We start from the raw sequence: 121,896 nt of genomic DNA, 5'->3' as shown, positions 1-121,896 counted from the left end.
TGCAGATTGTTAATATCATCCCTCACTTACACCTACCCTCAGAGACAGTCTTGTCATTTTCTATTTATGTAAATCTGGTGGGTTTTTCCGTAGGGTGATGGCCATAAAAATATGTCTCAGAATTTTCCAACTGCAGCTAGCTTAACAGATAGCTTCTTCTCGTCTAAGGTTCTTTGTAATAATATCTACAACTTGATGCTGATGAATTCAGCTCTTGGGAGAGAATTTTGGTCCACTCTAAAAGCCCCAAATTACATCTTTTGGGAAAATAATTTTATTTTCCCTGCATAATTATAAAGATAGGAAGAAAAGAGTTAAAAGGAGCTAAAAAAACTATACCCATGAGGATGTCCACAACAATTGGAGGTAGCCAGGAAAGACGCAGAAGGAAGCTGGGGGTGGGATGTTCGGTGGAATTGGCTGTGAAAGTCATCAGGAAAGCAGAATCTTGGCTCTGTCCTTGCAAGAGAATGAAGCTGAAAACCACAGAGCAGAGGGTCCCTTTGTTTGGAAGTTTGTTTTGAACTTTGAGACTCCAGAAGGGAGATAAACACGTCTCACTCGGAAACAGGCAAATGCTCCTGGGTGTTGGAAAACCAGGTGGGAAAACCATTGGGAGACAGATTTTCCATCTTCTTCAAGGGCGAATGGGCTGCCCCCTTATGCTTCTCTTCGGCTCCAAGAGCCCCCTTGGTCTCCTGACTTCCAGTCCCTGACGGGGGTGCTTTCTAGCTCTTGTCCCCATTTTCTGACCCTCTCATTGCTCTCCCTGACTAACCCAGCCTTAGTCTCCCCGGCTTTTCCTCCCAGTTGTCTTCCTCTCTATCCCATCCAGCTGCATCCCATTTTTCTTGCTTCTGCGTGAGCCTGTCCCGCGCCACCCCACTCCTGTGCCCCCCTGCCCATTCAGGAATACCCCCCGACTCACCTTCATCTGGGCACAAAATCCTTCTGGCCTATGAGGTGTGGCAATGGTGGGAAGAGGCGGTTGTGATCCAATGGTTTCTGCTTGCCATCCCTAGACTATTTGAATATCTCACCAAGAGTGAGTACTTTTATTTTTATTTTTGAAAAATAGTATGTAATTGTTAACAATGTGAGACAGACCTACATGTGGTAGCAGGGAAAGACTTTCATGGCATGTGGTTAAATCAGAAAATCGCAGAAAAATATAATCAGTATTTTTTGGGGGGGTAATGTACATTTGTGGACATATGTATCATATAATATAGAGACCATATAGAATATACATATCATATAAAATAGTTAAATCAAAGTGAGATCCCATAGAGATACCACATATACATATATCTGTAATGCATAGGAAAAAGACCTGGGAAGATGAACTCTTAATTATCAGGCTCTTGGATCAAAGTAAAGTTTTGGATTATGTAGTTTTAACAAAATCACTTGGGCAAGTGTAAGCTTTTTGGCAGACATTTATTTGAAGAAGAACTGAGGTATTCTTTTGTTTTCTAGTTCATTCATTCATTCATTCATTCATTTATTCTACAATTTCGAATGCAGTGTCTATCCATGCCAGGAGCTTTGCCTGCCAGAAACACAGGGGAGGAGACAATACATAAATAAACACACAGACTTAGGATTACAGTGTAAAGCAAGCAAAGAGAGGGCAGTAATTGACACAAAATGATGGGTGTCTCTCTCAACAGTTGACATTTGAGCTCAGCTGAAGAAGAAGGAACAACCATCCTGATTTGGCATAGGGCCTTGGGGAAGGAGAGGGTACAGAACTAAGTGACAAAAGAGAGAACCATAGGTCCAAGGGGAGGCAGAACCCGATGCAGATGATGGGTCTAAAGGCTTCTTTGTGGAAGAGCTGAGTGGGGGTGCCGACGGTCAAGACCACATTCTAGATGAAGGAACCTGGGATGGGAATGCCCTCCTAGTGTGGGAAGAGAGGGATCCTGCTTACAATCCTGACATAGTGGGGTGTGAAGAAGCCTGAGGCAGTGGGATAAAATGGTCTGGACTAGAGTCCTAGCTCTAGTCTTCATTGCAGCGTGACCTCAGACAAGTGACATAAGCTGTCTCGGCCGTAGGTTCTTTGCGTGTAAAGCAAGGGTCATAGTAATGGCTAGCTTACTGTTCATGTCAGGGCGGTGACAGGTGGAAGGGCTTACCCAGTGTTGTTCAGATACTTGGCTATTGTTTGCCTTGGGAGAACCTGACCAACTTGGAGGTGCCTGTCTGGGCCCGCGTTGCCACATCTAGAAATGGAGGATTGGACCAGGTGAGTCCTGCCGTACCTTTTACTCTAGCGTACTTGGATCTCAGCATCTGGGTGTGCTGTGGTTGGAGTCTGGCAGAAGATCTGACCATGTTCCCGGCTGATGTAGAGACCTTTGATCCCCCAGGGGTTCCACTAGAGTTTGTGCAGAGCCCCTGGCCCTGAGCAAAGAACAGACTTCCCACCAGGAAATGGTGCTTTGCATGGTGCTCCCTGACTCCATGTCTGTGCCCCTTTCCTCCCTGGGGTGCGGGGTGGGGGTGTCCCAAACTGGGGTGGAATTGGCAGGACATAGGCCTGTTTTTCTGGCCCAAACAGTTTGGTGATGGAGCCATGCTTTTCTTCTTGTTCCTTACATTGTTTTGTACAGAAATGTTTTTTAAAAAATCAAAGCGGTTCCCGAGGTCTTTGGGAAGCTTCTGGGGCGGGGGCCCGGGGGGGACAAAGGAACTAGCCTTGAGATCAGAGTGTTGGGGGCTGCTGTGTTGACTGCAGGGAGCCCAGGGCCCATGGTCCCACCACAGGGTTCTGCTGAGGCCTCGCACTCACGTCCGACCACAGCCTGAGCCTCCTTCCTGATGGGCACCTGCAGAAGCCAGGAGCTGGGGTGGGGCTGGGAGTCTGGGAGACCCAGGAGCTGGACTCAGCCCTGCTGTTCCCTTGGTCAAGCTTCCCTGGGCTCTGTTTCCTTATTGGAATTTAAAAGGGAGGTCAGCAAGTCTTCTAACCTATTCAAAGTAAGAGACTTTGCCTTACTCATTACTCACCAATCATCTCTCCTCTGCCTACAGTTCTGCCTCGCAGTACCCTCCCTGCTGTGCCTTCCTCGAACAGCCAGTCATTTCTTCAGGATTCCTTCAAGCCCTGTCTTCTCCTGGAAGCCCTCCTCTGAGCTCCTCGAGCACTGACTGCCCAGGCCAGTCAGTATCTTCTGCCCACCCCTCCATTGGGCCCCCTGCACAGAAGGAGTCCCTGGCCTTGCAGTGAGATTGTCCATCTTGGAACTTTGAACAGGCTGTTCCCTACACCTGCTTTGCTCTGCCCCTGTTTCTTTGCAAAGCTGGAAACTCCTCTCCCTCTAGGTCTTTGTTTAATTGTTACCTCCCTAGAGAGGCCTTCCATGACCAGCTAGCTAAAGTATCCCGAGAGAATCTTTAATTAATGGGTGGAGTGAAAGCCTCTCAGACAACACGGACTTACTCATCTCAGAGTTCAGTTGAATTAACTCCCATGCCCTCCTACCCTGAGCTTCCCTCTTTATTCACTTGGCTCTTTAAGACCTAACTTCTATCTCTGGATATGAGCTTCCAGTGTATCCTTTAGGATCTGCTGTGGGCGCACCTCTTTCGTAGGTATTAAAAATTACGAGTGGGTCTTCGTGGCAGGGCAGCGGGAACGTCCAGCACTGTCCTGTGCAAGAGAAAAGCATCAGCAATCGGAGGACCCGAGTTTTGGGTTTGCCCTCACTTCCTCGCTACGTGACCTTGGGCGACCAATTAATTCTTGTTGCCTGAATCTACTCCGCTATTCAGTAACGAGTAACAGTTGCCTTTAAACATTATTATAATACATATTATAACTATCCCTGTCCTGTGTCTACCTCAGGGCTGTTCCCTGAGGCAGTGAAAAATGGTGTGCTTTGTGAACGAAAGTCTATGCAAAGTAGGCGATGATTATTTTTCCCTCATCTCATTACAAATGAGCCATTCAAGCTCGGTTATTTACACAGAATTTGCAGAAGGTAACCTCCTGTCCCTCGATCCCCAGGAAGGCCATGGTAAATAAAGGGCGAGCAGAAGGCTGTGGTATGGATGTGCTCGTCATTTCCCCGGGAACACCGTTAATAGGCATTGCCCTTCTTGGCATGGCATTGCAATCCACACGCCTCCTGCAAACACCTCGTGACCCCTGAAATGGCAGCAAACCTCTGTTTGGGAGAGAATCCCACAGTGGACTCTTGGGCGTCCCATGTTTTAGGTTGTCCCTGCTGTGTTAGCATTGGAGCTCATTGAAGAGAAGTCCCTCCCACGGAGCCCCAATGGCATTGGGGGATTAGGGCAGTAACGGTAAAACAAGGTCTGGGGGAGGGGGTTGTCTAGGGGATCACCAGATGCTTAGAAATTCCCATGACCCATTCTGCTTGCATTTGAGAATTGCATCTCAGAGTGAAGGCCTCCTTCCGCCATAAAGGAATCCTCACAAGGTGGGCAGAGAAGTTGCATTGCCCTGGGATTGTATTTGTAATGGGAAGAGAATCAGAAACAGTGTAAATGACACTGTAGGGGGCGTGATCCTAAGGAATAAGAGGCAGCAATTAGCAAAATGGGGTGGGTGCCGATCATGCCATAACCTGGAGAGCTGCAGAGACCTAGTGTCTGGTGGAGGCCCGGGCAAGCTGCAGACCCGCATGTACTGTATGCCACACGTGATGACAACAAACACTTAGAACGTCCGCTATCTTCCCTAGGAGTAAATTTTAGGGCGTTAGATGTGGTCTGGAATAATGATAGTATTTAACTCTGGGTTGGAGAGACATGGGCTGCTGACAGATGGCCAGGATTGGGGGAGAGGTGTCCTAGAGGGACCATGTTTCATTTCATATTTTTAAAATAAGGGAAGTGGGGTACCTGGGGGGCTCTATTGGTTGGGCAACTGCCTTCGGCTCGGATCATGTTCCCGGTGTCCTGGGATCGAGCCCCACGTCTGGCTCCTCGCTCTTTGGGGAACCTGCCTCTCCCTCTACCTGCTACTCTGCCTGCTTGTGCTCTCTCTTTCTCTTTGTCAAATAAATAGATAAAAATTCTTTAAGAAAATAAAATAAGGGAAATGTATTCATGAGTTCTTGTGTGATTAGAAATTAATAATAGTGATTTAAAAATTTAGCCTTAGGCTCTCTTGAGCCCCTTCTTCGGGCTGTCTGATTCATGACTAATTAAACATGTATGAGTCATGGTGCCTAACGGTGAAGGAAGGTTCGCTTTCCCTCTCTGTGCTGGCCGGTCCGGGGGGCTCCTTTGGCCTTTGGAAGCCTGTCCCATGCCAGGTGCTGAGTGTGAGCAGAGCTTGGCCAGATTCCTCCTTTAACTGACCTGTAATGCGACTCAACATGACAGAAAGGGTCTGAGCCATATAGTCGACACAGACCCATAAAAATTGTGAGCTTGGAGCCTCCAGTCTGAATCTCGGTCCTGCTTCCACTGCCCAGCGTCCTTGGGCAAGTGCCCGCAGCGCAGCAGGCTCTGACCTCTCTCTCTCCTACCACCTCCTCCTTGTTCCTTCTGTTCCAGACACGCTGACCTCCTCTCTGCTCACTCTGCCTCCCTCGCTTGCCTCTGGTGTTTGTGGTTGCTTTTTCTTTCCATCAGAGCCCTCTTCCCTCTGACTTTCACAAGCCTGGCTACGTCTCAGGGGTCAGATCTCCTCTCCAGTGATGCTGCCTCATAGAGGGTTCTTCTGAGTTGTGCCCTCCCTGTCAGTCCTTCTCCACCAATCCATGCTATTTTACTTCTCTGAGAGCAGGAAACACCACCAGAATTATGTTGTCTAACTGATTTGTGCACTCTTATGAACTGTGTGGTTCCCTGGAAGGCAGGTGCTTGGGGAGCGGGCACCCACCCTATCCTTCTCTGGAGCCCAAAAACCGCAAATGGCACCTGGCATATCGTAAGTGCTCAGTAAAGAGTATGTGAATGAATGTATGACTTTCGCAAGCCCAGTGAAAACAGTGCACCGGGAGAAGAAGGATTCCAAGGTTCCTTCCAGTTCCTTCCAGTCAAGAGTCAAGTCATTGAGTAAGGCAGGAGTGGCTGAAGGAACAGACCCAATGGATCTTCTTCTCAAGTCAGCTGCTGCAAGGCTGAAAGTGTGGGGCCTTTTACTTACCACCCAGATGGTTCGATTTGCTCATCTAGAAGACAAGAGATTGGACTACATGCTTCTTTCTGGCTCCAAGCTTTTACTATGCTATAAAATATAGATGGTTTGGGTTCACAGGCTCAAATCAAGATATATTCTTGAATACACTTTCTTTAATATGCCTTTAATATTAGTTTGTGCCCCCCCCCCCATTTTCTTCTTTCTCATAAAAAATGGAATGTCGTGTGTGTGGCAGTATGGTCTCTGGTGCGCAGTAATCCTGAACCCTTGATGTAAAATTCATTATTGAATCAAAGTCTGTAGCTTTCTCTCTTCATTTGTTTCTTCACTCTCCAAGTAATCTTGAGCTTTGACATCTTTGTTAGTGTCCTTTGGCCTTTTAGCGGAATGAGAATGCGGTATGTCTAGCCATCGGGCTGTATTCTGAACATGGCAAAGTGGGCATGCAGAAGAGTAGGGAATGTTTGTTCCAGAACCCCTCATTCAGGCATGTGGAGTGGGAGCTGAGGAAGCTGAGCTCCTGACTTTCCATGCAGCAGAAAGGAGCTGGGTCAGCTTGGTCTCTGGGGCCCAGTTCTGATTTTGTGCGGTGTCTCTCCTTCTGTTTGGAGAAGTATCTGAGCAGATGCCCTTGATTTGGAGGCGAGAGGCCAAAAGCACGATAAAGACTCCTTTTGTGGAGAGGTGCCTGGGTGCCTGGCGCTATGCTCATTTAACTTTAATTCTTCCAAGTGCCCTGTGATGTAGGAATCGTTATCACCTCCATTTTTTAAATAGAGAAACTGAGGCATAGAGAGGGTAGATCAAATGTCTAAGCTCATGTAGGGGAGCTAAGATTTGCACCTGGGCCATCTGATTCTAGAACCCTCTGTCTTTCCTACTGCCAGTGCTGTCCACACACAGTACGGGATCCTAGAGTACCAGTCTGGCTCTGCCAAGAGAAGGTGCAGCTAATAATAGTAATCCCTAACTGTCAAGTCTCTCATCAAGATTGAAAAAGTAGCAGTCAACATCAGAGTTCTAAAAAAAGATTATGTTATAAGCAGGTCAGGTATCATTCGTTGCTTCAAGAAGTATACAAGGGCTTAGTATATGCAAGGAGAATGTATATACTCTGCTATCCCAAATAGATACCCTTCTATAGAGACCCCTGCCCTCATGGATCTTTTGGTCATTTGACAACTGAGGGAGTTAAAGCTGACAGATTTTGTGTAACTTGTCCATTCTATCCAGCTTGTCTGTGGCAGAGCTGGAATGCAAGCCAACCCGGGACCCCACAGGCACTCAACTTCCTGGTGTAATAGAGAGCAAGACCTCAAAGGTCCGATATGAAAGGCCGCCTGTGATCTTTTTCTTTCCCTGAATCTGTGGCAGAATTCAAGGTGTCCTTCAAGAAGTTGCCAAAGATAAGGATCAGTGTGAGTGGATTGTATAGGGCTGGGTTTCTTGACCCATTGATATTTGGGCTGGATAATTCTTGGTAGTGGGGACTGTCCTGCATCGGAGGATGTTCAACAGCCTCTCTGACCTCTGACCCCCAAGAATGTAGTAGCCGGTTGCTACAACCAAAAATGTCTCCTGATATTACCAAACATTGCCGGGAGGCAGATTGCCCCTGGTGGAGAACCATGGGAACCAAGGGACAATAAAACAAAAATTCTTTCTTGGCTTTAAGTCAATGCAGTGTTGCCTTCATGGGACTCACATCATGTCACAGGACCGAACCTCAAAATTTCATAGTGGTGAAGGTAATCCTTAGGGTGACTTGGGAGCCTGGAGCTATGATAGGTTTCTTCAGGTGAAGTTGAGGTTAATTGATGGGCTTGGTCTAAGAGCGAAACGTGTCTTTAAGCACTAGAATTAAGCAAAACAAAACAAAAAACAAAAAAACACTGGAATTGCTCTCAGTGGGGAGAGATGCTCACACAGTGAAAGGCAGGGAACTGAGGGGTTGGGAGCTCCCTTGCTCCCATCTCATGCTAACTGGAGGGAGAGGAATGGCAGTGGGTGACTGGGGTTCTGACAACTTACAGTGTGGTCCATAGACCAGCAGCCATCGATCCCCTGGGAGCTTGCTAGAAAATGCAGACACTGGGGCCTCCTTCAGTCCTACAGAATCAGAATCTGCATTTTATTAAGATCCCCAAGTGGCTTGGTGGCATTTTCATGTTTGAGAAATAGTAGGCTATGGTATTAAGATACACTTTAAGAACTGAGAAGACCTCGCCTCTCCATGTAAAAGGTCCTCTCGCTCTCACTTTTGCTGTCGGTGCATGAGCGTGTGTGGATGATAAGTCTGTTTTGCTTATTTGCATCACTGCTATAAGAAAGTGGTTTTGGGTAGGTTAGAAGCATCTAGACTTTAGTATTCAGCAGAATTGATGAAGATGGACGTGAGGTTTGTGCTGTGGGATGTGTGTGTGTGTGTGTTTCTGGTTTACGCTCTCTTATAAGTTTTAAGTGATGAAGCTACTGTGTGTGTATTCCCTGTCACACAGGTCCCCACCCCCATATGTGAGAAAGCGCGCCTCTGCCAACTATTAGGAATCAGAGCTCAGAAAAACCAGCAGACATTTTCCTCGCGTACACGAAGCGTGCTTCACAGGCACGGAGTGAACACGGAAGGAGTCGATGACTTTGGATGAGCTCTATAAGCAAGGACCTCCTGTACGATCATGGGTCGTTAGTTGGGATCACTGTACCTGCAAAGAATAAAAAAGGTCACCGCCGACGGTCCCAGGAGCGCAGACACTCTGTCTGTGCTGCCCCCTGCTGGTTAAGGCGCCTTACACGCGCTGCACTTAGCCGTGAATTTCCCTTCTCCCCACACCTTCTTCTTTTGTTTATTTCTGTATTTACGCCTTTATAATTACAAATTCACAAGTGATTTACTGTTGTTAAAAATTTCAAGTAACAGAGTCATTAAAAAAAGAGATAGAGCGCTTTCCTTCCCCCTCCCCCTCCTTACTGGGCTACAGGAGGGCGGGCTGTGGTGTGGTGGGCTCTGCTCCCCCTGCTGATGCCCTTACTCAGCAAAGGTCCGGGGGCACAGAGAGGGCACTTGGAGCATTTGCGGAGTGAATAAAGGGACTGCCACTGTCAGGTTGATGTGCTCCTTTCCTACACGTTCAAAGTCCTAGAGACGGTCTACTTTTGTACATATATGGGTTCACACTGTAGGCACGTTTCTTTACTTTTTGCTCATAGTATACCTTGGGGATCTTCCCGTGGCTGATATCTGGATACATACCACTGACTAAATACACCGCCATTGTGTGACGGATCCCATATGGATGGTGTCGAAGTTCCTTCTGTTTTGCACTATGTCCAGCCGTGCTGCTTGCCCAGGCCTCTTGCCCAGATACAGGTGTCCCCAGGAAAGATGCCTGACATGGAACGCTGGTGGCAGGACTCCTCCTTCCCATGCCTTTCACTGGGTCCGAAGACTGCAAACCTGAATCTGCCTGAAACACAAGCTAGACGGAAGGAAACTCCTTCCCCTGGGGTTGGTGGCGAGTGTCCGTCCTGGGCTCGTGTCCTGCGCTTGGCCAACATACTCACACACGTACACACACACAAACACACACACACCATCCTATCCCAGCCTGCTCGCTAGGGAACCTAATTTTAAAACCTGAGCTGATGAGTGTTAGCATATCCTACGGAAGCACACCCCGAACTGAGGGTCCTGAGGTCTGAGTTCTAATACAGGTTTGCCAAAAAATTACCTAAAAGTGTTGAAGAGATGATCCATTCTTTCTGAGCCTCAGTTTCTTCCTCCTTAAAGTGGGTTGGGAGGAGGATGACTAGGAGCGGACACTTTGCACGGCCAGCCTTCCAGGGTGAGGCTTTGGTCACCCGCCCTTGACCCCAGGTTGGATATGGGAGCCAAGAAATAGGAAACTGACAAGTTGAAAGAACGTCAGCTGCTCCCGGGTGAGGTCAGAGCCGGACCCTGGTGACCTCTACCCGGTCAGCAGGTCAGCAGCCCCACCTTCCCCGGAGCTGCGGCAGCCAGTTCCTCCCCTGCTCCTTGGCAAGGGCATGATTTGCATCTGTGCAGAGGGAAGCCTGGAGAACACCAACCCCACGCATGGCTTGGTACTCGGCTACCTTCTGAGGGCTACCCGGCCACAGACTCTGCTTCGCTTTTCTTGCCAGAGTGACAGGCACTAACGAGAGCGGTAAGGACGAAGCCCTGGAGTCCCACTGCCCAGGCTCGAATCCCGACCCTGCTGTGCCTTATCAGCTGAGTGACCTGAGGCCACTGACTCAGACTCCTGTTTCCTTGTCTTTAAACTGGGGATAATGTTAATACAGCTTTGATGGAGTGTTGTAAGGACTCAAAGAAAGTTCTTTTTATTTTTTTTCCCTTTGCTTTTTTCTTTGTTGACATTCATTCCAGCGATCCATAGAACATAAAAGCCCATATATTTTCTCATCATGAAAATATAAAATTTGAAATAAAGGGTTAGTTATAAAACCCAAAAAGCTGGCATCTGGGAGACTTGATGCAGAGGCTGGAGTAGAAAGTGGGTGGGGAGGTAAGAAGATCTTGGACGAGGGCTATAGGTGAGTCTCCAAGAGGGACCTATTTGCCAGGTGGGACTTTGCTAAAGCTGGTGATGCTTCCTCTGAAAGCTCCCCAGGAGCACAGATCTCAGTCTGTTTCATTCATTGCTCTATCCCTAGTGCCTTCAAAAACACCTATAGCACAAAGTAGGTATTTATGTGTTCGTATTTAAATTTCACGGTTCCTATATTCTTTTATCTTTTATTACTTTCGTTCCCAGCTTGAGATATAATTGACATATAACATTGTATGAGTTCTAGGTGGACAATATAATGATGTGTTATGTGTATATGCTGCAAAAACGATTACCATAATAAGCTTAGTTAACATCCATCGGCTCAGGTAGTTAAATATTTTTCTTGTGATGAGAAGTTTTAAGATCTACTCTCTTGGCAACTTTTGAATGTACAATAGAGTGTTGCTAATTATAGTCACCATGCTGTGTGTCATATCCCAAGGACTTACTTATCTTGTAACTGGAAGAATGTATTGTTTGAACACCTTCACCCGTTTCTCCTACACCCCTCCTCCTGCCTCTGGCAACCACCAATTTGTTCTCTGTTTTTATGAATTTGGTTTTTGTAGATTCCACACATAGGTGGCATTGTGCAGTATTTGTCTTTCTTTGAGTGACCATTTGCAACAACTGTTGTTGCAAATGGCAGGATAGCCTTCTTCTTCTTTTTTTTTTTTATTTTAAAGATTTTATTTATTTATTTGACAGAGAGAGACAACAAGTAAGCAGAGAGGCAGGCAGAGAGAGACTGGGGGAAGCAGGCTCCCTGTCGAGCAGAGAGCCCAATGTGGGGCTTGATCCCAGGACCCTGAGACCATGACCCGAGCCGAAGGCAGGGGCTGAACCCACTGAGCCACCCAGGCACCCCAGGATATCCTTCTTTTTTAATGGCTAAATATTATTCCATTAAAAAATAGATATTTGGGGTGCCTGGGTGGCTCAGTGGTTTAAAGCCTCTGCCTTCAGCTCAGGTCATGATCTCAGGGTCCTGGGATAGAGCCCCGCATCGGGTTCTCTGCTCAGCAGGGAGCCTGCTTCCTCCTCTCTCCCTCTCTGCCTGCCTCTCTGCCTACTTGTGATCTCTGTCAAATAAATAAATAAAATCTTTTAAAAAAATAGATATTTAAATATATACATTTGCTAATATTGTTATTTATATATATCTCACATATGTATCTTACATTTTCTTTTTTTTTTTTTTAAGATTTTATTTATTTATTTGACAGAGAGAAATCACAAGTAGGCAGAGAGGCAGGCAGAGAGAGAGGAGGAAGCAGGCTCCCTGCTGAGCAGAAAGCCCGATGCGGGGCTCGAACCCAGGACCTGGGATCATGACCTGAGCCGAAGGCAGCGGCCTAACCCACTCAGCCACCCAGGCACCCCCTTACATTTTCTTTATATATATTTATGCCTCATGTTTTCCTTATCCAGTCATCTGCCCATGGACACTGAAGTTGTTTCCACGTCTTTGCTCTTGTAAATAATTCTGCAGTGAACATGGGGTGTAGATCTCTCTCTAAGGAGGGATTTCATTTACTTCAGGTAAATACCCAGAAGCGGAATTGCTGGATCATATTGCTGGTAGTTCTATTTTTAATTTGTTGAGAAACTTGCATACTGTTTTCCGTAGTGGCTGTACCAATTTACATTCCCACCAACAGTGCCCAAGAGATTCCTTTTCTATACATCCTTGCCAACACTTGTTATCTCTTATCTTTTTGCTAACAGCCATTCTAACAGGTGTGAGGTGATATCTCATTGTGGTTTTTGGATTTGTGTTAATCTCATGATTAATGTTGTTGAGGACCTTTTCATGTACCTGTTGGCCAAATGTCTGTCTTTGGAAAAATATCTTTTCTGTTCCTTTGCTGATTTTTTAATCAGAATCTTGTTATTTATTTATTTATTTTTGCTATTGAGTTGTATGAGGTTTTTAAAAAAATATATTTTGGATAATAACCCCTTATCAGATACATGATTTGCAAACATTTTCTCCCATTCCATTAATTGCCTTTTCATTTTATTGATGGTGCTTTTTTCCCCTTCGAGTGCATAATTACTGCTCAATACGTGTTTTTATTATTAATATTCAGAACAGAGCATAACACCTAGAACAAAGAGGTGGTCTAGAAATGTTTGATGAGTATATGACAGCTGCATGAAGGAGCTGGAAATGAGGAGCCACATTTTAGCTCTATTTCTGCCGTCGACTTCATCTACCACCAAGCTTACAGCTCCTCCTGACTATCGGCCTTCCCCAAACCTGCCTCTAATTTCCTATCATAGCATTTTTCCGTGGGGCTTTTCCTCCTTCTGGAAAGCTCTTTTCATTTACTTCTGCTGTCAAAATTCCATCCTTCAAGAGGCAAACGATATGCCACCCCTCCTCTGTGAAGTTTTCTCTGTTTCTCTATTTTGCAGTGTTTCTTCCTTCTCATATTTGCAACATATTTCATCATTGATGATTCCCAAATTTATATTTTCGGTCCATATCTTCCTTATGAGCTCCAAACTAGTGTCTTCAAGTGTCTACTCAGTATCTTCATCTGGATGTCTAATAGACTCAAATGTAATCTGTCCACCCCTCACCCCTCCACCCACACAGCTATGCAGGCTCTCCCATCTCAGTTAAAGGCAACTAGATCTTTCTATGTGCCCAGGCCAAAACATTAGTCATCCTGATGCATGCCTTTCTCTTACATCCTACTCTCAGTCCATCTGGAAATCTTTTTAGATCTTCTTGGAAATATCCAAAATTAGAACACTTCTCACCACCTCCACTGTTAGCACCATGGTCCCAATTGGGGCCAGTGGACTCCACCCCTGCCCTCCCCTCACGCACAATCCATTTTTACAGAGCAGCCAGAGTGAGTCTTAGTAAAATATAGGTCAAAACATCAGTCTCCTGCTAAAGATCCCACAGGAGCTCCACGTTTCACTTAAAGCAAAAGCCAACATTCTTGAAACAGCCTATCAGGCTTTACAAAACCACACATCTCTCTGACCTCCTCTCCCACTGCTCTTTCGGTCCTGGACATTCTCCTCTTGTCCCTCCCAGATTCACTATCCAGCCTTTTCTATCCTACTCTCTTCTCCAGGAGACTGGTTCCAGGAATCTCCAAACTTTCTCAACAGTCTTTGGCTTGTAGTCTGGTCAGTAGATGGCAGGTGCTGGTTTGCCATGGGGAGATGGGAGCTGAGAGAGGTTGTTATTTATCTCTCTGTTTCCTTCCCTGCTAAGCCTGGTCGTGGCCATGACTCTGTTCTTTATCAAAGACCCCGTCTGTTAGCCCTCTCCTACAACCTGCCTCCTCCAGGCTCCAGGAATCCTGCTCTCTACTGGCCCCTTCTGGCTGAGGAGTGCTATTGCTAACTCTCAAGGGCCTGACCTTGCAGGTTTACCTTACCTCTGTCCACAGCTTCGTAAATAGTCTTTATACTTAACACTCCTCAGTTACTCCTATTAAGGTGCTCTCTGCTTCCTGCCTAATATTGAATGATCTCTAACCCGGCCTAACGCTGTTGAAGCAACACTTTTGGGATATTGTGATTTATAAGAAAAACATATATTTGTCATTAAGATGATCAAAATATATTTCTCATATATATTTGGTCTTCGTGTGGAGTTCACAACTCTCCAAACTCTTGGAACTTCCTTGGTGCTGAAAGTGATAAAGATGTCTCTTTTATGTTAATAAGGTGGCTTTTGAAACTAGCCGAAGGATGGGTTGCCAGGAGAACCAAACATGTAATTAGACAATTGGAACTTTTTAAAAAAAGATTTTATTTATTTATTTGACAGAGAGAGAGAGAGAGTGCACAGGCACAGGGAGTGGCAGAGGGAAAAACAAGGAGCAGGGAGCCCAATGCAGCACTCGATCCCAGGACTCTGGAATCATGACCTGAGCCAAAGGCAGACATTTATCTGAACGAGCCATCCAAGTGCCCCTAGATGACTGAACTTTCAGTCCCACCTCTGACCTCTGGGGAGAGGAGAAGGCCTGGAGGCTGAATCAATTGCCAAAGGCCAATGATTTAATCAGTCATGACTACGTAATGAAACTTCTATAAAAATGCAAGAGAACAGGGCTGGGAGAGCTTCCGGTTTGGTGGACGCCTGGGGACTTGTAAGAATGATGTACCTGGAGAGGTCATGGAAGTTCTGCGCCTCCCCCATACCTTTCCCTATGCATCTTTTCCATCTGGATGTCCCTAAGTTATGTCCTTTTATAATAAACTAGCAGTCTAGTAAGGAAAATGTTTTTCTTCATTCTATGAGCCATTCTAGCAAATTAGTCAAATGCAAGGAGGAAGTTTTGGGAACTTCTGATTTATAGCCAGGTGGTCAGAGCACAGGTAATAACCTGGTTTGCAACTGGCATCTGAAGTTGGTGTGTGAGGGGTGCAGTCTTGCAGAACTGAAACCTTAACCTATAGAATCTGATGCTGTTTCTGAGTAAACTGTATCTGAATTGAGTTGAATTCTTGGATACCCTGATTGTGTCTGAGAATTGCTCATTGGGGGTGTGGGAAGCACCACTCCTCCCACGTTGGAATTGGTTATGACAACCAATTTTACTTTCCATCCTGATCTTCTTCTAGCATGCTAGGCACACTCTTGCCCTAGGGTCTTTGCATTGGTTCTTCCCTTTTCTTGGTATATTCTTCTGGATGTCCATGGATCCCTCCCTCTTGTCTTCAAATCTTTGCTCAGTTGTCACCTTCTCAGGGATCATGTTTCTTTGTTCTAATAAAATTGTAGCCCTTCTACCATGGCATTTAGTCCTTTTAAAAAATAATGCTTATCATATAACTCATGATGTTATTTGTTTATTTTTCACTTATTTATTGTGATTTTCACTATCTTTATCCTCTCACTAGATTATAAGATCCTTGAGGGCAAGGGTTTCATCTGTTTTCACTGAAAAATATCCACTATTAGAATAATGCCTGGCATATGGTAGATGATAAGTGAGTGTTTGTTGAATGAGTAAATGTTTGAATATATCCCACTTTGTTTTCAATGGGTCCCTCCATGAACTATATAACCCAAGTGGTTATCTCATTACTCCAACTAAATAGTGCATTCTCCAAGAGGAATAATTAGCATTTATACCTGAGATTGCAAGGCAGAAACCCTTAGGCTGGACTTAGCCTACAGGCAAGTTTACTTAAAGTATTGGCGCACACCATGTTTCAAGTACTATTTTGATTTATCTTTCCAACATTAAAATATGGGGGATATTTCATTTGAAGATGCGGATTCCTGGTTTCTATGCAAAAACAGAAGTTCTGGTCATATTTTACATCATGTTTCTCATTCTTTAACAGCTGAACAGGGCCTTTCCCCTTAGACTGGGGATGTCCTCTCCTATGCCATCAGGGCTATACCTCTTCCTAGTGTTTCCTTGATCTCTTCTAAAGCTGGTGTCAGTCAGCAACTCTGCTAAACTCTTGTAAACAAAGAAGTCTGCAGCCTCTTGTGGTCAAGTATATACCAGGGAGACAATTATTGTTTGATAATGATGATGTACTAATGATGATGTAGAAAGGAGTCCAATTTCCATTTCATCTACTCTTTTCTTCGGCAAAGTCTCTTCATTTACTTGTTCTATCAATTAGTGTTGATGCCTCCAAATATAATTATGGATATGTCTTTTTCTTTCTTTTTTTTTTTTAGTTACATCACTTCGCTTTATGCATTCTCAAATTCTATTATTAAGTGCATACATATTTTTGATTGTGTCACTCCTGAAGGTCAAGACCTGAAATATATCAGAGGAACTGAAGGACACTGAGGACATGAACAACCAACTTGTGGTTGATGAGCTGAAAGATGTTATCTGTCAACCTGACTTAATTAGCATATATAGAACCTGATGGCAAAGTAAAAAAAAAAAAAAAAAGCAAAATAAGCATTCTTTTCAGATATACATGGGAACACTCACTAAGGTAATTTATATTCTGGGCCACAAAACTAATCTCTACAAATTTATAAGAATTTAAATAATACAAAACATGTTCTTTGATAATAATAAGATTAAACTAGAAGTGAGTAAAAGAAAGATATAGCAAAAAGCTCTAAATAATTAGAAATTAAAAAAATACACTTCTAAATAACCAATGGATCAAAGAAGGAATCATGAAGGAAATTCTAATGTATTTTAAGTTAAAAAAATGGAAGCACAACATATTAAAAAAATGTGATGTAGCTAAAGAAATGCTCAGGGGAAGATGTATAGAATTAATTACTTATGAAGAAGGAAAGTCTCACAACAATGGTCTTCACTACTACCTTAAGAAATTATAAAAGGAAAGCAGGTTAAACACAAAGGAAGCCAAAGGAAGGAAACACAGAGAGCAGAAATCAATGAAGTAAAAAATAGAAAAGCAATAGAGAAAAGTCAATGGAACCATAATTTATAAATTTCTAGCAGTCTAATCAGGAAAAAGAAGAGAGAATATGCCAGTTAGCAACATCATAAATGAAAGAAAGGACTTTATTATAGATCCTACAGAAATTAAAAGGTTAGTGATAGAATATTATGACCAACTTTATGTTGATGAACTTGAGAACTTACATGAAGTGGAAAAATTGCCTGAAAGACCGAAATTTCCAAAGCTCACTCAAGGGGAAACAAATAGAGGTGCATGGGTTGTGCAGTCAGTTAAGGGGCCGACTCTTGATTTCAGCTCAGGTCATGGGCCCAGGGTCCTGGGATCCAGCCCTCCTTCAGGTTCTATGTTCAGCGGGGAGTTTGCTTGAGGAATCTCTCTCTCCCTCTGCCCTTCCCCGACTTGTGCTCCTACATGCACATCCTCTCTTTTTCTCTCTAGAATCAACCAATCTATCTTAAAAAAAAAAAAAAAAAACAACACACAAAAAACCCCAAAGAAATATAGGCTGAGTAGTGCTATATGTATTAAAAAAATTAAATTTGTAGCTATAAAATTTCCAAAAAAGAAAACTCCTAGGCCATATAAGTTTGGTGGTGAATTTTGGCAAATACTAAAGGAAGAAATAATACCATTCTAGAGAAATTTTTCCCCCAAAAATGGAAGAGGGTAGAATATTTTCCAATTTATTTATGAAGCCAATATTAACCAGACACCAAATCAGGCAAAGACATTACATAAAAAGAAATCTAAATCCCAAATATACCTCATGGACAGAGATGCAAAAGTCCTCAGCAACATGTGAGCAAATCAAATCCAGCAATGTATTAAAAGGCTAACACATAATGAACAAGTGGGGGATGCAAGGTTGGTTCAACATCTGAAAATCAATCAGTGTAATTTACCATATCAGCAGATGAGAAAAGAAAAATAACTATTTCAATGATGCAGATGAAGTATTTTAGCAAAATTCAACACCCATTCATAATAAAATCTCTAAAGAAACAAGAAGCTATGAAACAGAAATCTGTTCACAATGTCCCTTTGCCGAAAACCCTATACCATTTCTATTGTTCCTGTCCCCTATAACTCTAGTACTTTGCCAGCTTCCTACACTAGCATTCATTCATTCATTCAAGATCTCTCAGTATCTACTGTGTGGGAGTCGCTGGGGGACACAGCAATGGGCAAAATAATAAAAATTCTCTACCTTCATGGAGCTTACATTCTGGCAGGTTAATGCGGCTCTTCCTGGCTCCTTGCACAGTGCTCAGTGGCCTTTCATTCCCTCACACTTGTCATTTCCCTCCAGGCACAGGACCTCTGAGGGGCATGCTGGTCCCTCTGGAATTCTTTTCCTTCCCTCCTTTTTTTTTTTTTTTTTTTTTTTAAGATTTTACTTACTTATTTTAAATGGGGGGCACAAGCAAGGGGGAAGGGCAGAGGGAGAGATTTGCAGGCTCTCCATTGAGCAGGGACCCTGATGGACGTGGGGCTCGATCCCAGGACGTTGGGATCATGACCTGATCCAAAGGCAGATGTTTAACAGACTGAGCCACCCAGGCGCCCCTCCCTCCCATCTTTGTCTGTGTAACTCTTACTTATTGTTCAGATGTTAGTTGGAGTCACTTCTGCGGGGAAGTCCTCCCTGATACTCTTGCCTAGATGCCTCTTCTTTTATATACTCTTACTGTGCTTACCTTCCCCCTCATTATAGCCCTTATTGTATAATTATTTATGAGACACTCTGACCTCCAGGCTTCCGATGGATTATGGGTTCTGTGAAGGCAGGGGCTCTGTTTTCACTCACTAGCACCCAGTACAGAGTAGGTGCTCATTCAATATTGTTTAAAAGCCCGAACTTGTGCCAAAACTTTATTCAACTTTTTATTCAACTTTGGCCTGGAATGGGATAAGAACTGGTCTAAGAACGTGCTCAGGAAATAGCATCCAAGATGTGGAGAAAAAGGAATCCTGGTTCATGGTGGTGGGAATGTACACTGGTGCAGTCACCTTGGGAAACTGTGGAGTTTCCTCAAAATATTAAAACTAGAAATACTATGTTGTCTAGAAATTCCACTGCTGGGTACTTCCCCAAAGAAAAGGAAAACAAAACACTGATTTAAAAAGATATGCACCCTTATGTTGCTTGCAGCATTATTTACAATGGTCAGGATATGGAACCAGCTTGTGCCCATCGATAGATAAATGGGTACAGAAGTGGTATTTACACACAATGGAATATTACTCAGCCGTAGAAAGGATGAAATCTTGTCATTTCTGACAATATGGATGAACTTGGATTGTATGATGCTAAGTGAATAAGTCAGACAGAGAAAGACAAATACCATATGATTTCACTGATACGTGGAATCTAAAAAATAAAACAAATGAACACACATATAGACACACACCATAGAAACAGCTGTTAAATACAGAGAATGAACTGGTGGTGGCCAGAGGGGAGGGGGTAGGGGATGGGCAAAATAGATGAAGGGGATTATGAGGTATAAACTTCCAGTTGTAAAATAAAGAAGTCAGAGGGATGAAAAGTACAGCATAAGAAATATGTCAATATTTAATAACGTTATACAGTGACAGACGCTATCTACACTTACCCTGGTGAGCACTGCAAAATGTATAAAATGGTTGAGTCTTTACGTTGTATCCTTGAAACGAACATAACATTGTATGCCAACTACACGTCAATTAAAAAAAATAAAAAAGAAAGCGGCGCCCAAGGAAGCATTAAGTAATTTATCAGTGGTCTTTAAATTAGTCATCCACCTGTCTAACCTTGTTTGGATTCAGCGCGTACTTTTTCCGCTTCCTTTGTGAGATCTCACGGGAGGCTTCTGAAGTTCAGCTCCGACGTCAGCCGCATTCCTCTGCTCTTCTGACTTATCCACAAGGCAAATGAGGCTGGTTTTGTGCAAGTAGATTTGCGCATGCTCTTCCCAGACGGGATGCTCCATCTCTAAGGTGCTGGGCTCCATCGGGGCCATTTCCCAGATCCCTTCTGACCAAAGCTTTGGTCAAAGCTTTTGCTCCCCAGTGCTGCTGGGGTTCACAGCCCCACCTTTACCCAGAGAGCCCAGGGAGGTATGCCCAGAGAGACGCTGGGTGGGGATGGCTTTCTCATTGGCAGGCTAGGCAGTGTGGGCCCAGTCAGTCCGGGGAGAACGAGAACAGCAGCCTGGAGGTCTGGGATGGTCTCTGCCTTCCTCCCCCACCCTGGCCTCCCCCGCAGGAACCTAACTGTGTATCTCAGTCCTAGAATGTGAGGAATGTGCCAGAGCCTGATAGGCCTGAAGCGATCTGCAGAGAGGCAGGGAGGAGCGCTGCTCCTCAGTCAGAGCCCTGAGAGGTTAAGGACTCTGGGTCCTGAGAGCTGGGCTGCCCCTCCCCTCCTCCCTGGGCCTCCTGCAGCAGCAGGATCTCAAAGGCTCCATTGTGCACTGAGCTGGCTTTGGGTCCCTCCCGTGTCTGCTAGGAGGTTGGAGAAGGGACACTGTTAGAAAAGTGCCCCCACCAGCCTGTTCAAGCTCATGTCCCTTGGTCTCTCACCCCTGAAGGATGGTGTAGACACAGACCGTTGTTTCTGCCTCCCAGAAAGCAGTCTGTCCTCTGTCTGTTGGCTTTTACTATTTTTTTTCTTTTTTTCTTAAAGATTTTATTTATTTGACAGACAGATCACAAGTAGGCAGAGAGGCAGGCAGAGAGAGGAGGGGAGGCAGGCTCCCTGCTGAGCAGAAAGCCCGGATGCTGGGCTCCATCTCAGGACCCGGGAATCGTGACAAGAGCTGAAGGCAGAGGCTTCAACCCACTGAGCCACCCAGGTGCCCCTGTTTTTTTTTTTTTTTTTTTCCCAAAGAAACAGCTGTGTAGTTTTATTGATGTTCTCGATTTTCCCCCAGTTTTATTGAGATATAATTGACATACAGCATTGTAGAAGATGAAGATATATAACACAAGGATTTGACTTACCGTCAAATCACAATAAATTTAAATTAAATGTCTATGTGTTTGTTGAGTTTCTATATGATTCCTGCCCTTCCTTATCTTTACTATTTTCTTTCCTCCTTTGCCTTGCTTGTTTTGTTTGTGCTGCTTAAACAACTGACTTGAAACTGTCTTCTTTTCTCATATAAGCATGTAATGTGCTGAAGTTCCTTTTAAGTACTCCTTTTGCTGTATCGCCTAAATTTTGATAGGTTGACTTCATTGCAAACTATTTTTTAATTTCCCTTGTGATTTCTCCCTCATCCCTTGAGTATTTTGTTTAATTTGCACATATCTGGGGATTTTCCTGATATTTCTCTTTTACTCGTTTCCAATTCAATTCCTTTGTGTTCAGAGAACATTCTTGAATGATTTCAATTTTTTAAATTTCTTGACTTTTTTTTTTTTTTTTTTTTGGTCTCAGAATATGTTCTTCTTGGTGAATGTTCTGTCTGAGCTTGAAAGGGCTGTCTATTCCAATTTGGGAGGGGCATTGTTATATAAATGTCAATTGGACCAAGTTGATTGAAAGTGTTGTTCAAGTCTTCCGTATGCTTACTGATTTTTGGTGGTGGTGGTGGTTTTTTTTTTTTTTTTAAGATTTCATTTTTATGTAATCTCTATAGTTAACGTGGGGCTCAGACTCACAACCTGGAGATCAAGAGTCATACGCCCTACTGACTGACCCACTCAAGTGCCCCAGTACATATACTTTTTTTTTCTTTTTAAGCAGGCCTCATACCCAGCATGGAGCCTAATGCAGGGCCTAACTAATGTCCCTGAGATCAAGACCTGAGCTGAGATCAAGAGTCAGATGCTTAAATGATGAATGTCATTTAAGGAACCGAATGTCCCAACTTTGAAGACTGATATGTTTTTTAAAATAAATTAACTCCTTTATTCATATTCCTATTTATCCCTGGTCATGTTCCTTGTTTTGAAATTCACTTTAATTGATATGAGGCATTTCCTTTGATTGGTGTTTTTTTTTTTTTTGGATGTGTTTTAGTATTTTTTTGATTGGTGTTTGAATGGCATTTCTATTTTTATCCTCTTATTTTTAACCTAGTTTGTCTTTATATTTATATATTTGGTTCCCTTTATCCACTCTGGCAATCTCTGAATTTTAAATGGAGAGTTTAGGCCATTTTCATTTAATATAATTATTATTTGTTTGGGTCTACTTGTTGTTGTTGTTGTTGTTGTTTTTAATATTTAAAGAGAGAGAGAGAGAGAGAGAGAGCACATGTACACACCCATAAGCATTTGGGGGAGGGGCAGAAGGAGAGAGAATCTTAAGCAGTCTCCACACTCAGCGCAGAGCCCAAATTAGGATTTGATCTCAAGACCCTGAGATCATGACCTAAGTGGAAATCAAGAGTTGATGCTTAACTGAATGAGCCACCCAGATGCCCCAATTATTATTATTTTTTTGGTTCCATTTGTTCTTTGTTCCTTTTTCCTTTTTTCCTGTCTTCTTTTGGTTTGCCTATTTTTTAATGATTATATTTAACATTAGGTATACTTCTAAAAATTTTAAAACACACCTTAGCAAACTTAATAGAATCATACAATTTCTGCTATCATACTACCATCGAATTAATCTAGAAATTAATAATAGAAAGATAACTGAAAAATTCCAGCATATGTGGAGATTAAACAACACACTTTTAAATAATACATGGATTCTAGAAGAAATCTCAAGAGAAATTCATGAGAAATTTAAAAAATATTTTGAACTCAATGAAATTGAAATCATAACTTATCAAAGTTTGTGGGATGCAGTGAAAGCAGGCTTAGAGAGAAATTTATAACACTGAATGTCTAAAAAAAAAAAAAAGGAAAGACTAAAATTGATATCTAACTTTCCACCTTAGGAAACTAGAAAAAGAAGAGCAAATAAAATCCAAAGTAAGTAGAGGAAAAGGAATAATAATAATTAGAGCAGAGATCAGTGAAATGGAAAACAGGAGGTCAATAGAGAAAAAACAATGAAATCAAAAACTGGCCTTTGAAAAGATCATTAAACAGATAAAAAGTAAAATAGTTGAAAAAAAGAAGGAGGACACAAATCACTAATATCAGAAATGAAAAGGGGTCATTAATACAGATCCCATGGAAATTAAAGGATAATAAAGGAATACCATGAATAACACTATGCCCACAAATCTGATAATGCAGACAAAATGGACCAATTCCTTGAAATGAACAATCTGTCCAAAGTCACGCAAGAAGAAATAGATGATTCAAATAGGACCATATCTATTAAAGAAATTGAATCAATAATTAAGAACCTTTCAAAACAGCAAGAACTAGACCCAGATGAGTTCATGGGTGAATTGTACCAGATGTTTAAGTTAGAAATTATACCAAAGCTCTAAAATCTTTTAGAAGATAGAAGCAGAGGAAATACTTCCTAATTCAATCTATGATGCCAGCATTACCTCAATACCCAAACCAGACAAAAACAGGCCAATATCTTTCATGGGCATAGATGCAGAAGTTCTCAACAAAATATTAACAAATTGAATCAAAAAAGTATAAAAAGACATTTTTACCAAGACCAACTGCGATTTATTCCAAATATGCAAACTGGTTTAATATTCAAAATCAATTAATGTAATCTATCCCATAGAAAAATCACATGATTATGTGAATAGATGCAGAAAATGCATTTAATAAAATCTAACACTCATGCATGATAAAAACTCTTAGTAAGCTAGGAATAGAGGGAAACTGTCTCAACTTGATAAAAACTACAAGAAACCTACAGCTAACATCATACTTAATTGTGAGAAACTCAAGACTTTCCTTCTAAGATCAGGTAAAAGGTAAGCATACCCTTACAATTCTGTTTCAACATTATACTGGAAGTCTTTGCTAATGAGTAAGGCAGAGTGGTATGATCCAAATGCTTCACTTTTTCGACGTTATGAACTTTTATTTTACCCAGGGGACGGGTCTGTTGAAATGCATGATGTGAAGAATCACCGCACCTTTTTAAAGCGGACCAAATACGACGATCTTCACTTGGAGGATTTATTTATAGGCAACAAAGTGAATGTGTTTTCTCGACAGCTGGTGCTGATTGACTATGGGGATCAATATACAGCTTGGAAACCAAAAGCATACAGGTTGGGAAGGAATACTTAAAACCTTCATTCTTCACCTATATATAATAAGTGATTATATCAAGGTTGTAAGATACAAGGTTAACATATAAAGCCAATTGCTTTTCTAAATACTAACAGTGAACAAGTGGAATTCAAATTAAAAACACAATACCGTTTACATTAGCACCCACCAGAAGGAAATACTTGAGTTTAAAGAAATTTTTTTTAAGATTTAATTAATTTATTTATTTGTCAGAAAGAGAGAGAGAAAGCACACAAGCAGGCAGAGAGGCAGGCAGAGGTGGAGAGAGAGGTAGGCTCCCTGATGAGCAAGGAGCCCAATGGGGGACTAGATCCCAGGACCCCGGGATCATGACCTGAGCTGAAGGCAGCGGATTAACCCACTGAGCCACCCAGGCATCCCGGAAATACTTGAGTTTAAATTTAACAAAATATGTACAAGTTCTTTATGAGGAAATGTGATAAATGAAATCATTTATCTGACTCTGATAAATGAAATAAAAGAAGAACTACATAAATGGAGATATATTCCATGTTCATGAATAGGAAGACTCAATATTATTAAGCTGTTAAGCTGTTCTTCCTAGTTTGATCTATAGATTCAATGCAATCTCAACTAAAATCCCAGCAAGTTATTTTATGGATATTGACGAACTGATTCTAAAATTTTTTGGAGAGTCAAATGACTCAGAATAGCTAACACAATATTGAAAGAGAAGAACAAAATTGGAGGACTGATTCTACCTGATTTCAAGACTTACTATAAAGCTTCAGTAATCAAGACAGTGTGGTATTGGCAAAAGACAAATAGCTTAATGGAGTAGAATAGGGAGCCCAGGAAATGGACCTCTATAAATATAGTCAACTGATCTTTGATAAAGGGGCAAAGGCAAAAGAATGGAACAAAGATAGTCTTCTCAACAAATGGTGCTGGAATAACTAGACACCTAGACCTGTGTCTGGTGTAGACACAGACCTTACACCCTTCCCAATAATTAATCAAAATGGATAACAACCCTAAACGTAAAACATGAAACTATAAAACTCCTAGATGATAACATAGGAGAAAGCCTAGATGACCTTGGGTATAGTGATGCCTTCTTAGATACTACACCAAAGACATGATCCATGGAAGAAATAATTGATAAACTGGACTATATTAAAGTTAAAAACAAAATGAAACAACTGCTTTTGGGAAAGACAATGTCAAGAGAATGAGAAGACAAGCCACAGACTGGGAGAACACATTTGCAAAGAATGTATCTGATAAAGGTCTGGTGTCCAAAATACGCAAAGAACTATTAAAACTCAACAATAAGAAAACAGCCCAGTTAAAGAATAGGCCAAAAACCATAACAGACACCTCACCAAATAAGGCATGCAGAAGGAAATAAACATATGAAAAGATGTTCTTCATCATTTGTCATTAGGGAAATGCATATTAATACCACTACGTATGTAGTAGAATGACTAACATCTAGAACACTAACACCACCAAGTGCTGGTGAGGATGTGGAGCAACAGGAATTCTGATTCATTAGTAGAAATGCAAATGGTACTGACAATTTGGAATACAGTTTAGTGGCTTCTTAGAAAACTAAATATACTCTTATCATAAGATCTAGTAATTGTACCTCTTGGTGTAAAGGTAGTTGGTCTAGGTAGTTGAAATTTTGTGTTCCAGTAAAAAATTGCACATGGATGTTTATAATAGGTTTATAATTGCCAAAAGTTGGAAGCAACCAAGATGTTCCTCAGTAGGTAAAAGGATAAATAAACTGTGGCTCATCCAGACAACAGAATATTGTTCAATGCTAAAAAGAAATGTTATCAAGCCATAGAAAGATGGAGGAAACTTAAGTGCATATCACTAAGCAAAAGAAGCTGCTCTGAAAAGTCTATGTACTGCATGGTTCCAACTATATGACACTCTGGAAAAGGCGAAACTATGGAGACAGTGAAATGATCTGTGGTTATGGAGGAGGAGGGTTGTGATGAATACGCAGAGCATAGAGGATTTTTAAAACAGTGAAAATATTTTATATGATGTTATATTGATGGCTCTATGTCATTATACATTGTTGAAAGCCATAGCATATCCAACACCAGGAATGAGTCCTGGGGCACCTGGGAGGCTCAGTGGGTTAAGCTTCTGCCTTTGTCTTGTGTCATGATCTCAGGGTCCTGGGATCGAGCCCCGCATCGGGCTCTCTGCTCAGCAGGGAGCCTGCTTCTGCCTGCCTCTCTGCTTACTTGTGATCTCACTCTCTCTGTCAAATAAATAATAAAATTCTTTTTTTAAAAAAAGAATGAGTCCTAAAACTATGACTTAGGGTGATTATGCTGTGTCGATGTGGGTTCATCCTTGGTAAGAATTATACCATTCTGGTTGAGTCATGTTAACGATGGAGGCCGTGCATGTGGGGGTGGGTAGTGGGTATATAGGAAATCTCTGTGTCATCTTCTCAACTTTGTTGTTAACCTGAAACTCTTCCAAAAAAGTTTTAAAAAAATCAACAGAGCCTCACGGACATGGGAGACTATATCAAAAGGTGTAACACTATAGACTCCCCTCCTAACTGGACTCCTCAAATAAGAGGAGAGAGAGAATGGGGCAGACATCTTCTCAAAGGTATAAATTCAAGAAGCTCCACAAGATAAATTAGAAGAAAACTATATCTAGTCACATCATAGTAAAAGCATTGAAAACCAAAGGTAAAATGAAAATATCGAAAGAGCTAGAGGAAAAGACACGAAATACAGGGGAATATGACAAACTCTCTACTTTGACCAAACTTGAATGAAGCTCTTGAGTCTTCTTTCTGATTAGGTCCCAACCTTAGGCTCTGTCCTTGGTCCACCTACCTAGTCCAGGGTTAAGAAGAATTCTGCTGATTGGCTAACAGACACATGAGAAAATATTCCTCATCATTAGCCATCAGGGAAATTCAAATCAAAACCACACTGGGATACCATCTTACACCAGACAGAATGGCAAAAATTAACAAGGCAAGAAGCGACAGATGTTGGAGAGGCTGTGGAGAAAGGGGAACCCTCTTACACTGCTGGTGGGAATGCAAGTTGGTGAAGCCACTTTGGAAGACATCATGAAGATCCCTCAAAAAATTAAAAATAGAGCTACCCTATGATCTTGCAATTGCACTACTGGGTATTTACCCCAAAGATGCAGATGTAGTGAAAAGAAGGGCCATACGTACCCCAATGATCATAGCAGCAATAGCCACAGTCGCCAAACTGTCGAAAGAGCCAAGATGCCCTCCAACGGACAAATAGATAAAGAAGATATGGTCCATATATACAATGGAATAATACACCTCCATCAGAAAGGATGAATACCTAGCTTTTGTATCAACATGGATGGAACTGGAGGAGATTATGCTGAGTGAAATAAGTCAAGCAGAGAAAGTCAATTATCATATGGTTTTGCTTACTTGTGGTACATAAGGAATAACATGGAGGACGTTAGGAGAAAGAAGGGAAAAGTGAAGGAGGGGAGTCAGAGGGGGAGATGAACCATGAAAGGCTGTGGATTCTGAGAAACAAACTGAGGGTTTTATAGGGGAGGGGGTAGGGGAATGGGTGAGCCCGGTGATGGGTCTTAAGAAGGGCACGTATTGCATGGAGCACTGGGTGTTATATATAAACAATGAATCCTGGAACACTATATCAAAAACTAATGATGTACTGTATGGTGACTAACATAACATAAAGATCATAATCATAATAAAAAGAAGAATCCTGCTGAGTCAGTTTAGCAAAAATTCCTTACTTAGTATCTGATCACCCTTGATGTCTGATCAAATTCCTCATCTATCCTCAATATCTTATCACTCTGGCTTGCCTTCAGCAAGAACTCTGTTGAGCAAGCTTAGTGAGAATCTATTCCTGATGTTTTGTCTCAGTAATTTTCCACTTACTTCCCCCTATCCTACTACTTGGCTATAAGTTTTCACTTTTCTTTGTTGTATTTGGGGTTGAGGCTGATCTCTCTTCCCTACTGCAAAACCCCATTATAATAGTCCCTTCTTGAATAGACCATTTCTTATCATGTTTAACAAGTGTCATGAATACTTTTTCCTTACAAAATAATTCCAAAGATGTCTGACTTCTCGTCACAAACCATGGGGGCCAGAACCCTGTAAAACAACACTCTGATTCATAGGCAGTGATTGTCAGAACTAAAAAAAAAGTTGAGACCTAACGAATACTCTTCATGAGATATACACTTTAAACATAAAAACAGATTAAAAACAAATGGATTGGAAAAGATATGTAAACCGTAAGCAGCAACAAGGCTGGAGTGGCCGTGGTAATGAAAAGATATGCCATCATTACTGTGTGGGCTCAGTAATAGATCCTTAAAGTCCAAAGAAGCAATTGAGAGAATTCAAGGGAGGAATAGAAATTCTACCGCAGCTGGTGGTCTTAACACCCTCAGTAATGAAAAGAACAACAACAAAAAATCACACACAATTGAAAGAACACAAAAAATTCAGTAAAAGGAAAGGTCATCCGAAAAACAAACATCTTGATATAATCAATGTTTAGAGAACACTATATCTTATCACCATAGATTTTTTTTTTCCTCCTGCACTTGGTACCTTTACGGAGACAGACCAAATGTGTGGAAGAATATGACCCATACTCAAACTCATACTTCATCTGCATACCGTCTAGACACCACAACCAAATACATCGTTGTAATTAATTTTGGCTATGACATTTACTTGTTTATAAATCTTCCATTACTCACCGCTGCCTACAAGGTTAATTTAAACCTCTTCAGGCTGACATACGAAATGCAACCTAATCTGCCTGCGATGTTCCACCCCCTACCATCATGACTCATGATACTCCCGTATAATTTTTTTTTGACCATAGCTCATATGTACTCTGTATTATCTGCTAAGCATACATTGCGTATTTGACTGCCAAGTCTTCATCCGTTTCCTTCCCACTACTTTTGATACCCTTTGTCATGTTTTCACCTGGGATCATCTACATCCTCCAAGGTTCAGACTGCCTCAAAGGTATTTGGGGTCCATGTGAGAACGTCATGTGTTTCCATCAGTTCGCCAGCTGTATGACTTAGGACACATTAATTTCTCTGCCTAGGCCTCAGTTTTCTCATCTGTAAAATGTGTATAATATTAATACTTGCCTAATAGGATTGTCATGAATCTAAATGAGCTAATGCATGAGACCCTTAGTGTGGTTCCTGGCCCAGTGTGTATGTGTATAATCAATACGTGCTAATTCTTATTTTGTGGTTATTATTGGTGGTAACTTGAAAGACCATTGTAATTGGATGGTGGGACAGGTGTCAGATTTTATAATTTTCTTACGGACTTTTGCATCTCGGCCAGCATTTCCTTAGCATAATCTCCAAGCTGGCTGTTGTTTGAGAGTTTAGAAACATACCCGCAGCTCTGTTTGCAGAAATGAGTTGGATCTAACCAGGTCTAATTTCATCAAGTCTTTTTTCTGATAAAATGGATTGTCTATACTGGCCCTCCAATATCTTATACCCCTCCCTGAACTTCAGTAAGTTAGTACCACTCAATTAATTTATTACATTTTAGCCGGCTTAGTTGTAGAGGCTCCACTCTTGCCATGAGGAACATTGCCCCCTGTTCTGCAGTGGTGGCGTGAGAACTTTCCTTATTTCTACAGTGTTTTCTGTTGGCTTCTCCACCTGGTCACCTGTGGCATCCCATCCCCAGAGACTGCACATTGTCTAGGGAAAGGGAGGGTGAGCCAGGAGATGGGGAGAGGTAGAAGAAGGAGGGGAGAGGGAAACTGGCTCATCCTCCTACCCAAACACGCTCTAGATCACAGATCGCCCCAAAACACATCAATAAGAGAAAAAGCCCACAAACCACATGGCCACAAAGCCGCAGCCAGGGTGTGGAGGTCCTGGGAATCATCCTGTGGGCTATGCAGGTGGTCTGGCCACTGGGTGTCACTGTTAGTCTGTGTTCCTTTGATTTGGTGTCAGGTTTCTGGCATTTGCTGGTCTCCTTCCACTTCCCACAGCCTCCCTCCCTGTGCTGGTCTATCTCCCTGGGCAACTTTACTGACTGCATAGACAGTTCACTGAGAGTGAAATGACCCAGAAGTGGATTTCTGATCTGCACATGGGAAAGTAGTCTGTTTGTCACAGAAGCAAGCAGTAACCAGTTCTACAACAGGAGCACCTAGGAAGTGAACTCTAAAAACACAGAAATACCTCATTGATTTTATCATTTATTGCTATTCTTTCCTCCTTTATATAGTATTTGTTTTTTTCCTTATTAATCTATATTCTTATACTTTTTTTTAGTTCTTTCATTTGATGAAATTGAACATTTAGTTGAAGTAGAAATTAAATCCAGAAAGAAGGATTGGGAGGAAAGACCTGAACACATAAAGCCTTTAAAGAAATAGAAATCATATTTAACAAGACCTGTTATTTTTACTTACCCTCTTTAGAACTTGGTGTGCATTTTCAATCTGAAGATTCATGTCTTCAATTCTGGAATATTCTCCATCATTTTCCTTGTGAATACTGACTCGTGAGTCCCTCCTGTGGAAGTTTTAGTAGTTATGCTGGACATCTCATTCTATCTTCCATCTTTCTTGGTTAATTCTTCCATTTACTTGTTTCCTCATGCTACATTCTGAGTGGTTTCTGCAGATCTGTGCTCGGGTTCATGAATTTTTTCCTCTGCTATGCTGAATCTTTTGTTTGACTTATCCAGTGAGTCCTTAATTGAAGGGCCTTTGTTTTTTGTTTCCAGGAGTTGAATTTTGCTATTTATCAAATCTGTCTCTTTCTCTTCGCATAATAGTCTATTCTCTAATTATGGTTCCTAAGTTTAAACATATATATGTATATATACATACACACATATATGTGTATATATATATATAATATTTAAGTAGGCCATGCCCAGTGTGGAGTCCAACATAGGGCTTGAACTCACAACCCTGAGACTGAGATCTGAGCCAAGATCAAGAGTCAGACATTTAACCAACTGAACCTGTGTGCCCCAGTTTAAAAATATTTTAAATTACTTTGACCTGCTTATTCTTTCATTTCCAACTCTATTATTTCCCATTCTTGCAATGCTGATATATGGGCTGGCTGCATCTGCTGGTTTTCTGTCTCAGTAGTTAATTTCCTTGTGTGATTTGTATCTCTCTGTGATCTACGGTTGACCCTTGAACAATGCAGGGGTTAAGAATGCTGACCCATTGCACAGTTAAAAATACGTGTGTAACTTTTATATCCCCCAAACTTAACTATTAATGCCTACTATTGACCAGAACACTTACTGATAACATAAACAGTTGATTAACCCATATTTTGTATGTTCTATGTATTATATACTGTATTCTTACAATAAAGTAAGCTTGAGAAAAGAAAACGTAGTTAAGACAATCATCAGGAAGGAGAAATGGTGACCCCAGGAAAGAGTCGGGCTCCTGCTGGGAGAAGGAGCCCTGAGGAAGCATTTATGACCTTCTACAATGAAGTGAAATGAATAGAGAAGAGAGATTTAGTTCTAACATCCAAAAATCAGCTTGAAAGACTCACCTCTTCTGGCTCCTCTAACTTCACTTTGAACCCATTTGAGGTTCTTCAGATGGATCCTGAAGTGACAGATGAAGGAATAAAAAAGAAGTTTTGACCGTGCTCCATATTAGTGTATCTTGACTGGAATCAAGATGATGTTGACAGCACAAAAGTCTTTTGAGGCTGTGGACAAAGCTTACAAGTTGCTCCTGGGTCAGGAACCAAAGAAAAGGGCTGTGGATCTCATTCAAGCAGGAAAAGAATACACAGATCACACAGCGAGAGTGAAAGAAGCAATGAAGGGCGAAGGAAAACCCACAAATGTGGGGGAGGATGATTCTGAGCTGTTCAAACAAGCAGTATATAAGAACAGACCAGGGCGCCTGCCTTTTGGCTCAGGTCATAATTCCAAGGACCTGGGATAGAACCTCTAACAGGCTCCCTGCTCAGTGGGGAGTCTGCTTCTTCCTCTCCCTCTGCCCCTCCTCTCTGCGCGTGCACGCATGCATGCTCTCTCTCTCTCTCTCTCTCTCTCTCTCTCGGTCTCAAATAAATGAATAAAATCTTAAAAAAAAAACAAAACACCCAACAAAGAACAGACCATAAAACTCTTTGCTGACCTGGAAATTAAAAGGAAAGAGAAGCCAGAGAGATGCATGAAAGGAAGCAACAAAGGGAAGAAGAGATAGAAGCTGGAGAAAAAGCCAAATGAGAAAGGGAGTGGTAGAAGAACTTTGGGGAAAGTCGAGATGATCGTGTGGGCAGCTGGTGAACCTTCCAAGCATATCCAAAGGTGCAGAAAGAGAAGAAAAACTGACCCTTCCTGAGACCACCGAGAGTAGAAATGAAGCAGCGTGAACCACAGAACCTTCCCCCAATTGTCTCCCTCCTGCTTTGAAGGACTCGTTCTTTCTTCCTATTTCCACCCCAACACAGAGTAGTATTTGCTTTTTATTTAGTCCACTTGTTTTCAATACCATTTAATAGAGATCAGAGTAAGTTCTTTGCACACTGAAATGAGGGGTTGGGTTTAAAAAGAAACCTTCCCCCACTCCTACCCTTGGACCGGCCACCACAATTGCTTTCCTTCCCTTCCTGCAGCTTAAAATGTACCATTTTGTACTTCACTGAATTGTGATGGTTAGAAATTTCATGTACAGCTTGTGGAAATCAACCAATTAAATGTTTTGAGTTAAAAAAAAAAAAAAGAAAGAGAAGGGGGCGCCTGGATGGCTCAGTGGGTTAAAGCCTCTGCCTTCAGCTCAGGTTATGATCTCAGGGTCCTGTGATCGAGCCCTGCATGGGGCTCTCTGCTTGGCAGGGAATCTGCTCCCTTTCCCCTGCCCCCTGCCTGCCTCTCTGACTACTTATGATCTCTGTCAAATAAGTAAATAAAATCTTTAAAAAGAAAAAATAAGAGAGGGGTGCCTGGGGGGCTCAGATGGTTAAGCATCTGCCTCTGGCTTAGGTCATGATCCCAGCATCCTGGGATTGAGTCCCACATTGGACTCCTTGCTCAGTGGGGAGTCTGCTTTTCCCTCTGCCTCTCTGTCCCTGTCTCTCATGAATAAATAAATAAATAATCTTAAAAAAAGAGAAAATCATAAGGAAGAGAAAATACATTTACAGTACTCTATTTATCAAAAATACACTTAAGTGTACCCATGCAGTTCAAACCTGTGTTATTCAAGGGTCAACCATTCTCTGAGCTACTCTTTAACATTAAAAAAAAATTGGGTTTCTCATGAACCCTACACTGTGGAAGAGTAGTTTTTGGGATTGTGTCTGTTGTCTCTCTAGAGAATTAACATCCAGGGGCTAGTTTTTGCCCCTTGACTGGCATACCTAGAGCCTTTAGGATAAATTCAGATCTCATACTTTCTCAAGAAGCAGGACTGGGTTTTGATTTTTCCACACAAGTCCTCAGGCAGACGCATAGCTCCTCAGGGGTGTCCTTGGAAGGTGGAAGGAAGTTTTCAAATCCCTTTTTGATGGAATAGCAACACTTCCAGACTTCAAGTTGTATTCAGGGAGCAACCTTCCAGCTCCCCTGCTTGACCTAAGCCCAAAGTCATCTCTAGGAAGGAGGAAGGGGAATTAGAATTCCAGCCCCAGCTCTGACTCATCTGACTGAGAACCCCCAGGGTTCCCATGGCATCTGCTCCCATTTATTCATAGGCCTTCAATTTCTATGGTTGTTTCTGGATCCTAAGGATTTCCCTTTCTTTCCTTAAAAGTAAGTATGTATTTAAAAAAAAAAAAAAGTACTTACTTTCCTTAAAAGTAAGTATGTATTAAAATATTTATCTTTGTCACATTTTTATCCTTCCTTGACCTTTAGTGACTCAGTTTACCTTCTGGTTTTCTTTCCTTCTTCTTTTATTTTTTTTTCCCCAGTAGAACAATCTAGGTTATTTATTTAAGCCATCTCCTGCCATAAGCAAAGAGATGGAAGCTCAGTGTATGGGTCATCACTTGATACAAGTAAGGAAGTGAGCTTAAGGTCCCATATACTTTACTGGTCCCTGGGCAGAGTAATGGTCCAAACCAGTGCTGTGGTCTCCACTGGGTAGTGGTCTGGGTTCTCCTTATTCATCTCCTCATAGCCGGTCAGAAGTGGATTCTCACGAGGGTTAAGGATAGAGTCTGATTACCATCTCCCCAGGGAAAGAGCTTGGCTCTCCTGTGGAGACAGGGTAAGTGACGCACTGGGGTCTTTCCTGCTCTCCGTGATGTGACTTCAGGAAGACGTTCAGCATGCTCACCCCCATGCTGGGGAGTGTCACAGAGTAGGTGAGGGCCTTCCCCCTGTGAGCTGACCCCTCCTTGCCATGACTACCATGAGACACAGGCAGCAGCAGCTGTGCCCTGGACTGACCTAGCAGCCCAAAAAGTTGGGACCCAGCTGCTGCTGCCATTTTCTACTTCCATCTCCCAGTTTTCTTATCAGATGTCTTCAAACAGGGTCATGTGAGCTGTGGGGCGAGCAGGATGAGCTGCGGGGATAATGACAGTTTCCTCACTCTGAACCCTGCTCTCTATCCTGCTTCCAACAGGGAAGCTCTTCTTGTGTCCTACTCTATAGCAACCAAGCTGTGTGACCCTGACAAGTACTTCATCCTTGTGTACCTCAGTTTCTTCATCTGTAAAAAGGGAACAATTACAGTGCTGACTTGCTGGACTGTTGTGAGGACAAATGAGATATACACAAAGCACTCCATGCCTGGTTCAAAGTAAGCATGCAGTAAGTGATCTTTGTTGTTAATTATTGAGCTCCAAGTTATATCTCTTCTAAAAAACTGATTCTGAGCTAAAAGAAAAGTCTTTTCAGATAGATGGGGCTTTAAAAGCTAGATAGATATGTTCTAGACTGGGTCTTTCCTAAAAGAAATTCTAGTTCAAAAATTCTTTATTTCTATGCTAACTCTACCAGCAGGAAAGCTAATTTGAGCCCAGCTTGGCTAGCAAAGTTAGTTTTAGCCAAGCTTGGCTTGCGCCTAGCATGGCGGGCATAAAGATCTCTATTGTTTATGATAATTTTCTTCCAGCCCCCTGACATTCCTTCAACCCCACTTCCCACCCCATAGCAATTCTTTCTTTCCTTAATGCTGCACAATGAACTTGTTGTAACAGCTGTACAAGCTTCCTTCTGACTTGAGTCAGCCTTGCTTCATGGTTTGTCAACGTTGTGTCACCCGTCCCTTGATTTTTTGCTGAAATTGCCGAAGCATAAAGAAATTGCATCTAATGGACCCTTTCTAACCTTTACATATATGGTAACCTTTTCTCTATTTCTTATGAAAGTGGGGGCCGTGTAGTCTCAAAAGGATAGGGTTAGGGAAAGGGCTTTGTTCTGTTTTCTAAGAGAAAGTGCTAGTGGGAGGGACATTTTCATTCTGACTTCAACCTACTCGGCAAATGTTCTGTCCAGGTCCACACTGATGAGCTAGTGACAGTGCTACTTACTTGCGAGCATAATTATATTATGAATCAATGAGGTGATGAGTCAGGATTCAGCCATGAAGAGTGAAGGTTGATGGTCTTCTACCACCTCCCATTGTGAAGGGCAAGAAATCGCAGGTCTGAGGCCTTGCAGTGACTCCCCCTCTTCTCCCCACCCTCCTTGAGCCTTAATTCAGGTGCAAGAAATGCTAGCATTTTCAGTGATGATATGAGATGTTCTCTTTAGGTTTCAGAAAATGACAGAAAATTGGAGTGGGCCTGCTTCTCTGTAGGTTGCCCATATTGATATAACATCGGCTACCAGCTGATTGTATGTTTCTAGTATCTTCTGAAGGCCAAGCTCCTCAAGATCAATAGGGTCTTTTTAACTGTAAATAGGGTTGTTCTAGTCCTATCCATGAATTTGGAGATATGGTCACAATTTAGCCGATAACATGGATAATAGTTGTTTGGTATAATTTGTATAAAAAAAAAAAAAAACAGGGTTACATAGAGCATGTTGTTTTATACTTAGTGGAAGCAGAGTGAATAGGAAGCCAGGCCTGACCAACCTCTTAACTATACTGAGGTTTGAGGATATAATGTGGTTGAGGAGTCCCTCAGAAAAGGAAGACTTGGATTACTTTAGCTTGGTTAGAGGGGCTGGTGACCACCTTAGCTTTCCCTGGAGGGTCACAAGGAAAATGTGGGATCTTTTTTCCAAGGCCTTTTGAGGGCCAAAATTTGACATTTTCTTTAGAAGGCCAAAACCTGCCTCATTATCAAAATAAACCAATTTCATTAGTTAAAGGCAATGCTCTATTTCTGTTACTGTGAGTTAATTTATATATACAGTGTGAGGTAGGGATCCAACTTCATTCTTTTGCAATTCTCCCAGCACCATTTGTTGAAAGACTATTTTTTTCCTCCATTGATTTGATACCCTTGTGGAAAATCAATTGATGTGGGCTCAATTCTATTACAATGATCTATCCTTATATTAGTACTTCACTGTCTTGATTACCATTGCTTTACAATAACTTTTGAGATCAAGAAGTATAAAATTGAGAACTTTGCCTTTTGTTTTCAAGACTGTTTTTGCCATTCTGGGTTCCTAAGTCTCTATATGAATTTTAGTATCAGCTTGTCAATTTCCAGAGAAGAAGCTGCTGGGATTTTGATAGAGATTATGTTGAATCTATAGATTAATTTGGGGAGTCCTGCCATCTTAACAAAATTAAGTCTTCCAGATTCATGAAAATAGATGTTTTTCCTTCACTGAGATCTTTAATTTCTTTCAATGATGTTTTGTAGCTTCCAGAGTATAAGTTTTGTACTTGAGTTTTCTTCAAGTGTAAAAGGTGGTGGCTGGACAAGTGGATGGAGAAATCAGGGGTTTCCCAAGCCTGTGATGTTATATCCTGGCATTTTCTGCGCTTTACTTGTCCCCCTTCCACTTCTGTTGCTAATTAATTTGTTGCTTATTTGTTATCTTTCTCCTCCAATGAAATGTTAGCTCCATGAAAAAAGTTACCCTGTCTGTTGACTCTACCAGTGGGCTCTCCCCATCCCAACCTAGATCCCAACCTAGTGCCTGCCCATAGCTTGTGCTTAATCAAACTCTTTTGAATGAAATCCTCAGGTCATCTTCAGGATTTCTTCCACTCTTCCTACTCCGGGACTCTACAAATGTAGATTGTATCATTCTTTGCCAGATGAAAGATTAGGAATACTCAGTGGTGTCCCAGTCAAGAGCCCAGCTCTGGATTCAGTCCACTGAGTTCTGAATCCCGACTCTACCACTTGCCAACTATGCAAACTTTGGAAATCTACTTGGCTTCCTAGACCTTCAAGTTCTTCATCTTTAGATGGAGATAATGATAGGACCTGCCTCTCCGGGTGGTTGTGTGTGTTAAATGAATAAATCCTTTAAAATACTCATGTGGTGCATCTGAATGAAGTTGTCCATGTATGTTAACTTGCATTATCGTTATTCACATATACCTACCCATGTGACAAGCCCATCATCTCTCTTTTCATGCAGGCCTGCTGGACCTTCCCACAGTTTGTTTCTGTCAGCCTTTCCCTGCCTGGGAATGTTCGGGAAGCTCTGTTGTCCTATGGATTGCAGGGCGTGGTCCTACCTCTCAGCCAATTACAAGGATGCTAAATGAAGCTGGTCTTTGTCCCAGGTTTCCCTCTCCTTGCAGAGAAGCACTCATGTAGGGACCTGGCTGAGGAGAGCAGGCCTCCTTCTCAGTCTCCATCCCTTCTCTTGCAAATGCAATAAGCATTTCACCCTGGCTCTTCCTTTCACAGGCTTATGAGGATCTGAATGAAAGGGCTTTCAAAGCAGCCTAACTTCATAGAGGAAGGTGACCTGGTCTTGAATTCTTTCCCTTTATTCCAGGATGAGATGAATTTCCCTCTCTCTGACCAAATGTTTCCCCCAGTTGTGTGGACTCAGTTTAAAGAAACACATGCCATGCTTCCCAGTGCTTCAAATTAACAAAATGCTTTCAGGGATCTTTCTACTTTTCTCTTCACAGCCGCTATGGAAAAACCCTTATGTCAGGAGTTCCTTTCCCATTTGACAGCTGACGAACCCCACCCTCAATCCACCACGCAGCCTCTCAGCCTCCAGCTGAGGCAGGCACAGCATCAGGCTTGGATGTGGGGCCCCTCACCTTGGTCTAGACTCTTTTTCACCTTGCTCAGCTGGATGCTGATAGATCAGGCTTTTAGGGGAGACCATTAAACTGTGGGCCATCTAAAAGCCCCGAATAATTTCTATTGAGAAAACAATCTTTTCCTTGCATCATTATGGGGATGTGAAGAAAGGGGTTAATAGGAATAACAATCTACCCCCATGAGGATGTTCACAACAATTGGACCAGGAAGGTGCAGGAGGAAGGCCTGGGGCTCTGCTGGGAAAATCATCAGAGGAGGAGTATCTTGGCTTCCTCCTCTCAGGGAATGGACTTGAGATCTGGGGAAGCAGAGGATCCCTTTGTTTAGAATTTTGTTTTGAACTTTGTTTAGATTCCAGGAAGCAAGGCTAACAACTCTCACCCAGAAATAGGAAAATGTTAGCCATCCACATGGCTAACCCATCGGGACTCACTTGTTCTGATTTTGTGCAGGGGAAAGAGGGGCCCTTTCTGGGACAGCTTTGCCCATGCCTGTTGCTGGGGCTGCCCTCCTGAAACTTCTCTTTCCCACAGGAGTTCCCATCTTTCTAAGTTGTGGCTCCAGCCACGAGTCAAGCAAAACAGGCCAGGTCAGGATTGTCATTCTCACAATGTGGGCTAAGTCCAGGCCAAGAGTGAAGCAGGAGCCTATTAAGATATATGATATTATATATAAGATGATCCTCTAGGGAATAAGTGTATTATGTATATAAACCATGGGTATAGAATCCGTGTATATATAATTTACCCTCCAGAGATGGGATCAGACACGTGTGGTCTAGAATGCAGAACCAGACTTTGGAAGGATACTGCAAATTGCCTGTGGTTGCCTTCAGGGAGGGGACCGGGCTTTGGTTAGGAGCCAAGTGGTTTGAAAGTGGACTTGCCTTTTTATTCAATATGCAGTCTGAACTTTTGCACACATACATGACCGTGGCTGTGATGACACCGTTTTAAACAGAGTACCTGGCCTTCCCGCAGGACATCACTACTTGCCACCCCCTGCACGGGCTCCTCATCACCCTCCACCGCTATAGACATGATCTCTGAAATAGCGCTTGGCAGCTCCCACCTTTTGGTTCACCCACTCCCCAAAATTTTCCAAGCTGCTGGACAGTCTCCTTAGGACTTTGTGACGTGATCTCTCTGATCTCCTATCTCTGTACATCCCCCTGGGCCTCCTCATCGAGCCTGACTGCAAAGTGGCCTGTTTCAGTCACCATCTCACTGGCCCTCCGGAATCTCGCATGCTAGTGCCCCCTGATACCCTTGCTTTGTCAGCTCTGAACTGTTGTGTGCTGTCCCTGCTCCATTTTGAGGCTCCTGGAAGAGAGACATAAAACCCCATGACTGGGTCCCAGCGACCCACCCATTCTTTTCTGATCAGCTTCTTATTATGCTTACCCCCCTTGCCCACCTTGTTCTCCTTCTCCCTGGTTACATTGTGGCCTTCGCCCATGAGCTGCTCTGAATGTGCACCTCACTCCTCCGTACTCTCGACACCTCCCCACACGTCCCACCTCAGAGGAACCCTATCTCCAAGACAGGCTCTGCGCTCACCCTCAAGGCCGTCCCAGTTCCCCTCCTTCTGGACTCTTCCACATCAGTGTTCTTCTCTCTGCATCTCTATTCCTCTCTAGTTCATACTGGTGTGACACAGAGCTCTATTCCGGGCTTTGCTTGATTTAATAGTCTCCTTCCCCCAGCACCCAAGGAAACAGAAGGCATGTGTGGTGAACGTTGTGGAGTCTGGAGCTCCCCCTATCACGACTGGCCCACTCCTTACCCTGTTGCTGGAAGCTTTCAAGGTCGACAGCTCTCAGCCGATCCCTCTCTGGGGCTCACCTCGAACAGAAGAGCGCAATCTCCAGTCCATGCTCCCCACGGGGGTCAGCTGCCCTCAATGACTGGCCATTACGAGGGTGTAGCCGGTTCAGTGACTGGTTGTTAATCAGGAGCCCTTGGCCCAGGATGACTCTGTAGGACCCACCGACCCCTGAGCTCCCTGTGGGAACCAGCTGGGGACTCTCTTGAGTCTGCGTTGCAGGCCGCTCTTCCTCTGTTTTCTGCACTGCCACTCCTAGGGATCCTGCGAGCACAACTCCAGAAGCTTCCTACCTGCCCATCTTCCGCCTCAGAGTCTGCTTCTTGGGAACGGACCACAAGGCTTTTCAGGATTGGGGGAGAAATCTTGAACAGGGATGGGAAAGATGTGTATTCAGATTGATTTCATCTGCTTGGAACATAGAGGTCAGTCTCAGAAAATTAAGAAAAAGGAACTAAGAGTTTTCTTAAATTTTTTTTTAGTTTGTTCATTCGTTCGTTCGTTCCTTCCTTCCTTCACATAAGAGGGCCTATTCTATGTCAGGCACTGTGTCGCATGGTGGAAACAGGGCAGCAGAAATGTGAGGCAGACATGATAAATGAACACCCGGACTTAGAACTATTAGTTCTTTTTTTCAAATAGATGCCTGGCTCTATCTCTCACAACTTGTATTTGTACAACTGAGTTTTTTTTTAAGCTACCAATCCAAAAGTTTACACTGATCAAGGAGCTTAGTTAATCTCGTAGTTCCAAATGTCAGAAGTCTGAAGTGGGTCTCACTAGGCTAAAATCAAAGTGTTGGCGGGGCTGTGTTTCTCTTGGAAGGTCTGGAGGAGAATCCATTCTGCACCTTTTCCGGCTTTTAGAGGCTTCCCACACTCCTTGCCTTGTGGCCGCACGGTTCCATCTAAAACCAACATTGTAGCAACATCTTCAGATCGTTTTGTCTGATTCTGACCTCTGGCTTCTAGTTTTCTTGTCCTGTCTTCTTCTGACTCTGACCTTCCCACTGTCCTTGCAGTCACATCTAGATGATCCAAACAATGTTCCTTTCTCAAGTTCCTTCACTTAATCCTATCATCAAAGTCCCTTGAGCCGGGTAAGGTAACATATTCATAGGCTCTGGGGGTACAGATATCTTTGGGGGGCATTATTCTGCCTGTCATGCTGGATAATTAATATCCATATTTAAGTTTGAGAAACACTGGCCCATTGTATTTAAATGGTTTTCCTTTCCTACTTTTTCTCTGCATGTTCACATATTGTTGAAACCTTCTTAAATTAAGAGCATGTATGATAAACTTGTTTTTCTCATTTGTTTGACCTCTGCACATATGTGGTTCTGTGAAGGTTAAGATAATTCTGATCTTTATTGCTAGACAGATGTTGCTGGAGGGAGGGGTTGGGGCCTGGGATGCTGTGTATATGTGTCTGGTTATTTACTCCTGGCTGTCTTAAGTGGTGAAGCCTACTGTGTATGCTGGTGCTGGCTGAAATGTTTGAGAAAGCTATTTCTGTCAGTTACTAGCAGTAAGACCTTGGAGAAGTCACATGACTGCTCTCACACAACTCTTTCATGGCTTACAAAATGGCGGGTCCAACTCATGTTACTGATACAAGTGTGAGGATATAGTAAGATGGAGGATTTAATCAACAAGGAACTCTTGAATGATTACATCAATTTTTGGTTATTTGTGGATGCTGAACCTTGACGATGAGAGTGACTCTCTCACCTCACATTCTTTTCTTTTTTTTTCCTTTTATCTGTTTTTTAAAGATCTACTTATTCATCTGAGGGAGAGAACACAGTGGAGAGGGAAAGAGTGGGAAAGAGAGAGAGAATCTCAAGCAGACTCTATGCTGAGCATGGAGTCCAACTTGGGACTCGATCCCATGACCCTGAGATCATGACCTGAGCTGAAACCAAGAGTCCATGACCCAAGTGACTGGGCTACCCAGTTGCCCCCTCACATTATTTTCTTTGAGAGAGCCAGAGTCCCTGCATGTGGTCCCCCCTTATGGTTAAGGCTTTTAACTAACTTTGGAGTAGATCAGGGGTTCCTGGGTGGTTCAGTTGGCTAAGTGTCTGCCTTCGGCTCAGGTCATGATTCTAGGGTTCTGGAATCAAGTCCCACATCGGGTTCCTTGCTCAACGGGAGCCTGCTTCTCCCTCTGCCTGCCACTCACCCTGCTTGTGCATCCTTGCTCTCTCTCTCTCTGATAAATAAATAAATAAATAAATAAATAAATAAATAAATATTTTTAAAGAAAAAAAAACTTTGGTTTAGATCAGAAGATTAAGAAAAGGAGAGCTAGATGGACATTAAGACCCCTGAAGTCTACACCTGGGCCTGTCCTTCATCCCTGTAAAAGAAACCCCTGGGGCATTATTTGCTGAAATCTGGATGCACATTAGAATTACATGGAATGGGTCTAATCAGTGTTTCTGTTTCACTGGGGATGGGTAAGATCTAGGAACGTGAATCTTGATAAATCTCTCCAAGTGGATAGAATGTGATCTCTATCTCCTGACTCCTGTAGGCTAATGTAAGCTTGGGATCCATTAGCAGAACAATACATGAAACAAAGGAGGGGACAGTGTCTCAGAGCTGTGTACAGAACACAAAGTTTTGCTGCGCAGTAGGATGGAGATCTGGGGACCCCACTGTCAGAGGAACTTGAACAAAGTCATCACAGGAACTTGAACAAAGTCATCACGGGAACTTTTGGGTGGGGACACAAAATGACTTTATGTAAGGAAAGCCCAGACGGGCAAATGGTTCACTTTCCCAAGGTCACCCAGTGAAATTTATCAATGAAAACACCTGCAAAAGAGACATATATTTCCTTTTGCTTGAAACTGATTTACTAAATCACAAAAACCAAATACCATAGTGATGAAAACAGTTGGGCATGTGGATTCATTTTTCTTTCCTAACTGAACTGCTTGCAAAACTCGTGTCTATCAAAAACAATGGCCAGTCAAGAAGTAAGGAGAGAAATGCAGCTAGGGTGGCTAGGTTGGATGCCTTCTTTGCCTGAGGTAATGAAAGGAATCTTCCTGATTATCTGAGGACAGGAAGACCTGGTTTTACTTGGATGCATTTCCTTGTAGGCTTTCTGATAGGAACTGAGATTTTGTCTCTGTCGTGGCTGATAGGTACATTCTACTCACCAATGATGTCCCTTCTTCCTCAGAGCCCGGACGCATGGACAACATGCCAAAGCCTGGTATAACAGTGATCACGCACACACACACACACACAGAGAAGATTTGCACATGTGAAAAATCAACACCTATAAACACTTTTTAAATCCTTACAATTGTCTTGTGAGGCAAAACTGTTTTTGTGATCTCGCCGTGACTATCGCCATCATTGTTATTTGCAAAGGAGACTCCATACCAAACAGCATACAACTTGGAAATGGCAGAGCCAGGATTTGAACTTCAGTCTTCTGGCCACAAATTTAATGCCCAAACTGACCTCTGAGTGGTAACAACACAGGAGTGTGAAGTTTCCTGGGGCTGTCCTAAGAAACTGCCCGAACTAGGGGGCTTCAAACAACAGAAATATATTGTGTCATGTCTGTTGGGGGCTGGATCCCAAATCAAGGTGTCTGCATGACTCTGCTCCCTTTGAAAGCTTCAGGGAGAAGTCTCCCTTGCTTCTTCCTGACTTCCGGTGGTTTGCTGGCAATCCTGGCACTCCTTGGCTTGTGGATGTGTAACTCTACTCCCCTCATTGTTTCTAGGGCTTCTGCTTCTGTGTCAGTGTCCTCAGAGGACTTTCTTTTTTTCTTTTTTCTTTTTTTTTAAAGATTTTATTTATTTATTTGACAGAGAGAGAGATCACAAGTAGGCAGAGAGGCAGGCAGAGAGAGAGAGGAGGAAGCAGGCTCCCTGCTGAGCAGAGAGGAGGGCTTTCTTTTTATAAGGACACCAGTTATTTTGGATTAGGGGCCCTCTCCACTCCAGTATGACCCCAACTTAAATAATTATATCCTCAACAATCCTATTTTCAAATAAAGTCACATTCTGGGGGTTAAGTCCTCCACATATCATTTTTGGAGGGGACAGAATTCCACCCATGACATTGTCTTCCAGCTTTCCCCTTGAGTTATAGTTCTACGTGCATATTTTATTATCCCAACTAGATTGTGAACTTCCCAGGAAAGAAAATTCAATTTTACATCTGAAGGGTCCAGCTGGCTGCTCTTGGGCTGGATCTGGACTATGGGCACGTTTGTCTGCTCTGAAATATTGACCTACACAGTGCTGTGGAAGATTTCCTGAATTAGTCTGTGAGCATTCATTTTTTTAATTCTTACTGTTCTTACTGAAGTATAATTAACATACAGTGAAATATTAGTTTCCAGTGAACAACATACTGATTCCACAGTTCTATACAATGCTCAAAATGGCGGATGCTTCACGAATGTGCATGTCTTCCTTGCGTAGAAGCCATGTTGGTCTCTGTATCATTCCAATTTTAGTGTATGTGCTGCTGAAGAGAGACTAGTCTGTGACCATTAAAAAGTTTGGGAGCTTCACATGCAAATCTTGATGTCAGGTTTCCATGACAAACCAGAATGTCTGGCTACTTACCAGAGGAACATGGCACCATAGTCTTCATTGCCTGAAGCCTAGCAGGGGCTTCTTAGGTGGGGCAGTGACCTTCTTGTACCACAGATACATTTATACCCTAGTGATTCTACTTCTCTGGAGAGCCTCAGTTAATACACTCTTCACTCAGAAATATGTCTAATATCTAAGCCCATTTTACGATGTCCACTGCTGTCACTCTGGTGCAGGCCATCATTATCTCTCAACTGACCTAGCCACCCAGTCACCTCCAACCTATTTTCCAAGTAGCAGCCAGGGTGACCCTTTAAAGCTGTAAGTCTATCATGATACAACTTTACTTAGTAACCTCCATTGTCTCCCATCCCACTCACAGGAGAAGCTGAAGTCCTTAGATAGTCTTCAAGGTCTTATGCAATCTGGCCTACAGTTGCTTTCTCCAACCACATCTCTATACCCTGCCCTGCCTCATAGGCTCCAACCACACATGCTTTTCCTTCCACTTGCCACCCATGGTCCAGCCTCAGGGCCTTGGAACTTGCTGCTCTCTCTGCCTGGAAAGCCCTTTGTGCAGGCTAATCCATCTGAGTTACCCATATGTAAGATAGTACTAGTTTCTTGCATCTCAAGAGAAGCAATGACTTTATCCAGAATGGACTTGCCAAAATGTGTGTCTCAGCCAACTGCCTCAGGGCGTCATCCGGGACAGATGGACTTCTTTTCATTGGTCTTGGTCATGTGCAATTTTGGCCTCTGTTGCTGCACCTGTGTAAGAATGGTGTGCAGGCTACTAAAGGAGAAATGATAAATCTGAGTATTGGTCATCATGTGCACATTAAACCATGCTCTCTCTTCATTGTCCGATTCTCATGTACCTCCCAAAATTTTGATGACTATTTTCTCAAGAAACTCTTGCTCTTTTATCTTAAGTCTGAGAAAACATCCTAAAACACTGCTTTATGAGGGAAAAGGCATGAGACATTATGGGAAGTAGATCCTTTAGGCAGATGTGTGCAGAGCAAACATCCTCCACATGATCCCCAGAGAGATCCTGTCCGTCCTTCGCCCAACCTCCCGCCCCAGCCCACCTCTCCTGGGCCTTCCGTCGCGTCGGAAAGCTCTGAGGGTTCACTTCAGATCATGTACTTGTTTTCATCATGGTCACAGAAAGAGCTCGTATGTCGGAAGAGTAAAGCTCCTGATCTGTGGAATCAATTAAACGGGGCTCCAGTCCCAAATGTGACATCCTAGATAATGGGGCTCTGGACAAGTTATACGCCTCTCTTTGTGAGTTTCCTCACTTAGGATAGAGCTGCTAGGGCCTTCATTATGGGGCTGTTATGGGATTTAAGTGCAGTCGTGTATATTGAGTGCCTGGCCCGTGGCAAGCATTCAGTGCCGGGGAGTCAAGATGAGTCAGCATTGAAACTAAAGACGAACTCTGTCACCTGAGGCTGAGCTGCTGTGTGCGGTGGACACTCGTGACTGCTCCAGGGACACTGACCCCTGGGTCATCCTTCACACCATCACCCCAGTGCTCCTCCCAGAACATAAACATGGCCAGGCCACCCCCCTCCTTAAAATGTGTGTGACACTGACCTCCAGTCCAGCCCGCACGGAGCCCGCATGCCAGCCCTTAAGACCCTTGCATCCTTTTGGCTTCCCCTCCTCCCTCCTTGGTTCACTCCCCACCGAACTTTGCTCTAGGCATTAAGAAAATAAGTAATTAGTGACCCGTGAGCTTGGTCACTAAATCAGTCTTGTCTCTGCTCAGTCTTGTGGACATTCAGCCATATTTTTTCTGCCTCCTTTGAAAGATGTCACGGGAAGTTTTCTGTATTGTGTCCGCTGTATTCTCTGGCTCAGCTCCTTGGCCACAATGGGAAAGAGGCTGGTCTGGGGTGGCCAGGTTTTTGTGCATACCCAAAGCCTTATCAGACGTGGTCCTCCAGCGTCTCATCTGTAAAAGTGCTGGGCTCCATCGGGGCTATTTTCCAGATCCTTTCTGACTAAAGCTTTGGGAGCAGGGGCTGGGGCCCCACACACTCACTGGCGAGAAGTCGCTCCCGGGTGCTGCTGGGGTTCACAGCCCCACCTTTACCCAGAGAGCCCAGGGAGGTGTGCCCAGAGAGACGCTGGGTGGGGATGGCTTTCTCATTGGCAGGCAAGGCAGTGTGGGCCCAGTCAGTCCGGGGAGAACGAGAATAGCAGCCTGGAGGTCTGGGATGGTCTCTGCCCTCCTCCCCCGCCCTAGCCTCCCCCGCAGGAACCTAACTGTGTATCTCAGTCCTAGAATGTGAGGAATGTGCCAGAGCCTGATAGGCCTGAAGCGATCTGCAGAGAGGCAGGGAGGAGCGCTGCTCCTCAGTCAGAGGCCTGAGAGGGTAAGGACTGTGGGTCCTGAGGGCTGGGCTGCCCCTCCCCTCCTCCCTGGGCCTCCTGCAGCAGCAGGATCTCAAAGGCTCCATTGTGCATTGAGCTGGATTTTGGTCCCTAGTGTGCCAGGGAGGAGGCGGGAGGAGGGACACTGTCGGGAGGTTGTCCCCTCCCAGTGCTCTTCTGGCTGGTGTTCCCAGGGGCCTTGGCCTAGGGAGAATGATACACACATGGGTGGCTGCTTCTGCATTCCCGGGGAGCCCAGTCTGTCCTGGGGCCCAGGTGAGTTTCCTGGGGTGGGGGAGGGGTGGGTTGGGTTTGGCCTGTGGCTTCGCTTGATGTGGTTGGTCCAGTGAAGACTCAGGGATCTGCTGGGTAAGGAAAATGACTTTTCTAAAGACGGGGAGATGACTCTGCTTTCTGACCCCCTCTTCTCCTTCCTTCATTCAATATTTGTCATTCTGGCTTTGTAAAAAGGGAGTAGATCCTGGGAAACTTCTACTTTTCCTGAAGAAAGACTTTGAGCTCACTCTGTGAGGAGCCGGTGCTGCTCTTGGCTTCAGCTCGCAGGGTGTGACTAACCCTTCCGTGTTTTCTTCCCAGGATTCCCTAGGTCAGGAAGGAACCTCGGGCAGGGAGTGCCTCTGGGGCCCATGGGTGGTCATAAATTTGGCCTCTGTCACTCAAACTTATTTTAATCAGGGTTGCTGTCACTAGAGAGAAACGGGCAATTTCCTACCTCCTACCTATTAGAGTGTGATTTTTTATTATTATTATTTTTTTTTTACGTCAACTTGAAGCCATGGAGACCTGTCGCCTTAAGAAATTGTCAAGTCATCTGGGACTTGACATCAGGTGATCTGCCATTCCAGTTTGCCTGGACCCGAAGACTTTCTCAGGGTGTAGTTACTGCTAAAACCAGAAGAGTCCCCGGCAACCGGGGTGGTTAGTCACCCTAATGGAAGCTCCTTGCTTCTTTTAGGAGCAGGACCAAGGTGGGGCCCTGCCATCTTGAGTAGGGAATTTATCAGGATGCGTGGCAGCTTTGCAGGAAGGTGACAGTCAGGGAGGACTTCTTGGAAGATAGGAGAGCGTCACGCCAAGGAATCATTCCTAACCCTTGTTAGGATTCCATGTCTTCCTAGAGTACCGTGTGGTTCCTTGGTCAGGGAATCCAGGAGAACCCCTAGCCAAGGCAAACAGATTCGTAAATGATGCCCTTGGCACAAAAGGCACAACCTCTAGCTATGAAAACATTTTGCTTCTCCAGATTTCTAAGATTCAGAAACTTTTTAAAGATCCTTTCACTAAATCCTGTTGCCATTGTACCCCACAGGAGCAGATGCCGAATGGAGTGTGGGGGAACATGAGGGATCCCTGGTCTGCCAGCCAGGGACCTGAGTTCTAGATCTGACTCAGTCTACCCACACTTGGGCAGGCATAATCATGGTGAATCACCGGGTCTTTGAGGCCACAGTGTCTGGCTTGATCGTGGTTCTTAGACTTGAGCAATTTACTTACCCTCTCTGTTTTAGTTCCCCCGTCTGTGGATTTGTGATATCATTATGCATTCTTCATAGAGTTGTGGTAGGGATTAAGTCTATGTGTGAAACACTTAAAATGACCTGACACACAGTGAATTAAGCACAAGAAATGTCAACCGTATTAATTATACTTCTATGACCCTAGCACATCAAGCTCTCTCTTAGGCCTTTGTTTGCTCATCTATAAGAGGAGGGATTGTAGGCGTGGCCTGCAGAGGTGCCCTCGGGAGCTCTGCTCTGGCTCTCCGAGCCCCAGGTGCAGATCTGCTTCTGTCTGACATCCTGTCCTCAGCCCAAGATTTCATGTACAAGAGTTCTGAGGCTCAAAACCAACCAGCCAATCAACCAACACCAAAGAAAGCATCCTCAGAGTTCTTAGGACATTATTATCCAGTGATTTCATTGTTTCACCTGGTTTGGGGCATCACTAAGTGGTTGGCATCCTGAATCCACTATTTCTCTGAGTCAACTTGCCATTTCCTTTATCGAGGCTTCTCATGCCATGTCCCCAAACTGTTTTCTGCACTTGTCAGGGCCTTTCCCTAGGGAGGATGATAGGGGTGTTGTAGGTCTGAGGACCGTTGATATAAAGACCCCCTGTTACGCTCCCCTATTTATCCTAGAGAAATGGAACAAAGTATGAGACATATCCTGGAGTGACTCTGTAGTTCTGCGACTTTGGGCAAATCTCTTACATTCTTCAAACCTCAGTTTTCCTGTCTATAAACTGGATTGAATGGGACTATCTGTCACATGGAGTTTTGGGTGAGGATTACATCAGATAATTCATCTCATGGATTTGGTGAACGGTTTGGCTTCTGATTACCCCTTAGTACTTGTGGGCTATTTTATTGTTCCCTAGTAAAGATTATTCCTACAACCCTTCTCCCTATTCCTGGCTCCACTGTGCTCCTATATCTGGCTGCTTCTGCCATTACAACTGTTTAAGGGGGAGTCAACAGGGAGAATCAGCAGTCCTCAGGGGAAGGGAGGCAGGAAAGGAGGAGGCCCTTGGTAACACTGAGCCCTGGACAGGTGCCTAGCTGGTTTGCTGCGGAGTCACACGATGATGAATGTCGGCTCTGGCCACCCCAGGTGACCTGTATTCCCACACGTGGGCTCTGCCTGTGGCATCTGTTCCCCATAATGCTTCTCATTGGCTCACATAAATCTTCCCAGTGCACATGGTGAGAGGTGCTGGTTCTGGTCAATTGCCGTCATGTCTGTCTTTCTGGAACCTTGGAGAGTCTGGCCGCTGTTTAATAAAGTATAGTTGCTCACAGAGTAAGTCATGTCAAAGTTCATTGACCTAAAAGCTTCTAGCACTGCCCCATAATCGTCAACACTTTCTTGAAGAAATTTGGCAGACTTACACTCCTAAACAGGGGATGTGAGAGAGAACATTTGCCTATATTGATCACTGGTGTTTTTAACTTTCAACACTTTTGGTAAATGTGAATCATGAGTATAATAATAGGAAATTGAGGGAGAATGCTGGTAATAGTGAATGATGCCTCATATTTGAACTTTAGAAAACTTGTGAGGCATTCTGAACTTACTGATAATAGAGAATTTCAGAACAATAAACCCACCATCTAGCTCTAACATATTTCTACATTACACCATATCCACTTCAGAATATTTTTATTTCATTCTCTTACTTAAAAAAAAAAAAAATCAGGGGTGCCTGGGTGGCTCAGTGGGTTAAGCCTCTGCCTTCTGCTCAGGTCATGGTCTCAGGGTCCTGGGATCGAGCCCCATATCAGGCTTTCTGCTCAGCAGGGAGCCTGCTTCTTCCCTTTCTCTCTGCCTTCCTCACTGCCTACTTGTGCTCTCTCTCTCTCTCTCTGTCAAATAAATAAATAAATATTAGAAAAAAAATCATTGCAGGGGCAAGGTAGTTCTCCCCAGTCTCAGTTCCCTCCCTCCCTTCCTTCCTAGTGTTAATCACTTTTATGAATTCAGTGATTTTGTTCTTTTGGTACATGTCCATGTGCCCCTAATCATTGCAACTAATTTTTTTCTGAAGATTTTGATACTGAAACAAAATGATACAGTTACGCACCTTGCTTTCCCCCGCCCCCTCCACGTGATGATCGGAGAGACATCCATGTAGGGAGATGGAGCCATGGCTGTGATTAGCATCTGTCCTAACAAGGACAGTGTAGGTTTACATATTAAAACCTGCAAATGGTGTAACCATCAGGACAAAGAAGGAAAAAAAATATGCATGCAGAGAAACCCTTCTTCAAGTTTTCTTCTTAAAGTCGGGGTGGAAGGTGGGGGCTCACATCCAGCAAGTTGCTGAGAGTGAGATGTTTCCAGATTAGCGACTTCAGACTTCAGAGATTGGAGTCAGGTTAATGTCATGATGGCAGCACGGTCTCCCCCCCGGGGATCTGGAGGGCCTCTGACTCTGTCACAAACTTGCTACGTCACCTTGGTAGAATCACTACTCCTTTGTTTCTTTGCAGTAAAATGAGGAATAGCACGAAATGATCTCTTAAATCCCTTTTATCTCTTCATTTTCTCTAAGTATTGCCTCTTCCTTATTTTATCCCTCATCCTCGATATGTCAAGATGCTTTCTCTTTTCTATCTTTAAAATACCACGTCATTCACGATATCCCCTCACCTCTCATTTGCCAAAATCACAGCGCACAGTCTCACACATATACTCCTGGATTGCTGTACAGCTTTTAGCTGGCCTTCCTCCCTCTCGTCTTTCCTTCTCCCCTGTCCTTCTCATGCCACCCCAGGTAGGATTTCCATCGTTATTATGGTATTCCCATGCTCAAGAATGCTTCATGCCTCCCTATTGCTGGCTGTATCTATTCTAAGTTCCTCTGCTTGCTTTGAAATGCCATCCCTATCCTGACTCTGCCTTATTTATCAATTTTAGTCCTCTGATCCCTGACCTCTCTGGTACATACAGGCTGGCTTCTGCTGTCTCTGTGTATGCAAAGTTCATTCCCCCTTATCTTGCTGATCTCTGTGCCAGTAATTTTGCACCCCCCCCCCCAGATAAATCTACCAAGAAAATGAAAAGGAAGCCACAGACTCAGGTATAATACATGAAAACCACACATCTGATATTTGTATCCAGAACACTAAAAAACAAACAAACAAAAACCACCCTGGGACACCTGGGTGTCTTAGTCAGTTAAGCATCTGCCTTCGGCTCAGGTCATGATCCCAGGGTCCTTGGATTGAGTCCCACATAGGGCTCCTCGCTCAGTGGGGAGTCTCCTTCTCCCTCCACCTGCTCGGCCTTCTGCTCTCTTTCTGGCAAATAAATAAATAAGACCTAAAAACCCACCCTTATAACTCAATAATGAGGAGGTAAATAACCTAATGCAATGGAGCAAAATGTTTGTAAAGACACTTTCATTCAGAAAAATGTATGTATGGTAAATAAGCACATGAAAGAAATGCTCAATATCATTAGTTATTAAGGAAATGTCAACTGAAACAGTGAGATAAAGCTACAAACCCACAGAACGGCTAAAATTAAAAAGCCCGGTACTTTCAGAGGTTGGTGGGGGATATGGAGTAACCAGAAACCAGAACTCTCTTACATTGCTGATGGGAATGCAAAACGGTATAGCAGTTTTGGAAAGGAGTTTGGCAGTTTTTTTTTTTTTTTTTTAAGATTTTTTTGTTTATTTATTTGACAGACAGAGATCACAAGCAGACAGAGAGGCAGGCAGAGAGAGAGGAGGAAGCAGGCTCCTTGCTGAGCAGAGAGCCCGATGCGGGGCTCGATCCCAGGACCCTGAGATCATGACCTGAGCCGAAGGCAGCGGCTTAACCCACTGAGCCACCCAGGCGCCCCGGAGTTTGGCAGTTTTTAACTAAATGTCAATTTTTTAAAAATTAGTACCTTTTTCTCACCCATAATAATAATAAGAACAAAAATGAAACTAGCTTATACCAAAAGTAACTTGTTGATTCATAAATGAAAAGTCCAGGGGTTGTTGGCTTTAGGTATGGTCAGATCAAGATAGCCAAATTATATTATCAGAAAGTTAGCTTTCCTAAACTCCTAAACTTTAACTGGGTTTGGCCTCAACCTCAGGCACACCTTCACCGGAGGGTAGGCCCCACCGAGCTGTCATAGCCACAGCTCCAGGTGCAACGGAAAGAAATCTCTTCCTGCAGAGTGCTGATGTGGGTCTGAGGACCAGTTCTCATTGGCTCCACCTTGCTTATGTGGCCATGGGATAACATAACGTGATTGGTTTATGCTTGAGTCCGGTGCTCACTTTTGGAGCTGAGAATGGAGTCAGCCCTGCTTGAACCCCATGGACTGGGTTTATGGGGCTCATCTGGCTAATGAGGAAGCTCAAGGTTGAGTCTGGGACTGTGTCATTGCTGTCTTAGCTCTTAGTCACTTCTCTACCTGCCTCCAGTGTTAGAAAACAAATGTGTGTCTATTACAGAATATTTGGAAAGTAGACAAAAGTAGACAAAAATATAATGAAAAATGACCCAGCACTAGCCTCTATGGACCTTCTGGTCTCTTTCCTTTCAGTCATTAAAAAAATCATACATCTTTTTTAAACATACTGTATTCTATATGATAGCTTTTTGCCGTGATTTGTCTCTAGTCCCTTTTTAAGGCCCAGCTAAGTCTTCATATTCTTTCATGTTGAAATATAGTCCGTGTGCCAAAGAGCTCTGTAAACTATGAATCCCTGTGCTGTTCTTCATATTATGTGGCTCACCCAAATTTTCCAGATTCCTTCTTGTCTCTCAAGCAGCCACCCTCTGGCTCATGGGTCCCCAGGCAGCTGGCACACAGACTCTCTCTACTCCGGAGATTCTCACACTTTAGAGGACAAGAGAAATCCTCAAAAATGCTCATTGAAAATGCACATCTCCAGATCTACCCCTAGATATTCGGAGGTGAAGTAGGTAGAGAAGAGCTCAAGGAATATTTCTAAAATTTTCTTCTATTAAAATTTACCGTTTATATAGAACTATCCTCAAAATCACGTATGTACAGCTCAGTGAATTTTCACAAGGTGAATATATCCATCTCTGCTGCTTCCTGGGGTTGCCGTTCATTTATTGTAATTAATGGTATAGACCGGCACTTACTTACCCATTCTCGTGTAGAGGGACATTGGGCTGTTGCCAGGTTCTGCATATTATCCATATTGCTGCTGTGAATATTTTAGTAGATGCATTTTGGTGAACACATATACGTATTCTTTTGAGTATATGCCTAGGAATGGAATTTCTGGATCTTACCGCATGCATATATCCAACTTGAACTGATAAGTCAGTTTCTCCCAAGCAAAAAATCTTCAAGCCTTAGTCTCACACTTGCTGTATATGGGATGGGAGTTCTATCAGTCTTTTTTATTTTAGCCGGTCTGTGTGGAGGTGTTCCACTGTAATTTTTTTTTTAAAGATTTTACTTATTTATTTAACAGAGAGAGAGAGATCACAAGTAGGCAGAGAGGCAGGGACAGAGAAAGGGGGAAGCAGGCTCCCTGCTGCGGGGCTTCATCCCAGGACCCTGAGATCATGACCTGAGCCAAAGGCAGAGGCTTAACCCACTGAGCCACCCAGGCACCCCACCTTTAGTCCATTTTTCTAGCAGGTTGCTTATCTGTTTCTGAAAGCTGCTTAGAATTCTTCATATATTCTGGATTTGAGTTCTTTACATTCTATACATTCTTTATATTTTCTTCGACTCCCTTACTTACCTTTCGGTCTGTTATTTGCATCTTTTGATCAACAAAAGTTCTTCATTTTATTTATTATTTGTATGTGTGTGTGGGGGTGGGTAATGCTTTCCCATTTAGGAAATGGGAAATTCCGGTTTAGGAAAGAGCTGGTTACTTCAAGTCATGCAGATATTCTTCTTTTTTTTTTTTTTTTTCTTTTTCTTTTTTTCTTTTTAAGATCTTATTTATTTATTTGTCAGAGAGAGACAAATAAATTTTTGTCTCCAAATAAATTTTGGTGGTGAGAGAAGAACGAATGACTGCAGAGGGACAGCAAATGCTTGGCTCCAGCTGACTGGGGCCACATGAAACCGAGGGTCCCAAACTACAGATCTTCCTGTTTTCAAAGTCAAGCCAAGCATCTGGGTTATGTAAAATATCCCAATTTCTGAGTGATGTTGAGCAATTCAAATTCAAACTTTGAAAATTCACTGAGTGGGGGAAAAGAAAGAAAGAATAACAAAAAAGAACAAAACAAAAAAAAGAAAAGAAAAGAAAAGAAAAGAAAAGAAAAGAAAAATGTTGTTTGTGATGGCCTCTGGCCCCTTGTCTATCACTTTTCAAATTGTCACAGAGTAGAGAAGCAGGCGGCCACTCCAAGTGTGATCCTGGGACCAGCAGTAGACAACCCCATAACCCCCCTTGCCCAACTCCAGGAACACATTAGACACGCAGAACCTTAGGCTTTCAACCTATTGAGGCAGAATCTAAATTTTACCAATACTCTCAGGCCTTTCATACACACATGAAAGTTTGAGAAGCACCAGTCTAGATGTATCGTTCCAAACACTGGCTCAAATTAGAATCGTTTGGGGAACTTAAAAGAATTTCTATGGCTGGGCTGCACTATGGACCACGTCAATCAGCCTTCCTGGAGATGTGGCTCAGGCGCTGCTATTTTAAAAAAGCAATCTGAGTGATTCAAACAGGCAGTCAGAGTTGAGAACCACTAACTCAGATCAATCTATCATTTGCGAGTGGGAAAAGTGAAACCTCAGAAAATGGATGGATGAAATGTCTTGCCCAAGGTCATTAACTAATGTATGGGAGAATCTGATTTGTGCTCAACCTCTTATCTCATGATTCCCAAGCCAGTGCCTTTTTGCTCCAGATACCTTTGGTTCCTAGGGGCAGAAGTACAAAATGATCTAGTTCAATGATAGCTCATTACTCTCAGCTTTCCCGCTAAGCTGCTCTCAACACTGAACCCCTAACAAGACGAGAAGCTGTGAGCTGACAGGTCCTTCCTTCTGCCTATTCAAACCCAAGTCCATTTCATTCTCCCTATACATCACCCCCAAAAGTGCTAACCGCTCTCACTATGAAGAAATGGAAGGTCCTCCACTTGGGTGTCAAAATGGGTGACACTTGGTGTCAAAAATCTCGCTGCGTAGGCCTGGAGCAGGGAGCAGAGGCCCAGACTCCTGGCAGTCGTGTGAGGATCTGGGGTCACCATTCATCAGCAGTGAGTGGATGGAGTGTGATGGCTGGTGCCTTATCCATCTTGGGCTGCATCAGTAGAAGAACAGGTCCACAATGCAAAATGGGTAGGTCTGCTTGACTCCGATCCAGCACAATTTTACAATCAAAGAAACTGGGAGAAGTGAGGGGCTTGCAAACAGTGGTAGAGCCAAGATTCCTAATCCCTCTTTCCAGGCCCAGGCAGTGCTTATAATATTCTGACCCCCCACCCTGGTATAGTCCTTGAACAGTCTCATGGTCAAAGGAAAAGAGTAAATGAAAGTAATGTTGAGTTCTCTTGTATCTTGGGGATATCACGAGGGAGGCCCACATTTCATAGTGGTGCTTATGAAATTTCCCTTTATTCGTTTATATCCACTGCCTCATGCTTTACAGCTGTACACTCTTCTCTTTTCAACTCTCTGCTGTCAAAAGTGCCTCCTCCCTAAGCCTCTTCTTTCTTCCCCTTTCTGCTCCAATTCAACAGCGGCAAAGACATGAACATTTTGGAGAATGGCCCCATACAAGACTCTAGTGGGCAAACAGTCTGGGGGCCATCAATACATTTCAAGTCCATTACAAGCATGTCCTGCCATCTCCTTCATGATGCCACCTTCCCTGGCTCTGCTCCAGCACTTCCGTTATCCACCCATTACCTTAAACCTTGCTGCAGTCAAATCCTTAATGACCTTGTAGCTTCAACATATATTGAGCATTTCAGTGTCCTCAGTCCTCAGCCGTGATACTCAGTCTGACCTGTGGGTAGGGATCTGTTTTGTTTATTTACCTTAAATAAAACAGGGATACTCAGGCTACTGAAGAATTGAGATGAGAGGCATGACTGTTGAGTACCGAATAATTATTAGGCAAGGGTGCTAGCAAGGAGAATTCTTCCAGGCCACCTGCCCTGGAGACAAAATGGTCACTTGACCATGATTTGCAGTCCATGCTTATAACTTGCTTACACTCACACGAATGCTTTTTCATTTGCTCTCCTCCAGGTAAAGAAACTCCTTCCAAAGATCCAACTGTATCAAGTGAGTTTATAGCCTCATCTGAAGACAAGGAAAGATGTTGCCTGCCACAGAACATGAATCCAGGTATCTAAGCTCCTGAAGAGAAGCCCCATTTTTTTTTTTCATATTTTCCAAGTAGAATACCATAGTACCCTCCTTATCTCTCTCATTTGCAGGCTCCCTTCCTTTTATCCTTTCTAGGCACCAGCACCAAATGCATCTTTGTAGGCACGACCTTGACCATGGTATCCACTTGCTTTCAAACTTTCCAATGCTCTCCATTGCCTGCAAGATGAAAGCTTTTCAGGTGAACACTCAAATACCTTCACAATCTAGGTCATGTTAGGAGCTCCATACATATTTTCTCTACAAAAAAAGTATATCAGCAATTAAATTTTAAGGTGCCAGAGGGCAGCATTAATTTTTTGGGATACTTCTATATTTATTCTACATGGTATCCTAAAGAGTTATTTATACATGACTGGTTTTTCAGAAAATGTTTGGTAAATAAATACACAAAGGGTTGAGTAAATATTTGCAGGTCATGTTTATAGTCTATATACAGTACCTTATACATAGCAGGTTCTCGATAATCCCTTGTTGAATAAATGCGTAAGTGAATAAAGGATTGAATATGCGGGGTGAGAGGCGACCAGCAGAAGAGCCCCTGTATGAATCTTTCAGAAGCAGAACAAGATTTTGAAATTAACGTGAAGGAAATAATATTCTCAAGACATGTCTTTCACAAGGTTCTGGGTTAGAGACCTCAGCAGAACTGGCGGGAAGTTGGCAGCAGAGGGCTCTATGCCTGGGTTGAACTTTGTGCCGGAAGCTCTGGGGATCAACCTGCGGAAAACCCAGCATCTGTCCTCCAGTAGCAGGAGCCATTTTGGAGGGCAACTCGTGTGCCAAGTAGGTGCTAAATGACTGCCTCTCATTCTCACGTGCACACGTCTAAGGGGTGCCCCCAAGTACCCCATGTCAAAGGTGCCAGAGTCTCAGAGAGAAAGGCAACCTCCCCACTGCCGCAAACACGGCCAGTCTGTGATGAGACACGGGTTCAAGCCCCCGTCCTTGTTCATAGCCACCATGCTTCATTGTCCCTCCAAACACGTACTTCTCTCGGGCAGACAAACGATTGATTTGTAAAAAAGATTTACATTAAGAACGGTTCAAAGGACAGAGACCAGGTAAATAGATGGTGTGTACATGTCATACCAGGTTCCTTCCTTCCCCAGTTGCAAATTCAGTCAAACTGCTGGGCTGGCCACGAGAAAAACCTTGCCCTTTCTTGTTCTTGTATCAGTCTGCTTCTTTGCCTGTTAGCTTGGGCTGTCCTTGACAAAAGGTGACTTGCCGCCTTTTGTTTCCAGAAAGCAGTACAGTCAGCATTTTGCCTTATCAGTGCATGAAGCCCAATGAACAAATGAGGGGCTGAACTTGTCTGTCTTTTAGCATTTTCCACCGTGATGCTGTTTCCAGGAAAGTCACTGAGTGAGAAGGGGATATTCTACTCCAGCCTCCAATCTCTCCTTCATGCGGAAGAGTCACGGACAAAATCAATCAGATACATTAGCATGATTAAACCACCGGTATTCAGAAGGACTTAAAAAAAAAAATGGCAAAGTGTATTTCATACTAACACTGGAGTGAGCTTGATTTATTTCCCTGTCTGGTCATGCTGAGGGGACCACTGGATCCCACAGTGGGCCCAGACGGGAGGCTCTGAGTGGCCACTCTTACATGTCAAGATCTCAAAGGCAGTTTGCTTATTTAAATTCAGGTCTTTTGAGTGACATATCTGTGGATTCATATTTGGGGCAAGGAGATCCACACTGAAGGCTGTCATTCACTGGGGACTATTGTGAGAGATTCTAGAAAGGAGTTTGGATCAGGCTGTGGAAGGACAGGAGAGATGGATTTGGTGAAAAGAAGTCACAGTCGGAGTCTGGGTTGATTACAGGTGTGACAAGATGAGGGCAGAGAGACAGTAATCCCTGCAGTGCTGGGGTGGGGGAGTTTGTGAGAGTCAACAGCTAAGGCTTAATGTGTTAATTGAATATTTATTATGTAGGAGGCACTGAACAAAAAGCTTTATATGCATAATCTCCTTTGTAAGCCTCTTAAAAGCCCTGTGAAATAGATACTCGGCAAGTCATTTTGCTAATGGGAAAAGTCAAGTGTAGAGAGATAATTAACTGTTCAGCAAGGCACAGTGAGGGAGGGCAGAGCCAAGCCTTGAGCCAAGGTGTGTGTGACTCCACCTCCCTGGCTTCGCCTCCTCTTAGAGGTCAGTGTGCTGATCCGTGAGGCTACCAGCCAGAGGGCTGGGTGGGACGGCTGAAGATGGAGGGTTGGTTGAGGTTAGAACACAGGCCAGGGAGGAACAGAGTGGAAAACTTCTGCCTGCAGTTTGCACCCATGCCAGGTCAGTTGCGGATGTCCTATTGGAGCTGGACGGCAGCCACAGCATTTTTAGAACTTCTAGGTTAAAAATGGGCCTTTTGAACATAGGAGTCCAGGCTGCTTTGTGTTACCCGGCCAGCATGAAAAGGGCTGTCTTTAATGGGCTCAGGGATTGGCAAAGTCCCTGGCAAGTTAAGGCTTGAAAGGAGACCTCCATGATTATCCAGTCCAATGACTTTTTGGTTCATTGTGTTTGATGATTAACAAGATTGCTACTTATCATCTAAAGAAGACGTGGCAAAGTGCAGTTATAAGATGAACCTCCTCAGGGTGGCCTTTTCCAACAACACCGTCTGAGGCGCACCCCTGCCCCTTGCAACCACTGCATCACGCTGTTAACCTGATTACATTGCTTTCCTAGCGCTTTTCTCTATCTGAATGTATTGTGTTCATAGAATCAGTTACTTGCAAAGAATTCGAGCTCCATGAGAACAGGGAACATGTCAATTTTGTTTCCTGCTGTATCCCAGGACCTGAGACAGCTTTTGCTCATAGTATTGGTTGAATAAATGTGCATTTCAAAGAAATTAAACGTAGACTTTAGTACATTAAGCAACTATCCTGGAAAACATTAATGGACTCATCATTAGAAACAGTTTAGAGAAAATGTATGGTGTATACATAATGCATAAAGTATAGACCATCTATTACATATCATAGATTTGACATATAAATGATTTCCACATATAGAAATAAATTAGTATTTGTTCAAAACTTCCACAAATCATCCACAGGAAGGTGTATATGTCTAGCTCTTTTTGTTGGCACTGTCACCTTGGTGCCAGGCAGCCTAGAAATATACCTTGTTCAAAGCAGAAATAACAACAGCAACTCCTGGGATTCCAGAACATTCCCAGGCTTCAGCCTCTTCTTTCTTTCTTTTTTCCCCCTTGGAGGTCATTTTAAAGGAGGTGCTCAGGAGATCGTGAAGATTACTTATAATCTCTAATTAATGAGGGCACCAATTTAAGATTTTGGTGTGGGAAAACATTGGGGTTCACCTAATTCTTTTTTCCCTTTTGTTGCATTTCCAGCCTGCCCTGATTGGCATTCCTGTCTTTTCTCTTTAAGATCTGACGCTCTCCTTCAGTGTGAAGAGCCGCTCCCAGCGGTGTGTAAATGGCCTCCTGCAGGAAGCGGCCAGGAGGCGGCTCTGGGCGCTGGAGAATGAGGACCAGGAGGTGCGTGCCCTCTTTCAGGTGAGCTGGGGTGGCCCCATGCGGTGCTGACCCTGCCTTGTGTCCAGCTGCGGCAAGGCTCGCCAGCACCTAGGACAGCGCCGGAAACAGAGTAGGCTTTCAAGAAAACAGCTAAAGGAAGGAAAGAATGAATGAAATCTACACATTTGTGGCTCAGCAAGAATAGGCACGACTCAGAAGGGGGCAATCTCTGGGGTTGCAGAGTCAGAGAAAAAACGGTTGAAAATCTGCCACTCGGGCGCCTGGGTGGCTCGGTGGGTTAAGCCACTGCCTTCGGCTCAGGTCATGATCTCGGGGTCCTTGGATCGAGTCCCGCATCGGGCTCTCTGCTCAGCGGGGAGCCTGCTTCCCTCTCTCTCTCTCTCTGTCTGCCTCTCCGTCTACTTGTGATCTCTCTCTGTCAAATAAATAAATAAAATCTTTAAAAAAAAATAAATAAAATCTGCCACTCATGGCTCTTTGACCTTCTACACGTGACTCACCTGTCTAGGATGAGAATTGTTATGATATTTACCTCATGAAGTATACCTCTTAAAAAATGTGATAAATTTGAATTTTGTTGTTTTTTTTTTCATTGTGATAAGATAAATGTAATGTAAATTTTCAATGTTAATTATTTTTTGTGTACCTTTCAATAGCATCAATGCACTCAACATTGTTAAGTACCCATCACCACTATTCATTCCAGAACTTTTTCATCGCCCAAACTGAAACTCTATATCTACTAAATAGTAACCCCTTCCATCCCCTTTCCTCACCATGGGTAACCACTAAGTATACTTTTTTCCCTGAGGTACCAAAATTGCCAATCAAAAATTAATAACTATATATTTTAGAATGAGAGGAGAAAAAGGCAATAAAGTAAATAAACCAGTCCTTCCTCTTTCATAGTGGGTAGCTAGTACCTTCAGTTGTTAAACCAAGGAAGAAGGGTGTGACCAAATTATTTACAGTTTAGGAGGAACTTTTTTTTTTCTTTTAAGAATTTATCCACTTATTTGACAGGGAGAGCACAAGCAGGAGGAGCAGCAGAAAGAGGGAGAGAGAGAATCAGACTTTCTGCTGAGCAAGGAGCCCAACATAGGGATGGATCCCAGGACCCTGGGATCAAGACCTAAGCTGAAAGCAGACACTTAACTGACTGAGCCACCCAGGTGTCCCCTAGGAGGTACTTACAAAGAAAACCAAAGTCAGAAATGGTTAAAAGTTGTTGCAACTAGAGGTGGGAGAGAAAGAATATTACTTCATGTAATAAGCTAATATGTTCTAGTTATTTTTACAGTCTCTGAATTAATTTGATACAAATTAAAAGGGGAAACATGTTCTATTAATCTGTCACGTTAAAAAAAAAAAAAAGACTGGTTTGTTGGGAGGAGCCGGTGAGTCAGTATCTGTAGAGAGCTTGGCACTTGGCTTGGGTGGTGGCATGTTCTCCCTAAATAGCAGAGAAATTATAAATAGTAGGTTTTTTTTTTTTTTTAAATTTCTAGAATTCAGAAAGTTGGAGGCATGAGCTGCTAACTGACACCATAGTTCTTTTAAAAATCTGAGTCACTTTTGGTGTGGGCCAGGGCTGGGTTGGATTGAGTCAGGTGATCTGCTGGGCTGAAGGTTGAGCTGGGCCAGCTTGTGTAAGGGAGCAGAGACCTGAAGTCAGCCGGATCTAGGCTCCCGTCAGGGGCCATGGCGTAAGCACAGGTGACCTGGGGCAACTGCTTAACCTGTCCGTGCCTGGGCTTCCTTGACTATAACACACGGATAAAGCCATCTTCTATTAAATCTGAGATGCTGCTTCATTATAAAATGCAGCGATATTTTCTATACCTCGAAGAAGGGGAAAGAAATGCTGCCAGTTAAGTATGATGTCACACGTCTTTATCTTTAACTTCAGAAGTGATTAAGTGTGGTAAAAGTGCATCTTGAATGGATTAAGTAGTGTAATTGTACTCTTTGTGTAGGGTTATTGTGAGTTAAGTGAGGCATTGTTGGTAGAGGAGTGGAGTGCATAACAATGGATGAATCTCCAGGAAATCAGTATTTATCCAGAATCCCTTCCCTTATCAACAGGCTCTGGGGACTCCTGGGGCCTGGTATGGGTTCTCTTCCTTCCTCTCTTTCTATCCTCTTCTTCTTTCCACAGGGTTCCCCCACAACAGTGTTCCAGGGGTTGATCTTTGATGGCAGGACCTGGCCTGGGGGAGGAAGGATGTTCTGACCATCACTCATGATAGTCAACTCTAGAAGCTTGGACAAGCAACAGAGAAAGATTTTAGGGGAAAACCAAGTCTGTACAGTAGGTCAGGCCTATTTTCTCAGGTACTAAAAAAAAAAAAAAAAAAAAAAAAGGGAGAGGGAGAGCATGCAAATTGGCACAGCCCAGCCTTTCTAGAGGGCATTTTAGGATGGAAAACGTGAATATTTACGTTCCCAACTGCACATCTCAGAATTACTTGTGTCAAAACCTCAAAGATGTGTACAAACATTTAGCTCTAGGATGTTTATCACCATACTGTTCAGGAGGGTAAAAAAAATGAAAACAACTCAATCGTCTAACTGTAAGGAAATGCTAAGAACTTTGTTAATGTAATAATGGCATGAGTAACTGTTACAAATACTGTAAATTAATTAATGATGTGGGAGATGGTTTGTTTCCAAAGATTACAAAACAATTTATGGAATGTGATTCTATTTACATAAATAGAATCATGCATAAGAAAAAGGATTCAAAGTTAATACACTGAAGTGTTAACCAAGATGAGCTCCTGGAGGAGGGACTGTGGATGATTTTGTGTGTGTGTGTGTGTGTGTGTGTAATTTGCTTTTTCCATTTGTCAACTTTATAAAAATAATCATTAGACATAGATTCACAGTCAAACTTGCTTCCAATGTGCCTTCTCTTATTTATCCTTCACCTTCCCCCATCCTCCTCCTTTTTTTTTTTTTTTAAACACGAAAGGTAGAATTCTTTGCACGTAGTTCTGCATCCTGGTTCCTTCTGTTGCTGCTATTATTCTGTGTAGCGGGGTATTTTTGGAGACTGCCTCAGAGCACAAAGAATTTCCTCACTCTCTTTTACGGCTGTGTAGTATCATAATGTTCTATTGCATGGGTGAATCAGAATTCATTTTATCCAGTCTCCTATTGATGGACTTTTAGGTTATTTCCTTTTTTTCTTTTTCTATTTTTTTTTGTTTTGTTTTTGTGTGTGTGCATGTGTGTGTGTTGTGTAAGAAAACTCCAGCGCTACAATCAAGAAATTTATACGAAGCATTTTGCACTTGTCTGAGTTTGTTAACAGGATATGGTCATCCCGGGCTGACTCACTCTTCTCTTTACCCAGGACCTCTCAGCCAGGCTGGTGGGCATCCAGTCCCAGAGGGCTCAATTCCTCATCACCTTCAAGACCATGGAGGAAATCTGGAAGTTTTCCACCTACCTGAACTTAGGTATGACATGAATCAGGCAGGTGGAAGAGAACCTACATCTTGGTTCCACCCATCAGGAGGGACTGACATTAGGGAATTGGTCTGGATCTGATAATTAAGAGAGGTAGAGCCCTGACACAGATGGTTAAATTTTGAAATATCACAAACTGCCTGGAACTAAATCTAAAGCAAATATTAACTATTACTCTCAAATGCTAGCAAATCTAGATTTTGTTAGATTTGAGAGTATTTGAGAGTAATGCTAGATACTCAAGTGCTAGATACTCTCAAATTACTCTCAAATTACTTTGTTTTCAGGGACAGACTACTTTCTTCAACAGTCAATCCATTGGTAAACTGTTCTTGGTGATCACTAAATTTGAAGGATGAACTGAAAGGCAGATTGATGGTTTAAAAAAAAAAAAAAAAAGGAACCAGTCTTGAATCAGATCAAAGTAGCTGCTCAAAATAGTAAAGCTGTGGATAATTTAGCCTATGTTTTTGGACAAGAGTCAAAGAAAGAGATGGGTGAGTTATCTGCTAAATGGGACTCAGATTGCAGGATTTTATAGAAAATGACTGCATGGGGTAGAGGGTCAAGATGGCTCTTGGCTAGAAGGTAGAACTTCTCTCGTAGTCATATTGATTTCCTGCTCACCACACTGTGTGTCTCCTTCCGTGATCATTTAGAGACCCGTCTTTAATTCAAAGTGTGCTCCATGGACCAGCACTTTTGGCATTGCATGGAGTTTGTTAGGAAAGTAGAATCTCAGGCCCCAGCCCAGACCTGCTGAACCAGCATCTGTATTTTAATAAGATCCTCAGGAGATTTGTGTGCACGATGATAGAACACACAAGGCCTAATCACAACAGTCAGAATGGAAAGAAACAGGTTTTTGCATCTTAAGAAAGAGGATGTCTCAAAAGAAGCAAAATGTTAACACAAATAACTCACATTCGTAGGAATGCTTGAAATACTATCCGTAATTACAATTTGCTTAGTATCTAGTTTGGTTTTAACAAGGGAGCACACGCTGGGCATGAATGATGGAAAGAATCAGAGAAGGGATGATAAAGCCAATCCTGACTCCTTTGTGGGTCATGGACAACCCTCTAGCCACCGCATCATTAGCGGTTCAGGAATTTTTTTTTTAAATCAACATATAATGTATTATTTGTTTCAGGGGTACAGATCTGTGACTCATCAGTCTTAAACAATTCACAGCACTCACCATAGCACATACCCTCCCCAATGTCCATCACCCAAGCACCCCATCTCTCCCACCTCCCTCCCCTCCATCAACCCTCAATTTGTTTCCTGAGATTAATAATCTCTTATGGTTTGTCTCCCTCTCTGGTTTCATCTTGTTTCATTTTTTCCCTCCCTTCCCCTATGATCCTCTGTCTTGTTTCTCAAATTCCTCCTATCAGTGAGATCATATGATAATTGTCTCTCTTTGACTCACTTATTTAACTTAGCATAATACGCTCTAGTTCTATCCACGTGGTTGTAAATGGCAAGATTTCATTTTTTGATGACTGCATAGTATTCATATATATATATATATATACACCACATCTTCTTTATCCTTTCATCTGTTGATGGACATTTGGGCTCTTTCCATAGTTTGGCTATTGTGGACATTGCTGCTATGAACATTGGGGTGCATGTGTCCCTTCGGATCACTACATTTGTATCTTCAGGATAAATACCCAGTAGTGCAATTGGTGGGTCATAGGGTAGCTCTATTTTCAACTGTTTGAGGAACCTCCATACTGTTTTCCAGAGTGGCTGCACCAGCTTGCATTCCCACCAACAGTGTAAGAGGAGAGGTACGGGAATTTGAACCTCAGTCAGGAAAACTTTAAGGGGAGGGAACCAGGACCCCCCAGAGCTCAAATTAGAATCTCAGAATTCCTTTATGGATGTATCAGAAGAAGGTAATTAGGTTTGGTCATCTTATTATCCATTATGGAGACCCATAATGTGTTGAAAGGAGTAAATGTCATTTAAAAATGACTTGTGTTTCCCAACAGATGCTGAGAAGAATCAATTCACTCTAGAAATTTCCCAGCTACCTCTCTATGCTCTTCTAATTTCAGTTAAATGGGATCAGGTTGGGGACGAAGGTCTGGGAGGGACCTTCAGAAAGGAGCTTCCTCACCCTTTTCTGTGCTCAGCTTGTAGCAGAAATCATGCTGTTCAGGAATCATGTTGACTTGACCTCTTAGGCTATGTGTCTGCATGTCTGGAACATCTCCTCTTTGACCATAAGTACTGGCTCAGCTGCAGATTGGTGGAGGATACAGAGATCCAAGTGTCAGTGGATGAGAAACACCTAGAAACAATATACCTGGGCCTTCTGATACAGGAAGGTGAGCATGGGGGACGAGTGGGGTGGGGTTTTATCTGGGTATTTATTATCAGAGCCCCTGAAATAATTAGGATACAAAAGGAGGCAAAAAAATGTTTCCAAGGTAAGAATATTCATAAATGGACCCACCTATTACAATATTACCCCAAACATCTCTGTCCATTGGACACTGATATCACATGAACAGGTGTGGGTGAGGCTCTCTGATTGTCTGATGTGAGACCCCCTTGTGGAGTTTGGAGAAGATGCCCCATGCCAAGTTTCCACCCAGGCCAATTAGATCTCCAGAGATTGGGGCCTAGGCTCTGGTATTTTCTAAAAGTTGCCCAGATAATTCTAACGTGCATCCAGGAGTAAGAATCCCTTTTTGTAATATAATATGATTGTGAAATAAAATTGCAAATCTTGCAAAACCTGCAAGATTTCCTGAGATTGAGGAAAACGGTGTTGGGGAACTTCTTGGAGCATAGGCCAATCTGTTTACAAGGAAGGATCCGATGGGGGCTACAACCAACCAGTTAAGGACCCATGACATCACAGGCACAATGAAAGAGTCAGATTTGCTTAGAATGTTTTGCATTCTAGATTCTAGATTTGCAGTGCAATCTAGATTTGCATTCTAGATTCTGTTTGTGATCACATTGAATAAATCACAATCGAAGGAATGAATGTCATACTGTGCTACTATAAAATCTAGTTAGAGAAACATCAACCAAATTTATTCTTTTTTTTTTGGCCCTAAGACTAAGCAGAAGGTTACAGTTGTAACTAAGTTTCTGTTAATTTTTGTCCCCCCCCCCCTTTTTTTTGGTTCAAGGTAAAGCTCCAATTCAACCTTACTCTCACAAACCACTCTGAGCTTATGGTGTCTAATTTAAGAGAATTCCCTCCCAGTGGCTTTTTTGTCCCCCTGAACCCCCAGTCCAGTTTTTCTGGGATCACAAAGATTTCCTGTGGTGCTTCTCCCTTGGCCGTGTCCTTTACTCCTAGGAAGAAAAGCAGCCAGACTTCTGGTTAGAAATGTTATGTTGTGTGATAATCCCTTTTCACCTAGTGCTACTCCTTGGAGGGGCTTTTCTCATTATGTACAGGCCACTTCTTCTGCAGAGCCATGTGCTCCGTGGCTCCTCCAGCTGAGAAGGAAGGAGAGTATTTGACGCTGTGCAAGAAGGAGTTAATCTCTGTGAAGATCATTGACAGCGAATCCGAGTGGGAGGGCGTATCCTTGGTGACTGGTCAGCGGGGTCTGGTGCCCCTGTCAGCTCTGGAACCTCTGCCCCTGCCTTTCCACCAGTGAGTAACCAACTACATCTTGGGAGCGGGTCCCAGAGCAGACTGAGGTCTGCACAGTGCGTGGGAGATAGGTTTGTAGACACGGGCATCTATGGTCCTACGGAGGGAACAAAATCTGGGTGGGGTTGTTCTGTTTTTTTTTTTTTTTCCTTTCTTCATTCCTTTATTTTTTTAACAGTCAAAATTTGTACAATTTGGTGAAATATGAGACAACTCAAAATTTCAGATGGACATTGTACCTACTGCCTGGTCTTCAAATGCAGTGTTTCTCTGTATGGGGACTGGGGACTATTTGTATCAGAATCACTTGGGGATTGACTACAAATTCAGCCTGCCTGGCCATCATCAGGCTCTTTTGGGATCAGATTCAGGAATTTGCCTTTTCTATAAGCTCCCCTTGAATCTAAGGGGATATATTCCACACTTAAGTTTGAGAATCTGGACCTGAAGGCTTTGTAACCTCAAACATCCAGAGGGGCCATACACATGATCCCAGGCTGTGGACCCTGTGCTTGGCCTTGGCAGAGAATCTGACAGTGAGAATGGAAAGAGATCCTTTGTTAGTCATTTAACTGGCAAACTAATTTAGAGCCAGAAAACATCGTAGGCCTGCTGGACTCTCCTTTTCACAGCACCTGATACAAAGGAAGTTCTCAATAAATGTTTGTCATCGTTTTAATAGGAGTACTAACCATGATACTTATGATCATGGCCATTGTTGTTATTCTAATGAACTATTCTGCTCGCTGGTGTCATTTTTTGAAATCTGTCTTTGCAAATCTCGTGTTTCCATTGGCAGATGGTTTCTAAAAAATTATCCGGGAAGCTGTGGCCTTTCCAGGAAGAGGGATTGGACAGGCTCCTATCAGATCGGTATGGCTGAGTTGAAGACAGTATCGTCAGGAAGATAATACCGCCCTGCCTCCTAATTTTATCTGCAAGTTTGGAATGATTTGGTGTGAATTCCTACCTAGCTTGTGCGGCTGGCTGGACGTGGAGAAGCCAGTTGCTGCTTGTAACACAGGTTTCCTTGCCTGTGACATGAGAGGTCTCAATCCGGGGCTGCTGGTACAAAGGTTCACAGACAGACAGACATGCGTGGCAGACAGAACGCACACATGCATGAGAGCCTGGGTGGGAGATGTTAGCGAATGGTGGGGACTGTGGGGATTTAATGATAGGTCAGGTGAATAAAAAGCCCAGTGTGAGCCAAACGTGGCTGCAGGCTGTTTTCAATCTCGGGTCAAAATGTTTTCAATTTCCCTTAAAATTTTGTGAAATTGGATTCCGGAAGAGTAAGAATGCCTGGCACGTGATGGATAGACTCAGTTAATATTTGTTGAATAAATAAATGAAAGAGATATATAAAGGTATGTATTATATAAACATGCATGTATTTTGAGTAATCTCTTGTGTGTACAGAGGCACATACATACATATACATATGTTACTGTAAGGACATATGTATCTACGGAGATGAACTTCAATGTTCTCTAGTATCTGGAACATATATTCCTTTCATCTTCATCCTTAGAGCCCTCCCACCGCCAACCAGCCTAGCTCAAGTGCCATTTTGTAAGCTGTGAGCCCAAATAACACTTAAAAAAAAAAAAAGAAATAGAGGGAGGGGCACCTGGGTGGCTCAGTCTGTTGGGTGTCTGACTCTTGGATTTCGGCTCAGGTCATGATCTCAGGGTCCCAAGATCGAGGCCTGTATTGGGCTCCATGTTCAGCCAGGAGCCTGCTTCAGATTCCTTCTCTCCCTCTCCCTCAGTCCCTCCCCCTACTCATGCACTCTCTGTCTGTCTCTCTGTCTCTCTAAAATAAATAATAAATCTTAAAAAAAAAAAAAGAAATGGAGGGATTAATGGAACCCAGATAGGGCTAATCAGTTAACTCACCGTAAACAAGATTTTGGCTATCCGTGGTAAGATAAGCATTCCTTGGAATTATGAATACAGGGCTGTGAAATTTGTTCTCAGTTCGAATTCTGGCTCCACACCTGAAAACCAGTGTGACCTCGGCCAGTTCGTGAGCTCTCACTATGCTACAAGTTTCTCATGAGTAAAACATTACCATAAAACTGGCTTTGAAGGCTGTGAAAAATCGATTGAGTGACATCTGAAAATCACTCAGTACAATTTTCTCACACTGCAAGTGTTCAATGCTATTTGCCCACAAAGTGTAGAAATTTCTGCTCTTGAGGACACAATCCATAGAAACGTGGTCAAAAATGTCAGGGGGGGAAACAAAGCCAGTAGCTACAGCAGAGAAGCTAAAGGAAACATGGAAACCAAGACACATAAGAACCATTATCTCCAGGAAAGCAACATTAGTTGTGGAAAGAAGGGTTAACCAGCAGTTGGTTAACCCAGGGCCTTGGACAAATCACAGATCTTCTCTGTTCTTCCACCTTTTAACCTATAAGAAGGAGAGTGTGATGGCAGCTCTACCTACTCTTTAGGACCTTGTAAAGATTTAAGAAAATGGACTTACAAGTACTTTGTAAGCTGGACAGCACAGAGGTTGTAAATATGTCATTACTAGATCTTAGCTGGACAGCTTACTAAGTTGAGTCATGACCATAGTCAGAAGGCGAGTCTTCCAAATCCTTCTGGGGCCTGAGAAGTTTTCCGTTTACCAGTAATAGGAGGTTAACATTTACTGAAGTTTGGTTAGGTACCAGGCATGGTGCACTTAATCTCTTTGACTTTTTCTAATATCTATGAGATGAGTATTCTTACTGTTCCCGTTTTACAGCTGGGGAGACTGAGGGTCATAGTAGCCAAAGGACCGGAAGGAAATGGAGAGATCTCACACAGTTTCTCCTTCTGGTCTGTAGATTTGTGCTAACCATGATGAAGCATTTATATGATAATGGCAAATCAGACACAGTAAGGCAATATAGTAAGCTTTCCAGTTCTCCAGGAGTGAACTTTATTCAGTTTTAGGTATTCTGAGGTGAGCTTTCCTCCATTTGTTAACACATCTTTTCTTTCATAAAGTGTTGGTGAACGTGGATGGTAGTTCCTTTCTTTGAATGTCCCAGTTTGGCAAAATTAAAAGCCAGTTACCCTATGTCATTCCTGCCAATTTCTTCTTTTTTGTGGGAGGAGGGGATGATACTGATCCTCAAAATTCCGAATTCTGGGAATCCTTCATTTCCTATTACACCAGGAGCAGTTTCTGCCTTATTTGGTTGACGATGTTGTTTCTCCACAGGCAGAGGAAAATGTAAGGCCTGGAAGGAATATGAAAGGGAAGAAAAAGATGAGCTGAATTTTCACCGGGGAGAAAGCATCGAGATCATCGGCTTTGTCATACCCGGGCTTCAGTGGTTCATCGGGAAGTCGACACGCTCAGGAGAAGTGGGCTTTGTTCCCACCAGGAACATAGATCCTGAGTCGTATTCCCCGATGTGAGTATGGCAGAGGGGACCTCTGGGATGTCCTGGGGATGGGGCGCCTTCCCAGGGGGCCCGTCCCATGCTGAGGGGGGCTGCAGATGTGCTTCAGGGTTTCCCGGCAAGATGGAGTCAGAGGAGCGCGTCCTGACCACTAAGGCTGCCGCGAGGGGTGCTGGGAAGGAGAGGATGAGTGATCCGGGAATGAGTCAGTTCAGTTCTGTCCAGCAGGTGGTCCCTGAGACCTTCTTGTATGCGAGGAGAGAGGCACAACTCCAAGCCATAGGGCCTGCTGTTATCCTTGCAGGCATGGTATCAGTACTTGTATTCTGCCTCTTACCCCAGACAATCAAGGGGCTCCATTAAGGGAAGGGCACACCCAGAGACCTATAGATTACAGTTTAGTGAGAGGAGACACCCTCCCGTGGAGGTCTGAGGAAAGCTTAATGTATGGCGACAGTGTGGGCGAGGATGATAGAGGGCATCCTTTCCTCTTTTCTGCCTCGGGTCTGGAAGGGCTAGTTCTGAGGAGCAGACCCATCCATGGGACCAGTGAGGAGCAGATGGCCAGCTTGGGCCGCCCACCCCTCATGGGGGAGCAGAGTCAGGAATATTGATGGTGTCTCTGGGGTGGGCTTCCTGCATGAGGATAGGAAATTAAGAGGAAACCTGTGCCCTGTAAGTACCACACAGAACACAGACTTGGCTGCTAGGATGGAGATGCTGGGAAAATGAGGCCCCAGGATTGTCAAAGGCCTTGCACACCCAGATTAGAATGTTTTCCCTTGTACAAAAGAGCCACCGAAGAGAGTGGACCAACGGCAGAAGCTCCCTCTAAGCCTTGTCCTTTGTAGAGGGAGGAGACAGGTCATTTTCCCTACACAGAAATGTGGGAACTCAAGTGACCTTAAGCAAGGAAGAGCGCTCACTGAGCCCCTACAGGATTATGGAGTAGATGGGAGATTATAAGCAGGAAAAGGGTGTCAGGAGAACTTTCATGAAATAGACAATATTTGAGTTCAACTTTGTAGGATGCATTTCAACAGGTGGAAATGGGGAGAAGTGATCACAGGTAGGAAAGCGAGGGACTGTGTGACAAATGACTGGTGTTGGTTGAGAGGCAGGTTACGAGGAGGGCATTGGTGTGACAAAGGTCAGTGGGGCCAAGACGTGGCAGACAGAGAATGTCTGTTCTGGGCCTGGCAGAGAATGCGGAGCCACTGAGTGGAACCCTGGCTTTGAGTGAGGACTGCAAGGGCAGGGGAGACCTGGAGGTAGGAGACCAAGGAGAAGATGAAGGCTGGCACTTGGGAAGGGGCGGGGGAATAGGAAGGAGAGGGCACGGCTAAGGACCAATCAATAGGAATTTAGAGATTCTAGGCACTTCACAAATATAGATGCTGGTGTTGTGTCCTCAGAAGTTCTATCTCATTGCTGAGGGTGGGGCCTGGCAGCCAGAGTTATGGAAGCTCCCCAGGTGGGGCTAATGGGCAGCCAAGGTGGGAACCACTGCTCAAAGCACCCCCTCATTTACTGCAGGGGCAAGAGAGGACCCCAGGAGTGAAAGGGCTGAACCCAAGGCCTTGGGTCTGGAACTCCAGAATCCCGATGTGAAATCTAGGTTTCTTTTTTGGCCAGCTCTGCAGCTGAGGTCCTGGTAAGAGAGAGAAAGAATAAACACAGAGATGTGGTGAGGAAGAACAATTTACAGAGCAGAGGAAGAAAGAATGTAGCCAAGGAGACAAAAGAGCAAAGGAGCCGCATGAGTAGAAGGAAGGAGGTTGGGAGGGCAGTTAACACTGTTGCAGACTGCAAGAGGTAGAACAGGGCTGCCTGCTGAAAGGCCTTGGGGACTGGCCCCTGGAAGGTCACTGGTCATTGAGAGGTCAGTGGCCATTGGAGGGAACCTGGTCATCAGGGGGCAGAATAGCTTAATAAGCAGACTTCCAGAGCCAGACTGCCTGAAAGACATTCATGGCCACATAAGCACATTGTGTGTCTCCATTGGCTTACCAGCTTGGCAACTTTGGACATGTTAATTGGTCTCTTTATACCTCAGGGTTCTCATCTGTAAAATGCCTATGATTATAGTATTTGCCCATAGGATTGTCAGGAGTTGACATGAGCTAACACATGTGAAGCACTTAGAATGGTGTCTGGCACAGTGTGTGTGTGTGTGTGTGACCAATATGCTCTAACTCTTCCTATGGCCATTCCTGCCATGGGGGGGTCTTCTTTGAGAGGCAGTTTTTTTTTTTTTTTAAGATTTATTTTATTTATTTGACAGAGAGATCACAAGCAGGCAGAGGCAGGCAGAGAGAGAGGAGGAAGCAGGCTCCCTGCTGAGCAGAGAGCCCGATGCGGGGCTCGATCCCAGGACTCTGAGATCATGACCTGAGCCGAAGGCAGCGGCTTAACCCACTGAGCCACCCAGGCACCCCGAGAGGCAGTTTTAATAAGCATCAGATTTCATAAACTATATTCGGACTTCTGTACCTCCTACCTTGTCCCAACTCGCAATAATTTATACCACTAAATTAATTAATTTGATTATCGTATTTTAAGAGGCTTAGTTGTAGGGGATCTACTCTCGCCATGAGGAACATTGCGCCCTGTACTGTCACTGTGGTATGAGAACTTCTTATTTCTACAGTGTCTTCTGTTGGCTTCTCTACCTGGTCACCTTTGGTACCCGGTCACCAGAGACCACACATTGCCTAGGGAAGGGGAGGGTGAGCCGGGAGATGGGGAGAGTTGGAAGAAGGAAGGGAGAGGGAAGGTGGCTCATCGCCACCCCCCACCCCTCCAGTACTCTTTAGATCACACACCTCCCCAAAACACAACAGTAAAAGAAAAAGCCTACTAACAACCTGGTCGCAGGCAGTGGCCAGGGTGTGGAGTCCTGGGAATCATTCTGTGTGCTATGCAGGTGGTCTGGCCACTGGGTGTCACTCTTAGTCTGTGTTCACTTGATACAAGGTTTCTGAAGAAGGTCCAGCATTTGCTGGTCTCCATCCTCTTCCCACAGGCTCCCTCCCTGTGCTAGTTAGTATATTACTCCTTAAAGTGTACCCATTCATTCACTCACTCACTCACTCACTCACTCACTCACTCACTCACTCACTCATCCGTCCATCCGTCCATCCGTCCGTCCATCCATCCATCCATCCATCCATCCGTCTGTATTTATTTAACCAAATAGGCAGTCTTTTGAGAGTAAAATTTCTCAGAAGCTGTTTTGTGAGTCAGATTTAGTCTGTGCCTCTGACACATGGGAAAGGGATCCTGTTTTTCCATGGCAGCAAAGTTGTGGGTTTCCTTTTATTTACAGCCCGTATTTCAACACCAGCTACCTGGTTTCACGGGAACAGCAACTGGAAAACCAGTTGCTAAAAGGGGGCAGGCATTCTCTCTGACTAGACAGGGTATTTGTTTTGGCCAGAGTGCCTTTAGAGATTTAAGAGTTACTGATGGTGACAGAATGCCACACCTTTCCTTTCCTTTGGTTTTAGGCTTTTAAAAAGTATTTGATGTGTGTGTGTGTGTGTGTGTGTGTTGAGGGGAAAATGTCTTTAGATATAACTGAAGACCCCCTGTTACTCCTTCCTACTTTCATCCTGTGACCCTGATTCTTACTCCAGGGAAGAATGCTTGAAGCTGATATGTATCTTCCCAGTCATCATTCTGAGACATTTTAGAAACAGACATTTGTAAAAAAATTAAAACAAGGGACGCCTGGGTGGCTCAGTGGGTTAAGCCGCTGCCTTCGGCTCAGGTCATGATCCCAGGTCCTGGGTTCGAGCCCCACATCGGGCTTTCTGCTCAGCAGAGAGCCTGCTTCCTCCTCTCTCTCTGCCTGCCTCTCTGCTTACTTGTGATTTCTCTCTGTCAAATAAATAAATAAAATCTTAAAAAAAAAAATTAAAACAAAAAAAACTAAACCAAAACAACACACACACACACACACACACACACACACACACACACACACGAGTATTGTGTATTTAAAAATATATATACATGTCTTTTTTTTTTTTCCTGTAACTGGTCCCTTTTTTTTCAGTTAAGGTAAATTTAAGACTTACTCACATTGTAGTAGATATGGTTCCTTTAAATAAAATGTTATTTAAAGGAAATGTATGTACTTAAACTTGTAAATTAAAAAATAAAGAAGATTTGAAAAATTAATGCACTCAATACCAGAAAAAAGAACACAGATTAGCCTGTAATCTATAGTATTAGAAGATTGAAAAATTCTGTTTCTTATATCCCCTCTTTTATTCTTCCTGTTGTTTATCTCTGTCTTCTTAATGATTCCATTTCTTGAGGCATCTATTTTTGCTGATGAGAAGTTTGCTGTTAGTCTCGTAGCCATTTCTGGGCAGGTAGGCAGCTTTTCTCTCTCTCTCTGTCTTTTTTTTTTTTTTTTTTAGGTTTTTCTTACTGATGTTTTGTACTATGATACATCTAGATGTGGTATATTCTGTTACATATTTATTGTAAGGTGTCTCCCATGTATCATTTAGTAGTTATTTCGGTGGAGATCTGTGAGTTGCCACTACTCTCGGTCTTTCGTGCTTGTTTGTCTTAAATATACTTAAAATATACTTGTGAATGATCATTCAGCTAAGTGTAGAATGACCTTTGAAGTGGAGGGAAAAATAACTATTAGTATAAAATTTCAAATCTGTTTTGCCAGGGTTTTGTCCTTTTCATTAATCCTTAGAGAAAAACAATTTTTCTTGCATTGACCGTCTTTATTGTTTCTTTGTTTTCTATCTCGCTAATTTCTTATTTATCTTTATTATTTTCTTCTGCTTTGTTTTTATTTCATTGATTTATGCCCTTATCCTTTCTGTTTTAACTCTTTCATCCTGTAAATTGAACTGTCAAGTGGTAGATCACTGAATCCTGAAAGAAGGATCAGGAGAAATAGAAAACATAAAAAGAAAGGTTAAATCTAAAGGAATGGAATCATGTTGAAATGATATTGTTTTTATTTATTTTGCTTAGGATGTGGTGTATTTCTTCAGTCTGAAGACTCATGTCTTTCTTCAATTCTGGAAAATTCTCAGTCATTCTCCCTTTGAATATTTGCCTCTCTCTCATTCTTTTTAGTCTCTCTTCTGGAATTCCTAACAGAGGTATGTTGGACTTGCCATTCTAGCCTCAGTCTTACTTTATCAGTTCTTTTGTATTTTTCATCTTTTTGTCCCTCTAGGTGCATTCTGGGTGATTTCCTCCAAACAGTCTTGAGTTTCACTAATTCTTTCCTCTGCTGGGACTAAACGTGCTGCTGACCTCACTCATGTAGTTCTAAGTGTCCATGCCTTTATCTTCATTTCTAGAATTTCCACGTATACTTATTTCTCCTCATCAGGTTCTGTATTTTCCCTGTAGCTTCTAGCCAGTCTTTCATTTCATAATTTTAACCACACATATTATAAATAATCTTTAAATTGTTATTTCTAGTTTTTGTAGTGTTGATTTACCTATTTGTGCACCCGCTGGCCTTCACTGTCAGTAGTTCCCTTTTCTTGTGTTTGTAGTTTTGGTTATGTGAACGAATTTTCAATATTTTACTTTTAATTTTTTAAAAAGATTTATTTATCTATTGAGAGAGAGAGAGAGAGCTCACGTTCAAGTGTGCATGCACATGGGGGGAGGGATGGGGCAGAGAAACTCACAGATTCCCCATGGGGCGTGAGTCGGATGTGGGGCTCCATTCCATGATCCGTGAGATCATGACCTGGCCCAAAATCGCAAGTTGGACGCTTAACCAACTGAGCCACCCAGGCACCCTGAATTTTCAACGTTTTAAAAGATGGTCTTTGCAGGAAGACCGGACTGAAGAAAATATCCCGGTAGAGCAGTTTTGGCATTTGCTTTCCCTGGAAATTTAGGGACTCAGTGGGCCAGGGCTGGTTTTTTAATGTCAAGTTCTTTGATTATACTTACACTGTCCAGTATAATTCAGAGCCCACACCTTCTTCTTTTTTTTTTTTTTTTAAGATTTTATTTATTTATTTGACAGACAGAGATCACAAGTAGGCAGAGAGGCAGGCAGAGAGAGAGGAAGGGAAGCAGGATCCCAGCTGAGCAGAGAGCCCGATGCGGGGCTTGATCCCGGGACCCTGGGATCATGACCTGAGCTGAAGGCAGAGGCTTTAACCCACCGAGCCACCCAGGCACCCCAGAGACCACACCTTCTAATGGTGTAAGTCCAGGTGTTTGATTTTTTTCCTGGGGTCTCAGCCAAATGGTAAGTGTGTCGTTGGCCAGAGAGTTTTCCCATCTCCTCTTCACAGAAGCTGCAGTTCTTGCCGCGGTCAGGCAATAGCGAGCTCATAGCTACGTAAGGAGCTCAGTTCAGCTTCCCTGCTTCGCCCGGACCCAAAGTCCCATGTCCTGTCCCTGGGTAGCATTACAGGGTGAGCCCCAGCTCTGAGGGCCAGGGTCCCAGCTGAAAACTCCCGGGAGCCTCTGGGCCATGTGCTGGTGTTTACCAACTTGACTTTGGTTTCATCTTTTGTTTCTGGCTCTCAGGCATTTCCCTTTCTTTCTTCCAGTTAAAGGATGTATGAAAATATTTATCCTTGTCACATTTTATCTACTATTTGTCTGTGTTTGTGGGTGACAATAGCCCCCTGTGGAAAACCTGTATATTTCTAGAAGTCTTACTCTTCTAACCTCATTTCCATATTTGAAACACCCTAATGTAATTTGTCAGGCTTCTTGGACTCTTTCTAAATACCTGGGACTCAGGACATGAGCAGATCAGCTGTGGGGCAATGGGCCACAGAGGCTGAAGATCACAGTTTCTGTCTCAGCTCGACTGCTTTCTTGCTGTGTCACTCTCAGCACGCTACTAAATGAAATAGCAAATTCAGGAATGCTTTGCAAATTTTAAGCGTTCTACAGAAATTCGAAATCATATAATGATTTTATATAATCATATAATGATGATTTGAAATCCTTTAATGATTTCTTTCGATCTCAGATGAGCTTAGTTGTAGATTTCAACCAGATGTTCTTCTGAGGATGGCTGCTCTCACGGTGCTGGGAGAGTCTGGAGATCTGAGGACAAACGTAGGTGGCAGAACATGGCACTCCCATCCCTGCCACTCCCTTAATTCTGCTTGAACTAGAGAAGTTTGTTGTTGTTGTTGTTGTTTACCACTTCATAGCTACCAACTTTATTTTTCTGTGCCTCAGTTTTGTCCTCTGTAAAAAGGAGTAAGAATAGTACCAGCCTCATCAGGCAATTGTGTAGATTAAATGAGATAAGGGTGTCTGATTCGTAATAGGCTCCCCCCACCCTTCTAAGGACTAGCTGTTGTTACCTCTTGGGCTTCCAAGTTATTTTGGTTAAAAAAATGGTTTCTGAGGTTAATCCTCCACCCCTCCAACTTTATTTAGGCCTGAAAGAGATCTTAGAACTTGTTCAGGTGGACATTCTGGATTGAACATTTTCTGAGGCACTTCTAGTTTTCACATTTTTTGATTCAATGACAAATGGTAAGTAAGCAAATTAGTCTTAACAATGAGTTTATTCAATACAGTGAGTATAAGGATCTCTATTATGTGTAGTCATTTCTCCTACCCCTTGACCTTCCTTCTACCCACTTCCCATCTCCCCTCTGAATGTCACATAATGCTCTTGTTTTGTGCCATGGAATCAGAGGTCAACAGTTGTGAAAGCTTCTTCGGACCAGAGTCAAACTCTCTCCATTGCTTCTCTAGACTGTGTCACCTGTCCTAGTGTTTTCTTGAAATAACCTGACAAAGAAACATCTTTTAATGGCCTATTTTCAACCCTTACCTTGGGGTAGCGAATTTGTATTTCTCTATTAGAAATGGGCACCAGGTGGTCTCAAAGAAAGGGTATGGGTCAAGAGAAGGGACTTTGTTTTTTTTCGAGAGATAGAGTTTTAACAGGAGGGGTGTTTTCATCTCCTTTTTGATCTGTTCGGCAGCCACGTAGCTTGTTTCTTCCTGATGGGGTGCTCAGAGATCTTCCCGGGCAGCAGAGATAAATACATTATACAACAGAGAGATGAGGAGTCTGGCTGTCACTTTGGCAAGTGGGTCCATGGCTTCTCTCTCCTTCACTGTGTCCTGGGCTGTAGAGAGAATGGTTGTGTCTGGAGCCTTGCACTGATCTGTATCCATGTCTTTTGTCTCAACACAGGAACAAGAGCTCTGCCTTTTTCAGTGACGAGGAAAGATGCTCTCTTTGGGTCCTGGGAAGTGACAGGAAAGCTGAGTGTGCCAGCTTCCTCCACACGCTTGCTCATACTGACATAGCGTCTGTCTACCGGCTTAGTGAGTGTTTGCTCCTTGGACCCCTCTGAAAGCTCAGCCCAGCGCTAGCATGAGAGGCCAGCCCTACTGAGCCTTCTGTTCTAACCTTGGAGAAGAAAACCTCCTGAGTTGTGGCTGAGGTCACCTCTTCTAGGGCTGAGGGAGGCCTAGGTCTCCGAGGACAAAAGCAGGACCATAGAATGTTACAGCTTCTAAGAGGTGATTTCTCCTCCCATTTTACAGATTGGGAAACTGAGGCCCTGATGAATTAGTGCCTTGCTCATTTTCTAGTCAGAACAATCCCTAGTCTACCACACTGCACCCAACACAGACTGACGCTGGACTCTCGGGGTGTGTTGACTTTGTGGGGGCTGGGACCTCAGTACCGCCACTTCTCATGAGGGTCTGAATGATTGATTGAGCGAATGAATGCCACTCCCTTCCCTTACTTTGGGAGGGCCCACTGCACCGTGTCAGGAAGTTCATTCACCTTGTGACAGTGGCTGGAGGAAGGATTCGTGTTTCTCCATCTCTTCAGCGATGGCGGTACTGTGTCCCCCCGCCATGGGGGCAGACTAGATGGGGCACAGTTCATGAGCACAGAAGAGAGAATCTGCAGAAGCAGTGTCAGGCCCGCTCCCTGGGGCAGAGGTGGGCGTCAGGGTCACCATGCACACGGGGCATTTGCGAGGAGCACCTAGCCGCGAACTTTCTTGCCACAAATAGACCACACCAACCACCAGGCTGAACCAGGAAGCTGAAGCTACGGGTACCGCCTGGGAGGGGGAGCTGAGGTCTGAAAATCCAGGAGGAATTTGGGTGTGCCTTGGGTCACAGCAGACCACAGGCTTAGATCTAAGGGGTCCACCAACTGCTGATCCAATGGTAGGGGGAGATCTAGGGGCAGGTTCCAGGCAGCCCATTGTCTCCTATGTAAAGACCCGGAGGGCTGCTCTGATGGATGCAGGGCGGAGCCTTACGATGACGCAGGCGTCTCCCGGCACCATGGCAACCAGCAGAGGGGCGTCCTATTGGTAAACTCCAGCTTCGCTCCGCCCCGGGGAAGGCGTGCCCTTTGTAATTCGTTCTCCCAGAGGGAGCATCTTTTGTAACTCATGCTCATTGCGTCCTCGATGGCCCTGGCCTGGAGTGAGCTTGGCACGTGTTCTCAGTGTCAACGAGGGCCAGGGCACAAAGCCAGCTCCCTAGCTCTGCCATGTTTGGCGGCGAGCCCTTCTACCTTTGCAGGTTACAGATCTCAAGTAGCTACAACGATTCTTAGAGCAGTAGGCGGAGGCTTGACCTGGTGCGGGGCCCGCTGTCCGCAAAGCTCACCAGAGAGCCCAGGGTGAGGGCATAGGCGGCTATTGCTTCTTGGCCAGGGAGCGGTAGAATCTCATTTCCAGCAGCCCCTGTCCTGAGAGCTGGGGCGGGGGCGGGGGAGGGAAGAAGGGGGGGCGTGAATCTGGCCTTCCCCTCCACGGTTAGGCTTCACCTCCACAGTTACATTCAAGAGGGTTCGGTTCCTTGCTGCCAAACCCAAGGTGTCTTCTTGGTTCTCACCTAGCCTTCTTCTGCTTTTGTAATGTTGGGTGGCTGTCCCAGAGCCACCTTGATCTCTGTGTCTTTTCTTTCCTCTCAGAGTGTGCCTTTGCTGCCTCCCACCTGCTGGGAAATACTGGTGATTCTCCGACTCCTTCACAAACTCCCCTCCCCCAGCTGCTTTGCCTTCTTGCCCAAATGCTTCTCCTACGACTCGGATCCGTTCCTCGTGACACACTGGGGTTCCTAAATCTGTGTTTGCAAGTCTCAGCCTTTTCCCTCTGGCTACAGATCGACTTCCTTCTCGACCTAGAGCTCCTGTGAGTCCTTCAGATGCAGAATGTCTGAAACTCTGCTCCAGACTGTCCCTTCTTCCACCTCATCCCCCGAAGTCACTTCAGGGGACAAAACTGGGACCCTTAGAGGCCCCTTCACTCTCTTTTCTTCATTAGTCACTTTTGCTCACCTAGTCCTGTGTCATATTGTGCAGTGGAGTCCCTGGCAGCTGAGAGGATGGATGAGGCGTGAATGGAGGTGGGAGGAAGGAGGCATGTGTACATGGAAAGGGGAGGCGATGCCACAGGTTTTGTTCATGACTCTGCTGTCAGTAGCTGGGAGATTTGGGCCTTTGGAGTCTGTCATCCTCCTCATACCCCTACCTCCTGGAAAAGAGTTCATGTTTCTAGCCTCTCTGTTTTTCTTTTCTGGCTCTGAGTCTTATTTCTCCCTCAGTTCCCGACTGTAAAATGAGCGGCTTAACCAAGAAGCTCTGCAGGTCCCTAGAGCTGTTAAACTGATGATGGAGAGAATTCTGCCCAGTTTCTCAGAGAAATTTAAACACAGAGTGTCCCCAGGAACCACGGGTCTGGGATGCATCTGCAGGCATGTGCATGGTGGCCCATTCTGACCTAACACCAGCTCTGTCCTGCATCTCTATCCAGGTGGGTTTGAATCCATCCAGAATCTTCCAAACGATCTAAGTGGTGAGTAGAGATCACGCTGAACCTGACCTCCCGTCCTTCAGAACAGCATCCTGTCCTCTTGCCAGGAGCTGGCCGCCACAGTTACACGTGCTCACATTGCTCAACTCTGCCTGTCCCTTACAGCGTCCCAGCCAGAAGGCTTCAAGGAGGCCAGGCCTGGCAGAGCCTGGGAGGAGCATCAGGCCGTGGGCTCCAGACAGTCCAGCAGCTCTGAGGACTCCAGCCTGGAGGAGGAGCTCCTCTCAGCTGCCTCGGACAGCTATCACTTGCCTGAGCCCGATGACCTCGATGACCCGGAACTGCTCGTGGACCTAGACACTGGTCAGGAAGAGGAGGAGGCAGAGAACTTCGCCCCCATGTTGGCTTTTCTGGATCACGAGGGTTATGCTGACCACTTCAAGAGCCTCTATGATTTCTCCTTCTCTTTCCTCACGTCTTCTTTCTACAGCTTCTCTGAGGAGGACGAACTTATGGCCTACCTGGAGGCCTCAAGGAAGTGGGCCAAGCGGGGCCGCAGGACCTGGGCCCACGCCCGGCTCTGCTTCCTCCTCGGCCGGCTGAGTGTCAGGAAGGTCAAACTCTCTCAGGCCCGGGTCTACTTTGAGGAGGCTATGTACATCCTCAATGGGACGTTTGAAGACCTATCCCTGGTGGCTGCTCTGTACACCAATTTGGCTGCCATCTATCTGAGGCAGAGGCTGAGGCATAGAGGCTCGGCTCTGCTGGAAAAAGCAGGGGCCCTGTTGGCCTGCCTGCCTGACCGGGAGTCTAGTACCAAAAATGAGCTCGATGTGGTGGCCTACGTACTACGCCAGGGCATTGTGACAGGCAGCTGTCCCTTGGAGGCCAGGGCCTGCTTCCTGGCCATCCGATTGCTCCTAAGCCTGGGCCGCCATGAGGAGGTCCTGCCCTTCGCCGAGCGCCTGCAGCTCCTCTCTGGACACCCTCCTGACTTGGAGGCTACAGCAACCATCTTGAGTTTTCTGTACGATAAGAAATATCTCCCACACCTCACAGTGGCCTCTGTCCAGGAACGTGGCTCCCAGAGTGGCCAAGGGATGTCCCTTCCAATTTGGCAGGTCTACCTGGTTCTCCAGAACACCACCAAGCTCCTTGGAGTTCCCTCTTCAAGCTGGGGTGAAATTTCTGCCCTGGCCTGCCCAGCACTCAGGCAGGCACTGGCTGCCTGTGAGGGGCAGGCCAGTTGGAGCACCCAGAGGGCCCTGTGCCTCATCCTGTCCAAAGTGTACCTCCAACATAGATCTCCCGATGGGGCCATCCACTACCTGAGCCAGGCCTTGGTGCTAGGGCAGCTGCTGAGTGAGCAGGAAGCCTTCGAGTCTTCCCTCTGCCTGGCATGGGCGTATCTCTTAGCCAGCCAGGCAAAAAAGGCTTTGGACATCCTTGAGCCACTCCTATACTCCCAGAAGGAGACAGAGAGTATCACCCAAAAGGGGGTGGTCCATAACCTCCTGGGACTTGCCCTTCAAGGTGAAGGCCGGGTGAACAGGGCAGCCAAGAGCTATCTCCGGGCCTTGAACAGAGCTCAGGAAATGGGGAATGTGCGTAACCAGGCGGTGACTTTGGCCAATCTTGGCCACCTGACCCTTAAGTCCTGGGCTGAGCAGCCAGCCAAGGACTATTTCCTGCAGGCCATCCGACTCTATTCTGAACTCCAGACCAGCATGGAGACGGACATGGAATTAGTACAGGTCCTTCTCTGGTTGGCCCAAGTCCTGGTACATGGACGCCAGCTGGCCAGTGGCCGCCTTTGTTATGAAATGGCATTGCTGTTTGGCTTAAGGCATCGACACCTAAAGAGTGAGTATGTCCTGTGCTACTGGGACCTTTAGAGAAAAGTGTGAGAGCACGCTTTGCCCTCATCCTATCTCAAGCGATCTCATTCATGTCCCCGCTTTATGTTCAGGTCAGCTTCAGGTCACCAAATCCCTCTGCCATTTCTACAGCTCTGTATGCCCAAACCCCAAGGCCTGCATCACCTACCACGAGCACTGGCTGACCCTGGCTCAGCAACTCAGGGACCGAGAGATGGAGGGAAGGCTGCTGGAGTCCCTCGGGCAGCTCTATCGGAACTTGAACACAGCCAGGTGAGTCGGGGCTTGGGGACGGGCCTAGACACAGCTCATCTTCCTTCAAGAGAAATAGCATTCTCTTCCTCTGGAGTAAAGTTCGCAGGCTCATGGTGTGTTTATGGCATCATGGGAAAGAGCGTGGGCCCTGCGGCCACTGCACGGTGTCCTCTCTCACTGATTAGCTGTGTGCCTCTGAGCAAGCTACTTCGTTTCGCCCTACCTCAGCTTCCTCATCAAAGACAATAATGGTGGCGTCTACACTCTAGTATTCACATGGGGAATAAATGAGTCAACTCCCATGGAACACTTGGGACAGAGCCCGTTCCGTAGAGGCGGCTGGGTGACATTGGCTGGGTTACAGCTGCTTGGGTGTGTCCATAACCAGTATCATGTGACTCTGGCTGAGGGTCCCTAACTCGGAGATGTGCCAGTTACACCCGGGCTCGCACCCTCAGGAGGCCTTGGTTACCTGAGGACGGGTGGGTATTAGAGAACAGCCCAAAGTAAATCGATGCACGGGCAGGCGGGGACAACTTCATTGTAATCAAGTTTGATTTGGAACCTTCCCTCTAAAGTGAAGCCGGAAATGACAGATCTGAGTTTATTTCCACCGTTTCGTTAAGAGACTTAGGTGAGAATGGCAGCCCTGTGGTTAAGTCACAAATTCAACTCCCAAAGGAGTGCTGACTTTTAGCTTGGGTTGGGCAGAATTGCCTAACAGCTCCGTGAACGATCCTTTGTGACGGACTTTTCAGCCCTCTCTTCAAAAGGCTCCTTTGTGCAAAATATACCAAAACGTATCTGTTCCACTGGGCAGCTTCTTTTAACCTCTTGATCTTTAAATTATTCCCATGTGAAGTATCCTGCCATGTCCTGCTGCCTTTCTCTTCTCTCATCTCCTCGCTGGCTGGCTGGGATCTGCTTACCCCTCGTTCAGTTCTGCTTCCCAACAGGCCTTTAATTGATTCCATTACACTCTGCATGGTTTACGAGATGTCCGACTTCATTTGACAACAGATTAGCATCGTGGCATGGTATTCATAATTATGAAGGACATCTAAAACAGAGCCGGGATCATTGCTACCAGAGAGGTGGTTGAGAAGAAGCTAATTGAATGACAAGTGTTGCTTTTCTAGGCAATGTGGCAACCTTGGGCCCCCGGACAACCAGACTGCTAATAATAACAAATTCTCTCTCTCTCTCTCTGTTCCTCACTCTGTCTCCCTCACCCTTCCTCTCTCTTGCAAGAATCAGGTGTCCTCCAAATCTCCAAGTGTCTCCTGCCTTCTGTTCTGGGAAGGGAGTTGCAGATCCTTACAGCATGGGAGGGGACAGGATGTGTGGCCCCAGTGTGACACTGCTTTCATTCTAGGACACCCTTTGAATGTCCTTTTATGGGGGAATGGGTTTTTGGCCATCCTCATTCCATTGTTCTGGAAGTTGATTCAAATGGGAATCTTTAACCCTAATCTTCTATAAGTCTAATCTCTGAGGTTTTGCTTGTGTAATTGGGAGGACGTAAATCTCCCCTGCTCCTGCTTTACCCCCAGTGTGAGTGACCCGAAGAAGTAGATGGAGAAGTGCCTCTGGTGTCAGAGGAAACTGTGCAAACAAAAGGTCATTATTCCTTTACAAGAAGCTCGGTCCATCGGGGAGAACATGCTATGAGTCTACATTTACTTAGCATGTATAAATCATCTCTTCCTACAGGGTGCCCGGCAGACACAGGTAAACAGTATTTGCACACACCTGGAGGGGTTACTGTAATTTCACTGTAAGCTTCCTGGTAGCTGAGATAAAAAGGGGAAAGCCACAAGAGGTTCTCACCATCTGATTAAAAAAACAAAAACAAACAAACAAACAAAAAAACCCCAACAGAAACAAATGTATTTGTTGGAGCAAATGTTTTTCTGGCCCTGATTTCTAGGGGATATGCATGAAGTGGGTCTTGATATACAGACAGATTTCTTCAACTAAACTCTCCCAGTGAGGTTTCCATCCTCATGAATCTCAAAAGCAGCAAACAAACGCTCCTGGGCGAGGTGGCAGGCATCTGCGGGGGCGGATGTGGAGGGAAAGAAGAGGACACTTTCAGCTGAGGGTTGGGGATCTGTCACAGAAGGCTTCATGAAGGCGGTGACGTTTGAGGAGGGCCATGAGGGACGAGTAAGATTTTGGAAAGTGGAGGAGGGTAAGAGAACAAGCATTTTGGGTGGAGGGACCATCAATAGCTGTGGAAAGGTGGGGACACATTTGGAAGGCATTCTGTAGGTTTGAGGAAGGAGGGTGTTCAAGTGGATGTGGGTAGTGGAGGAGAGAGAGGCCTCCAGCCCATGCCTGAGGAGGGAGTGTGGGGGTGGGCTGGGGTGGGGAGCAGTGGGCCTCCAGACTGGGACAGCAAGCAGCCATAGTGAAAATGGCTGTCGTAATGGTGACTGATGCGTTCAGTGAGCACATGGCGTTTGCCAAGCAACGTGTACTCTCAGGATAACTGCTTGGGGGCACAGGGAACTGTAGGAACAGAATGAAAGAAGATGATGTGGCCCAGCCTTTGGGGTTTTGCCTTGAACACTTTGCTGTCCCTTTGTCCAGTACCTTTAGAGTCTGGCTCTCTCTGCCTCCAGGGTGACAACTGTAGGAGCTGGTGTTTTTGATCTCTCAAAACACAGTCCTTGGGGATCTTGTTTTTTGTGTTCAGGTGACATAACGCAGACTGTACCTTGTTCTAGAGCTGAACCAGGTGGGATCCATGGGAATTTTGAGGCGCTATTGAATCCATGCAATAAGAATTTACTGAGCATTTACTATAGCCCAGACACCTGACAGAGAGATATGGTCCCTGAGCTCACAACGCTTACAGACTAGTTCAAGAAATTGACAATATTTATGTCCATATTCACCAAAGGTATCCTATAAATGGCAGTAGGTGCCATGGAGGACGTGCATGTTATCTTTAGAAAGAAGACATGCCTGGCATGCAGTAACACCTCACAAAGTAATAGTTCTTTGCACATGAATATAACCGTAGCCCAGAAGTCATTAATCCCGGCTTTTATTCTCATTCTTATGCTCCTTATTCCCTTGGAACAAAAAAAGGAAATGCCTCACCATTTGGTTTTCAGTGTAACGAACGCAACCAATCACGGACATTTCTGTAATCCCAGGCAAGGAAAGAACTGGTTTCACTGATCTGTCCTCATTTGCTCACGAGGCTAGGACGCACTTCACCACCCCACTTCTGTAGGTGAGGAAACTTTGTTCAGGGTTTGAAGTAGCTTGTGTTCTTCAAAACTTTTAGGTTGTTGGACTGGTAAAAGAAGAAGAAACCTGGGGCGCCTGGGTGGCTCATATCGTGATCTCGGGGTCCTGGGATCGAGCCCGAATCGGGCTCTCTCCTCAGTAGGGAGCCTGCTTCCCCCTCTCCCTCTGCCTGCCTCTCTGCTTACTTGTGATCTCTCTCTCTCTTTCTGTCAAATAAATTAAAAAAAAAAAAAAAAAAAAAAAGAAGCAGAAACCTTACCATAGGCTGGTTTCGGAGCCCATGATGGAGCCCTGCTTGAAGGAGTGTGTGGGGTTCCGGAGTGAGATTCTCAGGGTCACACTCTGGTTTAAACAGCATTTATTACCCGCTCCTTGTCACTTACCCTTTCTGAGCCTTATTTTTCCCATGAGAAGAATGGATGTAATAATGTTACTGCACGCCTAGTGTTGCTGTGATGATTACATGCGGTAATGCATGCTGAGTGCTCAGTAAGTATCAGGGAACAATTACTGTCACATATTGCGAGACAAAACCGCGGAGGGCTCAGCGTAAAGCTTTAGAAATGAATAGTGCAAACTTGGACAAGATAAAAAGTCCCCCCTGGGTTTCCTTATTTGTATAATAGGCTAAAGTCCCTCATGGTTTAGTGTTTCTGAGGTTTACATGGGAGAACGTATACTCGAAATTCATATGTCAACCCCTGGCACAGGGTCAGCCCTTGGCAGGAGCCGTTCTTATTATGGCGATGGGGCAGGACCAATGAGTGAGGGCTGGGCCTGGAGGTCAGACGGGCGCTCATTCAGGCGGGGCAGGGATCTGGAAAGCCCCAGTAGGGGAGGGAAAGAGGAAGTCTGGGGATGCAGGTACATCAGAGTCACTTGGCCACAAGTTCATGGCTGAGGGCCAGGTGGGAAGGAAGGAATAGGACCTAGCTGTAATGCTAGACCAAAACTTAGGGAAAGGAGAAATGGGAAACAGAGGACTCAGGATTGGAGAAGAGGAGAGATACCCTGACAGGGCCTAGGCATAGGTGACCCAGGAGTGCACATTTGGGATGAAGGCTGTCCACCCCCACCCCCACCCCCCCGCCCCCTTCCCCACCCCAGCAGGCTCCTTACTTCTTTTGATTTGGGAACTAAACCACACCTAGAGCCTGTGGCAGGCAGGGCTGAAGGAACTGGGACATTGAGCCATTCCAGGCCAAGCCGGTGGGTGACGTGCCACAACTAGGGGCATATGCAAACGAATGGGGTGACAAAGGCTGGCGATGGCTGGCATGACAAGACCAAGGAGACTGGAAACCACCTCCCATGTCCAGAACTTAATGTGTGTTTTTATTGGACATCATGGGTCAGGTGTACATGCTGGTGGGAGGCATCTTGCATGCACAAGGAGTCTTGATGGTGCTGTGTGAGTAGCTAGGCTTCTGTAAGTCCTGCCTGCCTTTATTGGGGGTTTCTTGGAAATACTGATCTCTCATCAGCAGTCATAGTGAGCTCAGAGAGAAAAGGTCTAAGAAGCAAAGTTCCTCTCTTCCTCTGTAATTGGCTTCTTTGCTATAACCCAAATCTTGCTCCCTGGGGGTCTGGAGAAAACAACCATAGCCCAAGGGTCTCCCAGGACAGCAAATGGTAATAAAGAAAAGCAGAGCAGGAAATAGGAGGATGAGAGATATGTGTTCTGTCTTCATCAACTGTTCCAGTGGGAGTGGGAAGAGCAGTGCTTGAAAACTGTGCTTGAGGTCTGGGAGGGGACGGTACGAAGCAGGCAAGAGAAGAACAGGGCTTCAGTGATAAAAGAGTGTTTGTCCCAGCTCTACTGGGGAGGCCGGTGAACAGCCCAGCATCGCCTGCCGCTTTCAGCTCCTGGCGTGGTCTCAGCAGCAAGTCTGATGTTCTAACACTGAGAGAGGGTGGCCTGTGCCCATCCTGGATGTCATACTGGGAGCTGGGCAGTGGGGAAAACCTGATTTCTTTCTTCTCAAGACTCCCAAGGGCCAAACAGCTGGCACTTTCTCTAGCAGGCCAATAGCTGCCTCTTCACCAAGATAAATCAGGACTGCATCAGTTGAAGGCGATGCTTGTTTCCATCAGTGTGCTCGAAGGGGATGGGGTTGAGCTGTCCATCATGAGGTTCGATGAGGACCTCCTAACTCTGAGTGTTCATACACTCAGTTGATGAGGACCAGTGTTTCTAGAAGGATCTGTATGGTTTGGAGTAGTGGTTCTCAGACTTTAACAATAACAGACAATAACCTCAGTGCATTACAAATCAGATTCAGGGCTTGCATCTATAATTATTAGGACTTAGTGAGTCTGAGATAGCTCTAGGGGTCTGTGTGTTTGTTTGTTGTTGGTTTTTTTTTTAAGATTTTATTTATTTATTTGACAGACAGAGATGATAAGTAGGAAGAGAGAGAGAGAGAGAGGGAAGAAAGCTTCCTGCCGAGCAGAGAGCCCGATGCGGGGCTCTATGCCAGGACCCTGGGATCATGACCTGAGCCAAAGGCAGAAGCTTTAACCCAGTGAGCCACCCAGGTGCCCCAGGGGTCTGTGTTTTTAATAAACTCCCAGATAATGCTGCTGCTGGAGCTCCATGATTCTCAGAGGAGGGTAGGCACTGTGGGATGAGGTCTGGGCTGGGACTCAAGAGAAGGGAGTTCTTCCCCTGGATCTTCCCCTGAAGTGTTGTGCAACCTTGTGCAAATTACTTCCCACCCTTGGGCCTGTTTCCCTATAACATAAGGGGTTGGGTTGGATCTTGCAGTCAAGTTGTTACTGAGCTTTGACAAAATGCTCCCAGAGTCTCCTAGCTACCATGGTGTGTCAATGTACTGGGGTCACTTTGCCTGTGTTTGTATGTTCGAAGATCTTCTGGGTGATTCTAATTGCTGCTGGAACAGAGAACTACGAGATGATGTTCGATGTTCCTTCTTGTTCTAGAATTCCGAATCTGTGCCACACTACATTACCTGTGCCTCATATTGTCATTAATGCCTGTCATGGGAGAAGAGTTTTCTGCCTAAGACAATTTTCCAGATAATTAGAGTCCTTGGAGCATCAACCTTTTAAAACTTTTGCCCTTCTTTGATTTTTTTCTTCTTAAACAAAACATCAGCATCTTTTTGAGGATTTAAAGTTACCACCATGGTCATTTGTTCGTGCGTTTGTTCAATAAATATGCATTTGGCATCCCCTATATGTTATAGGTGCTTATGGGAAAATCATAGTTTTTCCCATAGTGCAGTCGAAAGATGGATGGACCATGGGCCTTACTAATGAAAGTGACAACTAACATGAGCATTCATTACTATTAATTACTCTGTGGGGGGCACTGTTCTTGGCTCTCCAGTTTCTCCATCCCATTTAATTCTTCCACCAATCCTCTGAGTCAGGTACAATGATACCCTCATTCTACATATGGGGAAACTAAGGCACAGAAAGGTTTTCTGTTTTTTTTTTTTTTAATATGTTCTCAAGGTTGCACAGATGTTTGAGGCAGAGCCAGGATTCAAATCAGGGCCCAACCTCTCTGGATGACCAGGGTCAATGTCGCTCCCTCCCAAAGCCTCAGTTTCCTCTGGTGCTGAATGACTCCAAGGCTCCTTGGAGGGGTCCCTTGACTCACAGCTAATGGGTCTGTGTCTGTCCCCCCAGGTCTCTCAGGAAGTCTCTCACCTGTATCAAGGAAAGCCTGCGTATCTTCATTGACCTTGGGGAGAAAGACAAGGCTGCTGAGGCCTGGCTTGGAGCTGGGCGACTCCACTACCTCATGCAGGAGGACGAGCTGGTGGAGTTGTACCTGCAGGTAGGCTGCCTGAAGAGCTCACCTGCCCACCTGGGCCATTGGAGAAGACAGATCTACCCTCCAAAGTGACCATATGTAGCTAGAGAGTGGTGCTATCCATGCTAAGCCCTTGGAGGGTCGACCCTGGGATGTTCCATGGGCAGAAGATAGAGACCAGGGTGGTATGGTGACTGGCAGTCCCTGAGTCCCAGATACCTGTATGAGCTCTCTAAGAATGTGGTAGGAGACTCAGTCATCTGTCATGTCAAGTAGATCTATTTTTGCTGAGCTCAACACACAACTTGACTTTGGGGTTTTGCTGCAATATGAGGCAAGGTTGGTGTGTGCAAGGCATTAACATTATCGTCCTCTTCTAGTCTTTTTTGTTGTGTTCCTTTAATACCTGAGATACAGTAGAGTGTAGTGATTAAAATTCTGGGCTTTGGAGAGGGACAGGCCTGGAATCCAATAACAGGGCCATCAATTCTGGACTGTGTGACCTTGGGCTTGCTACATCAGCTGTCATGGGACCTCAGTGTCTTCATGGACAAAGCAAACCCAGTCTCTTAGGGTAAGGTTTAGGTGTGTCACTTGCATAAATGCCTATGCGAAGCAAGCATTTACTAAATGCTTGGGACTTAGTAAATTCTTTTTTTTTTTTTCATTTTCTCATTGTGCTTTATTTAATAATTCCCCAATGACAAATCATGTTATGTGCCTTTTTGTGTCCTATTGACCATTTTTATACTTTCTTTTATCTGCTCAAGAATTTTTCCCATTCTTTTATTGATGTGTTTTTATTATTGATTTTTAAAAGTTGTTTATATGTCATTCATGAAACCCCTTTATTAGATGTATGCATTGTGAATGTTTCACAATTACTTGATTTTTTTCTTTTCTTTTTTTATTTCTTTTCAGCGTAACAGAATTCATTGTTTATGCACCACGCCCAGTGCTCCATGCAATACGTGCCCTCCATAATACCCACCACTTGGCTCCCCCAATCTCCCACCCCCCACCCCTTCAAAACCCTCAGATAGTTTTTCAGAGTCCATAGTCTCTCATGGTTCACCTCCCCTTCCAATTTCCCTCAACTCCCTTCTCCTTTCCATCTCCCCATGTCCTCCATGTTATTTGTTATGCTCCACAAATAAGTGAAACCATATGATAATTGACTCTCTCTGCTTGACTTATTTCACTCAGCATAATCTCTTCCAGTCCTGTCCATGTTGCTACAAAAGTTGGGTATTCATCCTTTCTGATGGAGGCGTAATACTCCATAGCGTCTATGGACCACATCTTCCTTATCCATTCATCCATTGAAGGGCATCTTGGTTCTTTCCACAGTTTGGTGACCGTGGCCATTGCTGCTATGAACATTGGGGTACAGATGGCCCTTCTTTTCACTACATCTGTATCTTTGGGGTAAATACCCAGTAGTGCAATGGCAGGGTCATAGGGAAGCTCTATTTTTAATTTCTTGAGGAATCTCCACACTGTTCTCCAAAGTGGCTGCACCAACTTGCATTCCCACCAACAGTGTAAGAGGGTTCCCCTTTCTCCACATCCCCTCCAACACACATTGTTTCCTGACTTGCTAATAAATGGTATTTTAACATTATTATTAAAAATCTATTATTGTTAAAAATCCCTTGGATTTTTTTCTTTTTAATCATCATTTCTGTTATCTGCATAATGCTGACATTATGATGTTATATATTATTTGTTCCATTGAAAATATGCCAGTTATCTTTTCTTCCTTCTCATTTCTTATTTACTCCCTTATTATTGCCCTTATTACTAAGCTCACACAAACCCACGTCTACAGAGTCTTAACTGTGACCGTGTGACATTGAGTGCGAGCTCACCGTGCACAGGGGCTTTGCAAGCACGTCACATACCTGCTGTAGTTGAACCCTCATTCCAAATGCAGCAGGAGTTTCTACTCAACCTCCCATTTTATGGATGTGGCTCAGTGAGCCTGAGTAACCTACTCAAGGTGATGTGGCTGGTATGTCGTGAGAACTGCACACAGACATTGTGACATAATGCCTTCGCTCTCAGTCTCTACATTTTTCTGCCGTGGGATGTTAGAGCTGGAAGGGCTTTTGGAGAGCAGATAATTAGGTCTCGCCTTTCCCTCTCCAGGAGGAGAGGCCCAGAGGGAGCCATGAGGTCGTGCGTTGCTCAGCGGCAGCACCTCCCGATGGCAGGATCCCATCTCCTCGCCTGTTCCACTGTGTGGCCATGTGGGGTCTTGCCCCATTGACTCCCTGCCCAGGCCCGGTCCCAGGCCTCCACAACCCCAGACTGCTGCCTGCTGTTCTGTGGGGCCATTCTTGACCTCAGGTTCTCTGAGGTCCCATAGTGGTGCTGCAGATGTTCTGGGGTCCATCCCCCACTTGAATTTCATCTCTGAATTCTGTTTAGATGCAATATGGAAGTGCCTGAGAGAGAAAGAGCTCCTGGGTGCCAGGAGAGGGGTATGGGGCTGGAGGGCACCAGGATGTCTTTACCGCTAACTATTATGTAAACACGGTTTCCTTCGCCTTTCTGAGCCTCAGTTTCTCCATCTGCGAAGTGCAGGTGTCGGATGAGATCACTGTTTTCCAAACTGCAGTCATTTATAGGCGAAGTTCATGGCTTGGCCATGTTCATGTATTTTCTGTATTGTTACTATTTTCTTCGACTCAACTTCAAATCCACTTAGTTTTTTACACTAAGTAACACTATCTGAAGTCACAGGTGTGAATGTATTATTCAGCTTTTCCTCTAAAACACATCAAAATAAATACTGAGCTATTAAAACATAGGATGTTTGTTTATGTACTGCTCAAAACTATCTCTAGGTCTCCTAATACCATCATACCATGATGGAGGAATGCTGGACTAGGGGGTCGCAAAGGCTTCCTACTGGTCCTGTGAGTGTGGAGGACAATTCGGCATTTGCAGGATGTGAGCAGAGTGTTAAACCAGGTGGTTAGGATGTCACTCTGGCCACTCTGTGCATATTTGGAAGGCCTCTCTGCCTTTGACACCTGTCTCTGTCCCATCCAGGCAGCCATCCAGAAGGCCTTGAAGTCTGAGGAGCCCTCTCTGGCTCTCAAACTCTATGAAGAAGCAGGTGATGTGTTCTTCAATGGGACACGCCACAGACACTGTGCCGTGGAGTATTACCGAGTAAGTCCTGGGCTGTGCCATGCACCCACCTGGACCCTGGAACAAATGTGGGCAGGGCCACGTCGCCTGAGGTCCCTGTCCCCTCTTGTGCTGGGATTCCTTTTTCTTTCTTTCCTCATCCAGTGCCCATGCACTCTTCCTTTTTCCAATCAATAGGCTCTCAAAGAAGGGGTCGATAAACTCTGTCATTCCTAGATTTGATAAATTGTCCTTTCTGGGAAAACACACCAAAATAATTATACCTCTTGGGTATGCCGCACTTCACCATTTCTGGCATAGTTCTGTGTTTACCAGAACGTTCCTGTGTACCACTGGTGGCGTGGTGGGAGATGACGGTTCCCCAGATGAATACTTTTGTTTTATTATGTTTTTATCAAGTGTGCATTCACATATGTTTTAAAAATTAAAAGTGTGTAACACTAGCACATCAAACCCATGACTTCACAGATATTATTGTCAAGGATGAGGTAAAGTAGTAAAAGAGAGTTGACTTAAAAATAATAGTAATTAAATAATTGTGCATATGTTAAGCAGATATGTCACAATTGTAATTGTTCATCACTGACTTAAGGTTGGAAACCTCATGATCTTATTTGACCCTAAAATTTCATTTATGCATTCATTTGCTTGTTCAGATCTTTATTCAGTCATCAAGCATTTATCAAGCACCCAGGACATGCCAGGCATGGAGCTAGGGGTGGGGAGAACAAGAAGCATGTCCCTATTGAGCTAGTCATTTTCATATGCACTTTATAGATGAGAGAATTAAGTCTAGAGAGATGAAGTGACCTGCTTACAATTCTATCATAATAAAAATAATAGAAATGACCATTTGTTGGGCACTCTCTGACACCATGGGCATACCCCACAGATGGCACTGTGGGTGCTAATGGATCACGTGGTTGGGAGGTGACTACATTTCCACGTGGCCTCAAGAAATGTCATCTTCCTTTTCCCCATTTGCGTTTTTCTGGTCTTAGGAGGTCTCATGACCTTCAATTCTCCTACTTCTAAAATCTGGGCAGAGCAACCAAGAGCAAGGACCAGGAGAGTGAGCTGTGAAGAGCCATGCATGGAAACACAGCCATCCCCCCAACCCTTACCAGCAGAATGTAAGCCTCCTAGAGTATAGTCTATACCGAGGATTCTTAGCTGGACTAAGCTTCCATGTGCTTCTGTTCTCAGGCTGGGGCCATTCCTTTAGCGAGGAGGATGAAGGCCATGAGAACAGAGCTCCGGGTTTTCAACAAGCTGACAGAGCTGCAGATCAGCCTAGAAGGCTATGAGAAGGCTTTGGAGTTTGCCACCCTGGCAGCCAGACTCAGCACGGTCATAGGTAGGTGGTCCTGATGGTCGGCCATATTGAATGAGAGGGCTAATGGCTTATCCAAAGGGGGAATGATGAAGCAGTAACAACAGAAGCTCTGGAGTCAGACCATGTGGGTTCGAATCCCAGGTCCGACTGCAATCTCTGTTGTAAGCAAGTGTGTCATTTGCAAATGGGGATGGTTCCACTGTTGGGTTTGTTCCCAGTTCAGGGTAAATGGTATTTTATCCTGTGCACAGGCAGTGCCCCTGTTACTAGAGGCCTCTGCCCTAAATTTTTAATGGGTTGACGGTTAGTCAAAAGCACATTTTCCATGTGGAATTGAAAAGTAAATGAAGATCAAACTCCTGTGAATGTAACTCACTGTGTAGCTGAAAAAGCTTGCAATGACCACAGACTCTGGTAGGAAACAATGTGTGCCATTAGAATAGGAAAAAGGCAGAATTTAAAAGAAAAACAAAATTAAAAAAACCCTGTCCTCTTGAATGTTGGTCTTGAGGAAAAGCAGGTTTGATTAGAGAAGGCTTGATTCGATGTAGGGGCAAATGGAGTCTTCTGAGAGGATTCTAGAAGGGACTTCTGGGCATTCTCAAGGGCTTGAGATGTGGATGGCACTGGACTTTATTGTGTCTAATTGCACTTCAGAGCTCTCTGTCTGTTTTTCCTACCTTTTTCTTTACTGCAGAAAATCTTATCTGAGTGACAGTCTGCTATCTCAGGAAAGGCGGTGGGAGCCCCAGGCAGTTCCCGCTCTGAACACTCTTTATCCCTCTCTGGACACAAGCTGAAAGGAGGATATATCCACCCTTTTATGTACTTCCCTGTGACTGGATTTTTCCATATCAGAAAATTTTCTCTCCCTTGGATTTTTTCTTTTATTTTTGGCTTTTGTCTCTTTGAAGCTTAAAAGTGATGTTTTTCAAATTGCATCAAACAGCCACCTTGCGAATATTCCAGAAACACAATGGGAAGTCTTTGTTCTCTCTGAAAGGCCACTGTGTATTAAAGGAGTTGGTTATTAAAACAACAGAGCCGCCAAAAACCAAAGTAACAAATCATAGACCCATTAGAAACCAAGGTTCTAAACACGAGTTAAAAGTGGCAGGGAGAGGGGGGTCGGTTCTCGGTAGTCATCTGAGACCTTGGGCTGGTGAAGGAGGAAGAGGGTGATTGCTTCTGGGGGTAGTCCCAGGAAGCTCTCTGAAGGGGGAAACTTCCATGTGGTGAAGGCGTTTGTACTACAGAGTCATTCATTACAAAAAATCCTTGGCTACCCCATCAAGCTAGTCTTGTCTCATTACAGGGACTTGGGGATAATTATTTCCCAGAACCTTGAGTTACAGAGATTTCTGTAATAAAGAGAAAATTTTTTTCAGGGCATTGTCCTTGAATCTTGAAGAGCACACGTGCTCTGAGCAGTCATTCCCAGAGCCTGGCGTTTTCTTACACATCCCTTACCACAGGAGAAATTTTGCCTTTGTGTGTGAGGAAGTGTGAGATTATTTGAGGAACTTCTATGTCCCAGGAGACGATGAACCTCCCACGAGGGCAGGGACCTCTTCTGCTTTGTTCCGTGCATCCCAAGCAAAGTCCCCGATCCCTAGAAGACCTTCAAAAAATAGCAGCGCCTGGGTGAGTAATTGGATGTCGGCAAGTGTCGGCTGCGAGATCTCTCCCTTGGTCTTCCGATTCCTAGGAGATCAGAAGCAGGAGCTGGTGGCCTTTCACCGTCTGGCTACAGTCTACTATTCCCTGCACATGTACGAGATGGCTGAGGACTGCTACCTGAAGACTCTGTCCCTTTGTTCCCCCTGGCTGCAGAGCCCCAAGGAGGCCCTGTACTATGTGAAGGTGTATTATCGCCTGGGGCAACTCACCTTTTACCAGCTGAAGGTAAGAGCCAGGCTTAAGATGAGGTCCTGAGAAAGCTGCATTCCCACCCTATTCTTCCCTGGACGCCTTCAGGGTACAGTCGAGTGGCCCAAGATGGGAAGTCACATCTCATAGGGTGGGGAATGACTCCTCTGGAGACATGATGGCTATTTTCACTTAGCCCCATGGGAGATCTCAAAGATGCTCCCATCTGATGAGGAGAGAGATCCTAGCTCCTCTTTCTCCCTGCCCTGCTATGACTTCCAGAGCCACTTTATCTGTCAGGGACCATGAGGACCTTGCCCTGTGCCTGGGAGTTCCTGAGGGGCCTATGGAAATACACGATGCACAAAACAAAGGAACTATAAGCTCCAACATTAAAATAAAAAATTAATACTTAACGGTGCGTCTTCAAAATATTATAGGGTAACTAGTCAGTCATCGTGTACTTCTTATAAAGTTAAATGAAACTCTAGGAGAAATCTGGGTACACGATACCACGTTTGAGATCGCGAGGTGCGGTCTACGAATGCAGGCGTGCCTCTGTCCTAAACAGGCCTCAGCCCTGACCCTCCTGTTTGTTCAGCAGGAGTTGAATTTAGAGCTTCTTATTTTTCCAGCCACTTCTCTGTGTTGGTGGTCTGGAAGTCTCTGTTACCATTCTGGCCCTCAAACTTTGTCTCTGGCATTGGCTTCCCCTTACCAGAGGTCCCTGTCTGCACCAGTATGGCCCTTAATCTCTTAATATCCTTCTGAGTCACGCCTGTGTTTGGCCCCCAGGGGAACCTCAGGGCAACTCTGCTGTCCTTTTCTTATTTGCCAGACGTTGTTTCTGGCCTGAATTAATTATTGACTTGTGAGGGTTAATGGGAACCAGACATCCCTTTTTGAATCTCACCCAAAGAAGCATCTGTTACTCATTCCTACCATGTGGGGAGGGACCACGGGGTAGTGAAGGACTCGCAGCCATCTTGCTTCTGTCCCATAGCCCCGGAGAAATGGTTCAGGGACAAAGTGCATCTGATCAGGTTCGCCCAATCAGGGAATCTAGGGATTGCCAGGCGGAAGAATGCAACTCAAATTAGCTTAAACAAAAAAGGCAATTTATTGGCTCAAGTGACTGGCAAGTTTGAGTATAAATTCAGGAGTTTTAGGGAGTTCTGGATGCTGGTACTCAAACATCATCCTGGATTTTCTCACCTTTTCCTGTTTCTCTTTGCTCTGTATGTTTCTACTTCTTTATTTCCTGGGGGTCCTTTGGGTCCAGCTATTAGCCCGTGGCTAAAAGGGGGAGGGACCATTAGCTCTGTGAGGTTACACTGAGAGGTCCCAGGAAGTGAATGGGCTAGGTCGGCCTGGATCATTTAGGGATCCCTGAGGTCCCCGGCCCAGGATGATGCCGCTCCATGATTGGCTGAGCCTGGGTAAGGTACCACTCCTGTGGCCATGGCAGAGGGCCACTGCAGGGAGCACTGTCACCTGTCCAGTTCACAGTAGAGTGAGGTGGGAGCTCCCCCAGGAACCAGGGGGAGGGGGGGGTGGAAAGTGTGTGGGGCGGACCAAAGCTCGAGTTCGAGTCCCCCGCACTGCCTCTTATCCTCTCCCGGAAACGTTTGCTGACCGCTGTCTCTTCTCTGCCCGCTTGCCATGGGGTTAGGATGCCCACGATGCCACCGAGTACTTCCAGCTGGCCCTGGCAGCAGCGGTGCTGCTGGGTGACGAGGAGCTGCAGGACAGCATCAGGAACAGGCTGGACCACATCTGCCGGAGCCCCCTGTGGCACAGCAGCCCCTCCGGGCGCTCCTCAGAGAGGGCACGGTGGCTGAGCGGCGGGGGGCTGGCCCTCTGAGGACCGCTGGCCCAGATCTGACCGGGGGCCCATGGCCGGAGCTGTCTCCCTTCCCAGGGTCTTCCACCCTGACCTGGAGCGTCCTTCCAGGGGACGAGCACAGCTCAGAGGGACAGGGGCTCCTTCCAGGAGGGTCACAAAATGAGTGGATGATAGAGCGGGGATTGGAAGTCCTAGCTTTGTGTCTAGAGTGTTTCCAGTGGACTCTAGTCTGCAGGTACATCCGCTGAAACGTACTTTGTCAACACGCAGTTCTAGAGAAACGGAGAAAGCTTGCCCCTGCGGGGAGCCTCTCTCCTGCCCACAGTGGGGAAATCAGGCACTGCCCTGGAGAGTCTGGAAGCTAGACTTTGTTCCCCTCACTGACTTCTCTCAGGGAAAGCCCCCTCCCCTTGCCCCAGAGAAACTGGTAGTTTCTTGCTTCTCTTTCTTCAGCCACAGGAGGTGCTCTACCTCCTGCTCCTGGGGCTGGTGGCTGGGAACTCACCATGCTCTCAGCTTAAAAGATGGCCTTAGAATGGCCAGGTCGGTGCAAAGGTCCTGGGGCATCTCATGCAGATTCACCTCTCCATCCTGCCTGAGGCTCTGATCCTCCATAACCTTCTGGAAAGTCCGGGAGGCTCCCCAATGGCCAAGGCTGAAACACCGAACACTAAGAAAATTACCACATTACATGTAAATAGTGTATATTATTAAATATTGCTCATCTACATTTATGCATATTTGTGTCCTTTCTAACGGGGAGAGGTGAGGAGGGGGAGTCCTGAAAGTTGGGTTAAGTACCAAGGTGCCATATGGATTTCAGGGCTGCTCCTCAAAAAATCATCTCTATTAGTTTTCTGTCACTGCATAACATGTGTGGTCGCTTGAAACACCCTTTATCTCACAGTTTCTGTTGGAAGGCAGGAACCCAAGCATGGCTTTGCTGGTCTTCTGGCTCAGGGCAGTTCACAAGGCTACAGTCAAGGCTTGTCAGCTGCAGTCTTCTCAAGCTTAGCTAGCGGAAGTCTCTGCTTCTAAACTCACACCCACGGCTGTTGGCAGGAGTCAGTTCCTTGCTTGCTGTTGGCTGGAGGCTGCCCCCTGATCCCCACCATGTGGGCCTCTCCACAGGGCAGCTCACAACATGGCCGCCAGCTTCGTCAGAGAGCAAGTGAGTGAGACAGAGCCGAGTGAGAGAACAGAGTCTTGGCAGAACCTCATCTCAGAAGTGACATCCCATTAGTTTTGCCTATTCTGTTCATTATAAGGGAGTCGCTAGGTCCAGCCCACAGGAGGAGGGAGAGGTATTTACCAAGGGTGTAAACACCAGGAAGCAGGGAATCACTGGGGGCCTTTTCAGAAGCTGCCTACCTCCGTATCTGAGTGTTTTGAGGACGGAATCAGGAATTCCCTAAGGCAGGGAGCTCCAACTACTGTCCGCTGACTAGAGCAGTGGCAACAGCCTCACCTGTGTGATTGTTTGAAATGCAGATTCTGGGGTCCCCCTAGGACCTCTGAATCAGAATCTCTGGAGCCCTAGCTTTTGCCTTTCTTTCTAGATGATTCTAATGCACAGGAAAGCATTAGAAACACTGCTTTGGAGCCACGGCTCACAGATAATGTGCAAAAGAATTGTCCACAGAACTTGCTGGAAATGAACTTTTTGGTTCTGACTCCAGGAATTCTGATTCGGTAGGTCTGGGCGATGCCCCAGGTACACGCATTTTCTTTTTATTTATTTATTTATTTATTTATTTTTAAAGATTTTATTTATTTATTTGACAGAGAGAAATCACAAGTAGACGGAGAGGCAGGCAGAGAGAGAGGAGGAAGCAGGCTCCCCGCTGAGCAGAAAGCCCGATGCGGGGCTCGAACCCAGGACCTGGGATCATGACCTGAGCCGAAGGCAGCGGCTTAACCCACTGAGCCACCCAGGCGCCCCGGTACACGCATTTTAAAATGAGCAACTCAGGTGATCCTGATGCAGGGGGTTCACCCTTGTTCTGAAATGTGGGAACGTCTTAGACGATCTAGCCATAGGGCTGGCCACAGATGCCCAGCAGCTTAGATTTTATTGTTGGACTCGCTGCCCTTAATTTCTAGCTTCTTGGGCCCACCAGACGGGTTGTAGTGCGGTGGGTTGGGATTGGGGTGAGGAGTTGAGTCCATATGGCATCTTCTAGTCATTAAGGTCATCTACGCATCAGTACATCTTATTTTCCTTTGGATCTCGGTTGGTTGTCAAACGCTCTCTGTTCTAGAATAGTCTTCTCCAGGAAGGAAATGAAGTGACCTAATCCACTACCATGTAAAATAGATGTGATTTTGTTCCCACCACAAACCGTAAAATCCCTGAGCGGGGAGGGATGTTTTGGATGGGTCTAACCTCCCACGCAGCGTCCTTCCCACAACATTCCTGGGAGACAGACAGGGGCACACACATGCGTTCCAGGACAGTTACACATCTTATTTTGAAGTGAGCTTGTTTGGCCCTGCAACCCATGCCATGAACTGTTCCCCATTTGCCTCAGGTTACAGTCCCTCTCCCTTTCCCCCCTGACCTATTACTCTCCTCTGGCCGGATGCCAGGTTCAGCTCCTCTGCAAGTGTGCTTCCCACAACCCGCCAGTCTTCAGAACGGGCTTGTGGGGAGAGTACAGAGGGAGGTTACTGTACTTAATGTACTTTAGTGTGGTAGTCTAAGGTTGCAATAAGATATTTCTTCTCTCCGGCAGTCGCATCTTTCCTCTGGCTCACATTCAGCTTACGATCGGTTGAAACCTCCTTCCACGTGAGCTTCTGTTTCTCTAGATCTTTCTCAATTGCTGCAAAGTATATGTTGTGTGTGTGTGTGTGTGTATATCTATATATCCCCTCTATTTATTTACTCATTTTTATGGGAAGGGCATTAATCCACCCATTTTATATTTCATTGGGAATTTTGGCTAAAATTTTCTGGTTCTACACACTTTGGTTCATCTGTAAACCTGGTACATTTGCCTCTACCCAGATCAATAAACATGTTCAACATAGGGGTGCCTGGGTGGCTCAGTGGGTTAAAACCCCTGCCTTCAGCTCAGGTCATGATCCCGGGATTCTGGGATGGAGCCCCACGTCCCGCTCTCTGCTCAGCTGGGAGCCTGCTTCGCCCTCTCTCTCTGCCTGCCTCTCTGCCTACTTGTGATCTCTCTCTGTCAAATAAATAAATAAAATCTTTTTAAAAAATGTTCAACATAATTCCAAAGATGAGGGTAGGATTAATTTTTTTTTTAAAGATTTTATTTATTTATTTGACAGAGAGAAATCACAAGTAGGCAGAGAGGCAGGCAGAGAGAGAGAGGAGGAAGCAGGCTTCCTGCTGAGCAGAAAGCCCGATGCGGGGCTCGAACCCAGGACCTGGGATCATGACCTGAGCCGAAGGCAGCGGCTTAACCCACTGAGCCACCCAGGCGCCAAGGGTAGGATTAATTTTTAAATGAGGAAAACATTGCACGGTATCATTGTTATTACTACATCCTGTATGAAGTCGCTCTGCTAAATAGTCTTTAAAAGTGTTTAAGAATCCCATTTAAAAAATATGAAATCATGTTGATGCTCCCCCCACCCCCAATCCACAGAGCATGGAGTGGTGATTGGATCTGGTCCATATTCAAGCAGGTTCTCTTATAGTAGAGAAGGGGAATGAATCGGTTGTGCTCTTTATCCTAATCCTCCACTAAAGTTGTGAGAGCCACCCGACTTCTGGCTGCCTGTACCTAACCTAAATAAAGATTAAGAAGGGAATTGCACCATTGTGGAAAAACCCGTAATGTATTTTCTCAGCTTTCAGGTGCATTTTTTTCCTACCCAACAGTGTTACCACTCTGAAATCCGATATGCTTTCACCCTTTTCTTATTTGCTTCTTGGTTATTTTAAGATGTCTTCAAATTGTTTCTCTGTGTACATGTGCATGTGTGTATGTATATATGTGTGTTTGCTTGTGCTTTGTAAGTGTTATGTAACTCTTCTGACAGAAGTTTACCTGGGGAGGGAGTGTATAGGGGTGGAAAGTGTGTCAGAATTAGGGGGAGAAACAGGTCACCAGGTTAGGTGAGACCTGTATTTTGGTCTTGAATTTGACGTTAAATTGCACTGTGACCATGGGTAAGTCCCTGAGACTCTATACCTATCAGATCTCTGATATGTGAGATCTCTGGGTTCCTTCTCAGCAATGTTGTTTCCATATCATATGAGAGCAGGAAATGAGATTTGTATCTGGGAGATGAAATCATATATATATTTTTATGACCCTATTTTATTCTCTTCTTTTGTAGGTGAGTAAACTGAGAAAAAAGTAATTTTTTTCCCTGTTACAGAGGATGTTAGTGGCAAAGACAGCAGTACCCTGGATCTCATGACCCAAGGACTTTGCGGCACTAATAGTGCTTCTCTTGCTCAGGGCGACCTTCCTGCAGGGATACGCATGTGTACGTGTGTGTGCACGCGTGTGTGTGCGCATGCGTGCATGTGTATGTGTGTGCATATGTGTGTGTGCATTTGTGTAGGCACTTGGGCAGTTCTCACTATTATGTGCCACCCGAGCAACCATTTCTCAAACTTCTTCTAAACTGATTTGTTTTCTTTACTCATATAAATTAATTTTATAAAGGATGACTGATCTGTGTAGAAGGAAAACACAAGTTGTGCTTTCCAGAAATAGAATTTCATAAATGAAAACAAATACAGTGAAAACAAAACAATGCATGACATTCAAGCTAGGTCCTGTTGCCCATGGCAAGTGCCTGTCCTCGGCTTGATCTGGCATTATTATTTGACAATAAAAAGATGAACAAGTGGCAGGGAACATTGCAAACGACTAACACGGTTGTCTTGGAGCAATCAAAGAAATGCAGGCAGCAGCGCAAAGGACTAAAATCCTCACAATGACAGTGTTATTCAGTGCCATGCCTGACACCTACTTCCCACTTCAGGGAAGTGGGGGTTCAGTGTTGAGAGATGGAAGGGGGAAATACGAATGTGATCCAGGATGGGAAGTTCTGTGGTGGGAGCAAATTACAGGGTGTTATGGGAACTCAGGTGAGGCCACCTCACCCAGCACGGGACCCAGGGTGTCAGGGAGGACTTCCTGGAGGAAGTAACAACTGAACTGAGTTAGAGAGAGAGATAGTCAGAGATCTCCTTAATTCCAGTTGCAGGTTGTGGGGTATGGAGTTGACAGGCATGTGTCAAGCAAAATTCCAGAAGATGGAGGGGACCTGCTGTTTTTTGAAAATAGCACCGAGTTTAGTAAAGCTGGAGCAGAGTTAGGGAGGGAGGGAAGTGGAAGTGGGAGAAGCTGCTAGAGGGGGAGCCAAGAGTGGGTGGGAACCATGGAAAAGTTATAAGCAGGAGAGCGAGACATGGTCAGATTTGTGCATTAGAAAGATGATTCTGGAAGCTGTACGGAATGGCTGACAAGGCCGTGGGAATGTAAGGACCTATTTAGCCAGAGCAATTCCATCTCGGTTAAATAGCCATTTTGTTGTTTGTACGGTAAACTTAAATTGACCCTCCCCACCCCCAGAGAAACTTACTTAGAAACAAGTCCGAGAAACCGGTAAAATGTAGTCAGCTAGTTCCTGATAACAGAGCCCAGAATACAACGACGAGTCAGGCCAGATAGAGACATCTAATCAGTACGAAGTACTGATTGTAACAGTGAGAAGGTCTTGCCTAAACCAAAATGATTCCATCTTGGGAAGGACGACGATTTTATTATTCACACTGAATATGTTAGCTGACTAAAGCCTTCCCAGAAAATACTGTTTGTAACAGTTCCTAGTATGGAGTATCTTGAATAACACGTCACCAGACCGGATGAAACGAGCCAATCAGCAAGAGACACACAAACCCGGTGGGTTGAGATGCCAAGATATGGGTTGCAGTTTTACCCAATAAAAGGTAGCCTGTAAGAATGGGAGGGGTCGCTCTCTTCGGAGGCTGCCCTGACTGGTCAGTCAGTCAGTCAATTCTTGAGTCTATAAGCTGGGGGTGGTCGCTCTCTTCGGGGACAGCCCTGGCCGGTCAGTCTGACTTCTAATGCTTGACATAGAATAGAACTATGCATAACTTTCACCTTAGTCTCAGTCTCGTTTCCCTGGCCGATCAGTCTAACTTCTAATACTTGGCATAAAATAAAGCTTAACATAACTTTCTCTCTGTTTCAGTCTCGTTCCTTTGATAAAGGACCCTAACTGGGAAGGCAGCTGGTAAGCCCACTAGGACCTGGCTATGACAACACCACACTCCAGTCTTTACGTAGATTTCACCGGTCTCCCCACAAAAGTCCTTTTTTTGTGATCCAGAATCCTAGGGTACCACGCTGCATTTCACTGTCATGTACCCCTAGTCACCTCTGGTCTGTGTTAGTTTCTCAGTCTTTCCTTGTTCTTCATGACTTGGTTGGCCCTTGCGATTTCCTTCCTGTTTGATAACTGCTCCCATTGAGATGTGTGGACAAGGGGAGGAGAGGAAGGAGAAGCCCCAGGGAGTGGGCCCGGTCCTCAATCAAGCAGGCAGCAGGGTGCGAAGGCGGTGAGGGAGGAAGGCAGACTGAGTCAGAAGAATCTGGTTCTTACTAGCAGTGAGGCCTTCAACAGGTTAATTAAGTTCTCTGAGCCCAGCATCGCCAGAATGAGATGAGATGACACAGAAAAGTCCCGAACACACAGTGGCTGGCACCTGATATAACACAGGATGACAGGATAGGTTTGTCGACCTTCTTCCATCTCGTAGACAAGGAAATGGCTGAAGCACATCTCTCTTTGGGGGCAGGCCTTTACCCAAGGAAGAAACAAGTTTGATTTAAGATGCAAAACAAACGAGACTGTTTTTAAGGGGGTTAATACAAATGGTTTACGATATAAAAAAATGCCTGACTCCATCCATCAGTTTTATTTTAAAGCCAAGATTTAAACTTATTTGCCGCTTTGTAATCCAATCATGTGTTTCTTGATGTACGCCTTGAAGTCTCCCCAGAGGAAGTAGAGACAGCTGGCCGCTCGGGGGCTGGGGAGGCTCCATGATGCCCAGAAGGGTCTGGGGTAGGGGTGAGGCAGGGAGAACACGGGTGGGGGAGACTCAGTCATCCGGCTGCTTGGCTTGTGGAAGGTGGGTGGGAGGGAAGGACACAGCGCTTTCCAAATTATTTTAGAGGTGAGAACTCCAGCTCCCACTCCTGCGGGTGCCTTTGACTCAGTGCTCAGGGCATCGGGATAGCTCCCGGGAAGAATTCCCTCTGGGTGAGCCTTGGGAGAGGGTACAGGGAGGGTGACCAGGTCACAAAGGGCAAAGAGAAGCAAGGCTTCTTTTTGTGAGAAATCAAGAGTTCCAGTAGGGGGCAGCAATGTCCTCTTAAATAGTACAACATTACCAAAGAATGTCTAATAGTCCTGGATCAGCCTCCAGCAGTGGCTTTCAGACATTCCCCGCCACCGCCCCCCGCCATGACACCCAGTGAGAAATGCATTTTACTTTGTATCTCAGTATGCATATGCACAAACATACGTATAATACGCATTTTGACAGAACATCGTTTAGTTCTTACAACATGAGGTGGACTGACCTACTCCAACCACTTTAAAACTCTTTAAAAAAAAAAAAGATTTTATTTATTTATTTGACAGACTGAGATCACAAGTAGGCAGAGAGGCAGGCAGAGAGAGAGGGGGAAGCAGGCTCCCTGCTGAGTAGAGAGCCCAATGTGGAGCTCGATCCCAGGACCCTGAGATCATGACCTCAGCCGAAGGCTGAGCCACCCAGGCGCCCCCAAATCTCTTCTTTTCTAATTGAAAAATATTCAGCTTATGACCTGCTAAATTGATTTCTCACAGACTCACTAATTTGCAGTTTGAGAAGTGCTGGCCTGGGGGGGGACATCGCAAAGAGCACAGGAGAGCGCTGGCCTTTGTTCTTCCTTAGGTATCATTTGATGGACAACTTTATTGAGACCAGAGAATGAGCACATATCAAAATAAAAAGAGGGGCTGATATTTTTGAATAAATATTATGCAGGAGGACCCATTTTCTCATGTAATCCAACAACATTTGGAGGAAGATACAATTGCTTTTCATCTCCATTGAGATTCAAAGACTGGAAGTGGCTTAGTCTATAGCTAGTAAGTGGTGGAGGTGGGATTTGAACTCGTGTCTCCCTGATACTGAAACAAGAGCGTTAACTGATTACACTGTATTATGGGTCCGTATCAGGTGACACGTGTCTGGGACAGACACCATCACTAACGAGATCACCCATAGGAGCAAGATGAAGAGTTGTTGCATCAGCTTGGAATATGGGGCTGAAATCAACACAGGGGGTCTGGTGGGTCAGAAAATTAATTGCTCCAGAACAGGACTGGAGGGAACTGATTTTCTAGGAGATCTTAAGAAAAATATGGAGGTTATCATTGACCAGTCAAGTAGCAGCTTAGAAGAGAGGATAAACTGCCTTTCCCAAAAGGAAAATGAAAGGAGGAACACAAAGTTCCTCCACAAGTGGAGCCTTGAGGGCTTCACTCATCATGGTACCAGCGGCTTGAATGGCAGAAATGAGATATAGACATGTGTTTTTTAAAAAAATTTTATTTAAATTCAATTTAGTTAACATATAGTGTATTACTAGTTTCAGGGGTAGAATTTAGTGATTCGTCAGTTGCATACAACAGCCAGTGCTCATGACATCACGTGCCCTCCTTAATGCCCATCACCCAGTTACCCCATTTCCCCACCCACCTCCCTTCCAGCAACCCTCAATTTGTTTCCTTTAGTTAAGAGACTCTTATGGTCTGTCTCCCTCTCTGTTTTAATCTTATTTTACTTTTCCTTCCTTTCCCCTATGTTCATCTGTTTTGTTTCCTAAATCCCACAGATTGAGTGAAACCATATGGCATTTCTCTTTCTCTGACTTATTTCGCTTAGCATAATACCCTCCAGTTCCATCGAGGATCGCCTACTTTTGATATCATGAAGGAGCTCTTGGGAATACCATCAACCTCCAGACCTATCTCGTGAAACAAACACGCTGGGGAAAGCCATGCTCGAGTGGAGATGCTTTCATTCTTATGGATAGAGAGTGCTAGAAACAGTTTTTCACAGACTGAAAGTATTTAGAAATGTTTATCTATGCTCTTAAACTTCTATTTTATTTGGGATTATGAAAGTTCACCGATTACAAATTATTTATCTATGGATAGAATTTTTTAAAATAGGTGATCTCTTCTGCCTTCGATTCTAACCTTTCAGATCTTGAGTATCATATTAATAGACACGATGCGGGTGACTCTCAACTACTTTCCCGTTCCCGCCGGGGTCAACTATTGTGTGCGAAGGTGAAATGTTTGTTTTTGAACTTTCTTGTAAATTGAGGACTTTTGCTGTTTGTTCATCTGGAGATAGATCAGACATTTGCTTTGTAGAGATGCTCACAGGAATGCCCCTGACTTCTCTGCCCATCATACCAGACGGCAGTGACACCTGCTACATCTGCTTTCCTCCCTGGGGACCTGCCGTGGGACAGGCTAAGTAACAGCTGCATGATAATCCTGGGGACCAAACAGCCACTTATTCATGAAACAAACAAAATGGACTTTTGTCTGTCCTAGAACACGTAGCTTGGGGACTCTGGTGGGTGGAGGGAAAGAGAGCCAAACAGACAGATGACCTGGAGGATTTGCACTTTGGATTGTTTTAAAGTTCTAATGGATTATGTAGACCGAAATCCTGACACTCTTTCAAGTCATGTGGCTTTCCTTACTCTTCTTTCCAGTTAGGGAAAGTCTGTGTCTCTTTCTTTCTTCTAGTATTCTTAGATTAAGTTCTCTCTTTTGCAAGCATTCAAGGATCCCTGTGCTTTTCCTTCAGAGAACTTAACACAGTTAATCATTATAGTGTCTGTGTGGCTTTAAAAAAAATAACCGCACCTCGTTGGAAGCTCCAGGAGAGCAGGGACCTGGTCTGGGTCATTCAGCTCTGTGGTTTCAGAGTTGTGCCCAGTGTTGACACATTGTAGCATCTCAGTAAAGGTTTGGTGAATGGGTTCATAGAAAAATGAATGAATGAGAATTTGGATTCAGATTGTGACACTTCTTATCACTTACGAGAGGGAGAGATTATTAAAACAATAACCTACTTGCTAATTGCTCATGAGTGACTCAGGACTTGGGTGATAGGGCTGCTTGCCTTCAGAGCAGATGCTTAGTTGGTGTTTATTGAGAATAGTCAGCATAATTTTCATTTGTTTAGGATGAGTTGCAAAATATGCGCTGGTGTCTTCCTAATTTTGAAGGAGGTAGCAGTCATGACCGGGGATAGTCTTGATCTGTTACTGAGCACCTGTCCTGTGGTGGGCCTTGTGCTAAGCGATTCACCTACAGTATAGGACCTCTTCCCCCAAATGGCTTCACAGAGAAGGTGTTGTTGTTGTCTCCACTTTTCAGGTGAAGGAATCAAGGCTCAAAGTCATTAAGATACTTGCAGACATTTTCTGACCTGAACATCAGTGCTTTTAATAACTATGTAATTTTGGCTTCACATTTTCTTGTTTAGAACTTAGGATCTCCCAGAGAAGTATTTCTCTTGAGAGCATGTGCTGGTTTCCCTTTGTCTTAAGGAGGAGCAGTGACCAGGAAATCTGGGGGCAGGACTGTTGGTTTATATAAACATTGTGCCATCACCTGTGGCCACAGGTGTTTCAGTGCTGAAGTCCTATGGAGTAAAGAGTACCAGGTGAGAGGTGACATCTTTAAGGTATTTTCTGGCCTAAGTGCATAGAATAATGTTTTAGAACCCCCAGGCTCCTTCCTTGGGAAATCAGAATTTGGGGATGTGGTGAGATGAATGACAAAAATCCCAGTCCCAGATTTGGAATATTCACTATTAGTCTGCTTGGAGGAGACTGGATACACATGTGAAAAGCTTTAGGAGGGAGGGTCATGGGATAGCTCCTGTGGGACAGAGGGGACAGCAAACCATGCTTTACTCTCTCTCCCTCCGTCCAACCAGTTAACCACTAACCAATCACCCAACCACCCAACCAACCAATGTTCAACACCTCTCATGTAAGTAGGCTTTTTACTCCAGTAAGCAAGGTAATCACAGTCCATGACCCATTGGAGCCTAGGGGCTCCTGGGTGACCAGGGTCCTCTTATGAACTTCTCCAACATTCTTGTCTTCACAGCTGAGATTTGAATACTCACTCCAGACACTGCACTAAATATGTGCTCCCACTGTATCATGGACTCCTCCTAACGGTCTCTCCCCACCCAAGAAGTAATTGCATGTGATAGCTGTTCATACAGTACATAAAAGAGAACAAGTTCAGAGAGGTTAAGTAAGAGATGAACTTTTACTCAAAGTCCTATAGGTAGAAAGTAGCAAAGTCAGGAAAGGAGTTTAAGCCTTGCCCATATTGTTATTGCCAAAACTGAAGTTAGACTTTTGCTGAATTTCCTGGGACTTCAGCTAGATTGATCTTGCTCACCTACACATTCTTCCCAGGACGAATGGTGGTACCAATGCACAACTCTAGAGCTTATCAAATGTGTGGCTTCAGACAAAGTTTTAGGTCTTGGTGCCTCACTCTCTTCATTGGTAAAGTGAGGGTACTAATAGTACTTATCCCATGGGGGTTCTTGTGAGGGTTAAATCAGTTAATGTATGTGAAGTGCTTAGACTAGTGCTGGGCCCATGTCATGTACGTGGTGGCTATGATGGCTGTTTTTCTACTGATAGACATTTCAGAAGAGTATGGTTTTGGGTGAAGATCATGAATTCAACTTGGAGACTGTGGAACTTATAGTTTGCATCCAGTGGGATGCAAACCAGTTTAATGCCCATATTGTCCCCTTGACCTCATATACCTGAGGTCAGAGATCTTCTGGGTCACTGATGCAGCCACAGTATGAGAACAGTGCCTGATCCATCGAAGGTGCTCAATATTGATTGATTAGACAAATGAATGAATGAATAAATGAATGGACCATAGACATTATTTGTGGTATAGATGATACCTCGATAACATGATGAAATAAAGAAATATGCTCTTGGTAGGACATCAGCAGACTTGAATTAGAGATGTACGTGAGTGAGTAAGTATGGACTTCCTGCAGAGCCTCTGTACGACGTGGGGCCTCTGGGAAGAAGCAAGGTCATTCTCTTTCCAGTTCTCATTCCAGGGCTCTGGGAGGTCCTGGGCCAGACCTTCACAGCATCCCGAAGTTCTTTCCCCGCCAAGCCATGTGGCCAATCCCCATCCCAAAGAAAAGAACCTTTTTTCCTGTCCTCTGACTTCAAGCTGGGGTCAAAGGCATTAGGCTGGTTGGAAAATAAATAAAGTCCCTGGGTAGACAAAGGCCATTCTGAAGCCAGACCTCACTGTAAACACTGGCCTTCCTTTTCTTTGGCCTGAAGCTTCCAGGTACTTCCTTGGGACCACCACGACCTCACTTGGCCTAAAGGTCTGGTGGCCACAGCAGATTCTGGTGGTCTTGTGGGAAGAGCTGGAGGGGCTCCTGAGGGAAGTCAGAGGTAAGTGTCTAACAGCTGATTCTCTGAAAAAGAATATGTGTGTGTATTTATGCATACTCAAGTTTATCATAAATTTTCCTTTTCTAAAGGATGTACAGCAACAATTTACAAATAACAATAAATATGAGTATTTTCATTGTAAATTTTCATATAGCCAATCGATTCTCAGACAATGAACACATTCATTGATTTACTTGGAACTCTTGTACCTAGAGTCAGCTATGGTTGCAATTAGATAACAAGTATAGTTGTGGTATGAATGTTGGCTGGTATTTCCTATAGAAGTAAGATAAAGGAGGTCTGAAATCACTTGTCAATAGCGTGAGTGACTTTTTGGTATTTGAGTTTATTATTTTTTATAATTTTTTAAAAACATATAATGTTGTATTTGAATTTGAAAGAATAATGCCTCAATTTTTTTTGTGCTCATCAAATGGAATGGCTACAGAAGTGACCATTTTAAGTATAATCTGCATTATTAGCATCACTTTCTTAAATCCAGACAATCAATGAAACCATCAGTTAAGTCCCAATTTTTAGGATTTGCAAATTTCTGTGGTATAAATACTCCCACCTTGGCTGATTTCAAGCTACTAATGCGATGTCGCTGAGTCTAGCCTGGGGAAGATGCACACATGGCCATATAGGATTTGTACCACAGAGATGATGGGTGTGAACAAATTCCAGAGCACATCTAACAGCAGAGACTACTAAGCTAACTAGGAAGTGAGGAATACTGAGTATTTATGACCTCTTTTTAATGTGATACATGAAATCGTAAGTTTGTATTCTTTGTGTAATTTAACTGTTAGTAGTGACTATGTTTAACAACCAGCTCACAAAATTCCTGAAATCTAACAACTGGCTCTCGGGAGTAGGTTCAAGCCAGCTCTAGCCCACCACTGACCCCAGCTCCACCAAAGAAGATGAGGTCATGAAAGTGAGTGGGCCAGAGGTCTGGTGGATGAGCCAGTGCCTAGTACTGGAGATGACACGGGACAAGTAAACTGATGGGGCCTTCCAAAATTCAAAGAAGGAAGAGACCCCTCTTGGTCAGAAAGTAAAGGAAATTCTCCAGGAACCCTCCAGAAGGCTTGGAACGTCCTTCACTCACTCACTCATAGCATATACTCTTTGGTGTTTCACTTTGTCCTTGACCTTGTAGGGTTAAAGCATGTGTGAGAAGAATGTAGTCCGTGCCAGATGCTTGGCTCTTCAAGCGAGCTTTGCAAAGGCAGTGATTAGCTCAGTTTGCCCCTCCTCAGAGCCTCGCCTGCAGGTGACTGCCTCCTTACTTACCAAACACAGCTATGGGAAGCTTTGTCCTCCTTACCTTGGAGTTTCCATTTGAGCCTTTTGTTTAATGTGGTAGACACTTTAATTTTAATTTTTTCTTTTTTAGAGAGAGAGAGAGAGCTAGTGGTGGTTGGCAGAGGGAGAGAGAGAGAGAGAATCTTAAGCCCACTCCACGCCCCGGACAGAGACTGACACAGGGCTCCTTCTCACAACCCTGACTGATATTATGACTTGTGACAAAATCAAGATTTGGACGCTTAACTGACTGAACCACCCAGGTGCCCCTAACATGGCAGACACTGTGGCCTCTGTGATTTGGCACTGAGGTTGCTTTGATTCCATACTCGTAACTACCATCATTTAAAGGACCAACAGGGCTGAATTGTTTTTTAAGATTTTATTTATTTTATTTACAGACAGAGATCACAAGTAGGCAGAGAGGCAGGCAGAGAGCTGAGCAGAGAGCCCGATATGGGGCTCGATCCCAGGACCCTGAAATCATGACCTGAGCCAAAGGAAAAGGTTTTAACCCACTGAGCCACCCAGGTGCCCCAGGGCTGAATTTTTGTCAAGAACGTTCTTAATTAACTCTCAATAAACCATTTTAATTTCAAGTCGATGTTCAATATAGTGCAGTGAAACCATTTCTACTTCTTGCCATTTTCCTTTTTCTCTGATCAAAATCATTTTATAGAGTTAATTCTATTGCATGTGAATTTTTCTAAGAACATCTTAACTTACTGAGTGTGCTGTATCTGTATCAGATTTAATTGTACCACATTTTAGCTTCTGCCCAAGTGAATTTTGCATTGTGGCTTTTCTCTGGTGAGTCCCATTTCCCCAGTTCACATTCGGTTGGTCTGAATTGTGTCAGGACAATTTGAGTCTTTCACCAGGGTTTAGTCTTTAATACATGTTACTTTGTGTGGTTTAACTGTTGCCGGTCTTATTTTGGATTGATTGCTTCAAGCAAAACACCGAGACACAAAAGCCCAAACGCCTTCAGCTTCTATTCAGGGATGCAACCAGGCACAGTCTGACTGATCATGTCTTAGGGACATGCCATCACCTAAGTTTTCATCCAGAGCAGACAGGTGGATCAGCGAGTAAATATCAACAACAAGAACTTAGGAGCAACAGTGAGATGCAGAGGCCCAAGGCTAAACTCAAAGACATACATGAAGCACAGTGACTTTCTAAATGATCCCCAAAGCCTGTGAGCGGCACATGGGATCCTCACCAAGGCAGCTAGACTCTGGCAGGGTTTGGGTGTTCAGGGGGAATAGAGTGAGGTCAGTGTGTACAGCTGACAGCCTTGAGCTCCAGGTTAGGTGCTCCAGGGTCTGAACCCAGCTCTGTTACTCTTTGCTGTGGTCCTCAGGCAAGTCCATTTTCCTCTCTAGGTCTCAGTTTTACCAACTGCCAAAGGATGGATTGGTCCTAAAAGCTCATAGGCCCTTTGGAAAAATCTAAGGAAATCTATGAGATCTGCCTCAGAACTGTACACACACACTCACATTTTGTACATATCTTCAGAGAGCCCCAGGACCCTTTAGTGCATGTTCCAGGAAGATGAGTTAGGAACACCCGGCCCAGGTGATCTGCTAGGACCTGTCCAGGGTTGACATGCCAGGACCAAGGTAAGGGATATATACGCATCAGCCAGGTGATTCCTCAGAGCTGACACACACACTGTTTATAGATAAAAATGGAGAAATCCAGAAAAGAAGGATCTGGAATACTTTGTATGCATGGCTGGTTCATTAGTATTTTCATTAATTCTATAAATGGTCAAGAGCTTAGACCCTGGGATTATAAGGTTCAGGTTAAAATCCCCATTCTGGGCATGATATCAGGCAAGACACTTAACCATTCTGGACCTTAATTTCTGCATCTATAAAATAAGACTATTATAGTATCAACTTCAAAGGGCCTTTGTGTGAGCCAGCTAGATATTTGATTAAATCACCTCCTATCACCTCTTATATGAACAAATCCTCAAAGAATTTTATGTCATACAAGCGGTGAACTGCTAAAGCCTGTGGGCTTAGGAAACCATCAAATTCAACTTTTTCATTTTAGGAAGGATCAGAAAAGGGAGGAGCCTCACCGTACTTACCAATGTCAGTTCAAGGTTGCTCTCTGACTCTCCCCTTAGATACTGGAAAAGTTTGGCAACTAACATGATGTCATCAGTATACCACTTCTCAGTGCAAGAGGAGGCCTATGCCCTCAGACCAAGTCCCATGTGATTATCTGCTGTATGTATAGACTTTTCCAATTACCAGCTGTTTCTGAGCATGAGCACAGGATGATTCAGGGCAGTTGAACACCAGTGGGTATGACTTCTGCAAAAGCAATTTGTAGGAGCCTCTCATTCCATGGAACTTAGTCACACTAATTCTAATTACAAGGCCGATGACCTTGGCTTCCATGACTGGCCGCCCCTCCCAGAATAGGCATTTCAACCACCTAACTGCCATATCTGGGGGCTGCTTAATGTCGCCACTCCTGAAAGGACTGGATCCTCCAGGGGAAACCCTTCTGACCCAGTCACCTTATTATCTGACTCAAGGCAAAAACCAAGGTAGAAAGCTGCTTGAGAAATTTCTGAATTCAACCAAGGCACTGGGACATACAAGATGATCCCATAAAGACAGGGTTAACTTTGCTTTTGAGGGAACTGTGGGTTATTGACCCAGTAGAATGACGTGTGTGTGTGTGTCTGTGTTGACAAAGGCCACCCCACTTGTGAGAGGGTGTATGAACATTTACAGACAAGGAAACTGAGGCTCCAAGAGTCACACGCTTGCATTGCCAAAGAAGGACTGTTGAGTATCTTCATGTGAGTACATTTTAAATGGCCAATGTTCTGGAAGGAAAGACGAACTGCAGGTGTGGCTAGACACAGGAATAAGTCAGAAAAAAAACAAACAAACAAATAGAGCAACCCATCCCACCCTCCGTTGCTGCATCAACTCTCACTTCAAGGCTGTCAGGCTGTCTGATTCCGCCGGCTGGTCTGTCTATGAGAGAAAGCAGAGCAAACCGGCTTGAAGGGGAGACAGGTTGCAATGACTCAGGGAAGAAAGCAGCCCCCACCCCATCCAACACAGACACAGACACACACACAGACACACACATGCACACATGCACACAAGTGTACCCACACACCCACTCCAAGAACCCATTCTTTTCTGTTTTTTATCCTATTCTTTCCCCAGTGGTCATGGGTCACTTCCTAGTGATAGTTCTAAGTATTCTGCTTGCTACTTAGCTCTTCTGCTGTAGCCCATTCCAGCTGCTTCTGAGTTCCAGAGGGTTGAGTCTTGTGGGTCTCTGTGACTATCGTGCCCCTCTCCAAAGCCCCCTGAATCGGTAATCCCCAGCAACTGTGCACTTGAAAGATGGCACAAATGCTTATTGGTCAGAGAAACCACCAGGACACCCTGGGCAATAGAGAATTGTGCCAACGGTGGTTCTAATATAAGCAAGCAGTTGGAAAACTTTAACATTTTGCAATCTCCCAAACTCAGATTTAAGTGCTTCCCTCAGGGTGATTCCCAAGGTTGCACAGTTCTGTTGGCCAAGCTATAGCTCCTGCCCAGCGATTCCATAACTCAGGGGTGATTTCTGGATGCGTGGGATTTCAGATATGTTTTGTTCTGCTTAAGAGGTGGACCTAGGTTCAGATCCCAGCTCAGGGTAACTAGTATCTGTGAAGTGTTAACAAATTATATCCCTGTCCCCAGCCATGATTCTTCCAACTGTAAAGTGGGATAATAAGTATATCTAAAGCACTTAGTGTGGTGCCTGGAATATAGGAGATATTACCTTATGGCTCTGTTTAAGCCTATATATTTATCTGGGGAAAAAAAGACTCACAAAGGGCATTCAATAATTCTAAAAGGAACCCAGAGAACCATAAAGAAAGTAAGTCACAAAACAACCTTGACCTCCAAGGTCTTCCATGACCCAACGCATTGTTTTATGTGTGTTTTGTGGGTTTATTGTAATGTGCAGGTTGGGGGTTCTTTTTACTTCCCTCTTCCTTGGGCCCACTGGGGCCCAACTAGACCAGATAAATCAGCATCCCAAATCCAAAGAAGAAAGCAAAGTGACAAACCTGGGAAATTGGAGTTACAGGGCTTATATTCTTTGAACTATAAAAGAAAATACTTGAGCTGACCTAGGATTTCTGTACAATTCTTTGGTGTGAGAGGCATCTTGCAAGATGCAGATTGGATGCAGAACTGTAACTTCCAGAAAATTCCTGTGAATGATGGGCAAGATTATTTGAAATCATGATAATTTTGTAAAACATAATTATAAGAGCTACAGAGCCATAGTCACAGACATGCATTATAGCCAAGTTTATAAAGTTGGTCTTATGTTATATTTTTTAAAACTTAACTTCATTGTTCCATATCTAGTGCAAACCTTTCCAAATTTAATAGGAAAGAAACCCTAATTTCAAAATTTAATTTGAGGCATTTACAACAAAATCAGCTGTTTGTGAACCTCTGCTAAGAAAGGGCAAAGTCTTAGATCATGAGTGTGAGTGACTTGTGAGGGCAGCTCAGGGTCCCAGAAACTTGTGAAGGGATTTGAGGCAGTGTTCCAGTTATTTATGCTGGATAGCAAACCACTCCAAAACACAATAGCTTACTATCTCGCTTTGTCTGGTGGGTTAGCTGGACTTATCTGGGCAGTTCTCACCTGGGTCTCTCTCAGATGGTGGCTGGGGCTGGGTCATCCAAAGACCAAAAAGGGCCAGACCTCCAAGGTGGCTCCCTTCGGGGGCTGGCGGTCGATACTAGCTATTTACTGGGAGCCCAGCTGGGGCCATGGTCAACTGCAGTGCTGAGACATGGCCTCTCCACTTAGCTTGAGCTTTTTACAGCATGTGACTGGGATCCAAGAGTGAACATTCCAAGAACTGACATTCCAAGAGACTAAAATGGGAGCTGCAAGGCTTCTTATGATCTAGGTTCAGAAGTCATACAGTGTCATTGCTGCTGCCTTCTGTTGGTTGTATAGGCCCGGCCCCGATTTGATGTGGGAGGGCTTGAGACCTGGGAGGCGTGGTTCCTTGGGGTCACCTTTGAAGACTAGATATCAAAAGGTTTTTTGAGATCAGATAGCACTGTTATCTAGGTAGTATTTTTGAAAATTATTTTTGTTTCCATGGAAAAGGAGTAAAGATGCTTCACTGCCTGTTTTTTGTAAAGTTCAGCTGGTTATCTTGAACCTTCCATCATGCAGCTCCTAGCATGCATGCACAAGTTTTTATTACCTAGTGAGGCCAAAAGAAACCAGCCTTGTCCCAAAGAGCTGCAGAAAGTGTAGTAGCCCAGGTATCTTCTCTGTCCCCAAGTGGGCAGGCATGACTCTCTCCCCAAAGGCTGGTGCAACAGAATTCTCAGATTTTTCTTATGGGCCTCTGGAGGAGTAGCAGAAATGTAGATGGGCTCAGCTTTGGGTGCAGGTATATCAACTTACTCTAGGCCACAGAGTAGAGATTTTTGGGTGAGAAAACCTAAGGTTTAAAGAACCCCTTCAGTTTTTGAATGAAGTCTCTGGTCAGGACGTGACATGGTGAGCTTCGCACACTAGTTAAGTGATGTGGGAGTGACCAGAATTGTGTTCTTATGAGTCTTAATCTGATGATCCTCACCGAGTCACTCTAGCTCCCTCCCTGTAAGGTCTCCCTTTGTTTCTGTAGTGGTTCCCGGTACTTAGTTATTTCAGGGCTTGCATGTAGTGAGGCTCTCAGAAAAGGACCGTAAATTAGCCTGAGCCGAAAGCCCAGCTGAACACTGGTGCACCCATGGAATATGCCTGAGATCATTGATGTAAAGGCCACACAGGTCTCCTCTGGGACAGGCCTTGGGGGCTGGAGGCCCAGTCTGTTCTCTCCCTAAAGAAGCCATAGGAGGGTTTCAATGTGAGTAAATAACCCCAACTTTATTTATGTACTCAGCCAATAGTTATAGATTTCTCCCATGAGCCTAGCACTGTCCAGGCTCTGGAAATAGACCCATGAACAAGGTCTATCAAGCACTTGACCTCCTGGAGCATAGACTCAGTGATGGCAAAAGGTACTGACCTTTGTTCAGAACAAAGATGGTTGGCAATTTGGGGTTTCTTCTCCACACTGATGGGTTACAATGGCTAAAGTTTAAATTAAATTTAGAAGCATTTCCTTCACATATTTTTTTTTTTTCCTAAAAATTGAGAATGGAGCACCTAGGTGGCTCAGTTAGTTAAGTATCTGATTCTTGATCTCGGCCCAGATCTTGATCTCAGGGTTGTGAGTTTGAGCCCTCCACGCCCAGCTTGGAGCCTACTTAAAAAAAAAGGAGACTCTGGGGTGCCTGGGTGGCTCAGTGGGTTAAGCCGCTGGCTTCGGCTCAGGTCATGATCCCAGGTCCTGGGTTCGAGCCCCACATCGGGCTCTCTGCTCTGCAGGGAGCCTGCTTCCTCCTCTCTCTCTGCCTGCCTCTCTGCTTACTTGTGATTTCTCTCTGTCAAATAAATAAATAAAATCTTTAAAAAAAAAAAAAAAAAAGGAGACTCATAAAACGGTTATGGAATGGATCTAAAATAAAGAATTTCAAGTTAGAGAATTAAGAACAATGAATTCCCATGAAGGAGATTAGTTGACTGAGTTAATTCTTCGTTTTCCAAAAATCATTTCCTAAACAATAGTTCCCTGGCATGGAACGGGGCTCTTTGGAAACTCTGCCTCTCCTCAGAGTTCTTGATATGACCTCATCTTATTGCATTGTTAAATAATCTCAATCCTTTTGGGTGTAACTGATTTAACAAGTTAACACTTGATGCTGTTTAGACAACATGTCCCTCAAAGGAGCAAGACAGAGCAGGACTGGGTGATTACGGCATGGGAATGGGATTTGGGTCCCTCGCACCTGGCTGGCTGAACAGTTCCTATGCTTTGGTTTGGCCGGTGACACCCACAGGGCACCCAAACAAATGGGTTCAAAATGTTGTCAAAGAAGATATGCGTTATGGAGCCAAACTCATTTAATCAAATGAATAATTTGATTGAAGTCGATATTCCTAATCAGCACTCAAGACACATTTATTGAGGACCTATTATATACCAGGCAATATAGCTACTAGAGGTGCCTAACCTGGCAGAGCTTAACTTCCAGTCTGACAGGGTGAAGACAGTAGAACAAATAAGTGAAGGTGGGAATGAGGGCCATGCAGTTGCACAGGGAGCTGTGATAGGGAGTGGCTGAGGGTTATTTTAAGTTGGGTGGTAATTTCATCAAGGTGGGGCCTGGCCTAAAAACTGCCTCTGAGTGAGTGCTGGTCAGACCAGCCTTTAGAAGAAGGTTGTGCAGAATAATGAGAACCATGTCATAGGAACAGAAGTTTAGATTCTCTAGCTAGCTTTGCAATGGTGACTTGGTGTGACTTTGGCCTTACACAGCCTCTGCTTCCTCTCTAAGACAGTCATTAACAGCTATGACTCAATGGACCATTTCAAACGTTCTTTTAATTCTAATATTTAAAAATCATGTGGTCTGTACTTTAGGTTTTAAGGACATTTGAGCCTGGTAACTTTTCCCATAGAGAGCTAGACTCACTAGCAAGGACTGGTTTTTCTAATATTGGATGCTTAATTACTTTCTGACTTTAGACCTCTTTCCTACATATTTTTCTCTTGATCCTCACAAAAATGCTGACGAGCCTGAGGTTTAAAGCAGCAAAGTAATGTGCCTGGTTTCACATGGGCAGTGAACATAGAGTCTGTGGGACAGGGTCTTACTGAGTGACAGTTGATTATGATCAGATCAAAATAACCCTACTCAACTCACAGTATTTCCTTCTTTTTTAAGGTGGAGTATGTGTGTGTATCCAATTATATATATGTCACATTTTCTTTATCCACTCCTGTGTTGGCAGACATTCCTGCTGTTTCCATATCTTAGCCGATGTGAATAATGCTACAGCAAACATAAAGACACCTGCCATTTACAACAACGTGGACAAACCTGGAGGACATCATGTCAAGTAAAATAAGCCAAACACACAGAAAACAAATACTGCATGATGCCACTTCCATGTGGAATCTAGAAGAACTTGAACTCTTAGAAGCAAAGAGAATGGTGGTTAGCAGCGCTAAATGTGTGGGGAGTGGGCAAACGTTGGCCAAAGGGGCGCAAAGTTCCAGATTTTCAGGATGAGTAAGTTCAGGAGATCTAATGCACAGCTTGATCACTGTACTTGTCAGTTCTGTATTGTATACTTGAAATTTGCTAAGAGACTATATTTTAATTGCGGTTACCAAAAAAAAAAAAGTTAATTATGTGGAGGCGATGGTATGTTAATTAACTTGATTGTGGTAAACATTACACAGTGCATACATATGTCAAACTATCACCTTGTACACATTAAATATATACAATTTTAATTGGTCAATTATACCTCAATAAAGTGGGAACCCCCCCCAACTCAACCCTACCCAAAATGTTAAACCAGTGACCTTTGATATCCTTTCAATACCAAAGTTCAACTTTTGTGTCTTCTAAAAAAAAAAAAAAACCACAACATTGTGGAACTAGGATGCCACAGATAAGATTAATTGAGTGATATCTATAGGCTGCTTTGCTGCTAAGGCAGACAGGAAGTTCTGTAAGCCTTGAAGGCAATGTGACAATATA

At 44.4% G+C, this 121,896-nt stretch overlaps 1 protein-coding gene, 1 non-coding gene and 1 pseudogene across 7 annotated transcripts; 2 read left to right on the top strand and 1 right to left on the bottom strand.

Annotated features, from left to right (window-relative positions):
* Positions 1-317: 317 nt before the first annotated feature.
* On the top strand, positions 318-100,071 carry SH3TC2 (SH3 domain and tetratricopeptide repeats 2). 6 transcript variants are annotated; one of them, XM_047731393.1, is made up of 17 exons: positions 318-1,045; positions 56,986-57,084; positions 60,538-60,665; positions 64,006-64,111; positions 66,323-66,466; positions 67,557-67,758; positions 68,558-68,631; positions 70,981-71,176; positions 79,353-79,486; positions 81,949-81,990; positions 82,114-83,811; positions 83,918-84,098; positions 91,002-91,152; positions 94,189-94,311; positions 95,497-95,647; positions 97,335-97,531; positions 99,168-100,071. In XM_047731393.1, the coding sequence occupies exons 2-17, from the start codon at positions 57,075-57,077 to the stop codon at positions 99,357-99,359; spliced, it is 3,729 nt and encodes a 1,242-aa protein (XP_047587349.1). In that variant the 5' UTR covers positions 318-1,045; positions 56,986-57,074; the 3' UTR covers positions 99,360-100,071. The 6 variants fall into 6 exon arrangements, with proteins under 6 accessions (XP_047587349.1, XP_047587350.1, XP_047587351.1 ...); XM_047731394.1 differs by lacking the exon at positions 318-1,045 and adding an exon at positions 10,035-10,311; XM_047731395.1 differs by lacking the exon at positions 318-1,045 and adding an exon at positions 47,005-47,250.
* Positions 31,709-32,725, top strand: LOC125101142 (dnaJ homolog subfamily C member 8-like; annotated as a pseudogene).
* LOC125101433 (U6 spliceosomal RNA) lies at positions 44,699-44,801 on the bottom strand. Its single transcript, XR_007127842.1, has one exon. It is a non-coding gene; the product is annotated as a U6 spliceosomal RNA (small nuclear RNA).
* Positions 100,072-121,896: the final 21,825 nt, after the last annotated feature.

The sequence above is a fragment of the Lutra lutra genome, chromosome 5, assembly GCF_902655055.1.
Source record: "Lutra lutra chromosome 5, mLutLut1.2, whole genome shotgun sequence".
NCBI lineage: Eukaryota > Metazoa > Chordata > Mammalia > Carnivora > Mustelidae > Lutra > Lutra lutra.
This window is presented reverse-complemented; position numbering and strand designations above follow the sequence as displayed.

Bases quoted from the DNA above. Each gene is read 5' to 3' on its own strand.
- SH3TC2 (XM_047731391.1), top strand. From the start codon at position 47,473: ATGGGTGGCTGCTTCTGCATTCCCGGGGAGCCCAGTCTGTCCTGGGGC. The intron at 79,487-81,948 runs GTGAGTGTTTGC...ATCTCTATCCAG, and splicing joins AGCGTCTGTCTACCGGCTTA to GTGGGTTTGAATCCATCCAG. The intron at 81,991-82,113 runs GTGAGTAGAGAT...TGTCCCTTACAG, and splicing joins TCTTCCAAACGATCTAAGTG to CGTCCCAGCCAGAAGGCTTC.